At 45.7% G+C, this 108,084-nt stretch overlaps 9 protein-coding genes across 20 annotated transcripts; 5 read left to right on the top strand and 4 right to left on the bottom strand.

Annotated features, from left to right (window-relative positions):
• The first annotated feature begins 6,392 nt into the window (after positions 1-6,392).
• LOC108709303 (E3 ubiquitin/ISG15 ligase TRIM25) lies at positions 6,393-8,066 on the top strand. The gene has a single exon (XM_018249021.2). The coding sequence runs from the start codon at positions 6,606-6,608 to the stop codon at positions 8,064-8,066; it is 1,461 nt and encodes a 486-aa protein (XP_018104510.1). The 5' UTR covers positions 6,393-6,605.
• Positions 8,067-19,748: 11,682 nt separating this feature from the next.
• On the top strand, positions 19,749-28,099 carry LOC108709302 (ICOS ligand). 4 transcript variants are annotated; one of them, XM_041583536.1, is made up of 6 exons: positions 19,749-19,930; positions 25,075-25,109; positions 25,478-25,837; positions 26,279-26,506; positions 26,802-27,076; positions 27,520-28,099. In XM_041583536.1, exons 1-5 carry the CDS (start codon positions 19,914-19,916, stop codon positions 27,053-27,055), a joined length of 894 nt encoding a protein of 297 aa, XP_041439470.1. In that variant the 5' UTR covers positions 19,749-19,913; the 3' UTR covers positions 27,056-27,076; positions 27,520-28,099. The 4 variants fall into 4 exon arrangements, with proteins under 4 accessions (XP_041439470.1, XP_018104509.1, XP_041439472.1 ...); XM_018249020.2 differs by having other exon boundaries at positions 19,751-19,930; positions 26,802-27,013; XM_041583538.1 differs by lacking the exon at positions 19,749-19,930 and adding an exon at positions 24,143-24,178.
• Positions 28,100-29,096: 997 nt separating this feature from the next.
• Positions 29,097-30,709, bottom strand: LOC121400432. Its single transcript, XM_041583535.1, has 2 exons — positions 30,393-30,709; positions 29,097-30,308 (listed from the first exon to the last, which is right to left on the bottom strand). The coding sequence occupies exons 1-2, from the start codon at positions 30,514-30,516 to the stop codon at positions 29,647-29,649; spliced, it is 786 nt and encodes a 261-aa protein (XP_041439469.1). The 5' UTR covers positions 30,517-30,709; the 3' UTR covers positions 29,097-29,646.
• A 7,109-nt stretch (positions 30,710-37,818) lies between these two features.
• u2af1.S (U2 small nuclear RNA auxiliary factor 1 S homeolog) lies at positions 37,819-45,235 on the bottom strand. 2 transcript variants are annotated; one of them, NM_001096391.1, is given in 8 exon segments: positions 37,819-38,559; positions 38,842-38,934; positions 41,246-41,379; positions 41,826-41,924; positions 42,043-42,092; positions 42,636-42,702; positions 43,463-43,550; positions 45,103-45,211. In NM_001096391.1, coding segments are annotated over 8 exon segments (738 nt in total). In that variant the 5' UTR covers positions 45,147-45,211; the 3' UTR covers positions 37,819-38,396.
• A 3,896-nt stretch (positions 45,236-49,131) lies between these two features.
• On the top strand, positions 49,132-51,281 carry cryaa.S (crystallin alpha A S homeolog). The gene is given in 3 exon segments (NM_001085871.1): positions 49,132-49,347; positions 50,043-50,165; positions 50,955-51,281. Coding segments are annotated over 3 exon segments (516 nt in total). The 5' UTR covers positions 49,132-49,158; the 3' UTR covers positions 51,159-51,281.
• Positions 51,282-52,391: 1,110 nt separating this feature from the next.
• Positions 52,392-58,625, bottom strand: sik1.S (salt inducible kinase 1 S homeolog). 2 transcript variants are annotated; one of them, XM_018249017.2, is made up of 14 exons: positions 58,450-58,625; positions 58,027-58,175; positions 57,791-57,907; positions 57,456-57,519; positions 56,885-57,046; positions 56,587-56,711; positions 56,359-56,482; positions 55,932-56,131; positions 55,651-55,773; positions 55,280-55,372; positions 55,008-55,140; positions 54,549-54,758; positions 54,052-54,232; positions 52,392-53,797 (listed from the first exon to the last, which is right to left on the bottom strand). In XM_018249017.2, the coding sequence occupies exons 2-14, from the start codon at positions 58,168-58,170 to the stop codon at positions 53,560-53,562; spliced, it is 1,914 nt and encodes a 637-aa protein (XP_018104506.1). In that variant the 5' UTR covers positions 58,171-58,175; positions 58,450-58,625; the 3' UTR covers positions 52,392-53,559. The 2 variants fall into 2 exon arrangements, with proteins under 2 accessions (XP_018104506.1, XP_018104505.1); XM_018249016.2 differs by having other exon boundaries at positions 58,027-58,172.
• Positions 58,626-65,401: 6,776 nt separating this feature from the next.
• Positions 65,402-73,894, top strand: rrp1b.S (ribosomal RNA processing 1B S homeolog). 4 transcript variants are annotated; one of them, XM_018248005.2, is made up of 16 exons: positions 65,410-65,736; positions 66,082-66,164; positions 68,246-68,303; positions 68,489-68,574; positions 68,699-68,760; positions 68,871-68,991; positions 69,986-70,050; positions 70,130-70,254; positions 70,497-70,591; positions 70,701-70,798; positions 71,495-71,514; positions 71,634-71,750; positions 71,854-72,269; positions 72,392-72,544; positions 72,628-72,694; positions 72,913-73,894. In XM_018248005.2, the coding sequence occupies exons 1-16, from the start codon at positions 65,613-65,615 to the stop codon at positions 73,059-73,061; spliced, it is 1,839 nt and encodes a 612-aa protein (XP_018103494.1). In that variant the 5' UTR covers positions 65,410-65,612; the 3' UTR covers positions 73,062-73,894.
• A 4,017-nt stretch (positions 73,895-77,911) lies between these two features.
• pdxk.S (pyridoxal kinase S homeolog) lies at positions 77,912-90,003 on the bottom strand. Of its 2 annotated transcripts, none has more exons than XM_041583533.1 (11): positions 88,869-90,003; positions 88,264-88,318; positions 87,567-87,671; positions 85,931-86,014; positions 85,476-85,522; positions 84,848-84,933; positions 84,706-84,751; positions 84,475-84,586; positions 83,435-83,571; positions 82,459-82,525; positions 77,912-81,646 (listed from the first exon to the last, which is right to left on the bottom strand). In XM_041583533.1, exons 1-11 carry the CDS (start codon positions 89,022-89,024, stop codon positions 81,534-81,536), a joined length of 1,008 nt encoding a protein of 335 aa, XP_041439467.1. In that variant the 5' UTR covers positions 89,025-90,003; the 3' UTR covers positions 77,912-81,533. The 2 variants fall into 2 exon arrangements, with proteins under 2 accessions (XP_041439467.1, XP_018104504.1); XM_018249015.2 differs by having other exon boundaries at positions 88,926-89,996.
• Positions 90,004-92,308: 2,305 nt separating this feature from the next.
• Positions 92,309-104,915, top strand: agpat3.S (1-acylglycerol-3-phosphate O-acyltransferase 3 S homeolog). Of its 3 annotated transcripts, none has more exon segments than NM_001094190.1 (9): positions 92,309-92,342; positions 96,100-96,331; positions 98,593-98,762; positions 98,847-99,008; positions 99,932-100,085; positions 100,876-100,978; positions 101,125-101,200; positions 101,314-101,512; positions 101,853-104,915. In NM_001094190.1, coding segments are annotated over 8 exon segments (1,131 nt in total). In that variant the 5' UTR covers positions 92,309-92,342; positions 96,100-96,153; the 3' UTR covers positions 101,942-104,915.
• Positions 104,916-108,084: the final 3,169 nt, after the last annotated feature.

Here is a 108,084-nt window from a genome sequence, read left to right as displayed (position 1 = left end):
GCCACGGATAATGTGGTTGAAGCTTATGTGAAGTTGGTCACTAATGACATTGAAAAACTTAAACGTACATTTTTACGCAATCCTTTGTTGGGACATAAATCTAATTTGAATCACCAGGAAAGAGCATGTATAGTAGATTTGGTGCAGAATAAAAACATCATCATTAAGCCAGCTGACAAGGGAGGGGCGCTGGTGGTTATGGACAAACAATACTACATTGATGAGATTTACTCCCAGTTGTCACAGGTTGATGTATATAAAAAGGTTGATGTGAACCCCTTAACTTCCATCCAGCAGTGTGTAATGGCCAGAGTATTTAAAGCCTTTGATGATGGTGTTATTGATGGTGATCTCAGGGATTTCTTAATCAAAGGTGATCCAGTTACCCCTGTGTTGTATACTTTGCCGAAGATACACAAGAATTTACAAAATCCCCCAGGACGACCTATAGTGGCAGGTACTGATTCAGTGTTAAGTCCACTAGCCATTTATCTTGATACTTTGTTGCAGCCATTGGTGCAGCACACTAAATCATATGTGAAAGATACAACATATCTCCTCAATATACTAGACAACATTGTTCTCCCTGATCATGATATACTCCTTGTAAGCTTTGATGTGGCTAGTTTGTATACATCTATCTCACACGAGTCAGGCCTTGATGCCACTCGCTATTTTTTGGACACCACAGAGTATACTATGCCACAGAAAACCTTTTGCTAGATTTGTTAGAGGTTGTGCTGCATCAGAATTACTTTTTATTTGAGGATACTTTTTATATGCAACAAAGGGGGACCGCGATGGGCAGCAATGTCGCTCCGACTTATGCGAATTTATATATGGCACATCTTGAGGAGACTGTAATATATGCGCATACATTGTTTCAACAGCATTGCAAGCTTTTTTTGCGCTATATAGATGATCTTTTGATCATCTGGGATGGCGCACAAGAGAGCTTGGATGAGTTTCATAAGTTCCTTAATTCCATTGAGTCAACATTGAAGTTTACCTGTGTGTCAGATAAAACGACTCTGAGTTTTTTAGATGTCCAAATAATTCGTAAAGGTGTTAACCTTGAGACAAATCTTTTTAGAAAAGAAACAGACAGGAACAATCTCCTACATTACAGTAGTTTCCATCCGGATTCACTTAAAACCTCATTACCACTGTCGCAATTTACGAGATTGAAGCGTATTGTCAGTAATGAAGTTGAGTATCAAAGTACAGCAGGGGAGATGAGGGAGAGATTCAGGCAGAGGGGTTACCCGGAAGGGGTTATTGAAATGAACATGGATAAGACGCAAAATAAAAATAGGAGTGAGCTACTAGCCCCAGCCAGGAGAGATACTAGGAAGGGTGAGAGATTGGCCTTTGTGACTACTTACACCACAGCGAGTAGGCGAGTGGGCAACATCATTCGTAAGCATTGGCATTTATTAAGATCGTGCCATCCAGATGTGGCAGCGTTTCGTGAGGCACCCCTTTTGGCATACAAGCGAGGAAGAAGTTTGAAGGATCAGTTGGTAAAGGCAGATGTTGGAAGTAAAAAAGGCCCAAGGCAAAAATTTTTGCAAAATCCGAAATTTGGAACCTTCCCTTGTTTGAATTGCACACAATGCAATTCAGTTACTAAGGGTTGTTGTTTCTTTCATCCGCATTCGGGCAAAAAGTACATGATAAATAACTATTACACCTGTGAGTCTACATTTGTGGTTTATGTGTTGAAATGCCCATGCGGTTTGTTGTATGTGGGAGAGACCACTCAAAAGATTCGGGATCGGATATCCAAACATAAATCTACTATACGAAGAGGCCTAACGGCATTGCCAGTCCCGTCACACTTCCATACAGCCAGACACTCTATAAGTCAGTTGAAGTTTCAAGTAATTGATTCAGTGGAAGAACCAAGAAGGGGTGGTAGTAGATTACTTAGACTCAAGAAACTTGAGATGATGTGGATTCACAAGTTGGATACCATTTGGCCTCGGGGCCTTAACAGAGAATACACACCTGCCATGTTTATTTCTTAGGTAGAGATATATGTCCTGTATTTAATATGAGACTGTGATTGTATACTAGTAAAATGTTTCCCCCTTCTTTTCAAAGGTTACTGATAGCAGATACCCTGAGTGCCGACATCATTTCCAGGCATATCATTATGTATCTCGGGTGTGTACTGAGTGCGGTATGCGGAATGGATATGGAGTGTGCCTCAGGTGACAAAGATTATACTGCTCGAATGTATTATGTATTTTGGGGTGTATCTCGCGAAATGGGATGTTATTCATTTATATATGTGCCTTTTATGCAAAGCAACAACTTTTCTCTTTTTATCAAATTTTGTAATGTTCACTATTAGAATTTATCACAATTGGTCCTCTTTATGTCTTTTTTAATTCTTATACACAAATTTTAAACACAACTTTTTATCACTACAATTTTATGTGTGTGCAACACTAGGTGGAAGATGGACATTTTATGGAGTTCACTGAAATGGACTAGAGTCTTTTTATAAAAAAATTTTTTAAAAAATTTTTTTGATCATCATGGGTTAAGTAATTAACACTGATTTTGTATGATGTCACAGGAAGAGGGAGTGGCCTTCTTTACCACACCCCCTCCTCATGCTTTAAATATGGATGTGGGAATTGTAACACTAGGCTTGATAAAGGGCCCGGGCGGCCCGAAACGTTGCCCTGTTTGAAATGATTTGATGCAATAAAATTCACGTTTATTCATATCCACGGTGTGCTGCTGATATCTGCTCTGATTGAAAGTTTGATAAATCTTGAAATTAGAATTTGAATTCAAATTAAAATTCAATTGAGTTTTGAAATTTAACATTTTGAATTTCAATTTGACTCTTAATAAATCTGCCCCTGAATGTGTAGCGGCAGCTGTCCCATGAAAAACAGGAATATTGGGAGGTAAGTATTGCGACTGAGCTGCGGGGTTGCAAGTAGCTACCTGCTGCATGCCGTGCCTTTATTATGCATTTAGGGCAATAGCACAAGGGATATCTGCACTACTACTGGCAACAAATCTCCAAAAAATGCCTTAAAAAGCATTTTCCAGCTATAACACTGGATTGCTACAGTATATGTAAAATGTTTTGCATGCTGCAATTGAAATGTAATTAAAAGGAAAGGCATTTTTCAGAGAAGTGTTGCCCAGGGTAGTACAGATATACAATGGATGAAAAACGTTGTGTGCTATTGGATTTTTAAACAGTTTCTGTTCTTTGTTTCAGCCAGACACCAGGCAATGGCTCATTGAGTAGTAATGATTCCTTTCAGCAGGAAAGTGACCTTCTGATAAAAAAAATGGTCTTTGCACTAAGAGCACTCTAGTGATAACAGCTCCTCTCTATGGGAAGGGTTAGGGCACTGCCTATTTAACCATATATGCTCATTTGTGCAGCTCAGACTCTGGGGCTGCTGCCGCCCGAGGCAGCAGTCCAGATGCCGCCCCCCCCCACCCGTTCCACGCTTAAAAATCAGCATTGGAGCGGGTCAAAAGGAGGCAGCATCGCTAGTGCATTGAGCGCAATTGTGCTCTTTGCACTAGTGGAACCGTATTTCCGGGTTAAAACCCGAAAAGTCGGCTCCTAAAGTTACAAGAGGCGGCTTTTGCCACCCCTTGCAACTGGCCGCTCGCTGCCACCTGAGGAAAGAATCTCACCTTGCCTTTTGGCAGGAGCGGCCCTGGATTTGTGGCACAAACGTAAAAACATGCATGTGTGTTTGACCCAATAAAAGGGATACAGGTTAAGAACTGGCACTGCCTTTCATTTCCTTCTGCTAAATTCTGATATTGGCAGCATTCATGCCCGTATTTATGGAAAGGACACCTAGACCCAGGCCTAGGGCTGCAGGATTTTAGGGGGGTCGGCATGCTGCCCAACCACACCCACATTGGTTCAAAAACACTGGGGATGCGCTGGAGATACAATAATATTTTTAATTTCCCGGCCTTGGCTGCATTATATAATAGAAGATGATAATGATTTTTATCAGCGTGTGACTTAGGGTTCAGTTCCATTTATATATTTAGCCACCATAGGGATGCCAGGGGCCACCAGAAACCCTTAGACAGTGGGTCCACTTTCCAAACTGAGCTGCGGTGCTGCAAGTAGCTTACTGCTGCATGTTGTGTCTTTATTATGACTTAAGGGCAGTAGCACAAGGGTACCCATGGCAAATCTGCGCAATTACAGGCAACAAATGCCTTAAAAAGCATTTTCCAGTGATAACACTGGATTGCTACATGTAAAGTGTTTTGCATGTGGCAATTGAAATGTAAGTAAAGGGAAAGATATTTTCAGAGAAGTGTTGCCCCGGATAGTAAAGATGGATGACAACCCTTGTGTGGCATTGGGGTTTTAAGCAGTTTCTGTTCTCTGTTTCAGCCAGACACCAGGCAATGGCTCATTGAGTAGTAACAATTCCTTTCAGCAGGAAAGTGACCTTCTGATAAAAAATGGTCTTTGCACTAAGAGCACTAGTCATAACAGCTCCTCTCCTCTCTGTGGGAAGGGTTAGGGCAGGGGTGTCCAAACCTTTTGCAACACCATTGTTGAGGTGAAAATGTGTGGGGGCCGACCATTCAGCCTGACATTCTTTGAACCTTTAACTTAATTTAACTAATTTAAACAAGGAATTGCATAGCTGTAGCAGTAATATTTGGGCACATTAGTGAAATAATCCACTTGGTCTATACTGCTGCCTGTGTGCTGAAGGTGTTAGCAATAGACACGTACTGGCAAGTAGTGACACGCCGCTCTCACATACTTCTTTGGTTTACTGTATTGGCACATCACTACGTCTATTGACACCTTCAGCCCTAAGAAGTATGCAAGAGCGGCGCACCTTCAGCACACAGGTAGCAGTATAGACCAAGTGGCCGATCATTTCACTAATGTGCCCAAATATTACGGCTACGCGATTCCTGATCGCACTGTGCTGGTGGGTCGGATTATTATTAATTTCATGACGGAGGCTGTGGGCCGGTGTAAATTTGAAAACAGGCCACAATTGGCTTATGGACTGGACTTTGGACATGCCTGGGTTAGTGCACTGCCTTTTTAAACATTTATGCTCATTTGTGGCACAAACGTAACAAGTGACTGAAACATGCTATGTGTTTGACCCAGTAAAAGGGATACAGGTTAATAACTGGCACTGCCTTTCATTTCCTTCTGCTAAATACTGAGACTTGGCAGCATTATATAATAGAGGATGATATAAATTTTATCAGAGTGTGATTTAGGGTTCAGTTAAATTTACATATTTAGCCACCATAGGGATGCCAGGGGCCACCAGAAAACCTTCCAAACTCTTATTCCTCCTCTCCTCACTCAACCTCTTTATTATCCTAGTCTTACTCTATTCTTCCATTATTAAGTATTTTTTCCCATAAAGAAATAGGGAATGACCATGAAATAGGCTAAATGGTTAGAAGCAGGAGGGCACCTGGGCCCACCAGGAGTTTTCCTGGTATCCCAGTGGGCCAGTCTAATACTGTCCATAGGGTTTCTCCATGTCTATAATATATTTAGAGAAGACCAAGACTGGAGCCAGGCACCCGTTATCTTATGTGCAAACTGCAGTTCTTTATTGGAGCAGTTGTCTAATTGAATACTTTGTCATTCTAGTGTTTTCAGATAGGTACTCTGAGTTCCCTATTATCTTGCTGTATTTTGGGTCTGTCCTGCCTGAAGCACCAGTCCCTAAAGTGTCATACCCACCACCTTGCCAATTGGTGCATGTAAAGTATAGTTTCTGTGCCAATTATGAGCCTCTGAGGACCCTTTCTCAGCTCTGTTGTTGCATTGGACCACAATCTCTGGGCAGCAGACAGGGATTTTGTTTTGTGTTTCTTTTTTTCCCACACATGCACCCAAAGGCCACCCCCTAAAGTTGCCACCTGAGGCACATATACTCAGATGCCTATATATAACTATGATCCTGTGCCAATATAACCCCAATTCTGAGCTTACTCACTGTGCATTGTAAAGTCAGATTGAGTCGGGATGTGCTGTGTTCTGGCTCTTGCCCTTCCCTGGTCTTGTCCCTATTATTTTTCTCCTGGTTTTGACCTTGTCTTCTTTCTTGTGCCTGTCTCACCATTTGGTTTGCAGCTGTTTATCCAGTTCTAATCGAGTCCATCTGGCTACTCTTAGTTCTGTCCTTACTGGTTCCTTCCCTACATTTTATGTTCAGCTCCCTCACTCACCCCAGTGAATGTCTCTGGATTCTTCTGAATTAAAACCTGGTGGCATCTCTGGGACCTGACTCTCAGATTCCTGAATCAATGCCCTACCATGATGTTCCTCCACAGCACATTTCTGGCTGATTCCCTGGGGATATTCTAGTTGGTTTCTGGTCCAGAGATTTTTGCCCTCTGGGAAGTCTCTGTGTGTAATTTAAGTTAACTAGGAAGGATATGGTTAAAGCACAGCAGAATGTGGAAGATTAAAAGTTAATAGGTAAAGGACACGTCACAAACTCACTGCACCTTATGTATTAGGGAGGGGGAGGGGGGTTATAACCGATGCCTGAGATACATGAACTGTCAGTTTCATTTCTTTTCTCTCCCAGTCAGTGATGGCGGCTGCTGATCTGAGAGTTGAGTTGACCTGCTCCATCTGCCAGGAAATTTATACTGATCCTGTATCCCTGCCATGTGGGCACAACTTCTGCCAGGGCTGCATTGGGAAAGCATGGGACTGGCAGAAGAGCATAGTGGAAGATCCTTCTTGCCCTCAATGTAGACAGAGATACAGGAGACAACCTGAACTAAAAAGGAACCTGACACTGCAGAACATAGCAGAGCGATTCCTTCCTACTGACCCAGAGCAGGATGGGACCGGGATCTCAGGGGACATGAAATGCTCCACACATGATAAGTCCCTGGAGTATTACTGCTGTGAGGATGGTGCCTGTGTCTGTGTGTCCTGCTGCCTGGCTGGGAAGCACAGGGGCCACAGGGTGGAGCTGCTGAGTGAGGCCTCTAAGAAGAAGAAAGAGAAACTGAGGAAAGCTCTGGAAAAACTGAGGCCAGACAGAGAGGAGACCGAGAGAGGAGTCCAGAGACTACAGGACCTCAGGAAAGACTGGCTGCCAATAAGTGCAGTCAGTGCGACAGAGAGAATCACTGCCCTGTTTAGAGACATCAGGGAACAGTTGGAAACCCTAGAAAAGCAACTACTGAGTGACATCTCCAACCAGAAAGAGGAGCTTTCCCTCAAACTCTCTGATCTAATGGAGCAGCTGGAAATAAAGAAGGATGAGCTGTCCAGCAAGATCTGTCACATTGAGGAGCTGTGCAACATGGCAAATCCACTCACTGTCCTACAGGAACAGAAATTCGATGCCTTTTGTAGGGCTGAGGGGGCAGATAATGAGGGGGGCAGAGAGAGAGATGATATAAAGGACCCTTCTATAGTGGATCTGGATGAGGATCTGATCTCAAAGACATTACTTACAGGCTTAGCTGGGATTGTGACTGGGGTAGAGGAAAGTATCTATGGGCAGAAGGCTACAGACCTTGTACTTAATATAAAAACGGCACATAATCATGTATCTGTATCAGGGGACAGGAAATCTGCTTCCTACTCACATGGACCATGGGGTTACCCACAATCCCCAAGGAGATTTCAGCATTATCCTCAGGCTTTAAGCAGCAGAGTTTTTCGCTCAGGACGACATTACTGGGAAGTGGAGGTCAGTGAATCAGGGTACTGGGAGGTAGGGGTGGCCTATCTCAGTATTAAGAGGAAAGGTTATCAGTCTGGCATTGGGAATAGTAACAGGTCCTGGAGTTTGTACATGGAAGATAATAACAGATATTCAGTGAGACATGACAATAAATACACAGATTTACCCCACGTCCCTTCCTGCGGGATAATCAGGATCTCACTGGACTTTGAGGCTGGAAGTCTGTCCTTTTATGAGCTGAGTGAGCCAATCAGACACTTATGCACCTTCACTGCCAAATTCACTGAGCCCCTTCATGCTGCATTCGGGGTAACGGGGGATAATGCCTGGCTGAGAATCATTATTTAGGATATTGCCCACTGCCCAGCAGAAACCCATCCCCCAGAGCTGCCATTAGAGCTGTGATACCAGGAATGAAATGAAAATGTTGTTATGTAATCAACAGCATAATTATATATTCCCACCACTCACTAGAGCTACTGATCTTCTGAGAAAAAGACAAAGATTCTGCATCAATTTGCAATAAGTGATTTTACCGAGTAATAAATCAAGCATGTTATAATTAATTATTTAAACTAAATTTCCAGTATTTACAGTTAAAGATTAATTATGCTGTTTAAAATTATTGTATCAATATAACAGAATGAAGGAGGTCAGTGACTTTCTCTCTAGCAGGTCCAATATTCTCCCATCTTCCCTGCAGTCTGTCCAGCTCCTACTGTCCCTTTCACTTCTCTCCAGTCTTCCCCTTTATGCAGGTTAATAAGTACCTGCTCCCACTTCCCAAAATTTATGTGTAGGGGATAGATTAAAGAATTGCTTGAAAAAAAGGCTAGGTGTATACGCTTGTTGGGTACTTCACCATCTGGCTTGAACGGGGGAATATGAATGTCACAGAATCTTCCGGTCATTTCGGTTTTAACTTGTGTTTTTAAAATAATGTTTTATCTTTTACAGCCCCATAATGCTTTACATTCAGATTGATAACATAATTAATGGACGTTCCTCAGTGACACAGAAGGAAAAATTTATTATATGATGTATTCAATTTGATAAAATGTTTCAAATGAGTTTGTAAAAATTTTGTTCCTTTATTGTATTGTGGAAATGAGCTTGTAGTACATAAGGGATGCCACGAGATGGTGCTGTGTACAATATATAAGTATAAATTGCAGCGGTTGCCAAATGACGTGCACCTTTTATATTGTTTTCTGTTGGTGATTGCTGACTTCTTATTGCTTTTTATTGGCTCTTGTAGCAAACAGCTGAGCTTCCATTCATCCCTGATCTTACAGGAAACCTTTTGCTATTGTCATTCAGCTTTGTGTGTAACTTAGAGTGCAAGCTCCCTGGGAAACTGACTCTGTAATCAATACCAATCCACCATGCACAGTGTGCAACACATATATAACTGAAAATAATGGCAAAACCCAAGATAGCCATTTGCTGCACACCTAAGGGCCCCAGAGCGAAGTTTTATAATTCTAACAAAGTAATTTAGGTTTAAAAATTACAAACGCCCATCAGGTTTGGTGTAAAAGTGATTTTAAAAGTGGAGTAAGTACAATAGCCAAATTCACAAACACAAATCCGACAAAACACCAACAACTTTTCAGTTTTTGGTGCAAGAAACAACAGTTCCCAGACACTTTTATGAAGATGTCGTTAAAATAAATTTTTAACGACATTTTCTTCCATCATTTCAAATAAATGTCAGTGTAACTCTTCCCCACTCTGCATTGTCTTCAGTCTCCACCAGTTGTAGATGCAGTATGGGGGGGGCTCATCAGCATACTCATGGGGATCAGCAGCCTATTATCAGGGTACAAGCCATGTTATCTGTATCATCAGAAATAAACAATATATTTATACACAAGAAATAAAGTGGTCTATTTGAAAATAATTGATATATTTATAGTTTATTGCCTAAATAAAATAGGTGACAAAAATAAATTTTTACCTTATATTTGCTATTATTTGCTAAATGAATTAGGCAACATTAGCATTTTGAGTAAATATATATATTATAGAACTTTATTTAAAGGGGAAGTAAAGCCACCCTGGCAAATGTTAGTTTTTGTACCAGTACAACCCCATCATGCTCAGAACTACAGAGCTTCCCAGCAGTGTTACCCTCACATTTAGCTGCATCCCTTCTGTCCCCAGCACCCATCTTGCTGATCAGGGAGCAGCCTATACACACTGGCACCTAAACTGGGATCTTGGGCTACTGGGCATGTTCTTAGGTGAGAGAAATAATGGGAATGGATCTGTTATAAAGTGTGTGCCATACAAGTGGCAGGGAATCTCTTCTCTGAAGGGCACAGCCATTAGTACAAGGCAAATGTACAGTGAGAGTCACCTGATGGCAGACTGACAGGTGTAGGAGGAGTTAAAGTCAAATTCAGAAAAATGTATGGAAATTGTCATTTAAAATGCATTGCAAAAGACAAAATCTGGAAACTGTTCTGTTTAAAATACAAATTCACAGAAGTGGAGGTTAGTGAATATGGTGGGAAATCTGACTCCACTTTTATTTTGTCGCAATATCAGCACTTTTGTGAATCCCCTCCCCATTATGTCTGTATATAACCTGCCAAACTACTAGTTGATCCAGAGAAAGGCAAAAGCCTCTACAATTTCATACCTCCCAACATTTTGTAAATAAAAAGAGGGACGAAAAATGTTACCATGCGTAGAGTACCAAATGTTTTGACCACGCCCATTTTTGTGGCCACACCCCTAATCACCACATTCATTTTACAAAATTTGGCAGGTTATGAAAGTTTGAACATATTTCTGTGGGGTTTTTTTTCCAGTTTTTCCAGTTTTGTTAATGAAGGTGAATTGCCCTTTAAGCTGTGAGTCAGTTTCCCCAAGAGACCTGTTATCTTATATTGTTACAATTACTTATCTGAAATTGTTACAAAAGTTTCCAAGTGCACCTGGTGGCTGTTCTGGGCTCTCTGCCAAAAGCCAATTAAGTTAGAAACATTGTTTCTTTTTCTGGCTGTTCAGTGCAGAGAAAAAGGTGACTTTCCAGTACAAATGAGGGACAGCAGGTTGAGCTGTCAAAAGAGGGACTGTCCCTCTAAAACAGGACAGTTGGGAGGTATGCAATTTGCCTCAGAGGGGAGAAAATTCCTTCCTGACTCCAAGATGCAATGAGACCAGTCCCTGGATCAACTTGTACTATGAGCTATGTTTAAAGAGGAACTAATGTTAAGATTGGATATAAACTAATTTCACTGAAATAAGAAACATTCTAAATACAATCAAATGTAAAATTCTGTACCGTTTATGAAATAATAAAGTTTATGTTTCACTGTCCCTCTCTCAGCATCGGTTTCTTTCCCTTTGTTTCTTCATGCAGCAGTTGGGTGTCAGCTTTTTGTAACCTCTATTTTGGCTCAATAACTGCCTTCCAGGACTAGTACCAGTAGATACTGGTAGGATTGCCACCTGGCCGGTAAAAATAATGCTTGATGCCAATGTTATTAACTAAATGGCAAGCATATAGAAAGGCCGGTTTTTTCTTCTTGAAAAGGTGGCAGTCCTAGACACTGGTTACACTGGACTCTCTCACCCAGGGCCTTCATAAAGTGGAAGAGGAAGGTGAGGGTGTTGTGCAGCGACACCTCTCTTGCTGCTATACATAAAAATAAAGACAGAGGGCACCAGAGTATTTATTGAACATGCATAGGGTTTACACACAGCACAGCAGAGACCAGTGGTACAGGCAACATCACATGCAGAGCATAACACAGGCTGACACTCCACATAATGCCCACTTAATGGCAAGGCACTCCCTTTGTACAATTGAGTACCTACCCTCAGCCAGCATAAGCTTTCCGCTTAAGTAAACTACTGGGTGTTCCTCACCAGTTACCATTTGGGAGAGGACTGCCCCCAAACCCACATCTGAGGCATCAGTTTGTACAATGAACTCTTTCTGAAAATCTGGTTCACTGGTTATCTACAGAGGGAATTTTTAAGCTCTATGAAAGCTTTTTCAGCCTCAGCTCACCATTACTGAGCTCTTCCCTTTAGTACGATCCGTAAGGGGAGCTGCAATAGAAGCAAAGTTAGGCACAAACCTACAATAGTAGCCTACTATCCCCAGGAAGGCTCTGGCTTGTTTCTTCATGACAGGTTGGGGCCATTTTTGTATTTCCTCCACTTTATTTATTTGAGGTGTACAGCACCTTTTCAAATTACATAGCCTAAATAGTTGGCTTCTTCCATACCTAAAGGACCCTTTTTAGGGTTTGCAGTAAGCCCCGCCTCACGTATGGAGTCTAACACCGCCTGTACTTTTGGTAAGTGAGACTCCCAATAAGGGCTGAAGATAACCACCTTATCCAAATATGCCAAGGCATAGGGATTATGTGTCTTAAAAACATGGCTACACTTTGAAAAGTAGCTGGGGCCTGTGTAAGCCAAAACGCAGTACATTGTATTGGAAAAGACCCTCAGTAGTAGAAAAGGCTGTCTTTTTCTTAGCCACTTCCGTTAGTGGTACCTGCCATTACCCTTTTGTGAGATCTAGAGTTGAGCGGTACCTAGCATGGCCTAGCCCTTCTATGAGTTCATCTAACCTAGACATGGGGTAGGCATAAAATTTTGAGACTTCCTTCAGTTTATGGAAGTAATTACAAAACAGGTTTTGGGTTTAAAACAATTGGGCTAGACCAATCACTGTCGGACTCCTCAATTACTCCTAGATCCAACATTTTTCTTACCTCATCAGACACTGCCTGTCTCCATGCCTCAGGGACTCTGTATGGCTTAACCTTTATAATTACCTGAGGGGCAGTAAAAACACCATGCTCAATTAGAGGCATCCTTCCAGGAAGATCAGAAAAGACAGAAATAGAAAATAATCATTTTACTTCTTGTTTCTGTGACACCAAAAGCATTTTGGCTATTTTTACTTCTGGTATCAGACTGGTCTTGTGGCACCAGTTCTGATACCAGCAGTGTCGCACTGGCCCGGAGGGACACCGGGAAAAAACCCGGTGGGCCCCGACCCTCGTGGGCCCCAGCCGGGCCAGACCCCCTCTACATATAAAAATTTTGGAGAAAAAAATGTTTTCGCAGATGCACATCGCCACAAGCGCATGCACACGAGAAGCGCCGCTCGCGCATGCGCACGAGAAGCGCCACTCGCGCATGCGCATGGCGGCGTTTGAGTGGCCGAACTCGGTGCGGCGCAGTAGGGGGGCGGGGGGCCCTGGACCAGCATTCCCGGTGGGCCCTGGGCCCCCCCAGTCTGACCCTGGATACCAGGACCTCCCGAGGCCTCCATTCACATGATAAAGTTGCATGGGTTTTCTCTTATCAAGTCGCCGTACCTTATAATTCACTTCACCAATCTTTTCAATAATTTCATAAGGCCCTTGCCACTTAGCCAGGAACTTACTTTTAACTGTGGGGATAAGTAACAAGATGTTATCACAAGGATTAAAGGTCCTTTCTGTTACAGACCTATTGTAAATCCTGCTGTGGACCTCCTGGGCTTGGGCCATGTGTTCCTTTATAATAGGCACAATACACAGCTGCAATCCACTTCTGCATTTGAGCGGTATATTCTACCACCGTTTTATAGGAGGTAGTCTCCTGTTCCCAAGTTTCCACATCTATCACACCCCTGGGGTGTTTCCCATACAGTAACTCAAATGATTTTGGTTACTTTGGACATAAAGGATGTGCCTTGGTCTGTCAAGATTTCTTTAGGTATTTCCACCCTGGAAGACAAATGGACCAGCTCTTTGGCTATACATTTTGCTGAACTGTTCCTTAAAGGGACCAATTCAGGATATTAGGTTGCATAATCTAATTTTCCTAAATCCTCCAGGCAGCACAGATACTAATGGGTTAAGTCCCTCACCATCCCTGTAGCACAGGAAAAAAACACAATCATGAATAATTAATTAATTACTAGTTGATCCAGAGAAAGGCAAAAGCCTCTCCAATTTCAGGCCTCCCAACATTTTGTAAATAAAAAGAGGGACGAAAAATGTTACCATGCGTAGCGTAGCAATTTTTTGACCACGCCCATTTTTGTGGCCACACCCCCTAATCAAGATCATTTCATAAGTCAAGATCAGTGCCAGTCATTCAAGAGCTGTTAGTGAGTCTGAATAAGAGACTGAATCTACTTCAACCACTAAAAATAAAGATATGTATTTATTTAATGTGGAAAAGATGCCTAGACTACTGAAAGAAGTCAGGAAAATGGTTTGCCCAAAATCCGTGACAACTGAGTCTGGGAATAGATTGTCTTTACCTTTCTTTTCTGAAAAGAAACAAATTTATTTTCCAATACATGATTCTTTGAAACAGATTTTTTCTGATGAATGGAAAAATCCGGGAAAAAAGCCGGAAATGAATAAAAGATTCAAACATATGTTTCCCTTTGAGTCATCAGAGGTAGCGGAGTGGGAAGAGCCCCCTAAAGTTGACACGGCAGTTGCCAGATTATCTAAACGCACTACGATTCCAGTTGAAGAGAGTGCATTAAAAGATCCTATGGATAAAAGAGCGGAATGTGCCCTAAGAAGGTCTTATTTAGCTGGGGCCAATGTGTGTAAACCGTCATTGGCGGCCATTTCTGTTTCCAGAACATTAAAATGCTGGTTAAATGATTTAGAAGAGGATATTGATACAGAACCTTCCAAAGATGATCTCCTGGATATGCTTTACCCGATAAAGCTAGCTACAGATTATTTATGTGATGTGGCGGTGGAGTCTTTTAAGTTGGGAGCAAGAACCATGTCTCTATCTACATCAGGTAGAAGAGCTCTATGGCTAAAGGCTTGGACGGGTGATCTAGCTTCAAAGAATAAGCTTATCTCAATGCCCTTTGAACCTGGAAAACTATTTGGTTCTTCTTTGGACAAATTGCTAGAAAGCCTAGTAACAGGAAAAGGGAAGACACTTCCACAAGACAGGCCTAAGGCTCAAAAGAAACAGTTTTTTCGCTCCTCTACAAGAAGATTCTCTCCACAGTCTTCTAGAGGCAGGAGACCTTTCAGAGACGGAGAAAATAGAGACAAGTTCCGGAACAGAGTCTTTAAGTCCAAGTTTCCAGCAAAGGAATTTAGTCAGAAGAAAGACTCCAGTCAGATTAAATCACCTAATTTCTGACGCCAGAAATCAAGAGGAAGTTGGGGGGAGACTGACTTTATTTCTCCCCATCTGGCAACAAACAACTTCCAACGCATGGGTGTTAAATATAATAAAAGATGGTTATCGAATAGCATTTCAGGAAAAACCTTTGCACAAATTCTGCATAACAAAAAGACAAGACCAAATAAAACAAGAAGCTATTCTAGTAAAGAAAGTGTTGGGACCAGTTCCTCAAGAGGAAATAAAGATGGGTGTCTACTCAACAGTTTTCTTGGTTCCCAAACAAAATGGCCCTTTCAGATTAGTGGTGGATCTGAAGTTTCTCAACCAGTTTGTAAGGAAAGAAAAGTTCCGAATGGAAACGATCAAATCCGCAATAAATATCCTACAACAAGGAGATCTGCTAGTTACGATAGATCTAAAGGACACGTACCTTCATATACCCATTCATCCTCTCAGCAGGAAGTATCTACGCGTGGCAGTTTGGGAAAAAGGCAAGATTCATCATTTCCAATTCAGAGCCTTACCATTTGGGATAACTTCAACTCCGAGAATATTTACCAAGGTGTGGTTCTAGCAGCAGCACTGAGGGAGCAAGGTGTCTTTGTGGTTCCAAATTTAGACGATTGGCTGCTAAAAGCCGAGAGTCTGGAGCAGATGAATCACCACTTGAAGAAAGCATTGAATATTCTGGAGTTGCATGGGTGGATAATCAATTTAGAAAAATCGATGCTGCAGCCTTCCACTTCAATAACATTTCTGGGACTATAGTTAGATAAGTTACAGATGAGAACCTTTCTTCCTCCAGAGAAGATAACAACAATAATGTCATTAGTGAAGGAGTTTCTGCAATATCGAAAAATGCCAATTCGTTGGCGTCATTAGATTGTTAGGTCTGATGACTGCGTCTATAGAAGCAGTACCTTGGGTAAGAGTTCATATGAGGAAGTTGCAGAAGGAAATTCTGTGGAGTTGGGACAAGTCGATACAATCTCTAGATCATTTCATGAGACTGTCAGTATCCCTGAAGAAATCTCTGAAATGGTGGATAAATCCAGACAACTTGAGAATTGGAATGCCCTTTCATCTTCCGAAATATCAATTAATAACAACGGATGCATCCGCATTAGGTTGGGGTGCTCACCTTGGAAGCAAGGTAGTCCAAGGGAAGTGGTCATCCTGGGAAAGGAGTCAATCTTCAAATTTCAGAGAGCTCAGGGCAGTTCGCCTGGCGTTGAAGAGTTTCAAGAGTGGTCTGAAGAACCAGGAAGTGATGGTCCAATCAGACAACACGACAACAGTATCTTACATAAATCACCAAGGGGGAACGAGAGCTCCTTTACTAATGAGGGAATGCCAGAAGTTGATGTTCTGGGCGGAAGAGAATTTGAAGTTGATCAAAGCAGTTTACATAAAGGGGTCCGAGAACTGTCTTGCAGATCATCTCAGCAGTGAGATCATAGACCAAAAAGAATGGGAACTGAATCAGCAAGTGTTTCTGGATATTGTCAAGAGGTGGGGAATGCCTCAGATAGACCTGATGGCGACCAAGCACAATAAGAAGGTGGGCAAATTTTGTTCCTTGTCAAGACTGGAGAACCCAAACTTCCTGGATGCAATGTCTTTTCCATGGAATTTCAAGAAAGCCTACATTTTTCAACCTCTGGCCATGATACAGAGAGTAGTGAAGAAGATCAAGCACAAACAGGCATCAATCATTTTGATAGCACCCTTTTGGCCAAGGAGAGTTTGGTTCACGGACCTGATGGTTCTATCCAAGGGGACGTATTGGATACTGCCACAGAGGAGAGATCTGTTAGTACAAGGCCAAATGTGTCATCCAAATCCATCCAGATGGAAACTGGCAGCATGGAATTTGACAAGGACTTGTTAATTAATCAAGGCCTCTCTCAGGAAGTTGTACAAACACTGCTACATTCTCGTAAACAGTCCACTTCTAAAGTTTACAATAAAGTTTGGAAGATCTTCAGTTCTTGGTGTGTCCAGAGAGATTTTCAGTCTATGACTTGTCCGGTGGCAGGGATCTTACAATTTCTGCAGGACGGATTTGACAAAGGGTTGAAGCCGGCTACTTTAAAGGTCCATTTAGCAGCCATCTCAGCTATTACTTCTAGAGTTTTAACTTCAGATCCTTTGATCAAGCGTTTTATTAAAGGAATGATGAGGTTCAGGCCATCAGTAAAAATTCCTGTGGCAGCATGGGATCTCAATTTGGTATTGTCAGCATTATGCAAACATCCTTTTGAGCCCTTGGATTCTATTAGTCAAAAGCTTTTGGCATGGAAGACAGCGTTTCTAGTTGCAATAACATCTGCCAGAAGGGTAGGAGAGTTGCAAGCACTGGCAGCTAATCCACCATATACTTTATTCTTTCCAGAAAAAGTGGTGCTCAGAACTCTACCTTTTTTTTTTGACCAAAAGTTCCTTCTACGCAAAATATTAATGCTCAAATTATACTTCCATCCTTTTTTCCGGTGCCTTCCACTGTGGAGGAAGAAGAGCTTAATAAGCTAGATGTAAGAAGATGTCTGTCTATTTATATCGAGAGAACAAAAAGCTTCAGAGACTCGGAACATCTTTTTATTTCCTTTATGGGGAGGTCGAAAGGAAACAAGGTTGCAAAATCCACTATTGCAGCCTGGGTGAAGAATACGATTTCTTTGGCCTATACTTCTTTAGGAAAAGATGCTCCTGATCAATTAAGAGCTCATTCAACAAGAGCAGTTGCTACGTCTTGGGCAGAAAAGTCAGCCTTGAGTTTGGAAGAAATCTGTAAAGCAGCCACATGGAGCAGCATTTCTACATTTACAAGATTCTACCGCCTTGACTTAGCAGCCTTGAATGATGCAGCCTTTGGCAGCCGGGTCCTGGAGGCAGTTCTTCAAGATCCTTTAACCCACCCTGGTTATACTAGCTTGCTAGATCCCATTAGTATCTGTGCTGCCTGGAGGACTAAGGAAAAGAAAAAATTTATACTTACCGAAATTTTCTTTTTCTTTAGTCCGGAAGGCAGCACATTATAAAACTATAAGCATTCTATAGTGTTTTGGCTTGTTTTTTTCATTGGCTTGTATATAACACTGGGGAAGGAGGTACTGAGGTGGGTAATTGTAGGCTGATTAATTATTCATGATTGTGTTTTTTTCCTGTGCTACAGGGATGGTGAGGGACTTAACCCATTAGTATCTGTGCTGCCTTCCGGACTAAAGAAAAAGAAAATTTCGGTAAGTATAAATTTTTTCTTTGTACAGGGTCAGACTGGGGGGGCCCGGGGCCCACCGGGACTGCTGACCAGGGCACCCCTCCGGCCCCCCCGTCCCCCTCCTGTGAGGCGCTGTGCATGAAAACGCCTTTGGCGTGCATATGCAAACGACGCCCCCTCTACACTACGATGTGCGTCGCTGAAAATATATAGGTTTTTTTTTTAAAAAAAAAAAGAGCATTGGGAGAGGGGGGTCTGGCCTGGCGGGGGCCCATGAGGGTCAGAGCCAACCGGATTTCTTTTTCCCAGTGTCCCATTGGGCCAGTCTGACACTGGATTTGTAATAAGTGTAATGCACTTAGACCACCAGGCCGAATACTCTCAGCTGCATGGGATTTGTTGTTGGTGCTACAGGTTCTCACAGCAGAGCCATTTGAGACTCTAAAGGACATAGCTGACATGCTACTTACCTTAAAAACAATCTCAGTATCTACCATCAGCAGATGGATAGTAAATTACATATGTATGGTTTATCAAAATAAGGGAAAACAATTCCCTAAGGGGGTGAAGGCACATTCCATGAGAGCCTTGAGTACTTCATGGGCATTGCAGGCAGAGGTTCCTGTGGATCAAATTTGCAAGGCAGCATCATGGAGTTCAGCAAAGACATTCTTAAGGCACTATCATGTAGAAGTACAACCCAGATCTCAGGAGGAATTTGGGACTAAAGTATTGATGGCGGCCAGGCCTGGCAAATGCCAGAGGGGCTGCTATAAGATCCCATAGAAAGTCAGTATTTAGTGGGCTGGTGGGGGATGTTTGGGCCTCTATGTGGGCTGATTGGGCTTCTGTGTACCTGAAATGCCAGGGCCTATTTTAATTCTCAGTCCGGGCCTGACATTGGCGGCATTGCCTAAGGAATGATTATAATAATAAATCTTTTTTGTGTGGCAAAATTGAGTTCAGTTGGTTTTTCAGATGGCCTTCTGATTGTTTGGTATGGCCTCATAGGTGTGTAGGCTGCCATAGTGACCAGGGAAAATGTAACTACAATACTGTGGGCACTGAGTGGCGTGTTCCCCCCTTGGCACAGATAAGGGAAAATTTAGCTACAATACTTACCAAAATTTTCCTTTCCTAGTTACTATGGGCAGCCTTCACACTGTTTCCCTCCTAAAACGTTTAGGCTCAGGCACAAAGACATAGCCTACAGGGAGGAGGTGTATTATATATAGGTAGGTGGATTATCATTTGTGGATTCTGTTCTATCACCGGTAAGAGGGCGGGGAAATCTCATAGGTGTGAAGGCTGCCCATAGTAACCAGGAAAGGAAAATTTTGGTAAGTATTGTAGCTAAATTTTCCCTTATCTGTGCCAAGGGGGGAACACGCCACACAGTGCCCACAGCTAATGTTAGTCTTGCCAACTCTCTTTATTACCCAGGGATGTGTTGCTCTTGTGCTGTTTGAGTGGAAATATTGTGGGCAGAGTAAGTGGAGTTCCTGGCTCCGACCCACTGTGCCTCTGGTGCTGCTGGACTGAAAGTCTGACATTTATGTTGATTTCTAGAATTTTAGGGACTCAGACAGGTTTCAGAGCATTCCGGCAGCAGCAAGAGGGAGACAGGAGCAGGGAGCCCCGCCCCAGGAGGAGGGACAGGGAAATGCAAGTGAAAGTGTTACATTGTATCAGTGAGAAGTACAGTGCTCAGGGGCCACAGTGCTGTGTGACCGGGGGAATGGGCAGGAGCTGGAAAGAGCGCCAGGCAGAGCACTGGGGGGGGCCCGCTGTCCTAATTAAATAAACTACCCGGGGGCAGCAGGAAACTGAACTGCAGGGCAATGTCTGTGTGTGACAGGTAAGTCTCTCTCACACCCACACATGTACACACAATGTCACACACACATGTACACATAATGTTACATACATACATATAATTATACACACAATGTCTCTCACACACACATATGAACATACGTCACACACACATAGTCTCCTCCCAACTCTTTTTCATTGCCTCTGTCTCCTCCCATCTTTATGTTATTGCCCCTGTCTCCTCCTTCTCTTTTATTTCCTCTGTCTCCTCCCATCAATCTGTTATTGTCTCTGTCTCCTCCCACTTTTCTTTTATTGCCCCTGTCTCCTCCCACCTCTCTTTAATTGCTTCTGTCTCTTCCCACCTCTCCTCTGTCTTTGACCATCCCTGTGGTATTGCCTCTGTCTCTTTCCCTTTTTCTTTTATAGCCCTTCCTCCTCTCATCTGTTATTGCCCCTGTGCCTCTGCTCACCTTTCTATTTTTTGAGTTTTCCACTTTCTTATTAAGTGCCCTGTTTTTTGCAATCTGAAAAAATGGTTGGGGGGGACCAGCCTTTGGGGAGGCAGTCCCAGACTGGCAATCTGTGGGTTCAAATGCCAGAGAGGCTGCTGTAAGATGCCATAGAAAGTGACTATTAACTAGGCTGGTGGGGGCTGTTTGGGCCTCTGTGTAGTAGGAATGGCAGGGTCTATTTTGAATCCCAGTCCAGTTCTGGGGAGGGGTGGTTTAATGTCAGCCATTTTGCACCACATGGAGCAGATTTGGACAAAAGCTGCTTGTTGCGAGCTGAATAACACCCCGTGGGGGCAGGGACAGGTGGGTGCCATGGAAGTGAGTGGTATGGGTGGGGGGCAGGATTGGTAAGCATTTGGCCACAGGTGACATTAGGCTTTATGTAAGAGGTGGTTCAGTTACCTTTTAGCTCTCATTACCCAGTGTGACATTGTGCTGAGGTTTTGGGGGACTCATCTCTACCGCCCCTCCCCCTAGTTATTCTTGTTCCAGCAGTTGTGTGTCTTGTACACCACTTTCCCTCACTTTATGGACTGGGGGTGGGGTGCCTGAGCAAATATTGAATGTGATTGGGGGGGCTTCAGCCCAAACCCACTGCTCTAATAATGTAAGTCATGTGCTTGTGGCTGAGCCTCACTCCCTGGGGATCCCCCGCCGGCCCCAACGGAACCGAAACTGAGTCATTTCCTCCCTTGTTTCCTAATTGGAGCAGGAATTTGGGCTGGGGGGTACCAATAAAGGGACAAGGGGAATCCCACTAGGAAGCACCTCTGCCAGAGACACTTCCTACTTGTGGGACAGGTAACCCCCTCATTTGGGCTGTAAGTCAGGGATTGTTCTTTGCAGAACTGAGATCGGCAGGGAGACATTAACTAAACTGAGATTAATTGCCCCTCTAGCAACCCCTACAGCTAACTAAGGGGGAGCTAGAGAGCCCCAGCCCATGCAGCCCTGAAGCCAGATATTGGCTTCCATGTTTCTGTCAGTACAAGGCTTATTAAAGCTGACTGCTGATTGGTTGCTCTGATATCCCTTTGTGCACACTCCTGTACTGACTCCTGCTAGCTCTCCTCCCAGTTTTACTGGTGTTAGTGCCCCATAATGTATCTGCCCCCATCCTAGTCTCTGGGCCCTGGTGGGACACTAGGGGGCAAATTTACTTACCTGCGAAAATTTGCCAGCGCTGGCTTCGCCCACATCGCAACACTTCGCCAGGCGTAAATTCGCCTGGACAATGCTAATTCACGAAGATCCGAAGTTGCGCACAGGGTATCAAAGGCTTGCGAAGTTGCGCTAGCAAAAATATGATCAGCAGATGTGCTAGCGTTGGCTAATTTGCATACGGTGTGCAGTTAAAGTACAATGGCCATATATGCTGCAGCAAATACATTACACTACACAAGGCCAGGGAACCTTAATAAAATTATATAGAGGTAGTATATTGCCCTACACATGTGCCCACAGTTTAGTTTAGGTGCCATATGTTAGGAAATGTAGGGGGGAAGCAGGTTACCCCAAAAAGGAATTTCAATCTTTTTCAGTCACCCTGTAAAAAGGAAAAGACGCTAGCGTTTTTTTGGGGGCTTAGAAAAAATTTCAACTTTTTTTTGAGGAACTCATATCTACTCTATTGCACTTCGTCTGGTCTGAGGTGGCGATGGCAAGTCTGGAGCAAGAGGTTCAGTAAAATCCGCATCTTAGTGAATTAGCATAGTTACGTCCATTAGCCTGTGCGAAAATGCGTCTGGTGTTAGAGTGCGAAGTAGCGATAGAGTCTATATATAGATATGAATTTACACCAGTGCCCCAAGTGGCAAAATGACGTATTGCTGGTAAATTTTCGCCAGCGTTAGCCACTTCGCCCTTTAGTACATTTGCCCCTAGGATGGGGACACGTAGAAAAACTGAGGGGTTTCTGTACAGTCACAGGAGGCTGGGGAGAGGGCCTCCTGGGGAAACTGGGGGAGTTAAGAGCTCTGCACTGAGCAGTAAGTACCCCCTGAGCTCCAACATGCCGCACTCAGAATGCACAGGGTTCCTTCCCCCATAACTTTGCCGGAGGCTGCACACAAGAACAATTCCAGATATTTAGGCAGCCACAGGGGTGCAGGAATCACAGGCTCACACATTCCACTTGGTTTACTATTTTCTCAACAAACTGGTCTTTTGAGTGTCAGGTTAATTGTGTGCAGCCCTAGTGCTCATCTCTTATTCACTAACTCACATGGGGCCCCATTCACAGTAACATTAGCGGCTGCAACTGGTGCAAGAGAGAAAACTTGGGGGCCACTAAAGTGATCAAGGGCCTCACTCCCACTCACACGCTCACTCATATACCCTTAAGCACACTCTATCCTAGTGTCTCACTCCCTTATACTCCTCCCCAGGAAAGGTTCCGTCTATGACATCAGCGTGTGCTCCAGCAGAGCTTGCAATCTAATTGGCCCAGCACACAGTTGTATGATGAGCCAGTTACCCTTTGGGATTCTGTAGCCTTTCCAGATATGGGGCCAGTCTGTTTTCCCCCCCAGTGATTGGTAGATGGAAAGTTTCTGGGAGTTTTATATTTCATTCCTCCAATCACAGACATATTTCTCTTTGGATTTGTTTATTGTTTGTGTTATGTGGCCTTATGTCAGTTGGTGGGAGTCTTGAGAGCAGCCTCTACTGTATGGCAAACAGTAGGGGAAATCTGACCAGCTCGGCCCGACAAGCAGAGTTTGAGGTGCTCCTGTGGACCTGGAGAGGGTACTTCACTAATATTTCTGTTGGGCTAGAGTCCCATTTGGGTTGGTCTGGGTAAGTGACAGGACCCCACACTTCGCTACCATAGAGGAGGATTGGCGTGATGACACAGTCGAAGATTCTAAGCCAGACTCTCACTGGTGGTTTAAGGTGGAACAGATGTCTTCTGATGGCATAGAAGGTCCTGCACGCCTTGTATTTTAGGACAGCTATTGTTGGTTTAAAGCTTCCTGATTGACTGATTTCAAGGCCAAGGTAGGAATAGCTGTCAGTGCCACTCAGTGTACAGTTGTTTTGTATGAGGGAGGGATTTTTGCTTTGTTTGCTCTTCTTCTGGAACACCATGACCTTTGTTCTGTTAATGGGTAGTGCCCATGTTGTGCTGTACTTCTCCAGCACTGTCAGGTTTGCTTGCAGGCCACTCTCTATTGGTGACAGAAGAAGGAGATCATCAGTATACAGCAGGAACTTCACCTCGGTGTCATGTAGTTTCAGTCCTGGTGCTGAGGAGGAATCTAAGGCTGCTGGCAGTTCATTAATGTAGATGTTAAATAAAGTTGGACTGGGGCTGCAGCCCTGTCTGACTCCACGTTCCTGCCGGAACCACTCGCTTCTCTTTCCGTTAATCTTCACGCTGCATTGGTTCTCAGTATATGAGCTCTTAATGACATCATATGTCTTCCCTCCCATCCCACTCTCCAGATGTCTCAGAAATAGACCTAGATGCCACACTGAGTCAAAAGCCTTTTTAAAATCTAGAGGCAAATATTTTTTCATGTTTTGTATTATGGACATGGTTCCTTATGAGGCTGTGCAGAATGTAGATGTGATCAGTGGTGCGATATCTCTGTATCTTGTTATCTCTCTGTATCTCTCTGTTTCTCCCTGTATCTCTGTCTCTCTTTATGTATCTCTCAGTATCTCTGAATCTCTCTGTATTTCTCTGGGGATTAGATTCACTTAACCAGGGGAGGTTCCTGTCTGACCATGGGAAAGAGAGCAGCCCAGGAGCAGAAAATACAGAGAGTCAGGTGATTGTCAAGGGCAGGACTGCTGCTTTTTAAAGAAGGGAAATCAGGGCACTATTATTGTGAATATTAAAGGTTAGTCCCTAGTGCCAGTCTTTACTTAAAGAGATACTATCTCCAGAAAATAACAATTTTTTTATAACCATCATAACATTATCTTTGAATGCTATTTATAATTTTGCCATAAAAGTATTTGCCTGATGCTTTTACATTACCTTTCTGCTATGTCCCTGTATGAGGGAGCTGCCATATTTGTGCAGCAGGAGTCTGTTAGCATTAGAAACTCTAACTGACTGAGATGGGACAGCCAGGTTGGCAAAACAGTCAAGTTTAGGAACTTCAAGTAATAATTACTTACAAAAGCAGAACTATCAGCAAAAAAACAATCAATGTGATCTATATGTAACTTTTAATGTAGATTCATATTTTGAAAAGAAAATTTTCAGTGTCAGTATCACTTTAACATTAAATTTCCTGACATTGGGACAGATTAAATTCAGTGGGAAAAAGGTTTATCATATGAAAACTCATGAATAAGGTTCAATCTGAGATGCATTGAATCTCGTCCATGAGTTTCCATGTGATAAACCATGAGATCACTTTTTCCTTTGTTCTTTAATCATTAAGGGCTTTAGAACACGGACAGTTGTGGGGAGATTTAGTCGTCTTGCGACTAATCGCCCCTTCTTCGGGGTGACAATCTCCCCGAACTTCCTTCCCCCTGCCTTCTGCCTGCTGAAATAAAAAATCGCCTGTGGCAATGCACTCGCAGCAATTCAATTTCCGAAGTCGCCTTGAAGAAGAGACGATTAGTTGCCAGGCGACTAAATCTCCCCGAATCTGCCCGTGTGGTAAAGCCCTTACTCACATTCTCGTCCTCTCTTTCTGTCTCCTCACAGGTTGCTCCTTGGTCTCCTGTGGAACCTCATATCTGGTAAAGTACAATGCGAGTTTCACTCACTGGGCCACTTTCTCATGATCTCACTCACTTATTGTCCCACACCTTCAGTCATACTCACCTTCCCACTCTCTGTGTCCCTCTCTCATTTACTGTTTCCCTCACTCACTGGTTTCTCTCATAGTATTTAAGTGATTCTAATCTGTATAAGGTACTATATACAGTATATGCCCCCTTTATGTTTAAGAGAAGTGTTTGGCTTTGAGGCTGATGGGCGGTGGTGGCTATGGAATACTATACAAATTAGCTCTTTGGTACCAAAGAAAACAAAGTCCTGGATAAGAACTCAGCCCCCCACTGTATCTACCTGTGGCTTTATCCGACATGGTGGGTTTCCCTCACAGGTTGGGCGAATGGTACATCCCTTTTTGGACGACTAGGGACCAAGATGGAGATGCCCTGCAGGTACCAGCCTCTCCAGGCCCCTTTGCACCAACTTTACGTGTACTGGCAGATTAAGGTTTCAGAGGAAGACTTAACGGTTGCTGCAGTAGTTGAAGGGCAGGTGGATGAGAAATTCCAACATTGGGCATACAAGGGTCGTGCGTGGTTGGATCCCATGAAGCTTAAAGAAGGAGACTTCACCTTGTACCTCTCCAATCTGACTGAGAAGGACCAGGGGACATATTTGTGTATTGTTATGTTTAAGAAACTGCCCATGATGACACTTATGCAGAACAGCACGGTGAAACTCAAGGTTCAGGGTAAGCTCTAAATCCAGGGAATTGACCCTCCTACTAAATCATTACTATATCCATTGGGATTCCAACCTCACCAGTAACAAGCATTACCCACTACCCACACACTAACCAACCAGCCAGGCCCACAAGCATCTTTATTCACCAAACACCAAGTTAGCTGGTTTCCACATTTACCACTTCTAATGATCTCAGTCCAGATCATCCTGCATGATCAGTGGTGGGATTGAACATTGTAAGTAAATCCATCTCTATTTTGCTGTGGGACCTTAACGACTGACTGCAACTGAACTTGTACATCTAGTGGCATCTGCAGAGCAGAGAGGAGCTCCTGGTGTCCTTCAAGACAGATGCCTCTATCTAGATAAAGTAACACCCCCTGTTGTCCCAGAGACCCCCAATAAGAAGGTTCTGCCCCTATTTTTAACCTGAGTCTTTTCCTTTCAGCCGAGTTCAGCATCCCAACTGTCTCCATCAACATGATGCCTGGGCTGGAGGTCACGCTCATCTGTAATTCATACGGAGGGTTACCGAAGCCAAGGGTCTGGTGGCTGAACTCAGTGGATGGATCCCTGCTTGGTTCTGGTCACTTGAATATCACTGTAAATGTTACCCAGTCCCTCAACATCACCTGCATCGTGGAGAACCCACAGGGAAATGTCACCTCACTGCCATGTAAGTCAATACACATTGGGTTTGGTGGGTCATAGTTGTTTCACATACTAGAAAACATTACTAGACAAATAAAGTTTTATTTCAAACTATGAAGCTACAGCAATAAAACACCAAACCCCCGTAAAGAGTTGATGGAGAAAGGTCTCCCTCCCTTTGGAGGCCAACGCTGCACTCAGAACAGTATTGCATGTTAAAGATTAAAGGGTTATATGGACCAACAGAATATTGGCATATAAAGTGTATATGGAGTAGTTACACTCACATTCCCTGAGTCTCATAGATTCTCTGTTTCCAGACTTCCTAGAAATCCCACCTCATAATGAGCATTATGCTGAGCGGCAGAGTCACGTTTCGGAAACTGTGATTGGTACAATATTACCTTTAATTGTATTGGCCCTGTTGGCTGTTGGACTGTGTCTAGCAAGGAAACCTCAGTGCGTTTGGCAAGTGGAACCAAAGGATAATAAGGAGGGCACCGAATTACCATTACAAGGAAGGAACCCTGAGGTGAGATGGGACATGAACCTGGATGGGCAAGTAAAGCAATAGAGGGATGAAGAGAAACTCATGGTGGGTCAACAAGATCACCTCACTGATTCAACTCAGTGTCACTAGGACAATTTTTTCCTTATTCTATTTAAATAATGAAAATAAAAACTAACCTAACTGTGCAAAAAAATGTACATCTCAACCAAGGAACCAGCTGTTTAGAACGGAAGTGTCCTTTTATTCTAATGTCCCATTTAAGGTTATTCCCCTTCCCACCCCCTTCACAACTATTGCCCAGAAGATGTTCCATAATCAAACTGGGTTAGGCAATCTTTGGGTGGTAGGAGTAATAATACTACTTTAAGTCTAAGCTTTAAATCTTTTATGTCGCTCTCCCGCACAACTTTAGATTGTAAGCTCTTTATTTCAGCCTCATAACATCAAGCTGCAGTATGTTTCTGTATATAATTTCCAGATTTGGTTGGGCAGTTCTCTCTCCAATCACACTCTTTTTCTGTCTGTAGGAGACATAGAACTTTGGGACAAATGAAATGTGACTCCTGTGGAAGAATTTGCTGTGGTGGTTCCTGTCCCCCATACATCCCAGGCTCCTTTTGGAGGTGACGTTCTGTTGTTGGTGGGAAGGTACAGTAGAAGCTCAGAATGATCACGTGGCCTCAAGATTAGACCTGAAACCTGTGTTGCACCAGTTGCCAAATAGTTCTTCTTCTGTCTGATTTGTTTGTCGGAGGCTATGAGGGGCACCGCAGAGGAATGACACAAGATTCGTTTCTGTTTAAAATGTGAACTCAAGGGGGCGGACTGCTGCAGTCCAGTAACCCATAGCAACCATACAACTATCAGTTTTGAGTGATGTATTGCCGTTAGAATGATCAAAGCATATTGATATGTAAGGACCATGTTGTACTAGTACCCCAAAAATGCAATTTTTTCTGCATCTCACTGAGATCTTTATCGGTATTTAGTGTGTGGTGGGGCATGTACCAGACTGTATCCACTCTTCCAACCCCTACAGCCAAGATGCCTCACATGGAATGGAGAAGATTGATAATTAAATTAGCCTACCGGCTTTAGTATAACTTATATGAATGTTTCTTTCTCTTGCTGCGGGTTTAGCTGCTGCTAAGTAGCAGCCATGCGGTTAAGGGATACAGTCATCGCAAAACATCTGAAATCTGACATATTGTCAGTTTCCCAGATGCCCCCAGTAATGTGACTTGTGCTCTGATGAACTTCAGTTACTCTTTACTGCTGTACTGCAAGTGAAAAATACACTTGTTTGTTTAGGAATAAAATATATGAGAGTAAACAGTGTAATGTAGAAATAAAAACGACCCCATAGTAAGTAATTATGCACAATTATACTAACTGTACTGGGGTCCCTAGCTGACAGTATGGAATAGCTAAGCCCTAATTAAAACTCCCTGTGCCCATAGAGTAACACTTAGCATGAGTGTAGTAAAGGCAGGGGATCAGTAGCATGAGGAACAAATAAGCTCTCCCTTTAACTACACTATGCCCCTCACCTCCTAATTAATATATTGTTACAGTGTATTGGGAGTCAGTGGGATAAAATTTAATCCCCCCCCCTTCAGATATAACCCTCTAATTTAAAGGAAATCTTTCACCCCAAAATTAATATTTAAGCAACAGATAGTTTATATCCCATTAAGTGCCTTATTAAAGAATTTTACCAAACTGGTACATATATTTAAGTAAATATTGCCCTTTTACATCTCTTGCCGTGAACCACCATTTTGTGAGGGTCTGTGTGCTGTCTCAGAGATCACCTGACCAGAAATACTACAACTCTAAAGCTGGCCACAGACGCAAAGATCCGATCGTACGAATCAATGTACGATCGGACTTTCCCATCTCCCGACCTGCCACTAACCATTCAGATCAAAGTCTTACCATTCCGACCAAATAAAGTACAGATCAGCCGATGTTCTGCCCATGACAACAATCGTACGATATCTATGTCCAACCAAAGCTAGTGACAGTCTTCCTCTGAAAATCGTACGATCGGCAATACACGCAGAGATATTATCGGCAGCCGACAGAAATTTTCTAACCTGTCCGATCGACCAAACGACCGATCTCCGCCGGACAAAAAATGTCGGGACTCTCCACACACGTTCCGAAAATCGTACGAATCCCCGATTCGTACAATGAGAACTTTACGTCTATGGCCAGCTTAACTGTAACTGAATGCTAATGACAAGCACCCCAGTCCCCCCAGTCTGTAGGACATTGTGAGAGTGAGAGAAATCTTGTCTTTAATTGGCTCATGTGACCTAACATGTATGGTTTGTTTGGTTTGTTTGCGTAGACCAGATTCAGGTTGGCCCTTCTTTTTTAAAATTACAATTTTCTATTTATGATTACCCAATGGCACATATTACTAGAGAAATACATTGTTATGAAAATTGATTATTTACATGAAGCAGGGTTTTACACATGAGATGTTTAATGCATTATCTTTTTATAGAGACCTACATTGTTCGGGGGTATAGTTTGCCTTTAAGGAATGCTAATGACAAGCACATTAGGAGTGAGTAGAAGAACAAGCTGCCCCCAGTTCCCCCAGTCTATAGGACATTGTGAGAGTGAGAGGGGGGCAGTATGCTCTACAGTCGCTCACATCCCTTTTCATTTGGGTTTCTTCCTATTCCAGTTTCAGTTCTGCTAAAGTAAGTGTGGGGGTGGCCTCTGGCGGAGAAAAGGGAATACTGGGGACTCTCCCACCCAGCGACTGCTGGATATGTGCCCAAAGGGCAAGGAATGGGGCAGAGGAGAGCTTCTGCTTGGGGGGGGTGGGGGGGGCTAGAGATTTGGGAAGGGGGGGAGATGATATTGGGGTGCAGGAAGTGAGAATTGGGATGATGAGGAGCTGGAAGTGAGAGAGGGGTGGAGCTGATATAAGGGTGTGGCATGAGAATAAGGGGTGGAGCTGACATAAAGGTGCGGCTTATTTCAGGGAATTGGTGGAAGCAGAAAAGCCGGGAAGAATGAAGTGGAAGTGTGTTTGTTGCAGTTGTACCAGAAGAAAATGGTGCAACCCCCACATCCCCAACACACACCCCCACTCCCAGCATTGGGACACAGGATACTACTATACCCAGACACCCACAGACCCATTGCAGAGGATATGTCCACCTCCTTAGCGCAGAGATGGATTTAGCGGTTCCAGCAAACGGCCATTTTCCTCCAAGCTCCTCCTCCTGCCCCACTGTTACCTCTACTCTGGCAATGACCGAAGTGGCCAGTACAGGGGGTGAAACAGCACAGACTGAAATAGGAAGTGGGAAGGAGTGAGGAACAGAGGGGGTTACAGGGAGCTCATTCACTAGTGCACTGGGAAATAATAACTCACCCAATCGGCTTCTTGGCTTTGCTGAATTCCACGAGAACAGGATCCACGTCCCGCTCAACTTTACATGATTCACCATTGTCTGCAAAGGAAGAACTGTGAGCTGGGGACAAACAAACAGACACATGTCAGTCAAACACTTCAATCACATGATTCCTACCAATTTCCCACTCATCCAAACAAGGGCACAAAAGCAGCCCCCAAATGGAGCAAAAATCAGCCTTGCCTTTTATCACACTAATAGACATCAGACCCTTCCTTGTACCTGTACCACTGATTCAGGAAGAGAATCCTACAGCTTTACTTCCCTGTAACACCCCTTTCCCTCCTTAACATTGAACCTCATTTTCTCTAATCTGATTCGCTTAATCCTGTCTGCTGGGAGGAGCTACTGGTGAATAAAGCATCTGTCCCTTCCTTGTACCTTTCTGATGTATCTGCCTGTACCCCTAATTCAGGGAGAGACTCCCAACAAATCCAAAGCTCTCCCTGTAACACACATGTCCTGCACTTAAGGATGCCAATTCACAGACCAGTCTGTTATGCTCTAAAACCAAATGGGCAGCGAATTTACCAGGGGCCACACATGGAATGGCCACCTTTCTACTATTCCACATTTGCACACTTTTCAGGAACAATTGGGGGTGTAAAGGGGCGGCTCCAAAGTTTGCCCAGAGCAAAAGTCATGGGCAGCAAAGGCACAATGCACAGGCCCTGGGACAAGAGAAAGAGCTGGAAGCACAAGAGGAAGGAGTAGAGAGAGCCTTAAGGTGGCCATACACGGATAGATCCGGATAGATCATGGGCAGCTTTTATCGGCCCGTGTATGGCCACCTTTAGGGGCAGTTAATGAAGAGCAGAACTACAGCCCTATACAAAACAAATCTTTATGGGATGAGTAAAAGTAATATTGCATATTAGGATAGTGAGAAGGGCCCAGTTTGTGAGGGCCACTGGTAGAAAAAAACACATGCCCCCTGACAGTTAATTTACAGCTCAGGAAATGGAGCAAAAGTGAAAGTGACAGGAGGGTTATGGCTGTATTTAACCCATGTGGTTTCAACATCAGTGATGGACCTGTCACATATTGCCAATGGGTGCCCCCTAGTGTAACACTGCACATTCTCACATCCCAAATGTCCCCCATGCATTGCTAATAACCCAGATACCAGATAGAGTGCAGCAGCCTTGGCCCCAGGTAACAAGGTCCCTCACTGCACATATATGACTCTGTTGTGTTTCTTCACATTCAGCTGCAATGGAGCAGTGATTTGCCCTGAGAGAGACATGCCGATTCCATCAATATGTTCCAAGAATATGAAGCCTGGCATTAGGAGGGGACTCGAGACAGCACTTTACTGCTCCTCAGGGGCTGTGGTGTCCCATTTTTTACTATACACAATGTGGCCATTGCTAAACTAATCCCCAGTCTCGCTGCTCCTGAAACCCTCCATTTTGGTTCTAAATGTTCCTCCTGATCTCTTGCTTTTAGGGATGCACTCAGGGGTATAGGCTAAGGGCCACACAGAGGCCTCTGCAGACCAACAGTTGCAGGTAAGGCAGAGAGGTAGAAGTAGTACAGTAGGTCAAAATGGCGTAACTGATGTGTCCTACGGCTGCAGGAGGTACAAGATGAAATGATCCCCTGGGCCCCTGAGGCAACACCTGGACTCCTGGGAAGGCTGCCCTTTGCTGTGGTTAACCACGTGTATCTGCATCATATCTGGCACAAACAACGTCACCTCGGCTCCAGCTTGGCTGAAGTGAACCAGAATCCTACAATATACAGGGAAAAACCACCTGGCCTGGTCCCCTATACTGAGTGCGGAAACAGAGATTTGCTTACCTGGTAAAACTCTTTTGCATCGGCCCGTACTGTGGGGTTAAGTTCTCCTTTCTGGAGGCAGGACAAACATTAATGAATTCTTAAGTTCCTCCTCTTCCTGTGTCTCCTTCTACCCTCAGTTGTTTGTAATGTCTTTGAATGGAGACACACAGAATACAGAGAACTAACTCCCTATCTATAAAGCACAGCAGCACCGGGCAGTGGCGTAACTACCGGGGGAGCAGGGGGTGCAACTGGGCCAGGGCCCGCACCCCCGCAGGGCCCCCTCGGCAGCCCCCTGGAGTCAGCTGCAGCCGCAAAGAAAATGCGCACAGATGAGGGGGGGCTGCATGGCCCGCACCAGGGCCCGCCCCCACCTAGTTCAGTTACTGGCACCCACACCCAAGAGTGGGATGCTGCAGTGACAGTATGGGCCTATGCCAGGGCCGGGCCGCACCGCTTAGGCGCCCAAGGCAAGCTGGCGTACGATTCGCCGGCGTACGATGCGCCGGCGTAGCCCGAGTGTGCATGCGCAAGGCGGCGCTTGTGTGCACATGTGCAAGAAAGATGTGGTTTTTCGCCTTCTTGCACTCCTGCGCATGCATGAATTGCAGCGAACGTGTGCATGCGCGAATTAGTGCGAGCGTGCATTTGCGCGCATGCGCAGGAGTGCAAGTGGATGGAAAAAACACAGAGAGTCAGGCACCGGTCTTGGGGTAGGCGACAGAGGAGGTACCTGCCTGGGGCCCCCCCAGCTTTGCGCCCTAGGCACGTGCCTACTCTGCCTACCCCTAGTTCCGGCCCCGGCCTATGCCTATGCACCTGATTTATCAGGTAAGCAAATCTCCTTTTATGCGTAATGCCCTACCTGTCAATGCAGGACATATGGGGATGTCCCAAAGCCGTGCAAAAAGGGTAGAGAAAAACTATAATGACCGGAAGGTTTGAAAAACAAAAACTGAAATTAACTACCAGGAAGATGACTATGTGCTACTGCTGCTTGTAGCACCTTCCTGCCCAACTCTGATTGGCTTGAATGAAAAACTTATAGAACATAGAGAAAGTATGTGGGGATGCCCCAGTGGCTGCTTGGCAATTTGCTTCTAGAGAAGCCTCTTGATGGGAGGCCCATGATGTACTGACCTCTCTTGTGGAATGAGGCTTCATTTGAATGGGAGGGGGCATTCCCGCTCTGGTGTAGGCTTCGAGGATTGAGGCCACTATCCATCTGGCTATGGACCTTTTCGTGGTGGCAAATACCACTTTGTTGCCCCCAAAGAGTATGAATAAGGCCTCTGTCTGTCTAATGGATTTAGTTTGTTTCACATAAGTCTTTATGGCTCTGACCTTGTCTAGAGCTAAGGCGTTGTCCTCTTGAAGACCAAGGTCCTGAGAGTGAAGGACCAGGATTACTATATCCTAATTAAGATGGAAACCTGAAACCATCTTGGGCAGGAAGGAAGGGTTGGTATATAGTGATGGGCGAATAAATTCGCCTGGCACGAATTCGTGGCGAACTTCCGCATTTCGCCACCGGCTAATATATTTGCAAATGTATTCTAAGTAAACTCAGGGATTCTGCTCAGCAGGGACAAACACATGGATCAGTTACAGGGTCATTGACCCCCCCAACCACACACACACAGCTGCTTCCTAAATACATAAGGGGAAACATGAAAATTTACACTTCAATAATAGAAAAACAGTCACACATTGAATAAGAAAGTCATTGGGAAAAGTCTTTATTTCTGGGGAAGTGAAACCAACTGAACTGAAACAAGTGTTGAAAGGTCAACTAAGTATGTTATAGAATGGCCAATTCAAAGCAACTTTTCAATTGGTCTTCACTGTTTATTTTTTTATAGTTTTTTAATTATTTGTCTTCTTCTTCTGACTCTTTTCAGCTTTGACATGGGGTTCACTGACACCATCTAAAAACAAATGCTCTGTAAGGCTACACATTCATTGTTATTGCTACTTTTCGTTATTCATGTTTCTATTCAGACCTCCCCTAGTCATATTCCAGTCTCTTATTTAAATCAGTGCATGGTTTCTAGGATAATTTGGACCCTAGCAACAAGATTGCTGAAATTGCAAACTGGAGAGCTGCTGAATAAAAAGTTAAGTAACTCAAAAACCACAAATAATAAAAAATGAAAATCAAATGCAAATTGTCTCAGAATATCACTCTTTACATCATACGAACAGTTATCTCAAAAAAGAAATACGTCTGCTCGGGACAAGCTGTGCTGTCTCTTTAAGAGGAAACGCTTAGGAATTGATGTGATGAGAACAGAGCCCAAAGGGGTGAATTCAGAGATAAGAGATATTAGTAAAGGGCCTTAGGGGGTTGTGCTGTAAAAGGAGGGCTCTATTCTCTAATGTTAAGCGTAATCATGCCCAGTCACAAGCAGAATGATACTGCCTAGAGTTACACATTCTGTTGTCTCCAAATACCCCCCAGCATACCTTCCAACTGTGTCATTTTCTGCAGGATTTTGGCAGCTCACCTGCAGTCGCACATTTTTATTATAAAGTCCGAGTTTCTCTTTTATCTCCTGCACTGATGCCAGAAAAGGATAACGTTTCTGCACCTTAATTAAATAAGAGGCTTTTTGGTAGAGAGGCCAGAATACTCAGCACCTGCACTGAGCTAGAATTAAAACAATTTAAGATAAGCAAAGATAAAATTGTAACTATTTAAGATAAGCAGGTCTCTTGTGGGAACTGAGACTCAGATTAAAGGGCAATTTTACCTTCAGTAGCAAAACTGTCATAACACATAAAACATGACTCCCAGAAATGAGTTAGTAATTAGTTGGTGCAGCCATAAAATGGGCGTAGTCAAAATATCATTGTGCTCCATGCAGTTGTTTTTATCCCTTTGTATTAATCAGAGAGATCTCTGCTACCTACCTGCTTACAGTTTGGTTCTTTTATCCACTCTAGGTTTGGAATGCTGGGAGTCGCTGTGCCACTGTGTGCTTTAGAGTATCACTTTATAGTGGAGGTTGCTGGGAGCTGCCACCTTCTCTAGCGCACGCGCGCTAAAGAAAATGCATAGGCCGCACTCACTTCCTGTAGGACCTGTTTCTATAGGCACTTCTTATTTGTGACTCTTTTATATGGCACTGGCTTGAGTGCAGTCATCTAACTGTCCAGCTCTACAGAGGAGTATTTGCCCTGCACAGTGTCTATACCTGCTGCACTCCATGTGTCCCGACGGTAATAATGAAGAACCCTTATTATCAAAATATCTTAGGGTTTTGTCAAGCTGTAGCAGTGACCCACCCAACCCACCCACCCACACACACACACACACTGGGGCCAGAAGGTTTCATTACACTAGTGGACAGAAATGTTCCAACAAAATGTACATATAGCTATAAAAAAATGTATCTGTATTTTAATGTTATTTCGGTATTTTGCCACAAGATGGTGCTATAGAAAATAGTATAAAGATGTATGTACGTGTGTAACATTATCTTGATAAAAGGCCATTGTTCGGCTTGAATCGTTGTATCTGTCCGGATTTTGAAGCCAAAAAGTAACAAATAAAGGCTTTTTAATTGAATTCGCACATGGTGATGTCTGCTACATTTTGTTTAGATATTTCAAGTCGGTTGGATTGGACACCGAATGACGTGCACCAGATTATTTACAAGAATTTGAAACACTTGGTGAGTGCTGGCTAAATTGCCTTTTTCATGTACCAGGAAATACACTCCCCCATGCAAAGGAAGTAGAGACAGTCACACGAGTACCAGGAAATACATCCCCCCATGCAAAGGAAGTAGAGACAATCACACGAGTACCAGGAAATACACCCCCCCATGCAAAGGAAGTAGAGACAATCACACGAGTACCAGGAAATACACTCCCCCATGCAAAGGAAGTAGAGACAGTCACACGAGTACCAGGAAATACACCCCCCCCCCGTGCAAAGGAAGTAGAGACAGTCACAACCCTTTTGTGTTCCCTCTAAGGTGTGCACTCACGTGTTCACACAAATTGAGGCTAGCGCAAAGAATTGTGTTTCCACACAAAATTGTGTATTAATTCTGAGCAGTGTTTTTTCAAAACTGCACACATAAGTTTAAGCAGAGAAGGAATTAGAGTGAACTTTGCCCTTTTCCATTATACTGTCGGTTACCCATGTGCCCCTTTTAATATTCAATTCCAGTAACCAATCCCATGTTCTTTAGAGGCTGCAGAACTAATAGATTTTTTCCATTACGAACCCCAAACTACTCATATGATGACTCTGAAGGGAAGAGATGGATGCTGGGAGGCAGCGGCTGATCTGCAAGGCCGACGCATTTTACCCTCAGGAGCTGAACATTCGCTGGAGCTTCTCTCAGAAAGGGATCCGGGTGGAGCAGAACCAGAAAATGAGGATGGAACTTACACCAAGACATCAGCTGTGGAAATGCCAGAGGAACTATGGGAACAGGAGATGGATGGGGTTTGGTGCCATATGCACATCACACTGGCCAAGCTTCTCACTGATGTGCTACACCCACCTACTTCAAACATATCAGGTAAGACAGACAGGACATCTAGCAGGTGCAACTACCCACTGTGGGGCCCCAATGCAGTTGCATGTAGAAATAAAATAAACCTCTAGGTTGGTGCAGCAAGTTACCCTTCACATGAGGGAGTGTGGCCCCTGCCCAGACAATCCTGCAATTGACTAACGAACCCCTTTGCATCAGTCTCCTGCCATTATAGGACAAAGAAGTTCAGTGCCGGCTCTGTGCACCAAAACCAGTCAGTGCTACCAATGGGCACTAATAAGATACACTGGGGATCATTCACTAAACCAGGGGTCCCCAACCTTTTTCCACCCGTGAGCAACATTCAGATGTAAAATTAGTTGGGGAGCAACACAAGCATGAAAAATGTTCCTGGGTAGTGCCAAATAAGGGTTGTGATTGACTATTAGTAGCACCTATGTGGACTGGTAGCCTACAGGAGCCTCTGTTTGGTTGGACACCTGGTTTTTATGCAACCAAAACTTGCCTCCAAGCCTGGAATTCAAAAATAAGCACCTGCTTTGAGCCACTGAGAGCAACATCCAAGGGGCTGGGGAGCAACATGTTGCTCACGCGCTACTGGTTGGGGATCACTGCACTAAACAATTAACTTATAGCAACCAAACTTTTGCTCTTTTTTTTATATAGCATTTTACCTGTAGCTAGCTGATATGATTGCCAATTGGCTGCAACTGGTGATTGCTTCGCCTATGTTGCAGCAAACTTTGCATAAAGTCAAATTTTTCATTTACTGCCATTGTAAGGGTAAGTACACACTATTGCAGGTGCCTATGTAAATAATAACTATTGCATAAGAGGCCATAGGGAAATCACGGTTCCATATAAAGCTATTCATAAAAAGATATACATTCCTAATAGTAAGCACCACTGGATAATAACTGTCCTCATAAATCATAAAAAGCACTGCTCGCATGAAGGCACACAACTCCCTGTTACAGTTCTAGCCACATTATTTCCTGTCAGGTGACCAGTGACACAGAACATTACAAGAGCAATTTTTAAATTTAAATTTTGGGCTAATAAAAAAAAAAAAAAAAAAAAAAAAAAACACTTTACTGCTGCTTTTATTTCTGCATGGAGGAATGCACATTCTTTTAGTTGTGACAATTTCTGTTGATTGTGCCATGGGAGAGCACTAAACTAAGCAGGCTGACACACCAGGAGATTAATTCACTTGCTCAGGGTCTCAAGCAAGAGATTAAAGGCTGATCACTTAAACAGTAAAGGCAAAACAATTAAATTAATGCCAATATAATGTAGTGTTGCCCTGCAGCACAACTGGTGTGTTTAAAGAAGAAGGAATAGGGGGTGCCAAAAGTTAGGCACCGCCTACTGACTACTTTTACTTACCCGACACCCCAAACAGGCAGAAAACTGGCCATTGAGAAAGCAAGGCCTGTGAGCTTCCCAACAGGGCAAATATTCAGCCATCCCACAAACACCAGGAATTACCCCAGATACTGGATCACTACAAATGTTTAATCAGAAGCCCAGCTTAAAAAAACAAAACAAAAAGCAAATACAAAGAAAAAGCCCTATTACCCCCCCCCCTTTCACAACTGCCGAGTCCCAAAATATCCAAGGGAAGCCCCTGGAACCTCCTAGGACACAATTAAAAACTCCAGCTCAGAAACGACCCGACCTCTCGCGGTCTCTTGATCTTCGCCGGTCCCGGTCCCTGCCGCCGCCGCCTCCTCCTGCTCCACCACCACCCCCTCCTCCAAAACCTCCTCTACCACGGTCCCTGGATCGAGAGCGACGTTCCCGTGATCTGGAGCGAGAACGGTGCCTGGAACAAATAAAACAGGTGTTACAATAGGCAGGGGCGGCACCGAGCACTCCAGTAAAGGTTGTTGCCTGTACTTATACGTTCATGGCTGCAAGAGAGTTACACTGCGCTCAGACAGCCATGAACTTCAGCAATGACAATTTCATCCAACAACTCTGTAAATCTGTCCATACAAGTGTATGGCCAGCTTTAGTCTGTACAAGAAAACGGCCACACCCCATGCAGTGCCTCATAACCCCCCCCCCACCATAAGAAATATCATCAGCCCCAGAGTTTACTCACTTCTTCCTTCGGCGTCCGTACAACTCCCTGCGTAGCTCTCGAGAGATTGGTTTGAGGTGCATGAAGTTGCAGAACCCCCCACGCGTGCACTCCCTGTATGGGAAGAGAGATCCCTGTGAGTTTCCCAATTATATCATCAGGTGTGTTTGGTCTAAGAAATTTTACTTTCAGTGCAGTTACAAGAAAGGAGATTAAAGGGATTCTGTCATGATTTTTATGGTTTAGTTTTTATTTCTAAATGACAGGGTTTACACTGCAAATAATTCACTTTACCATTTAACATTTTATTCCTAACCAAAAAAAGTGTGTTTTTTGTTGTAATATTGGTGTGTAGGCACCATCTCAGGTCATTTTGCCTTGTCATGTGCTTTCAGAAAGAGCCAGTGCTGCACTATGGAACTGCTTTCTGACAGGCTATTGTTTCTCCTACTCCATGTAACTGAAGATGTCGCAGTGGTATATGGATTTTTACTACAGAGTGCTGTTTTTATATCTACCGGGGAATCTATTTACATTTCCATTGTTATACTGATGGGCTGCTGGGGGGTGGTGATATCACTCCAACTTGCAGTGCAGCAGCAAAGAGAGACTGAAGTTTATCAGAGCACAAGTCACATGACTGGGGCACCTGGGAAACTGAAAATATGTGTAAAAAAAAAATATATTAACAAAAATATTTATATGTTTTCTCTTATGAAAAACTGATTTCAGTGTAGAAGTCTGCCGGAGCAGCACTATTAACTGATGCATTTTGTAAAAAAATAAAGACTTTTTCCAGTTGCTTTCTATTTGTGACCATTTTTCTAATAAAGTGTAAAGTTTCATTTTTCACCTTCTAAAGAAGCTCGGGGGGGGGTGCTGACTCTTTAAAGGGGACATACCTTTATTATCTTTAACAACTGTGTAAAATTTTTTATTTTAATTTAAGTTAATGCAATATTTAGCTTGCCTGGCACTGGCTCTCTTTTATGGACTGGGTGCTCCTGTAACTGCATCCTGTCACTGCTAAACATTCCAGTAATAGAATACTTTTTTCGGATCCCACTCTCTGCTAAATGCAAAACCACTCAACTCGGGGGTTTAAAAACATGCGTCTATCAGGCAGGACAGCGTGACAAAGCAGTAACAAGTGCACCCGATTGAAACCATAGCTGAAAGAGTTCTCATTTATGTAGCAGATGCAGCCTTGTTTATTTAACAGGCTAACATTTGTCCCGCAGCCCTTCTGAGCACCAACTCTTAAATTAATTAACTAGCCGCACCAAGGCTGCTATGTCTGTTTTCAGGGAGCGAAGGAGGGAAAAAGGCAAATGTGGACTGCAGTTAACAGAACAGGGTAGGGAAATAATGAAACGGTGAATTAAATAAAGGAAAAGTGAGAAAATACTAAAATAAGATTAAAATAGTATAATGTGTGATGTTGTGAAACTGGGGAGAAGAGAGTGCTGGCTGACATGTATTTCCTATGGCAGGCAGTAGAGACATCTAATATGATTCTTTTCTTTTTTTTCAAGTAAAGTGCTTTTTAAAGGTTTTCTTGTTCACAATTGCACAATGAAGTCGATATATTATATTAAAATATAAGTATGAACATAAAATTCTCCTTTGGTCTTCAATTTTGGAAAAAACAATTAAAAAAAATTGAAAGCAACTATTTCTGGAAGGTGAAACTAACTGTTCTTAATCGACACATTTAGTTGATACATTTGTCCCTGCTGAGCAGAATCCCTGAGTAAAGGCGGCAATTAGAATTGATACAATTGTTGCTAATATTCCAAAGATACTGCTGAGAAATTTATCAACTAATTGTATCAACTAAATGTAGCAAATTGTAACAGTTCAGGTACTCCTGGATCACTGAGCTGCCAGACTGAAAAACACTAGAGATAATCAGTTTTGGGAAACGGTAAAAAATAAAAGGAAAACAACTGAAAAAAAAAGTGTTTGGAAAGGTGAACAACCCCTTTAAACTATGTGGTTGTTAGTTTGTGAATTTAGCAACTAGGGATTGTCAAGTGACTGAAGTGACAGGGCCTTAGACTTAACATAGATAACAGGAACTTGCAGGGCGCACTCCCCCTAATAGAACATTCTCACACTAATGCAATCTCATGTTGCACTGCTGCTGCCGCCTGTGTTGAGACCAGCAGCCATTTGCCCACTCACTCTCTGGTCTAACTGGACCTTCTCAGCACCCATTAATTCAGGGAAATACAATTGAGCCTGCAGACTTGGCAGAGCCAGGGGAAGTAATAACAGTAGGTAATTTGCACTGAAACAGCTGCCAGGCTTGCAACATGCACTGTGTTTAGTAGGGAGGGCACATACAGGGTTTCTGGGGGGTTATGAGGGAACGAGGTTATGTTAGGGGCTGTAGTTTGACAGTTAGGATCTGGGTCCTTACCCCATCTCGTATTGGCGGCAGCAAGCCTCCCTAAAGTCAGTGACGGGAGACAGCTCGGCATGGATTGGCTGCCCATTAAACCAGCGGTTGTTCAGATCCTTCACAGCCTTTTCAGCATCTTCCTCTCGGCGGAACTGCAAACAGCAGAGGTATTTATACAGTGACTACTAAGCATCCAGATATCCCCCACCCGTAGGAGAATTTGTGGCCCCTTTCAAGCCTCTATCAGCCCAACAAGAAAATAACGCAAAACCATTTCAACCAATGAAATTGAAATTAGAGCCCCCCCCCCTTGGAAAAACCGCCTATACTTCCCACCCTCAAGGAACCCACTTAGCTAGTCATCTTGCCTCCAGGGAAACTTAACAGAATCTCTCCCTTCAAACCTTAGCAGCAACATAGAACAAAAACACCCCCTTCTCAGCAGTTAGAGTATATGTGGACATTTTACTCATAAGTACTACACTATTTTATACTACACTATATTATAAATTATATATATTATTGAAAAGTCCCTTCTCAGCAGTTCCAGAGGGGCAGTACATGACCCCTTATCCTGAGTACAGGTTCCCAAACTTACCTTGACATAGACGTTTCCCACTAGATGGTCTCCCAAGTTATCACAGACGTTCATTTCCTCTATCTCCCCATACTTCTCCTCCATCTCTGTAAATACCTCCTGAAATGGGCAAAAAGAATGTGAGCAACCAAAAGGCTCTACTGCACCCCTACCCATCATCCAACTAGTTATTCCTGTCACTTCCCATAGCATCACCCACAGATAATAGGGGCCTCACCTCAAAGAACTCGTCATAATGTTCCTGCATCTCCACATCACTCACGGCACCTGCAGCAGGGGAAGGGGCAATTAAAGAGAGCATGGGTAAATGACAAAGATCACAAGGGCAGATCAGGAATATTCAGTATGGCTGGGAAGGCACAAAACAGGAGAGGAGAGAATAAAAAACAAAAAGGTGGGGTAAGCAGGCCTGGATTTGTGAAAAGGCCACCAAGGCCAGGGCCTAGGGTGGCAGAATTTTAGGGGGTGCCATGCTGCCCAACCACACTCACATTGGTTCAGAAACACTGGGGATGCACAGGAGATTCAATAAATATTTAAATTTCACGTGTGCAAATCCCCATTGCTCCGGTCTCGATGATGAAAAATTAGGTTAATAAAGGGAAGAGGGCAGGGGCGATGAACGGCAGTGGGCCTAGGGGCATCCGCTATGTAAATCTGGCCCTGGGGGTAAGACATGGCAGGGTAGAGAGCAAGAAGATGACCCAGGGTAGGAATGGGTTATCTAAGGCGACAGTGCACTACATAAGGGTACATATTGTGACGACATGGGAAGGCGCCAATCAAAGGGGCCACACAGTGGTAACTTACATCGGAGTCCATCTGCTGACTGGGAGGAGTTCTGTGGGTTCCGATAAATGTTCAGCAGAGCGATAGTCTAGAATGAGAGAGGCAGCAGGTGAGAGATTATGGTTTAAATGTTCAATCATAGGGTGCTGGTCCATGACCTCCACTGAGATACCACAAAACTATGACAGCATAGGTATTCCCCTGTATTATGCACAATTCAGCAGGAACAGTCCCCTATGTTTGCTCATAGTCTGTACAGAGAGATACCATAAAACTATGGCAGCATAGGTATTCCCCTGTACTGACTATGAGCAAACTTAGGGGGCTGTTCCTGTTGAATTGTGCTTAGTACAGGGGAATACATTTGCTGCCATCGTTTTCTGGGATCTCTCTGTACAGACTATGAGCAAACTTAGGGGACTGTTCCTGCTGAATTGTGTTTAGTACAGAGGAATACATTTGCTGCCATAGTTTTATGGGATCTCTCTGTACAGGCTGTGCGCAAACTTAGGGAGCTGTTCCTGACCACACTACCAAATTTCTGCTGGCCAATCATCCAGATAATGTGGAGTATCACCTCTGCCTGTTTTCTGTAAGAAGTGTGATATTAGAGATGGGAAAGGGACAGAAGAGGAGGGTCAGGGCCAAACAATGGAGAATTTTGCAAGGCTAACAGAGCAGTTCCTTTATAGAAGCCAGAGGGCAGCAAGCATGGAGCTGCCATAAAGACACACAATAACATTACAATTTTTATTATGTTTCACTGCAGGTTTCTGCAGGTGTCCAGAGAGCAAGTGTACCAACACCAGGTAGTGGGGCACAAGAACGTAAGGCGTTATGGTACTTACCTGACTGAAGGTGGGTTTGTTGTGAAGCCGGGAGCATCGGTCTCCATGGCGACATGCTCCAATCTTAAAGTAAAATGAGCAGTTAACCCTGAGGAGAAAATGATGCCAAACACATACTGTGTGACTGACTGGTCGCGAGGGGTTAAGTTGCCTGACATTTACCCTTAAGTGGCCACTGCCGGCCTAGCACAGGCAACAGAATCCACTGGGTGCAGGTTATTGTTAAATATCATCGAAAGCAGTATTTGTCTATTCTCTGCACTGCTGCTTCTGACTCCTGAAACAAACCTAGAGAAGAGCTTCTGCTACATTGTTTCTAAAGTCAGAACAGGAGTACAAAGGGACAAACAGATATCACTTTGTGACCAATGAAAACGGTTTTACATAAACTAAGACGCTGCTCTGAATAGAACACTGTGGTAAAAGCTTTGAGTTTCCTTTTAAAGATATGGTTCACCTTCAGGGCAACTTTTAGTATGTTATAGAATGGCCAGTTCCAGGAAACTTTTGAATTGGTCTTCATTGTTTATTTTTGTATACTGACTGTTTCCAGCTTTCAAATGGGGGTCACTGACCCCATCTAAAAATATATGCTCCATAAGACTACAAATGTTTTGTTATTGCAACTTTGTATTACTTATCTTTCTATTAAGGCCTCTTCTATACATATTCCAGTCTCATATGCAAATCAATGCATGGCTGCTAGGGGAATTTGGACTCTAGGAACTGGATCATGGAAATTGCAAACTGTAGAGCAGTTGAATAAAAAGCTAAATAACTCAAAAACCACAAATAAAAAATGAAGACCAATTACAAATTGTGTTTACTCAAGGGTGAACAAACCCTTGAAAGGAGAAAAAGTTAAATTCACTGGGGAGTGCAAGATTCCCCAGGATGGTGCTCCTGTTTAGAAGAAAACGGCCCCAGGCTGGGGTACGTCTCAGCCAGCACCATGGAGCCATCTTCTTCCTGCTGTGTTTTCTTGGTGTGGGGGCCTTGGGGTAAGGAAGAACATGGCTCCATGGGGCTCATTGATAAGCAGCCCTCTCACAGAAACACCAGCCTGAGGTATAAGGAAATGGATTACAACCCCCTCAATGATTTTAACTTTCCTCCTCCTTTAATGAAAAGCTAATAATCCAAATCACCCCAATAAAGTTGTTTTCTGACAAAATAAAAAAAAAAACACTATTTGCCCCTGAACCTACTCCCTCCCACACACTACTCACCTCTCATTCTCACCTCACACTCTGATCTCCCCTCGCACAATCCTCTCCCCTCACACTAGTCTTCCTTCCCTCTCATTCTCACCTCACACTGCTCCCCCTTTCCTCTCACACTAGTCTAAACTCTCATTCATCTTCCTTCCCTCTCATTCTCCCCTCACACGGCTCTTCCTTCCCTCTCATTCCTCTTCCTTCTTTCTCACACTACTCTCCCTTCCCTCTCATTCTCCCCTCACACTCGTCTCCCTTTCCTCTCGTTCAATCTCCCCCGCCACACTCTCTTCCCTCCACTGTACAGTCTCCCTCTCTTTCTCCTCCCCCCAGAGTTCCACCGCGCATCTTTCTCTTCCCCTAGATTCAAACACCCCAATGCCTCTCCCGTTGTGCTTCCCAGGCCCTGTGCCCCGCTCTCACTTGTCCTTTTCGGTGCCGAAGATGGACGCCAGATACTCCGCCATGTTCCTCTCCGGTACCCGCGCGCCACCCGCGTAATCATAGGCAGACGACGCACGTCATACGGAGGCGCCGGGGAGGCGGGGCTCATAGTTGGTAAAGAAAGCGCAGGCTTTCATTGGGCACTAGGCCGCACAGGGGGCGGGACACAAACATTCGAGGGCCCGTATGGTCTGCGGGAGGCACACGTGTCCTCGTGCTCTTGGAGGGGCGGGACTCTGCGAGCCCATTGTGTGTTAGTGTTCCGTACCTGTTAGACTCATTTACCTCAATGCAGTTGGTCACATTTAATAAGCAGAAACACTTTTGTGGCTGCACTGAGGACGCGAGACAAGATGGCAGCCCCTGGCGCTAAGGGAACCTACTGAGTCCCACCCAATGCAATGTTAAAGGGTTTGTTCACCTTCTAAACAGTTCAATTCGTTTCCCAGAAATTAGTGCTGGAGTTACATAGCTGGTACCCCTAGGCCTTCTGCTGCTGTTTGTCACCCCGTCCTCTTCATTTATGCATATGTGCACATTTTCATCATCGGGTCTGGAGCACTGGGGATTGAGCAATGGAAAATGTGAAAAACTTGAATCTTCAGTGTTTCTGAGCCAATGCGGATGTGGTTGGGGCATCATGTCACCCCCTAAAATCCTGCTGCCCTAAGCCCGGGCCTTAGTGGTCTTTCCGCATATCCAGAAATAGAGACTCCGTACATTACCTTCCATTTTTTTGACCGATTTTTCAAAATGGAATTGTACAATGCCATGTTAATATGAGTGGGCAGGGTCCAATTGGCTGATCCATTTCTCAGTAGGATCTGTGGGGAATATAAGTGCAACTATTGTATCAATTCTAACAGCTGCCTTTAATGAAACTCTGGGATTCTGCTCAGCAGGAACAAACTCATGGATCAGTTACAGGGTCGCTGACCCCCCTCCCACAGCTGCTTCACAAACACATAAGAAGGGGAAACATGAAACTTTACACTACAATATTAGAAAAACCTTCACAAATAAAAAAAAAAGAAAGTCATTGGGAAAAGTCTTTATTTCTGGGGAAGTGAAACCAACTGAACTGAAACAAGTGTTGAAAGGTGAACATCCCCTTTAAAGGAAGAGGAGTATTGGCCCAGGGTATTGGGAAATCAACTGATGTCACTGGGGTACCTACAGTTACATATTGCCATTACCAAGAGACTTTATCTTTCCTTTAAAATGTAAAGAGCACCAACATATTTCACAGAATTATATCCATAACGCCCAGTAACCGGTACAAAACTTAAAGGGATACTGTCATGGGAAAAAAATTTATTTCCAAAATGAATCAGTTAACAGTGCTGCTCCAGCAGAATTCTACACTGAAATCCATTTCTCAAAAGAGCAAACAGATTTTTTATATTCAATTTTGAAATCTGTCGGGGCTAGACATTTTGTCAGTTTCCCAGCTGCCCCTGGTCATGTGACTTGTGCCTGCATTTTAGGAGAGAAATGCTATCACTCCAACTTGCAGTACAGCAGTAAAGAGTGATTGAAGTTTATCAGAGCACAAGTCACGTGACTTGGGGCAGCTGGGAAATTGACAATATGTCTAGCCCCATGTCAGGTTTCAAAATTAAATATAAAAATATCGCTTTGCTCTTTTGAGAAATGGATTTCAGCGCAGAATTCTGCTGGAGCAGCACTATTAACTGATTCATTTTGGAAAAAAAATTTTGTCCCATGACAGTATCCCTTTAAAGAAGGGCATGGGGATAAGAGCTTACAATCTAAAAGGGGAATGGAATGAGACACAAGGTTTGGGAGTGGGGAAGATCAGAAATAAGTAGTTGAGAAATGTAGCATATGGTATTGCATTTGGTGGCTAAACAGTGAGGGGAGGCTTCTCTAAATAAGTGTGTATAAGAGATCTTTGCAGAAAGTTTGGGAGAAAGTGGCACAGACTGTGGGAGAGAATTCCAGAGGAGGGGTGCAGCCCTAGTGAATGTGAGCATGGGAGGAGGGAATGAGAGAACAATTGAGGAGCAGGTCAGTAGAGCAGAGTAGTACGTGGCTGGGTGCGTATCTAGAGACAGTAGCGTAACTAGAGGGGGCGGGCCCTGGTGCGTGACACGCAGCCGGGCCCCGCCTCCCTCCTTACGGCCGTATTTTCAGCGGCGCACGGGCTGCCGGGGGGGCCCTGAGGGGGTGCGGGCCCTGGTCCGCTCGCACCCCCTGCTCCCCCGGTAGTTCCGCCACTGTCTAGAGATGTAGGGAGGGGCAGAGTTATGACTTGCTTTGAATGTCAGGGGAAGTCAGTGCAGAGAGTGGCAGCAGGTGAAGCAGAGTCAGTAGGAGAAGGTAAAGTTTCAGGTAGGTTGAAGGAATTGGTGATGAAATGGTCACTTATAGCAGTGAGTTTGTTGCAAACTGATTGGGCAATCCTGAGAGCAGTGAAGATGGACTTGGTTTTTGGGTATATGGATAAGAGTTCTGTGACATTGGAATTTAGGGTCAGGGCACACGATCAGATTCAGGGAGATTTGTCGCCTGGTGACAAATCTCCTCTTCTTCAGGGCGACTAATCTCCCCGAACTGCCTTCCGCCGGCTAGAATGTAAATCGCCGGCAGGATGGCACTCGGATCGCTTCGTTTTCCAAAGTCGTCCAAAGCTTTGGGCGATTTTGGAAAACAAATCGCTCTGAGTGCCATCCCGCTGGCGATTTACATTCTGCCGGCAGGAGGCAGTTCGGGGAGATTAGTCGCCCTGAAGAAGAGGAGATTTGACGCCGGGCGACTAATCTCCCCGAATCTGAGCGTGTGCCTTGACCCTTACACCTAGGGGAATAGGACAGTGGCCGTGTTATAAGTAGGAATGGGTTAAGGGCCACAGTTTGGGGAAATGTCCCTGGCTGCCAGCAGCAGAAATGAGAGAAAATCTAAGTGGGAAGCATGAAAGTGCAAAGAGGAGAAATGTTATATAGTAAGTTAGGTTGAAAAAAGACACACGTCCATCAAGTTCAACCTTTTAACTTTAATTTAACTTACCTAACTGCTAGTTGTGGGATAATACATTTTGAGAGTATGAAGTAACAAACTGGCAGCTGTAAACAGATCTCTTTTCTTGTGACCCTGGATTCTTCAGTGTTGATTGTAGAGAATCCTGTGCCTTGAGCCTTGTCACTGCATTGTTTAACTGCCATATTCCAAGCACATGGGATATCTTAGCATGAGTGCCATGCCCCTGACACTAGATTTGACAACAAACCGCTCACTGTTTTAAAAAGTGCCTCCCCCTGCACAGGACCCCCAGCTGCACCCAAAACTCCCCCAGAGGCTGCCCCCCATAACTGTCCTGAGAACACAGAGCATTGCAGTGATCACATCTGGTCCATGTTTCCAGGTTCCCTGACATTGATCACTGACTTGGTGGTCTATTACTTGGCTGGATCCACTACCCAGGCAGCCAGTGGACAAATAATCTCAGCCATAAAGCAGGGTAGGACTGCTGCTTCCAATGTGGATCAGATAGGATATTTACAGCCACTGTGACAGAATGGTCTGTTATACAGATTGCTAGAATCTCAGCTGCCATAAAGCAGGGCAGGACTGCTGCTTCCAATGGGGATCAGATAAGCTCTGTGCTGCTACTGGGACAGAATGCTCTGTCATACAGATAGCTAGAATCTCAACTGCCATAAAGTAGGGCAGAACTGCTGCTCACAGTGATATAAAAGCCCCTATGACAGGTGAGACATGGGCAAGACAAGTGTGTAGCTGTATGGTTAAGAGGTCACTATTGGGCTACGTATACTGTTTATATGACTGGGCTGTATATATGAATGGGGGTTAGTGACAAAGGAGACGGTGAGCGGTGGGTCAGATGTAGGAATGTGCTGATGGCTGTTGGTTCTGGATGAGGTCATGTCGCTGTGCAGGGCCCCGTATAATCCCCTCACTGTTCCGGTAATCCCCTGCTCTGTGCGGTAAGTATTTAAGGGGCACATGGTGCTTGGGCATCTCACAGTTCTGAGTCCGGCTTCTCATCTGACTATGGATATCACCATTCAGCACCCCTGGTTCAAGCGCTCCCTGGGGCCCTTCTACCCCAACCGCCTGTTTGACCAGGTCTTTGGTGAGGGAATGTTTGACTTTGACCTGTTCCCCTTCATGTCCTCCACCATCAGCCCCTACTACAAGCAGAACCTCTCCAGAGGATACCTGGACTCTGGGATCTCTGAGGTGAGAACAAATGTCCAATAACTGCCTTCCCATTAACTCCCAATTGGCTTTCTATTAACTCCTAATTGCCTTCCCATTAACCCATAATAGCCTTCCAGTTACATGGACCCTGTGCCATTCCCTCTCCAATTGCAGTTCATTTACAACTCACAGATCCTACAGGAGCCTTTGGGGTCCCTGAGTCTGCAGGGGGTGACACATGCTGTATTAACTGGGGGTAATGGATAAGGAAGCTGGGAGTTAAAGGGACACATACTGTACCAGCTGGGAGTCATAGAGAAACACTTTGTGCCAGCTGGGAGTCATAGAGAAACGTTCTTTGCCAGCTGGGAGTCATAAAGAAACATCCTGTGCCAGCTGAGAGTCATAAAGAAACATTCTGTGCCATCTGGAAGTCATACAGAAACATTCTATCATACAGAAACATTCTGTGCCAGCTGGGAGTCATAGAGAAACATTATGTGCCAGCTGGGAGTCATAGAGAAACATTCTGTGCCAGCTGGGAGTCATAGAGAAACATTATGTGCCAGCTGGGCACACACAATGGCTTCTGTGCCAGTTAAGCTTTGGGTTTTAGTGGCAGCTTGGCGTTAACTATTCCAGTGCCAGTCGGGGATGAAACATCGGCTGACAGTGTTCTCACTATACGTGGTACTTGGGTGTTGGTGCCACATTTAAACCCACTTGTCCTGCAGGTGCGTTCAGACCGTGACCGTTTTGTCATTAACCTGGATGTGAAGCATTTCTCCCCTGAAGATCTGAGCGTCAAAGTCCATGATGACTTTGTAGAGATTCATGGGAAACACAACGAGCGACAGGTATGAAATGTTACTCACAGGTACATATTCTAGTCCCACTCACATACTCCTTGCCCCTCCCCCTGTTTGCTGCCATCAAAGTTCTTTAGTCCCACCCACTGCTTAAATTACATCAGTGGTCTTTAGATATTGTTTCAAGCCCCTGTTTGAGTCATGGGATATTAGTCTTTGGCAAGGGAGTGTGACTGTGGGATAGCAGGAATAGTAGGGAGAGATGGTGCCTATATAGTAGCAGTGGGATAATAGTCTCTGGGAAGGGAGTGTGGCTGTGGGATATCAGGTATAGTAGGGAGAGATGGTGCATATAGTAACAGTGGGAAAAATTTCTCTGGGAAGGGAGTGTGGCTGTAGAATAGCAGGTATAGTAGGGAGAGATGGTGCCTATAGTAGCGGTGGGATAATAGTCTCTGGGAAGGGAGTGTGGCTGTGGGATAGCAGGTATAGTAGGGAGAGATGGTGCCTATAGTAACAGTGGATAATAGTCTCTGGGAAGGGAGTGTGACTGTGGGATAGCAGGGGGAAACTAGAGGTAGTAAGTGCTTGTATTGATGTTTTGCAACCAACCTTTGGCCATTGTTGAACATTTCCCAGTGGCTACAAATAAATGAGAATCTATAACGGAGGCTTAGGTTGTGGTTCTGATGTACATAAATGATGGGTCAGCACAGAATGTTACTATGAGTGAAGGTGGTCCTGCTCAGCTGACCCTACACCAGTCTGTACTTACCTGTCCCTGATTCAGGCTGTGCCAGTAACAAAGGGCCTAATTAATGGGTCTCACCCCCCCAGGATGATCACGGATACATCTCCCGAGAATTCCATCGCCGATATCGCCTTCCTTCCAATATGGATCAGAACTCTGTGAGCTGCACTCTGTCTGCGGACGGGATCCTCACTTTCTTCGGTCCCAAACTGCAATCCAACATGGACTCCAGCCACAGCGATAGGACCATTCCTGTGTCCAAGGAGGAGAAATCAGGCTCATCCTCCTAAAGGCCTGGCCCCTTGGCCCAATCTCTCTGTGCTGCCCCCGGTGCTTCCTCTGGAGCCCCCTGAGATACATACTCCTGTGTGTGGGAAGGTGGGGCTAGCGCTTAATAAAGAGTTCTGACTATCAGCTCTGTCTCCTATTCATTCTCTTGGATCTGTAACATTGTATTGTGTCCCTCAGCAGCGCAGGGGTAGAGAGGGGGATGTCTGGGGCAGGGAGTGGGGTTCATGGGCACGGTGAGGGGTGTGCAGAAAAGAGAGTGGGGTTCATGGGGCAGGGTGAGGGGTGTGCAGGGCAGAGTGGGGTGCATGGGGCGGGGCAGGCGGGATGTGCAGGGCAGAAAGTGGGTGCATGGGGCAGGATGAGGGGGTGTGCAGGCAGAGTGGGTGCATGGGGCGGGGCAGGCGGGATGTGCAGGGCAGAAAGTGGGGTGCATGGGGCAGGATGAGGGGGGGTGCAGGGCAGAGAGTGGGGTGCAGATGTACTGATGGTACTATGAATAAACACATCACAATCAATGAGAACTAGTCAGAGGTTTCTACCTTCTATCAAGTTGACAGTTTCCTGGGCTGCTCAGTGCCAGGCTGGTGGCCAACCTGCTTTATGGGCATCTAATGCCATGTCACATTGTCTTATTGTACCTGGCAGTAGATTTGGCAGCTTAGTTATATTGGCACACATCTCACCAGTGATCTTCTACACCAGAACCCGGGTACCCACTGTGCCAGGTTTCTGCTTGTTCAGCTGGTTACACAGACCTGTGGCAGCTTATTGACTCGTGTATAGACCTTCCTGACCAATATCCATCAAGCAGACCTCTTCTGATAGTGTCACCCCCTTGCTCCAAGTTATTTCCAACAGATTAGGCTCCTCCCCATCAACCCCCCATGTATCCTGTGTATCAGATTTAAAAGCATGATGGCCCCCAGTAATCATGACTAGAAGTGCCAGGAGTTCCCTTATTCCACCACGACTGTCTGACCCAGCCACGCCGACTGTCACCTCTCACCTCTCATCAGCCCAAATGGTTCTCCCCCTTGTACCCCTAAAAGTGCCACAGTTCTATTGTGAGCAGAACAAACCCAGGAACTGACAAAGTGTCACATTTTCCCACTGGCAACTGACATTGTGACTGGTTGGAAAGAATTAATTACTGGCAGCAGAAAAAACTGACCATGTGCAACTAATCTCCTGCCACGGCCCTAAATGGAAAATAAAGCACCAATTGAACAAAATATACAAAAATAATTTATTGCGTCAGTTTTGCTTAGCGTATAAATAGCGCTGGGGCAATTACACAGTAACAGCCCCAGTCAGTGCCATGGAGCCCCGTTGTACATTCCTCTGCTCATCGCTGGAACAGATAAAGTGCATGTGACAGGGAGAGTGGGAATAACATGTGGGAGCCATTATTTGGGAGTACAAACAGACGGGACATATTGCTGTAGACCCACTGAGCTGGGAATTTTGTGTCCCAAATACTGCCCTTACCATATAGCCACAGAGCTTACAATCTAATTCTGTGCCAAAATACTGTCTACATAAAGTAAAAGAGATCCCCTCATCTGTCTGTGCCCTGATTCACAGAGTTTGCAGTCACATTGTGTTCCCAAAAACTGGCCCCACCACCTCTGATCTTATGGGAATTACAATCATATTCTGTACCCAAATATTGCCCCCTAGACACAATGGGACCCCTTCATCTCTCTTTACCCCTAACCCTTAGAGCTTACTATTGCAGTCTGTGCCCAAATACTGCCCCCCAGACAAAGTGGGACCCCTTCATCTTTCCATACCCCTAACCCTTAGAGCTTACTATTGTAGTCTGTGCCCAAATACTGCCCCCCCCAGACAAAGTGGGACCCCTTCATCTCTCTTTACCCCTAACCCTTAGAGCTTACTATTGCAGTCTCTGCCCAAATACTGCCCCCCAGACAAAGTGGGACCCCTTCATCTCTCTTTACCCCTAACACTTAGAGCTTACTATTGTAGTCTGTGCCCAAATACTGCCCCCCCCAGACAAAGTGGGACCCCTTCATCTCTCCATACCTCTAACTATTAGAGCTAACTATTGTAGTCTGTGCCCAAATACTGCCCCCAGACTAAGTGGGAGCCCTAGGTCCATGTATTGTCATGGTGTAAAGCTGAGATAGTGCATGATGCGCTGCATTCACAAGACAGACAGTTCATTCTGGGGCCCCGCCAGTAACAGTGGGGTCCCCATATTGCTACATGTGAGCCAACTCTGTCAGTTCAGCCTCAGTCACAACCAATTGTTCCAGTAGAAAACACTATATTGCTTGTTCGAAAATCTGTGCTTTGATTGGATCAGTTGCACGTCTGGAGCCCTTCGCCAGGCTGTAGTGTGTGCCAAGTCTCTCGTCCATCCCTGTGTGCCCTTCTCTATGCCATGAGGACACAGCTGTGGGTCCCTGCCCTCTGAGGGGCTACCTGTACACTGCAGTCTGTGTTACACGGTGTGAGGATCTGGCCTCTGACCTGTAGGGGGTGCCCCAGAGCCACGCTGCCCTTGTAGGAAAAAGAAAGGAGTGGGCTGGAATGGGCACTGGAGTCCTGAGGCAGCAGCAGGGCACAGTCGGGCAACTTGGGGCTTGGGGGGGAAAGTGTAATTTGGAGGAGCCTAAGAGAGACAAACATTGCACATTAATACCCCAGAGAGGATGGAGGGGCCACAAACACACAATATTGTCATTACTCTCAAACTTAAAAGGAAACACAAAAACACAGGACTGTCCCAGGAATAAACAGGGAGCCCCATAACCACATGCTCCCTGCCCCCCAATAAATCTTAAAAACAAACAATGTGTGAAACCGGTAATTCCCCCAACCCCGTCACATAATATCCCCCGAAATGAATCCCAGGGAGCTGCTCACCGCTGTTGCTGCTGCAGAACATCTTGCAGGAAGTCTTTGGGTTCCCTCCCATTTTGTGGGGGGCTGTGGGAGTTGTGAGTGCAGCGCACCACGCAATGTCGGTTCACAGCACGAATCTTACTGAGACTGAAGAGCCCTCGGACTCGCACAGACTTGCGCAATTGCCGCAGAGCAATGGCACCTGTCACACAGAAGGGAAGCAATGAATGGGTGCCCAAGGTAACTTTTCCCACCCTACGGACCCACCCACTCCCAGCATCAGGGAAGGGGCTTAAAGGAACAGGTAAAGTGAACATATTGGGGATACTATTACACAGTATAGGGCAACCCCAGAATAGAAGAGATGGTGGGCCGCAGGGGAAAAGCAGAATGGCTGCACCTTCAAGGGGGACCCGAGGGTCAAACTTATGGAGCACACAGGGTTAATAAGGGGCTCTTAACCTGAGTGAAAGAGGGTCAGACTTATGGAGCACACAGGGTTAATAAGGGGCACTTACCCTGAGTGAGAGAGGTATCCGATGCTCTTCGTCCCTCCTGGAAGGTGATGGGAAGGAGTCCGTTTGGTGCCACTGAACTCTGAGCCTGTAGGACTGGAGTGGCAGAGTGTGCGCTCAGTGGGGTAGGGCAGCAAGTCTCATGGGGCCCGGTGGGCACTGGTATCCAGGGGGGCAAAGAGAAGCTCTCTGGACTGTGAAAAGCAGAAGGACCTGACGGGAACAGAAGAGGAATATATAATGTTATGGGGCTGACATGGACTAATGTGAGTGTGAGGGACATGAGGGAGAGAAGATGTAAGTGTGAGACAGTGAGGGAGAGATGTGAGGCTATAAATGTGAGTGTGAGGGAGAGATGTGAGTGTGAGACTGTGAGGAAGATATGTGAGTGTGAGACTGACAGGGATATGTATACTGAGTGTGAGTGAGTAATGTGAGGGAGGAGTATGAGGAGACAGTTACCTGGAACAACCTTTAGGATTTCCTTCTGTAACTTTGGTTCCTCACAGGGTGGGGGGCCCTGGATCAGAGTGGGGGGTCCCTGAGCAGCACATGAGCTCCCAACACAGGGGGTCTCTTCCAGATACAACATGGACTGCAAATAGAGCAAGTAACCCATGTGACTCTTCTGTCTGCCATTAAGGGTTAAGTCTTATCCTCACCCTCACACCACAATATTCCTTTGAGCCCCATATATCTATATATACACCCCCACCTGTTTGCCCCAGACTCACCTGTAATGGGAAGCTGAGGCCACAGTCACAGTCCATGGGTGCTGCCTGAGGGTTGCACACTAGCGGGCTCCCAGATGTGCCAAGGGGGAGTACCTGAGGGGTAAAAGAGGTTCAAGGTCAGAACTGACACCATTCCTAGGCCTCCTGCACCCACACTGCCTCAATTACTACATACCTATCTGCATGCACCATTTAGCAACCAAAGTATACCCCAGGTGTGTTACTGTAAATAAGGCATCCAGATGAGCCAAAGAGGGTACAGACACTGCCCAGGCCCCACTCTTTTACAAAAGCAGCCTCCTGGCACTCATGGGCACATTCCCTCCCCGACAGTGCTGAGTAGCAAACAAGCTCTGCCCCCTGACACTTACGTTATTACTGGTAGGTGGCACTGGAGAAGGGGGTGTAGGGGTACAAAGTCGGGGTTCCTGAAGTCTCTCAAGCAGCAGTAAGTAAATAGCAGCGTAGTGATTGTAACTGTTGTTGTGTAGAGCCTGCAGGGAAGGGAGAGGCATCAGCAACACAGGAACTCAGTCTACGTGCACAACATAGGGTGCAGATGGCACAATCTACAGTTGGACTCTATATTTCTGTCCCACTACATACGAGGCCAAGCCAGGAGCAGCACACATGGTGCACACAAATATCTCACCTGCAGGGTGCGCTCTCGGTCAATGCCCAGACTCTGCATGATACTGAGAACCTGCAGACAGGGCTGAGCTGGGGAGAGGGTATCGTACAGTGGAGGCTGGTAGTTGCCCATCTGTACCCACCGATGCTGCTTTATCTGGGCGATAGTCAGTCGCTTTGCTGGGTCCACAACCAACATCCGCCGAATCAGAGACTCACAGTCTGATGGGACAAGGAGAGACACTGGTGAGTGGGCATCAAGGGAGAAGGGACTGACCAGTGAAGGGCAGTGAGTCTGTGGGTGGGACTAGGGAACTCTGATGGACAGCTTCAGGGGAAGGGGCAGGGAGTCTGTCACAAATAAATTTGACCCTGATGGGATGATGCCCTCCTCAGCTACAAGGAAAATAAATCCCCCTGTATGGATCAATATGAATGGCCGCACTCACCCTGAGACATGAAGTATGGGATTCGGAATCTCCCCTCCAGGACCCTCTGGCGCAGGGTGGGCAGGTTGGGTGCATCAAACGGGAATGTGCCACAAATCAAGGCATACAGTACTACCCCCAAACTCTGTGCCAGTGGGAGAGAAATGGGAAAGGATGAGTGTCAGTGACAAGCCACATGGCAACAATGGATTTGTAGGGTCATACCTACGGACAGACACAGTCACTCACCCAGATATCAAGGGGTGGCCCCTGGTATTCTTGCCCCTGGAAGACTTCTGGTGCAGCGTATGGTGGGCTCCCGCACCATGTGTTTAGTGCTTGCCCTTCTCTATAGAAGTTTCCAAATCCAAAGTCTTGTGGGGGGGGATAAAAAAAAACTTGTTAGTCACACTTGCTCCTGCTCTCCCCATTCTCCATAGCCAATTAGTTTGTCTCTATGTCCCACTCCAGTCTATAGATCATTGTGGCCCCTTGTCTCCACCCTCCTGTGGCCCCCTTGTCCCCATTCTCCCCTGTGGCCCCTCACCTGCCAGCTTAAGGTCCATGTTCTCAGTGAGCAGCAGGTTCTCAGTCTTCAGGTCCCTATGGACCACACTGTTTGAGTGACAGAACTCAACGGCTGAGAGGATCTGCAGGAACTTATGTCTGGCCTCCTCCTCTGTCAGGCGCCCCCTTGCCGTCAGGTAATCTGGGGAGGGGAAGAAATCTCGTCACTCTTATGTGAAACCCCCACCCTGCAGCATTCCCAGGGGCACCAACTCAGAATTCCATGAATATCATGTGGGTGCAGCAGTGGGTCCAACCCGACACTGGTGATTACAGAGAGCACTTTCCGGAGTATCAACCCTTTATCCATGTGCATGGGGGGGGGGGCTCTGTAGGTGCTGGGGCTACAGTATGACACCCAATTAGCCCTATACATAAGGGGGGGTTTCGGTGCTGGGGCTATAGTATGACACCCAATGAGCCCTATGCATAAGGGGGGGGGGTGTAGGTGCTGGGGCTACAGTATGACACCCAATTAGCCCTATGCATGGGGGTGGGGGTAGTCAGAGATGGGTAAGGGAGGGCAGCTCTGTAGGGGCTGAAGCACTCACCAAACAGCTCCCCATTTTTGGCGTATTCAGTTACAATGTAGATCATGTCTTTGGTCTCCATCACCTGCACAGAAACCAAAGTTAGTATAGTACCTGTATTCCTTGTGAGTGAGCTTTATGTAAGTGAGCTTTATGTAAGTGAGCTTTATGTAAGTGAGCTTTATGTGAGTGAGCTTTATGTGAGTGAGCTTTATGTGAGTGTGAATGAGCTTTATGTAAGTGTGAGTGAGCTTTATGTAAGTGTGAGTGAGCTTTATGTAAGTGTGAGTGAGCTTTATGTAAGTGTGAGTGAGCTTTATGTAAGTGTGAGTGAGCTTTATGTAAGTGAGCCTCACCTGGTAGAGTCGGATTATGTGCGGGTGTTTGAGTTTCTTCATAATTTCCACTTCTCTGTAAATCTTCTCCAGATTGCCGGGATCCAGGCGAGTTTTATCTATGATTTTTATAGCGACCTTGGGAGAAGAACAGCCCACAGTCACACATACACTTCCACCTGCACCAACAGCAGCAGCGTATGGACCAAACGTGACACACTCAGATATCAACCCCATAAATACCCTGCTGCACCCACCTGTGTGTTAGTGACCCGGTGCTGCGCCAGTTTCACTACAGCAAAGTTCCCTTTCCCAAGAGTCTCCTTAATATCATAGAACCCGACTCGGAGGGGCCGGCAGGGGGGGGCCACAGCACCGCAGCTCTCTCTCGTGATCCCCATGTCTGCTGCACATAAAGGGGAGTCAGTGTCTCATCTGGGGCAGCAGCGCAGGCAGGAGAGGGGTCATATTAGGATAGAGGGGCAGGTAGAAAGGCGAGTGGGTGACACAGGGACAGTGAGACAATGCGGGGGAGTCAGTGTGGCAGGGGCAGTTATTAATATTATACGGGGCAGTTAGAGGACACTGAGGGCAGATAACAGGGGGCAGTTATTAGGGCACAGGGGCAGGAGAAATGGGGGAGACACAGGGACAGGGGGAGATTAGGCAGCGGTACGTACCGGTAGGAGGGTGCGTAGGGGGTCGGAGTGCCCGACAGCAGAGGGGAATCAGTTAGACGGTGGCGGGTTCCCCAGTCCAGTATGAGTGTCAGACGGACTGGCTCATACTTTCCTATCTGTTTCCCTGGCCGCCTGTTCCTTCGTCACATGTACCCAATTCGCTCATCTCCCTGACACGCCCCCGGGTCCCGCCCCTTGTTCCTCAGCATTGACGTCATTCTCGCGTCAAGCCTCCCCGCACCCCGCCCTGTTGCCAGGAGACCTCGGGTTCTGACGCGCGCCATAATGTCCCAGTCCCCATAGCAACCAAGCAATGACGTACAGAGCCAGCTGGCCGGGCATTCCACAGGTTTCAGTTTCAGGGCAAGGCACATGCGCAGTTTGGCAGTGGAGGAATTCCCTGCTGGTAGAAGGGTGTAATTATATCTGCGACTCCTGTCGTTAGTCTGAACGCACTGCATGATGAGGAGGCTGTTCTTATCTCCGAGATCTCTGTCTACCCCCCTTCCCCTCCGCTCACATCACCTGCCCATCCACCTCATCGTGACATCAGCGAGCCAGTCAGACACGTCATTCCCGCCGCCTCACCCCCAGCTGGAAACCTTCCCTGTAACTGTGTCACCGGCCCATGCCTGTCCCCTTTTGATACTGCTGTGTCCCGACTCCCTCCCCCCTAGTGATATACATCTGCCATCATTATCCCCGACAATATCTGCCCCTTCCCCCCTCACAGATTGAATATCTGCCCCTTCCCCCCTCACTGACTGAATATCTGCCCCTTCCCCTCTCACTGACTGAATATCTGTCCCTTCCCCCCTCACTGACTGAATATCTGCCCCTTCCGCCCTCACTGACTGAATATCTGCCCCCCCATTGACTGAATATCTACCCCCCCATTGACTGAATATCTACCCCTTTCCCCCTCACTGACTGAATATTTGTCCCCCCATTGACTGAATATCTACCCCTTTCCCCTCACTGACTGAATATTTGTCCCCCCATTGACTGAATATCTACCCCTTTCCCCTCACTGACTGAATATATGTTCTTTCCACCCTCGCTGACTATCTGCCCCCCCCCTATTGACTGAATATCTACTCTTTTCCTCCTCACTGACTGAATATTTGCCCCTTTCCCCATCTCTGTCTGAATATCTTCCCCTTCCCCCTCACTGACTGAATATCTGCCCCTTTCCCCATCACTTACTGAATATTTGCCCTTTCCCCTATCTCTGACTGAATATCTGCCCTTTCCCCCTCACCGACTGAATAGCTGCAATTTCTCCCCTCACTGACTGAATATCTGAGCCTTCCCCCATTAATGACTCTATATCTGCCCCTTCCCCCATTACTGACTGTATATCTGCACCTCACCCTCTCTCAGCTGAATATGTACCACACTCCTGTGCAGGGATTCACTGATTGCTGGTGGGAATAAGTGGGGGTACGGGCAGGGGTCATCTGTGCTGGGACTCAGACTGTAGGGGTGCAGAATAATGAGCACTGTATGTTTGGCAGGAGCCCCCCCTAACTGGTAGAAGGTGTGGTACAGCCAATGCCCTGGATGGCCAAGCTCAGTGCCACCAAACACAATTCTCCACCTCTTGTTTCTCTTGTACCCCGAGGTTAGTTAGTGGCACATATAAAGCTGGGAACTTGCCTTCTGCTCTGTGCCTTCATCTTCCCTTGGCATGAGGGCATCACTGCCTCACCAGCTGCCCGTACATGACTAAATTTGATTGGGCACTTTGGCCAATTTTGCGTCTGGAGACTCGTGGCCTGTTGCAGGGATATTCCCAACAATAATCATGAGTCCACCAGAAGCAAAACATGATCCAGCCTGATAAAAGAACAATGGGAAGGTAAGTGTACCTGCTGCCCTGTTCTCATTCACTCACTCTTACTGCCTGGGGGTATTGAGCTCATGTCATTCTCTTTGGATTTACTCCTTGTTACCCCAATGGATTTAGCACAATACCCCGTGCATTGACCTCTTGCTACCCTTGTGTATTATTGAACTCTTGTTACCCCAGTGCATTTGCCTCTTGCCACTACCCATTGAATGCATTGCTTGTGTGTGCCCCTGCTGATGTATTTTTAGGGGTTCAGTAAAAGGACTGATTGGGTGTATTTTCTCATGGAGGCAAGATTGAGGCGCATGGGGAAATCTGGGCTGAATAGAGGGGTTACCTACTCCTCCTGTCCTAAATGTTGTCCCAGGTTACTTGCACAGTTCTGGTTCCCTAGAGCAGTCCCTTTCCTTATCGAATACCCACTCCCACAGTGTCATTCCATTAGGCTTAACCCTTTGTGCACTGTCAGGTGTAATTTGTACTGCCCGACACTGACCATTTGGGCTAGTCCCACTGTGCAATTAGATAGCACCTGTGGAAAGCTAAACGCTACTCATTCAACGGATTGGCCCAGCTTAATATAAGGTGGTTTAGGTTGGGCAATGACTAGGGATGGGCGAATTTCACCCGTTTCGTTTCGCCAAAAATTTGCTGCCGGCGAAATGTTGCCGACTGAATCCAGGTGAATCCAAGTGAATCCAAATGAATCCGTGTCCAATGGTGTCTCATTCCATACAAAGGGTAGTGAGCTGCTCAGCCAACCAACTGTCCAAACTAAATGCCAGCTGCCCATAACCATTGTTTTGGAGTATGTGCAATCTCTATTGCTATGGCAGTGTGTGCACTATAGGAGTCAGACTTACTGATCCACCATTTGTCTGATGCGATCTGGACTTTCATGGAATCATGAAACAGTAACCAGCAGACGATCCAATAAATCACATTCATATATAGAAACATGAAACCACAATAAACCAATAGTCTCAATAATCAACATTGTCTGTGACAACACAGTTCAGGTATGTACTCATATAAAGAGGTGTGAAATCACAGGGTGCCACATAGAGAGGGTGCAACACCACAAACTAAGTTATGACCTAAGAGTTGTGTGACATCACATGTAGGAGGACGATGTCACAGGTCTTTCTCCAGCACTTTCACTTCTTCAAGTAGCTCACAAGCCACACACTGCAGCTCACGATTCTGATTCTTGGACAGAAGAACCCCCCCCCCCCCACACACACACACTGCAGCTGCTTGCACTGGAGCTACAGCAGGAATGGTCTGGACTGGATCTTCTCTTCCTGGGGTATGGAGTGCTGGATCAGAGTGTAACCCCTCCCCCTCAGCGGTGCCAACTCTCCTGTGGGGTGTGCCTACTAAGTAGACATGAAATTAGAACAAAATTACTAGCACACAAGGCTTGGTTATGCAGGATAAATCCTTGCTTTATTCATAGTGTGGAAGTGCAATGTTTCGGGGCCACGCCCCTTTCTCAAGCATACAGAACCCGTGAAATGTAAATAGGGTAATCAATTAAAAAAAAATTGCATATATAAAAAAGATTTGCATACATACAAAATATATAAACATTGTGGCAGTATATACAATAAACCCCCTAAAGTAGAAAGGTGATAATGACCAATAAGTCCAATAAATTCTTTTCAATACGAAGATATTGCAAAAAAGTCCAAGTGAAAAATAGTTCGTGAAAAAATTGACAAGGTCCTTATAAAGTCAATGTGAATTGCTAATGTACAATAAAAAAAACCTGTGAGCAGCAATAGCCACTATAGAGAATAAATGTAACAATGTAACAAGAAGGATATCAGGAAATAAATTGGCAATTAATGTAGCAACTTGTAATTACAGATTAGATACAAAGTATATAATTCACCCTGTATGAATAGGAAAAGGGAACATGGAGTTTTACCTAGCCCTGGATGATTATCGAAGAGGTTCTCTTGTCTTGAGTGTGTGACCGCGGTAAGGACCATGATGAATCATCTTGCAGCGGCTTGGTCTTGCTTTAACTCCTGGGAAGTCTATACAGCCCTCACACCTGCTGGTGGCTTCCTGAGTGTGTGACAGCGGTAAGCTAAACGCTATTTTGAGCTATTTTTTGTGTACTTCGTCTAGGGAATAGTCCAAATTCCATTTGAGTTTGAAAAAAATTAGAAAATTCAAATATCGAAATGTATCATGTACTGTCTCTTTAAAAATTAGACTTCGACCATTTGCCATCTAAAACCTGCCCAATTGCTGTTTTAGCTTATGGGGGACCTCCTAGAACCTATTTGCAGTCAATTGGTGGACTTTGAAAAATCGACGTTTTTTTGGGAGAAAAGCTTCAAATCGAATTCGATTGAATGCGCAATTCCTTCGATTCACCCGAATACGGACCTATTCCACCAAAAAAAAACTTCCACTTGATTTCAGTTGGTCTTTTTAAATTCGAATTTCAAAGTTTTTTTCAATTTGAAATCCAACGCTTGGTAAATATGCCCCTAGGTGCTTGTTCTTTTTTCCAGACAATCGTATGTATGCGATATATGTTAGTTCCATTTTTTGGTTGTATCTCCAGGTGATAATAATAGTTGGGATGCACCAAATCCACTATTTTGGATTCGGCCGAACCCCTGAATCCTTTGTGAAAGAATCGGCCGAATACCATATGCAAATTAGGGGTCTGAAGGGGAAAACATTTTTTACTTCCTTGTTTTCTGACAAAAAGTCACGTGATTTCCCTCCCCTAATTTGCATATGCAAATTAGGGCTTGGATTCGGTTCGGCCTGGCAGAAGGATTCGCCCGAATCCTGCTGAAAAAAGCCGAATCCTGGCCGAATCCCGAACCGAATCCTGGATTCGGTGCATCCCTAAATAATAGCTCATATGAAAATTGGTAGAGTTATCATGGGATATTTGTTTGTGTTCATCATTACCATGGTACTAGCATAGAACAATTAACAATTTATCTTTACAACAGATTAAAATTGATGGGATCACCTCTCAAAGTACTTAAAGTTATTAATCCTCTGCCTTACTATATATATTGAGGATTATCATACTTCCAAAGGGGTTAGTAAACTCTTGTCTTTTTTTTCCCCCCGGGTTCCACTATCTAAGACAGGAGTGCCCATACTAATGAGGGGGTCTACTTTTGGGGGCATATTTATCAAGGGTCGAATTACGATTTGTATAAACTTCGAATTCAAAAAGACCATACTAAATTAAGTTGAAGTTTTTTTTTGGTCGAATAGGTCAGTTTTCAATCGAATAGCTCCGTATTTGGCCGAATTCAAATCGTACGAATCAAAGTAATATCGCATTTGATCAAATTTGAATCAAAGTTTTTCCCAGGAAAAACTTTGATTTTTCAAAGTCCACCAATTGACTCCAAATAGGTTCTAAGAGGTCCCCCATAGGCTAAAACAGCAATTCGGCAGGTTTTAGATGGCGAATGGTCGAAGTCAAATTTTTAAAGAGACAGTACATGATAAATTTCGATATTCTCATTTTTTTAGTCGAAGTACACAAAAAAATAGCTCGAAATTCGTTTTTTTTCCCTTCGAAAATTCACCTCGAACTTTGATAAAGCTGCCCCTTAGTGATGTTCTCCCATTGTGATCGACATCCATAAAAACATTGTTAGCATTCTGTTCCAATGAAAACATTAATTCAATATTGTATTGATTTATGAGCAAATGTATATTGCTAGGTTTTACTAAACAACTATTTATTATGAAACTTTAATAAATAAACGGTAATGAATATCTTAATGAAAAGAATGAAACAGGAGGGTGATTTAGACAAGCTGTTTGTTGACAGTGTCTTGAGATCTACTGATCACCAGCTAAAGGTCTACTGGTAGATCTCGATCTACCTTTTGGGCACCCCTGTTCTAAGACATTCGTGTCAACATGTCAGTATGGGGTTCTCTGTTAAAATATTCTGGATCTACAAATGACATCTGAAAATACACAGTGATCTTTATTAAAGGGGCTGATGTTGAAATAAGGTTGCCTTTGGTCTCAGTTGGTTATTCTGACATGATGGGGGTTGGCAGTGGTCTGCACAGTGTTTCCTAATGATCCCTCCCTAATATGTAAGCTTGTTAAATCCCACTGGTGCCCACTGCCCTGTGAAGGAACAGGAAAACTGAAACGCAAATAATACTTACCGAGATTTTCATTTCCTGGACTGAAACATGGCAGTGGGCACCAGGCTTCTCGACCCTAGTGAGGAGAATTGTTTTCAGTCAATGAGGGTGGGGCGGAGTGGGGTTGCCACCTTTTCTGGAAAAAAAATACTGTGCTTTCTTAGGGTTAAAAAAAATTGACCGGCCAGTGGTGGGGGCGGAACGTGATGCAAAAAGGGACAGATCCATTTAAGGTGTGATGCAAAAGGGGTGGATCCATTGAGGTGCACCAAAAAAGGGGCGGATCCACATGGGGTGGCATCACAAAAGGGGCGGGGACACCGCCAGAAGCCGATGAAAATGTACATTTTCATCGGCGCGTAAGGAATTTTGTAAATGGTATTACAAATGACCAGCAGCTACATTGCCAATAAATCTGTAATACCGGCCCCGGCAGGTGTTTTACCGGCTAGGCCGGTAAAATACCGGCCGGCTGGTAACCCTATCCTCTCTATATATTTATCTTTTTTTCCCTATCAATAACATTGGGATCAGCCATCATTTTTACCGGCCAGTTGGCAACCCCAAGCGGGAGCCAAATTTATTGATTGCTTGCTAATTACGGTCACGTGATAGGCGTTAACCCAATGGTGCCCACTGCCATGTATTAGTCCAGGAAACTAAAATCTCGGTAAGTATGATTTGATTTTCAGTTTTGATACCCAATAGTTATTTGTAGAAAGTGGGTGGCGCCTGGCACAGCCGTATCTTGTAGTGAAAACAGTGGAGCGTCAAATCTGCCAGAGAATGCGAAAAACATTTTTTACTTCCTCGTTTTGTGACAAAAAGGCATGCAATTTCACTCCCCGCCCGTAATTTGCATATGCAAATTAGAATTCGTATCGGCTGGCAGAAGGAATCGGCCAAATCCAAATCTTGCGGGAAAAGGCCGAATCCTGGACGAATCTCGAAAAGAATCCTGGAATGGAAGTTCTGTTTGGAACGTTTTTTCAAATCAGCGAGACGCGTGTCAAACGCATAGGTCGGCAACTGGAAGTGTGTGGAACGCATAGTGTTGCGAATCACGACTAGAGGGTATCACTGTGACGTAATTAGAAGGCGCCGAGTAGTCCGAAACACCACGTGGGGCTGGAGGAGGCGGTGGGGAGAACATGGCTACCCAAGATGCTGCGGTACTTTTGGCCCAGAGACTAGCTGGAAACGATAAGAAAACTCGGGATCGGGCTCTTCGGAAACTGCGGAACTACCTGAGAGTGAGGAGCGCGTGTGAAACTGGTGAGAGGGAGTAACTAGACGTGTCCCCGGGTCGCACAGGGAAATGACAGGGACTCGCTTGATACACTGAGATCCCGGCTTGTGGCCTGTCCTCCGACCCGCTCTCCTGTCAGCACTGGGCACCGGCACCCTGAGAGCTGAAGCTCCACATGTAACGTGGCCTCTGGGAGTTGTAGTTTAAAAGCTGCTGCGTGTAGGCACGTGATTCTGGCAATAGTTTAATAGCCGGGGTGCTGGGAGTTGCAGTGAAAGAAAGGGCTGCTGGAAGTTGTAGTGAAAGAAAGGGCTACTGGGAGTTGTAGTTAATCTCTTCTCGCTCTCTAATTGGATGTTCTGTCACTACAGGAGGATTCACAGAAGAAGAATTTATTAAGATCTGGAAGGGGCTGTTCTACTGTATGTGGATGCAGGACAAACCATTACTGCAGGTAGGGGGGTATAGAGGATTCTGGGAAAGGGCCTGCTGGGTGGGAGCATGGGGTGGCTATAAGAGTTTGCACTGTTGGCTGGGACAGATATGGCGTTTGAGATGGAAAAATTCTCCAGACTTCCCACCCCACATCTGCCCCTCGTCCCACTCTCCCACTAGGGTTGCCACTTTTCTGGAAAAAAAACTGTTTTTCCTATATATTTATCATTGGGATCAACCAGCATTTTTACCGGCCAGGCCGGTAAAATACCGTGGCAACCCTACCTCCCCATCTGCCCCTCACTCCACTCTCCCACATCTGCCACTCTCCCAACCAACAGGACACCCTCTCACTGCCAACAGCTTGCCCTGGTAGGTGGTACAGAGCTTGAACGCCCACAGAGATATTTCTGGGTCTTATATGCCAGCTGCCCCAATGCCATGGTCCTCATGGAGCACCTCTGCTCCTCATAGAGATGTCATGTTCAATGTTGATAAATGCAAGGTTATGCACTTTGGCAAAAATAATATAAATGCAAGTTATACACTAAATGGCAGTGTGTTGGGAGTTTCCTTAAATGAGAAGGATCTAGGGGTCTTTGTAGATAACACGTTGTCTTATTCTGGGCAGTGTCATTCTGTGGCTACTAAAGCAAGTAAAGTTCTGTCTTGCATAAAAAAGGGCATTAACTCAAGAGAAGAAAACATAATTATGCCTCTTTATAGGTCCCTGGTGAGGCCTCATCTGGAGTATGCAGTGCAGTTTTGGACTCCAGTCCTTAAAGGAGAAGGAAAGGTTAAAACTAAGTAAGCCTTATCAGAAAGGTCCATCTAAATATACCAGTAAACCCCCAAAGTAGTGCTGCTCTGAGTCCCCTGTCAAAAGAAACATTGCATTTCTTTCCTTCTATTGTGTACTCATGGGCTTCTGTATCAGACTTCCTGCCTTCATCTTAAACCTCATTGCCCTGGGCAAGAGCATGCTCAGTTTGCTCCTCTTCCCTCCCCCCTCCCTTCTCTACTGTAATCTGAGCCCAGAGCAGAGAGAGACTTAGGCAGGAAGTGATGTCACACCACATTAATACTGCAGCTCCTATCCTAAACAAACAGAGAGTTTCTAGAGCTTTTTACTCAGGTATGGTAAAACATTCTACAGAATAAATATAGCATTCTAGCTTGCACTATTGCAGCTAATCTATTGGCAATAAAATCCCTCTGTAGCTTTCCTTCTCCTTTAAGAGGGATATAAATGAGCTGGAGAGAGTGCAGAGACTAAGTGCAACGAAATTGGTTAGAGGGATGGAAGACTTAAATTATGATGGGAGACTGTCAAGGTTGGGGTTGTTTTCTGGGGAAAAAAGACACTTGAGAGGGGACATGATTACACTTTACAAGTACATAAGAGGACATTATAGACAAATAGCAGGGGATCTTTTTCCCCTTAAAGAGGATCACCGTACCAGAGGCCACCCCTTCAGACTAGAAGAAAAGAACTTTCATTTGAAGCAACGTAGGGGGTTCTTCACAGTGAGGACAGTGAGGTTGTGGAATGCACTGCCGGGTGATGTTGTGATGGCTGATTCAGTTAATGCCTTTAAGAATGGCTTGGATGATTTTTTTGGACAGACATAATATCAAAGGCTATTGTGATACTAAACTCTATAGTTAGTATAGGTATGGGTATATAGAATTTAATTAAAAGTAGGGAGGGGTATGTGTATGGATGCTGGGTTTTCATTTGGAGGGGTTGAACTTGATGGACTTTGTCTATTTTCAACCCAATTTAATTATGTAACTATGTCTGTGGTCTCAGGGGGTGCTGGGGGAGCAGTGTTGACATGAAGGGATTGGGATAAATCCATGACACCAGCAAATAGGATTATATGGAGTGAGTGGAGGGTTTGCATCAGGTAATCCTCTGTCAGGAATATCTATGGGATGTGAGTTAATTTGCACAAATTTCATCATTTTCCCTAGGATGTTTTACTGCCCCCAAGCCCCATCATGTGTAGCTACTGAATGTGAGAATGGGATATTTAGTCCTTTTAGTTTAGCCACTGGGGGACGCTTCTAGACTGACCCCTCTTTTTCTCTATGCAGGAGGCTCTGGCGCATTCCATGTCCCAGCTGGTTCACACGCTGCACACAAAGCAATCACGTATGTTTAGCTCTTTCCCTTCTACCTTAGCCTGTTCTGTTAACCAGCAGCCCCCAACCCAATCAGCTTCTTCTTTAATATATAATTATTATCTAGCCCCTCCCCCTTTCAGACTCAAATTTTCCTCTAGACCCTCCCATTCATAGTCTCCTTTCTTTTATTTAATCCCTTTTGTCCTGTTGCAGAGAACATTTTTCTGCGCACATTTTGGCAGACGCTGAACCGAGAATGGAACGGGATTGATCGGCTGCGGCTGGACAAATTCTATACGGTATACTGGTGGCCACTTTCTTTATGATGTGTCTGCAATTTTCAGCTTCTTATTCCCCCCTACGCCCATGGGACGCTCCCCTGTTCAGCCTTTGTATTTCCTCCTTCTCTTTCCCCCCCTCTAGTTAATGCGTTTGGTCTTACGGGAGTCTGTGGATCTTCTGAAGAAAGCTGAATGGGAGGAGAGGTGAGCTCTGGTTGATGCTGGAGGGTGGGGATGGCCATTTTGGGTGGGATTTTGCGGTCTGGGTGTTTATCTGAGGGCTAACTACTTTTCCCGGGGTGCTTGTGCCCTAGCTGTGTGCAGGAGTTCCTGGTGTTGCTGGATGAAGAGATACTGCGGGGTTCAACTCTGGGGGTGCAGCTCCATGTCATAGACATTTACCTGGAGGAGGTGGCAAAAGTAGGATCAGCAGAGGTGAGTGATTTTCATGGAAGTTGGATCCAAACTAAGGGCCTCTAGACCTGCATTATGCCTTCCCCTTTCCTGTACAGGAAGGGTGAGTTACATACTTTGTATCTATTTTTTATCTATACACTTATGCATTAGTTGCCAGGTTATTTCCTTTTTCATTGCTTGTTACTTTGTTGCATTAAGCCCTTCCTTTTTAATGGCTTATGCTATTCATTTATTTCACTGACCTATATTTGGACTTACTTTATTTTTTACTTAACTTTTTTTCCTACTTGCCTTTATTTACTTTAAACATTCTTTTCCCTGGACTATACGGCATCATAATTGTTGTTTTTTTTTTTTAATCATTCCATTCCCGTGGGGGTGGGTTGACTGTTTTGCCAATATCACTGTACATTGAGTTGTTGCTCTTTATTTAATTATGTATGTAAATTTTCTTAATTGATTACCTTCTATATATTTTTATATCACGGGTTCCGTATGCTTGACAGAAACAAGCCCCGAAACGTTGTACTTCCGCACAAATAATAAAAGCAAGGGTTTCCCTGCAAGCAAATGCCTTGACTGCCGGTATCTCTGTTTTAACGCTATACAGGAGGTTGCAAAATCCTCCATTACTGAGCACCAAGCTGCACTCATTGAGGGTGTGCGTCTGCTCTAACATGTTCTACTGCCCCTTCAGCCTTCCCATCCCAAGCTCTGAGCCCTAAATTTGAAATCTGTAGCCAGAGAGGAGTTCCCTGGGAGGGAGGAGCTGGACTTGTATGCAGGTCTGGACTGAGAAGTAAAATAGGCCCTGGCGTTTCAGGTACACAGAGGCCCAATCAGCCCACTAAATACTGACTTTCTATTGGACCTTATAGCAGCCCCTCTGGCATTTCCCAGAACCCACAGATTGCCAGTCCGGGCCTGCTTGTATGTAGTACTTCTTGCTACCCCACTCTAATTCCAGGCAAGTGCCCCCCAACAACTCAGTGCCTTGTCTTCTCTCTTCCAGCTCACGGCAGAAATGAACCTCAAGCTTATTGAGCCTTTCTGCAAGATTGTTGCCAAATGCAAGAAGTGAGTGTCTGGGGGTAGTGTGTGTGTGTGTCCCCCTCTGTCCGTCTCTCTCCCACTGACCAACTGTCCCCCATCTCAGTTCCTCCTTCCTGCAGGCTGTCACCTCGGGGATATTCCAGACTATATTGGAACAGGCTCCCTTCGCTATCGAAGATTTAATGAAAGAAGTTGGTTCCAACCCAGAGGGCAAGGGGAGCACAAAGGGTTTGTGCTCCTAATACTCTATATATTTTCATTAGACGACTCATTCTGTTGATATTTACACTAAATAAGCTCCACCTCATGTTGTAATGTACCGTTATGAAGCTCCACCTCCCCTTCTGCTCTCTTGCTTGAAGGCTCTGTTTTTTTCCACTAAGTTCTGTCTCCCTCTCATTCTTTATATAAGTTTCATATAATGTGGGTGCCCCCTTTTACTTTTATCCCCATTTTTAATTCTAAATCAGATGGAGGTTCCGCAGGGGAGGAGTCAGAAGAGGAACAATCCGAAGAAAAGGAGTCTCCAGAAGAGGACAATGAGGACATTGGACCAGTACTGCAGGTATGACTCCATGTTCCCTTGTGTATGAGTGCATGTAACGGTGCGTGTCCTATGCTTCTCATGAGCATGACTGGACCCAGTGATCTGTCTCATAGTTTGTGTGTCTCAGTTTGATTACCAGGCAGTGGCAGACAGACTCTTCGCTCTAGGAAGCAGAAAGAACACGCCCACTCGAAACCGAAAAGCCGCCTATGCCCTGGTGAAAAAGTGCGTATGTCCCTTGCACGTGAGAATTTCTGTGTTAATGTTCCAAACTGCCTTCCATCTGTCTGCTTATGGGTTAATGGGTATATAGCAAGTATGGGGGGGGGGGGTAGCGCTACGCCTTGGAGTCATGGGGTATATAATAGGGATGCACCAAATCCAGGATTCGGTTCGGGATTTGGCCTTTTTCAGTAGGATTCAAATTCGGCCGAATCCTTCTGCCTGGCCGAACCAAATCCTAATTTACATATGCAAATTAGGGGCAGGGAGGGAAATAGTGTGACTTTTTGTCACAAAACAAGGAAGTAAAAAATGGTTTCCCCTTTCCACCCCTAATCTGCATATGCAAATTAGGATTCGGTTTGGTATTCGGCCGAATCTTTCACAAAGGATTCGGGGGTTCGGCCAAATCCAAAATTGTGGATTCGGTGCATTCCTAGTATATAGTAAGGAAGGAGTATGGGGGTAGGGTTGTGTGTGTGTGTGAGTCACGGGGTATATAGTAAGGAAGGAGTATGGGGGGGGGTTGGGTTGAGCCTGGGAGTCACAGGGTATATTGTAAGGAAGGAGTATGGGGGTAGGGTTGTGTGGGAGTCACGGGTATATAGTAAGGACAGAGTATGGGGATATATTACTCGGCACACTCCGTATCTGTTGCACTGTGGGAGCCCAATACTCATATCTTTCTCTTATTTTCAGGTTTCGGGACTTGGCTGAAGGTGGGTTGGATGCTGCTACTGCTATTTATGTTCACTTATATTATTCACCCTAATACTTGGGCACCTGGGCAGCAATATCAGCAGCTCTTGGTTTCTCAATATCTGTTTTATGTTTGCAGGAATCTTCCCAAGCGATGACTTCCCAGAGGAGGTTTCCACAGATGAGGATGATGATGATTTCAGCAGTTGGCTGTTCCGCAGGAGGATGAAGAGAGCACAAGAGAATGGGACTTATGGTGAGTATATGGGGGTCTGCTGGGGGGGGGGAGGTCACCTTATAAAGTGGAATAGGATTATGGAAAGGTTATGGGGGGTTTATTTCCAACTCTTTCTCTCCAGGAATGGTGTCCCAGGTCTCCAGTCGTAATGCAGTAAAGAAAGAGAAACAGGAAAAACGGAAGAGAACGGACGTAGCCCTGGACGATTCCAGTATTAAAAATGGTCCCCCGGCAGCAAAAAAGAAACGTAAGAGGAAGAAGACAGATAGGAACAACAACACTGAAAGTGGAGGAGAAGCACTCAAACCTTCCCAAAATGGTGTGACCAAAAGCTGCTCTCCAGAAAATCAGACTGAACAGCCTGTGTCTCCCGATCCTGCCCAGGCCCCTTCATCAGACTCTACACCGTCCCTCCAAAAGAAATCCCCTGGAAAGAAGAGAAGGGCTGGGCTGATCCGAAGGAGCCTCTGTATTCTGCCCCTGACTGGGTCTTTACTAAGAAGGAGGCAACTTCGGCTGCACAGGAACAAGTGCAAGGTGAGACTGGGCACAGTGCATGTGGTGGCCATTGAGCAGTGGGGCCCCTACACAAATGGAGGGGAGAGGAGTTGAGTATTGCACATGTATATGTGCTATGTGATCAATTACAGATTTCCCAGCAGGCAGTGAGATCCAGTACTCCAGAAACAGAGGAGACTCCTGTTACCCCGCAGAAGGAAGTGACGCAGACTCCCCAGAACTTCATGTCTTTCCAGAAGGCAAACTCCCCGAAACCTGTATATGTGAAGCCGACAAAGGCCAGAGGCAGGCAGGTAACCTGGGGGCCGGCGGGTAAACTATAATGGGGTGCTCAGGTGGTACACTTGGCTCCACACATATTGCTTTCCCTTCCCAGATTCCCACAAAGATGGGCAGCAAATCCAAGAAAGTCACCTTCAGCCTGAACAAGAACATGACCACCGGTAGGCACAACTTCTGCCCCTTCATATATGATCAGCCCCTTGTCCTATTGTAGGAAGCTTCCTTTCCCATAATGCTCCACAAACCTGACATACTCTTCGTACCACCTTGTCCAGGTTTTCCATCCCTTCAGATAGCTGCCCTCTTCCCTGACTTGCTTCAGGCCCTGGTGGCATCATAAGACCAGGCACCTCTAATACATGCCATTTACTCTCTGTAGAGTTCAAGAGGACGGACCGCAGTCTTCTGGTCAGTCCCACCGGTTCCTCCCGAGTGCCGTTCAACCCAGAGCAGAGACCTGAGCACGGTGTCCTGAAAACCCCCACAAGAAGTCCTGTCCCCCGGGCCCGTGCAGCAGACTTTTTCTAAACTTGCCCCGGCTCCATTCACACAGTGACCGGTGCAGCAATGATGGTGGTGCCTTGTGGTTCTGAACCAATTCACCAGCACAAGCCGTAGAAACCGGAATATTCTGTCCCTCCCACCAGGGGCCCGAAGAGGCAAAGCTGCTCGATTGTTCAGTTGTTTCTCGGCCTCTCGTTAAATCTGACTTGTTTTTCATAAGCCAAGGGAAGGGGGTCGTTGGATGCACAATGGATGGAGAGATTTATATTTTTATTCAATCGTTGACAAGTGGTTAAATGTGTTGAGGAGAGGGGATGTGCCTGTCTTATAAAATCTATACAAAAAAAATCTATTTTTTTTTCCCTTATTGTGTCCTTTCCTTCGGTGCAAATGTCTTTTCTCTGACTTTAGGACGGTTTCAAAAGTCCTCAAGCGCCTCCCCTTTGTCATTTATTCTATAAAGAACAAGCTGAAGCCAGGACCCCAATTGGAGGGTGAGGATCTCTGCAGCACTAGCCCAACCTGTAGCCAATCAGAAGGCTAGAACTGTTGTGACTTTAGTGCAACCTGCAGCTGATTATAGTGTTAACAATTGCAACTCTCGGGCAGCATGTGGCTAGTCAGGAGCTGAAACAAAGTGAGACTCTCCTGTAACCAGCTGAAGGGTTCGATCCATTACAGACTAACACAATCACTGCCCATATATTCCACATCAGTCTTGCTGGGGTTTCTATAAAGGCCATTCCTTAAAGGGCATGTAAAGGCAAAATAAAATCTATTTTTACTTTAATGAAAAAGAAACCTATCTCCAATATACTTTAATTAAAAAATATGTACCGTTTTTATAAGAAACCTGACTGTATGCAGTGAAATTCTCCCTTCATTTACTGCTGCTCTGCAGGGAAACAATCATACTTATGAACAGCAGGGGGAGCCCCAACCTTACTTCCCAGCCATGCAGAACTCAAAGCAGCTTTGTTTGTTTCCCTGTAGAGCAGTCGGCGACTGTGTAGAGATTTGTATTGGATTTTATTTTGGCTTTACGTCCCCTTTACTGTTTTCAACGCCAGCTGCAGAGACAAAGATCATGGAGCCAGATTTAAACCGATAAACTGAGATTCTATTTGGAGTATTTTACTGCAGCCACTGGTTCTGCAGAGTTGAAGAAAGAATCCACTTTAGATTACATGACAACACAGGACCCAGTGCAGTCTGCATATTCTGATTATTAATCAGTCTTGCTGTATCGGCTTCTGGCAGATATTATTTGACTTGTGCTGTTTTGATAATTTATGACAACCCCTAAGCAGCAGCCCAGACCACACTGAGCATGTGCACAGTCTTGGTCTTGCAAAGATGTATAACAAAGTTACAAGATGGTGACCTTCTTTGAAAGCATAAATCATTTGTTTGATTAGGTTTGTGGTGCTGTAAGTTCATGTTTATATTTAGTATACATTCTAGCCTTATTCTATTTTAGACTTTACTTCCCCTTTAACTTATAAATTAATTACCTACTCTGCCTCGGTAGCACGTTAAACTATACTGCACATCTTTCCCCATATGTTTTCAGGTGAGCTCTGCAAGGGCGGTGGGGGATTTCAGTTCTCTTTCTGGGCCCAAAGGGATGGGGGGTTATTCCTAGAAATGTAACATCTAAATAAATGTATTCGCCGGCTGGATTCCATTGCTGCTTAAAGAAGATCTGATGTTCACCTTAGATGTAAAAGCTGCCCATCTGCACCCACTGCTTCCTTGTTGGAGGGTGGCACTGCCATTGTAAGGAAACATTCTGACCCAACGCTTCATCTGGCTCAAGGATTTCCCAAATACTGTGCTGGTTCCTGTAGGAAAGGAGGTGATGTTGCGCCGTCTCTATAGGCTGGGCAGCTCAGTGCTTCTCTCCAGAACAAATTGACCCTCAATCTGATCGGCTTTGTAGCCAATGGTGGCTGCGTGGGAAATCTGTGTCTATGGATCCCGGGAAAGAATGGGCGGCCGTTACCCATCGGCGGAACATGTCTCTACCACAACAATTGCCAAGAGAAGAGGTGAAACTCATTCTGAAATTGTCCAGCTCTGCCTCCCCCAGGCCATGTCATTTGGGGGCTTGATGACCTCATCAGTGGGGGAGGTTCCCTGGGCCGAGGGGTGCCGGAGAACAAGGAATCCCAGAAAATTGGATCGGAAAACACGGATGAAGCTCCCCAACAAGAGTCTCTGAAGTGGTGGCTGAAGAAAAGAATTGATTCTTCTTTAAAGGGCTGAGCACAGACTGCCTTGTGCAGAGACACCTGATGCCTCCTGTTTCTCCCCTTCCCTTTCTAACACTAATGGAACCTCAGCCCCAGTGAATGTAGGGGGGCCCCATGGCTCTGCACTTGGCCACTATTACTCTCACTTTACTCTCTGGGAGATCCGCTCATTTAAATATATGCTTTAAATATCATTCAACAATCGTCTGGAATCATTTAGAAACATTGGTCCTTGTTATCCAATCTTGACAAAAAAATCCCATTTTGTACCCCCCAAAATACCATGGACGTTTTACACAATTTAGCAGGTTGTGGGGGGTTTTGAACACGTTTTTTAGGGGCTGTATTTTATGTGTTCTATCGTTTTTGCCAATGAATGTGAAATTGCCCTTTAAGCTGCAAGTCTCAGTTCCCCCATGAGACTTATTAGTTACAATTGTATCTCAGTGAAGGTGCTGGGTATTCTGGTCTCTTCCAAAAGCCTCTTATTTAATTCAGTTTCAGAAACTCTGATTAGTTACAATTGTATCTCTGTGCAGGTGCTGAGTATTCTGGTCTCTCTGCCAAAAAGTCTCTTATTACATTAAAGGAGCAGTAACATCAAAAAAATGAAAGTGTTTTAAAGTAATAAAAATATAATGTAATGTTGCCCTGCACTGGTAAAACTGGTGTGTTTGCTTCAGAAACTCTATTGTAGTTGATATAAACAAGCTGCTGTGTAGCCATGGGGGCGGCCATTCAAGCACAGGATACACAGTAGATAACAGATAATTACTACTATAGTTTATATAAACAAGCTGCTGTGTAGCCATGGGGGCAGCCATTCAAGCACAGGATACACAGTAGATAACAGATAATTACTACTATAGTTTATATAAACAAGCTGCTGTGTAGCCATGGGGGCGACTATTCAAAGGAGAAAAGGCTCCGGTTACACAACAGATAGCACCATTATGTTCTACAGAGCTTATCTGCTATCTGTTATCCACTATTTAACCTGTTCCATGTAGCCTTTTTTTCAATTTCCACCATGGCTACACAGCAGCTTGTTTACATAAACTATAGTAGTACTTATCAGTTATCTACTGTGTATCCTGTGCTTGAATGGCTGCCCCCATGGCTACACAGCAGCTTGTTTATATAAACTATATATAGTAGTACTTATCTGTTATCTACTGTGTATCCTGTGCTTGAATGGCTGCCCCCATGGCTACACAGCAGCTTGTTTATATAAACTATAGTAGTACTTATCTGTTATCTACTGTGTATCCTGTGCTTGAATGGCTGCCCCCATGGCTACACAGCAGCTTGTTTATATAAACTATAGTAGTACTTATCTGTTATCTACTGTGTATCCTGTGCTTGAATGGCTGCCCCCCATGGCTACACAGCAGCTTGTTTATATAAACTATAGAAGTACTTATCTGTTATCTACTGTGTATCCTGTGTTAGAATGGCTGTTCCTTTAGGTTTCAGAAACTTTGTATCTGTTTCTGGTGTCAGTGCAGAGATCAAAGAGAAACAGGACATTTCAGTAAGAATCGGGGACTGTGGGCTGAGCAGTTGGACATTATACAAACAAATGGGAGTGACTAGAAAGAGCATTTCGGACAGTTTTGGGGCGCCATCCACATAACATTTGTGGGTGATGTGCATCCGTGACCTTACTGTGCCCCACAATCTACCCTGGCACTCAGTGTTTATAAACTTGCCCCTGCATCCCTCCGCCCAATCTGTAAAGAACCCCTTCCTATGCTGATATCTCCTTTCCTCCCCATGAATGACCAGCAGCGTCGGGTCAGGGTTAGTGTGTGCGGTTTATAGTTGGGTGTGGGGGTGACTTTCTGTTGAGGTTTACATCATTAGTAGCCTTGCCCTAGTGAGGCGCTGCTCCTCCTGCTCAGCATGACATCCAGTTTGGATTTGTCCCATTTATGAGATAACCCAGACTGGATGTTTTCTAAAAATCTTTCGGTTGCCCCCATGTGTACAGCACCTCTGTCTCTCCCTCTCACCTAATCTGTGTGTAACTCAGACCTGCCCCCAATAACAACATGTACTTAGCACTTCTCCTATGGCAAAGGGGGGATAACAGCTTACCTTCCTATGGTGATATCCGCTTTCCTCCCACCAATGAATCACTCATTCCCTTTTCTTGGTAGGGAATCCCATAACCTGACTTTCCTTACAGTAAAGAACCCCCTTCCTATGCTGATGGTGAGATCTCCTTTCCTCCCACCAATGAATCACTCATTCCCTTTTCTTGGTTGGAAATCCCATAACCTGACTGCCCTTACAGTAAAGAACCCCCTTCATATGCTGATGGTGAGATCTCCTTTCCTCCCCACCAATGCATCACTCATTCCCCCCTCTCTTGGTAGGGAATCCCATAACCGACTGACCTTACAGTAAAGAACCCCTTCCTATGCTGATGGTGAGATCTGCTTTCCTCCCCACCAATGAATCATTCATTCCCCCTCTCTTGGTAGGGAATCCCATAACCTGGCTGCCTTTAAGACATGCCTCTTGATCACTCCTTGTATTGGTACATATAAGCCCACTGTACCACAAGTGATGCTTATTCTGGCCTGTTCTGTAAATGAATAAGAGAAGGGGCAGTAGCTGATCACATATAATTTATTAGACATTTTGTGAGCCAATTAATTCCATTTGATCACAGTTAGTAGCATGAAATAAAATGTAACCAGTGGAGCTAAAGCACATGAAACAAGGGGGATCCGTTAGCAGCGTTGGACTGATAGTCACCACATGGTTTGGAGGTGGATGTCAGTATGGCTGTTCTATACAGAATACAGGTATTGGACCTGTTATCCAGAGTTCCAGGGCCTGGAGTTTTCTGGATAACTGATCTTTCCGTAATTTGGATCTTCAAACTTTGTCTACTAGAAAATCATTTAAAAATTAAATTGACCCAATAGGCTGGTTCTGCTCTCAATAAGGATTAATTATATCTTAATTGAGATTAAGTACAAGCTACTGTTTTATTATTACAGAGAAAAAGAAAATCTTTTTTTTTTTAAAAATCTGAGTTATTCAAATAAAATGTAGTCTATGCGAAATGGCCTTTCCGTAATTTGGAGATTTCTGGCTAACCGGGTTTTTGGATAATGGATCCCCTACCTGTACAAGGTCCAGTAAGTGCAGGGAATGAGCTTTAGGTACAGTGCCATATGCCTTCTGTCCAGGATTGTGCCCAACAGAGAAGGGTGGATGGCACTTTTCATGTGTAGAAATGAATTACTCTTAGTTGGCGCAACCAAACAGTAATGCAACACAAGTTGCATGTGAGGTCACTGCCTATTGGCATATCCGTATATGCCCCTCCCCAGAAAGAGCCAAATGCTCAAACATTTCTTCAGATGATTTGGTGCCGTGGGGTTCAGTTTTCCTGTCTTGATCTAATTAATCTGATTGAAACGGGCCAGACAGCTAAACACCGGTGCCAATGAGGCCTTAAACCAGTACTGCTGGCCTCTCTTGGGGCCCCCGACTATTAGGTAGGGCCCGGGCTGAATAGTAGTTAGGATGAGAGTTAGAATGAGTGCTTAGTAAGAACTATGGCTGATACAGCAATATCTGCACCCAGGTGTAAACTCTCTGATGATGGACTGGGGGGTTATAAACCATCACAAAAGTCCCAAAACCTCTGATATAAGGTATTTCTGCTTGTGAGACACTTACACCAGCGCCAGTTACAAGAACCTGGTCCCTCTCTACTGAGCACCCGGCGTTATGTCAGCACTCCCAGTGCACCGCACTGCCATGTTAATACTCGCAATAGCACTGATTTTGTCTAGCCTGTTTGGCTGTGTTAGTATTCAAGTACAGTCATCCCCATAAGGAGCAATAGATCAACTAGAGCTTCCCATGAGGAGCAGCAGATCACTGTCAATGCTTCCTCTGAGGATCCATAGATTACTGTTAGCACTCCCCATTGGACGCCACTAGATTACTGTTAGTACTTCCCATGAGGAGCAGTAGAACATTAGGAGATAACAAAGCTTTGGCAAAATACAACCAACTCCTGCCTCTTATTATTTCCATCATCCTTATTCATATAGAGCCTACATATTCCGTAGCACTTTGTGTCATCCATCCATCTTTGTTCCAGTGGAGCTTACATTTAAATATCCTTATCACAAGTAGTACTACATATCAGGAGCCTATTGGCTTGGCTCTATGTATTTAGGGTGTGGAAGGAATTGGGGTACATGGAGGAACCCACAAAGACACAGTGAGGCAGCCATCTCCCTAGGACCAGCGATATCCAATCATTTGCCCCAATTCCAAAGGACTGGACCATACCAATTTGGCCCAGATGCTGGGGACCTTGTTGGATAAATTAATCTTACAGGGTACACCCAGGTTTTCTCAGATTTATGAGATTTTTGTTTTTTATTATGCTTACTCCAGTTGCGAGTTAGTTTTTCGATGCCATGCAGTGGGAGGAGTTATACCTGTTGGTATTACGGGTTACTATCACTTGCCTTATTGTGCAGATTATCTGACACAGCACAGACTCCAAATTACTCCTTCCACAGCGCTATACAATAAATGGGTCGGGCAGCCTTCCTGTTGCTGTACAGTATTGAGAGATATTCATGCTAAAGGGCTGGCACCTTCCATCTGGGTGGTGGGATTTCAGACAAACAATATCTGTGGCCCTTTCATCCCAGTGTAATAGGAAACCAGTGACACAGGTAAACAACACAAACACAAAGACCTCAAAGTTACCAAGAACAGGGGACATTTGAAATTGGCACCAGGAACACAGACTCGACAACACACATTGTTGGCAATTAGTTAAGTACTGGCAAAGTGTTGGCCTCTTATCTCCGCTCCCTGAGATTTAGGGCTGACAGGATAGGCTGAAACAAATCAAGCACAGGGCATAAGATTGGACCTGGGACACCTGTGCATGGTCCAACAAGGGGAGGGTCAAGGGGAAGTTTAGATCCTACAGTAATGATGCAAAGGCCACAACGTGCCGTTCTGATAGGGCTTCCGTACAAGAGAAAGCTTCGAGGAGCAGAAACCCTACGACGTAGTGGAGACAATGTTGTCTCCACTCGTGATTTTGATGTGTGCTCCCCTCTGGTATCACTGGTACCTGCACATGCTCACTGAGCTCTGCTTGGCTGCTGGTCATGTTTAGGGATTCCACATTTGTGCAGGCAGAAATCTATAAATGAGCTGTACGGGTGAATATTTCCCAGCCAGAGGGTTCCGGTACCACCTGTCTTGTACAGCAGTCCAGTGTGTATCCCACATGTGGCCTAACCTTATCCTTGTGTGGGGGTTCTTTAGTTACTATTCATCCTGACGAAATAGATGCCAGGATGCCAATTCCCAAAAGACACATTTCCACCAGCAGGTGCACCATTGGCATAATGTGGGCTGAGAGACCTGGAACTCACCTTGTGGGAGCCGGGGACAGAGACCATGGGTTAATTATCTCACAATTAAATCACATTCATACACTTAAAGGCACCATGAGACATGGAGTCTGTCCCTCCCACAGCAGGGTGACTAACACACATGGAAGCAATAGAAAATGGAGTCCTCCCAAAGGAGGGTGACAGCAGCTCTGGGAAAGGGTCTGCTCGTTAGCAGGGTCATACAGCAGCCACAAGACATGGATCCTTCCTATTGCATGAAGCTCACACTCAAAGGGAGTCCATTACAGGAAATACGTTACGAAGAAGGAGGGTAACAGAAAAGCACTTTGGGATACTGAAAGTCATTAATGAAGCTCCACGGTGCATGTTACTCAAGTAAATCGAATCCCCAAGCCGCCTGCCCTTTACTTACCCACATACAGGGTAGAAACAGGGATATACATTAACCATACCGTCTTTCTGCAGGAACAACAAGCAAATGGAACTACATCAATGGTGTGGGGGGGGGTGTCAATTTGCTTCACAGCAGTGGATACTTGTCCCAGGTCTCATGGGCTTTTCAGCAAAGAATGGTTTGGATTGGTTTGGATTGTCTGTGACTTTTCATTGGAGGGCATACTAAGTAAGGGTGTGCTCCATCCCAGTTGCTGGTGGAGAGCTATTTGGCACAGACATTGGCAGCATCATCCTGTACCCCTCATTGTTCCCCCTTGGAATCCATGCAGGTTCCCAGGATCCAGTTTCCATATTGCCCTATTTGTGTGTTAGTTGTGCAGAAGGGGAGTTTCTAATTTGGTCCCAGGGTTCTCCAGAGAACATTCTTATAAATCTGTACCAATTACAACAACTTCCGGAGACTCAATGTCCTTCCTGCTCTGAACCATCCGGATCTCAAGCTGTGCATACGACGGCTTCACACCAGGACCAGCCAGAGCTGCCGAGACAGAGAATAAGGGCAGTGGCACACGGGAAGATGTCTCCCGAAAATGCCTCTCGATTGCTGGGAATAGGAGTCGCTGGTTGTATGCCCAGCTGATTGCTAAATCACCTGAACATGCCGCCAGAGGAGACTTGGGGCAATTTAGCGATCAGTTGGGCATATCGCCAGCGATTCCTACCCCCGGCAATGGAGAGAGGCATTTTCAGGAGATTTGTTGCATGCAGCTGTGTCTAAAAAAATTGCGGGCGACAAATCTTCCCGTGTGCCACTGCCCTAAAGCAACTATACTCCTGTGGTATAACTTCAATTAAATCATACACCCCCTAGAGTGTCAGAGTAAAAGCCTCATTTTATATTTTTCAGGGGACCGGAAAAAAATAGTGTGACATCCAGGAAAATGTAAAATCGGGGAAATACATTATGCCTTATATATTGGTTGTAAAATGAGGGAAAACTTAAAATTAGAGGATGTAAAATTAAGGTTTCGCTGTACTGTTATGTGGCTCCTCTCACTGCACAATGCAACAAAGATTACTATAGCCTCTTCTTCGTTCTCTTAATATGGAATAGGCCTCCTTGTAACTCCTCCCACTGAGCTAACCAGTCAATGACTTATTGAAGCTTCCCCCAATTAAATCCAAATCAGTGAATGCAATTTATTGCATCACCCACAACAGCACATGGTTCAGTCCCTGAATTGACCTACAGAAATAAGGAAATCCTTTATAGCTCCTGCCACTGGACTATCTTGCCATGACATTGAACACCTTTATCCCTTTCCTCATTTCAGGGACAAAGAGACTCACCCTTAGCGCTGCGGATAGTTCTCTGCAGGATGTGGTGCATAGCTGAGACGGTCTTCTCACAGGCAAGCTGGAAAGGAGAATGATTGTTCACTTAAAAATGGTGTCCCTTAAGATCCTTCTGAAATTTCTGAGACCCCCCGCCATCTTTTCTCTCTCTATCAACACTTCGCTTCACCTCACCCATCAGTCCCTCAAGCAGACAGAGAAATCTCCTCCATCTGACCCTTTCCTCCATCCATCACCTCTGCTCCCTCCATCAGCCCCTCTCCTCAATCTTTCTTTCCTCCATCAGTCCCTTTCCTCAATCTTTCTTCCCTCCATCAGTCCTCTCCTCAATCTTTCTTCCTTCCATCAGTCCCTCTCCTCAATGGTTCTTCCCTCCATCAGTCCCTCTCAATGGTTCTTCCTCCATCAGTCCCTCTCCTCAATGGTTCTTCCCTCCATCAGTCCCTCTCCTCAATGGTTCTTCCCTCCATCAGTCCCTCTCCTCAATGGTTCTTCCCTCCATCAGTCCCTCTCCTCAATCTTTCTTCCCTCCATCAGTCCCTCTCCTCAATAGTTCTACCCTCCATCAGTCCCTCTCCTCAATGGTTCTTCCATCCATCAGTCCCTCTCCTCAATGGTTCTTCCCTCCATCAGTCCCTCTCCTCTATAGTTCTTCCATCCATCAGTCCCTCTCCTCAATGGTTTTTCCCTCCATCAGTCCCTCTCCTCAATGGTTCTTCCCTCCATCAGTCACTCTCCTCAATGGTTCTTCCCTCCATCAGTCCCTCTCCTCAACCTTCCCTCCATCAGTCCCTCTCATCTATTTCTCCTGCTTCTAACAGGCTTCTCCCCCATCATTCCTTGCCTTTTTTGACACCATCAGTCCATCTCTCTGTATAGACTAATGCCTAAGCGCCAGTTTGCCAACCAGTCAATGAGGTTTAATAAGAACATCTCTGCCACCCAAGGAACTAGCATTTGCAACACTCACTTTAAAGTCATTGGGGTGGTGATGTGTCCAAGCCAAGAGCATAGCAGCAAATAGGTCTCCAGTTCCCACGAATACAGCTTCCACGCGGGGTAACTCCAGGCAGATTCGCTGCGTGTGGATTCGCCCGTGCTTGTCCACTTAAGGGGGGGGATACAGGAAGAGAAATGGGTGAAATAGGACACCCCAAAAGAAAGAAATTTTAGGATTATTTAAATCCCATCATATGTTTGAAGAATAGATATCCAAGGGGGCTCCAGTGGTGTTTCTAGAGCGCTGTCGGTGCCTCTTATCCAGTATCACAGGAAGCAGAGAAGGGAATAGTTAATGGAAACAGGTTTAACAGCAGTAATTGGGGGCTGCCTGCCTGCTGACCCTTCCCTGCTCCACCCTGAAACCTGAGGAAAGGTAACCATTGATGCAGACAGCTGATAAATTTGCATAAATGTTTGATCTGAATGATGGATTTGTTTAAAAATGTCTTTTCTGACTCTACAACCTTAAAGCTTCATCCAGACCAAACATTTGGTGCAATTTGGTTGGATCAGAGAAAGGCAGTTCACAGCCAATGGCAGCAGGGTAGCATAATCACATACAAAACAAGGGCCCTCCTCCCCCAGAGAGTTGTACCAAATGTGCATGGCATGGCCTATGGAGTCAGCTGCAGTAATGGGACCTTCAGTAACCAACTGATTTAACCCCCAAGTGAACTTTCCCTCCTCCTGATCCACATTAATAAATAACTGTTTCAATTCCAAGTCCTCCTTCTTCTAATCAGCTCTCTTACATTTTCTGCTTGCCTTTAGCAGCTATATACATATTACTCAAAGGGCGACAAAAGCCCAAAAAAAGCTTGGATCAGAATTCTGACTCTATAAATGAAAATGCGAAGGTTCATTTCAAGAAGGGCAGAGTTTTCAGCCAGTGCAGGCTGCAGCATATTTATAAGCATATCTGAACTGATTATTGAGTACTGCAGCAGAAGGGCCAGTTGAGTTTGGAAAAGGGATTTTAGGCTCCACTGTTTAGTATCTAAGCCTCACCCTTTCTCTGGCTCGCCAACGTCATGAGATAGTCTGGCCCACGGGATGCTGGGAGATCCGAGCTGGTTATAACCACAGTGTCAGGGCCAAGCGAGTGTAAGACATCCATCACCTGGAAAGAGAGGGAGGGAGACATATAAGGTAGCCAGGATAAGAGAGAAGCAGATCAATTGAGAAGGGCAGGAAAGATGCAGAAGGTACCGAAGGGGGGCAATAGGGGCAGAATCTCACCTGCACTGCCTCCATCTTTGTGCGAATCTTCAGTCCCGTCAGCAACCTTGACAAGAGAAAGAGAGTGACGTGTCCAATAAACCCATAATTGCCCAGCTGATTGTTTGTTATGCTCCTGCCCTACCTCCCCAAAAATACTTACTCAGCCTCAAATTGATTGGGGGTGATGATGTTAGCGACCGGCACCACCAAATCTCTATATACTGGGAGCAATTCTTCTGGAACATACTGGAAAAACAAGGGAAGCTGATGAGTGAGAGGGGTATGAGGGCAGATATATCTACTGTGTTCATGTAGGTAGTGTCTTCCTCCAGTGCACTGCCTGAGCGCTTACACAGCAATGTCTCCTATTCACTCGATAAATTCTGTATGTCCTCCCTGATCTGGTGCTTCCAGGCGCTCTCATTAGCAATCTGATTGCTCAGTAAAATGTAACATCACAAGCGGTATGTATTCTGGCATTGTGATTGGTTGAATGTGTGTTCCCAAGGTGCAAATGCTAGTCATTGGTGGATATAAATGCAATGTAAGGTGCAGTGGTGCCCACTACTTTATGCTCATCACCTGACACACAGAAATCAAAACTCAGAAGCTCTGAACCAAAGTGAGACCAATGAGCTCTGCCTAATGAGACTTCTCCAGATCTTGGACTTAGAATACCACAGCTTGCACAGACTAGGGCCCTATAAAAGAGAACTTGGGGCCCACTGATTGATGAGGGACTTCTCTGGGCCTTACTAGGGGTCAGATGAGAGGGTTACTGATCTTACCATGGATCCCTCTCCCTTCCCTTTGTCTCCCAGGACTGGATCACAAACTAGAGAGGAAAAAGGAGAATTTGGGTAATTTCCCCATTGAGTAGGAAACAACAGTCAATCAAGACATTTTAGCCAAAGACTCTGAACTCTTTACAAATGAACAAGCCCCTTGCCTCCAAGGTAGAGGTGGGAGTCAGCCCCATCGTACACTGAGTGACTGATGTGAGGCCCTCAGGGGAAAGTTATGTGACTATGGTGCAGTATATTATAACTATGTCCAATTATCTATAGACTAAATGACTCACTGCCCAACAGGAATCAAGTATGGCTGCATAAGCAGGGCCCGGCCAGGCCAATCACAGGCCCAGTGCAAAAGTCATGGAATCTAAGAATCTAGGGTAAGTACCCCCATGCATCTGCCCACTCCTTCTTGTTACCCTAGCATATAATAACTGCCCCAGTCTTACCATACACAAGATGAGGGTTTTGCTGTTTAAGCTCCTGTATGATATCCACAACCCGAGCCAGGAAGGAAGCGTCCCTGTTGTAACCTGCAAGGTGGGGGACAGGCAGAGAGAGGGTCATTGGTTAAGAGTCACCCCAAATTAATTCCATGCCCAAACACACATTATAAATGATTCCCATATAGACAATATAAAGCAGAAGTGAGGAGCAGAGCAGACAGTGAACTCACTGTACTTGTTAATGAAAATAAGATTAACAGTCAGTAATGGAATCAAAACAGCACCAAGCAAAGCTGGGGCACACTGGAGGGAGCACTTTCCTTGGGAAAGAGAACAGCCCAGCCTTGAAAAGTGCAGAGAACCAGGGCACTGATCTTGGGGAAGAACTGGAAGGAGATTAGACTTACCCATGGGTAGGGTTGCCACCTTTTCTGGAAAAAAATACCGGCCTTCCTATATATTTATATTTTTTCCCTATTAATAACATTGGGATCAACCATAATTTTTACCATCCAGACCGGCCAGGTGGCAACCCTAACCATGGAGTGGTCCCCTGTCTGACTAAGGGAAAGAGTAGCCCAGGATTAGATAGGATTCACTTATACAGGGAGAACTCCTAACAGGCCTATCTAATAACATTTTATCAGTTTTGTTTCCCCTTTTTTAATTCTCCCTGTATAATTGGGCTCCTGTGTTTCTACAGGAAGCAGAGACAGGCACGAGCATGCAAAGGAATTAAAGTCAGTCACGAGCATGCAAAAGAAGTAAAGTCAGTCCCGAGCATGCAAAGGAAGTAAAGTCAGTCACGAGCATGCAAAGGAAGTAGAGACAGTCACATGAGTACCAGGAAATACACTCCCCCATGGACAGGAAGTAGAGACAGTCACACGATTACCAGGAAATACACTCCCCCATGCAAAGGAAGTAAAGACAATCACAAGTACCAGGAAATATACTCCCCCATGTAAAGGAAGTGGAGACAGTCACGTGAGTACCAGGAAATACACTCCCCCAAGGCAAAGGAAGTAGACACAGTCACACAAGTACCAGGAAATACACTCCCCACATGCAAAGGAAGTAGAGACAGTCACACGAGTACCAGGAAATACACTCCACCATGCAAAGGAAGTAGAGACAGTCACACGAGTAACAGGAAATACACTCCCCCGTGCAAAGGAAGTAGAGACAGTCACGTGAGTACCAGGAAATACACCCCCCCCCTTGCGAAGGAAGTAGAGACAGTCATACATAGTAACATAGGTTGTAAAAAGACACTTCCATGAAGTTCAACATTTTAAGTCTATATATAACCTGCCTAACTGCTAGTTTATCCAGAGGAAGGAAATATAAACATTTGGAGCCTCTCCAATTTGCCTCAGAGGGGGAGAAAATTCATTCCTGACTATGCAATCGGATCAGTCCCTGGATCAACTTGTACTATGAGTTATCTTCCATAACCCTGTATTCCCTCACTTGCTAAACACCATCTAACCCCTTCTTAAAGCTATCTAATGTATTAGCCAGTACAACTGATTCAGGGAGAGAATTCCACATCTTCGCAGCTCTCACTGTAAAAACCCCTTCTAAATATTTAGGTGGAACATCCTTCATTCAGCATCACTTCCTGTGGGCAAGTTACCAGTCATCACATAGTCATAGTGGGTGACTCCGTTCAGTTTCAGACCCTCATAGAGTTCCTGCAGCTCCTCAGCATTCAGCACCTGCCCCTTCCAATGGTTGTAGCCTAGGGGAGATGGGAGGGTTATAATAAGAAGAGGAAAGAGGGGCAGCTCAACATGGCAGAAACACTCATCAGGCGCACAAGAGGAGTGTGGACTGAAGTGCTGCATGGAAAGGTTTAATATGTAGTTGAGGAGGGAAATACTGAAGCAGCTATAGTCTGGCTTTTAAGATCATGGGAGGGGGATAGATCCCCATTAATATGTTATAGAATGGCCCATTCTCAGAATCCTTGCATTTGGTCTTCCTTTTCTCTTCTGCCTCTTTCCAAGTGGTATAAGAAGCCCCCAAATAAATAAGGGCAGGAATTTATGTGTACTAGAGTTACATGATGCAGGAAATTAACAGAAGGAACAAACCATCAGCAAAGACAAAAAGTTCTGATTGGTTGCCATGGGTTACCACACCCATAGTAGTAGAAGTCCCAGGGTAAAATCATGGCATTTACTGGCCCAGGGTGGGGATAAAATAGTGATATTACTGCAACAGTGTGGGCATAAAGCAGAGATTACAGCCTCAGGGTGGGGATAAAATAGTGAAATGACTGCCCCAGGGTGGGCCACACAGACATCTAATAGGTGGGTGGGACACGGTACCTGTGTGATTAGAGAACTGCACGGAATTAACTGTGTCCACTTCAAACCCCAGAACCTGTACAGAGAGAAGGGGAGGTCAGTGGTCCTGTAAAATCCCCTCACCTACCTGCACCAATAATAAATTACCCACAAACCTCTCACCTTTCAAGTCTCATAAACCCCATTAGATTTTTCTTCTTGTCCCCTAGAATAACAGACCCTTGGATCACTCACATAAACCCCCCAGTATCACAGCCCCCCTTATATCCCTCACACCTGCCCCCCCCAGTATCACAGCCCCCCTTATATCCCTCACACCTTCCCCCCCAGTATCACAGCCCCCCTTATATCCCTCACACCTTCCCCCCCAGTATCACAGCCCCCCTTATATCCCTCACACCTTCCCCCCCAGTATCACAGCCCCCCTTATATCCCTCACACTTGCCCCCCCAGTATAACAGCCCCCCTTATATCCCTCACACCTGCCCCCCAGTATCACTACCCCCCTTATATCCCTCACACCTGCCCCCCCCAGTATCACAGCCCCCCTGATATTACTCACACCTGCCCCCCCAGTATCACAGCCCCCTTATATCCCTCACACCGGCCCCCCTTATATTACTCACACATGCCCTCCTTATGCCGCTCACTGTGCCCTTGATGCCCACCAGACCCTGTCTCACCTGTAGGGGGAAGGAGGCCGCTTTATTGCCCACATACCCCCGTACCACGTGACTCTGAATGGAAAGAACCCGGCACTCAGAGCACCCGGGCACCTCCATGAGGGCAGATCACGGAGATACCCAGCCAGGCACAGCCGTGGAAGCTAATCTGGTCGGGGAGGAGCCGAAGGCGGGGCAGCGCCTGACTGACGGGCGGGGAAAGCGAGATCAGACAGAATCGTGACTCAGAGGCGGGACTGTGTGAAGGGGCGTGGAATTGAAAGCTGACGGACAGAAAGTGGGAGGATCTGTGCACGGAATCACTTCATTGTCACCCACTTTTTGGGGCATCCTTATTCCTGGGACAATCAGACTCGGTTGGGAGACAAAAGGGGAACCAGATTGCGTTGGGAGTAAAAGGGATATCAGACTGGGTTGGGAGAGAAAAGGGAATCAGACTGGTTTGGGAGATAAAGGGGGATCAGATTGGATTGGTGCAAAGGGGAACCAGATTGGGTTGGGAGATAAAGGGGGACTAAATTTGGTTGGTACAAAGGGGAACCAGATTGGGTTAGGAGATAAAGTAGAATCAGACTTGGAATCAAACTGGGTTGGGAGATAAGGGTCAGTGCACACAGGCAGATTCAGGGAGATTAATTGCCGGGCGACAAACTTCTCTTCTTCAGGGAGACTAATCCCCTCAAACTGCCTTCCCATCTGCTAAAATGTAAATCGCCGGCGGGACGGCACTTGGAAAAATTAGATTTCCGAAGTCACCCGAAGTTGCCGGACAAGGAATCTTCGGGCGATTTCAGAAAACGAATATCTCTGAACCACGTGGGCTGACCATTCCCGACCTGCTTTCACTGTATAACACATGCTGCCCCCATACACAGCAGAGTCAGCAGCAGCCGGGTTAGGGTTCATGTGTCAGGCAGAGAACAGCTGGTTGTGGCTCATGAGTAGGACAGAATGTTGATGCACCTAGGGTTGCTACCTTTTCTGGAAAAAATACCTGCCTTCCTATATATTTATCTTTTTTATATTAATATTGGGATCAATCATAACTTTTAATGGCCAGGCAGGTAAAATACCGGCCAGGAGGCAAACCTAGATGCACCACTGGTAGAAAGGTGAGTGTAACTGCCCCATTGCTTCTGTTTAATGCAACATGCACTGAAGCAAATGCCCCATCAGGGGCAGAAGGGGAAATTACACGCTGTCTCTGGAATCAGCCATGGGAGGAGCAGGGGTCTCACCATTTCTGGAACAGCACTGACCCTCATTTCCTCACCTGCACCCTCAGCTGCTGTAGAATAGCATTTCCTGTGCACTGGAATAGCGCCTACAACTCCCTGCGCACTGGAATAGCACCTACAACTCCCTCCGTGCTGGAATAATGCCTACAAATCCCTGAGTGCTGTAATAATGCCTACAAATCCCTGCGCACTGGAATAGTGCCTACAGCTCCCTGCATGCTGGAATAGCGCCTACAACTCCCTGCATGCTGGAATAGTGCCTACAGCTCCCTGCATGCTGGAATAGCGCCTACAACTCCCTGCACACTGGAATAGCGCCTACAACTCCCTGCACACTGGAATAGAGCCTACAACTCCCTGTGCACTGGAATAGTGCCTACAGCTCCCTGCATGCTGGAATAGCTCCTACAGCTCCCTGCATGCTGGAATAGCGCCTACAACTCCCGGCATGCTGGAATAGCGCCTACAACTCCCTGCGCACTGGAATAGCACCTGCAACTCCCTGCATGCTTGAATATCGCCTACAACTCCCTGCGTGCTGGAATAATGCCTACAAATCCCTGCACACTGGAATAGCACCTACAACTCCCTGCGTGCTGGAATAATGCCTACAACTCCCTGCACACTGGAATGGCGCCTACAACTCCCTGTGCACTGGAATAGCACCTAAAACTCCTTACATGCTGGAATAGCGCCTACAGCTCCTTCCTGCACACTGGAATAATGGCTACAACTCCCTGCGCACTGGAATAATGCCCACAACTCACTGTGCGCTGGAATAACACCTACAACTCCCTACACACTGGAATAACGCCAGTGTCGGACTGGGATACCAGGGGCCCACCAGAAAACCTTAGGTTGAGGGCCCACTTTCCAAACTAATTTACCTCCTCTCCTCACTCACCCTCTTTATTCTCCTAGTCTTTGATTATTAAGCCTCTTTATTCCCATAAAGAAATAGGGAATGACCATGAAATAGGCCAAAAGGTTAGAAGCAGAAGGGCCCACTGACACCTTGGCCCAACAGGAGTTTTCCTGGCATCCCGGTGGGCCAGTCCAACACTGAATAGCGCCTACAACTCCCTGCGCACTGGAATAGCTTGTACAACTCCATGTGCTGGAATAGTGCCTCCCTCACATTGCCTCAAGCCCCTATGGAATCTGAACCTTCTCAACTGAAAAAGAGAAAGAGGAACATACTTACCTGCCGTGTGTATTGTGGTGGCAAGAAGTAGCTCCGACCTGAAAATACCCTCTCACCCCCCCTTCATAACAAGACCATCACACTATTCTACGGCAGACACAGTGGCGCATCTCAAACAGGCTCCTCCTCTCCAGGCAGCCATATTTTATAAAGCATATGGATTGCTATTGGGGGCCTTATCTCACAAGATGGTGAGGTACAAGCGAGAATGTGGGACTTTTAAGGGGCCTAAAACCAGGGCAAACGCGGCACAGTCGGGAGCAGCACAGGCTCAGCATTTAAAGGGGCAGTTCACCTTTAGAATAACGTTTACTATGTTATTAAATGGTCCCATTGGTCATTTATTATTTATTTATTATCGTTTTTTTAATTATTTGCCTTCTTCTTTTGACTCTTTCAGGCTTTCAAATAGGGGTCACTGACCCCATCCAAAAACAAATGATCCATAAGGCTACAAATGTATTGTTATTGCTACTTTTTTATTCCTCCTCTTATTCATATTCCAGTCTCTCATTCAAATCAGTGCAAAATAAAATGGCAACTGGAGAGTTGCTGAATAAGTCACAACTAACACAAAACGAGTCAATAGGAAATAGTACGGGGATGTCCGTGACACTGAGAACCGGGTCCGGCCCCCGCGGAATTGACAGGAAACAAAGAGGAAACTATCCCTTTTTCTCATTGTGTCCCGTTGCTACTTGAGTCAGACTTCCGGCCCGCGTGCAAAACAACAACTGGGACCATAAAATTCATAAACTAAACAGATTCCTTCGTTTCTTTCTTTTCACTCCCAATGAGCAGGAGCCGCTCTGATCTGAGCAGAAGCTTCCGCACAGTGGCGCCGCCTCTCGGTCACTGCGACAGGACGGCTGCGTGACGCGTCACGGTACTCACGTATGGTGGTGTGTCACACTCTCGCGCGATGACTGGAGGACAGGAGGCAAGGAGTCTGCAATTTCTAGCTTTGCTGGACGGGTAAGTAGCGCTGCGGGCTGTGTAAGGAGAATGTGGGGCAAAGAGACACATGGGGGGCCCTCGTCTGGGAATGGACCCTGCGCCTAATTCTGCGTCTGACTGCTAATGTCATGCACAACAGAATGGGGCATGAGGGGACACAGGAGGGAATGGGGCAGCGGGAGAGGTGCGTACATATTTGGGAATGGGATGGGGGGGGGAGAAGTGGGTACACAGGAGGGAATGGGATGGGGGAGAGGTGGGTACACAGGAGGGAATGTGATGGGGAGAGGTGGGTACACGGGAGAATGGGGGAGAGGTGGGTACATAGGAGGGAATGGGATGGGGGAGAGTTGGGTTCACAGGAGGGAATGGGGGAGGGGGAGAGTTGGGTTCACAGGAGGGAATGGGGGAGGGGGAGAGGTGGGTACACAGGAGGGAATAGGGGAGGGGGAGAGTTGGGTACACAGGAGGAAATGGGATGGGGAGACTTGGGTACACATGGGAGAATGGGGCAGGGGGAGAGGTGGGTGCACAGGAGGGAATAGAATGGGGGAGTGGTGGATGCACAGCAGGGAATGGGATGAGGGAGAAGTGGGTACACAGGAGGGAATAGGGCAGGGGGATAGGTGGGTACACAGGAGTGAATGGGGCTTCAATAGTAATAGGATCAATATTGGGGAGATCAGCATCATTGACCCAATGCGGTCTTTTCCCAAATTGATTTATAAACCCACCCACTAATCCAACTAGAGGTTGGTTGAGCAGAATGTGTCTCCATACCCAGACTAATATACTCATGACTTGGTGCAGGGAGGGCAATTTTACTGGGTTAGTAGGAGCCTGTGTCTGGGGGGAGGAGGGGGAAGTGCTTCTGTATCACTGGAGAAGGAACAGAACAGGTAGGGATGCTAGGGCAGTGAGCAGGTAGGGGTGCAAAGCTATTGGGCATGAATGGGTGCTAGGGTAGTGGGCAGGGAGGGGTGATAGGCTATTGGAGAGGGAGGGGATGCAAAGCTATTGGGCAGGGAGGGGACTGGGAGACCTGGCATAGAAGTGACTGAATGATTGACCTGGGTGTTGGCACTGAATCCTGATAGAGTTCACAGGGGGTTATATGAGTGCCGGTTTCCTGCTGTCATCTAAACCCCCACCCCCCGTATATGGTAACCTGATGGCTGGAAATATAATACAAGGGGAGGCAGGTTCAGCCAGGTGAGAGAGAGAGGAGGTGATGGTGTGGATCTCACCTGGGGGCTGGAGAAGAAGACGTGTCTGATAGATAATATAGGTACATACGTCTGTCTGGACTCTGGCATGGAGGGCTGTTTGCTGAGTGGGGGTGGGGGACTTGGAGTCTTTGCACTGTAAGCTGATTAACTAAATCTGTATTTACATTAGTATCTGAGAGCGGCTAATATTCCTGTGTCTCCTCAACTCTCTGCTGCCCTTATCTGTCAACTCACAGACTGACCTTTACTTCCACGTTTCACATTTATTTTCTTCATTATAAACATGTCACGGTAACACTTCTCCCTAAAGAGTCAATGTACCGCTTCCTGCCCAGATTAATGTGTGTGTGTGTGTACCTCTGTGCAGGCTGTTCCTGCTGAATTGTGCTTAGTATAGGGGAATACCTATGCTGCCATAGTTTTATGTTATCTCTCTGTACAGACTATGAGCAAATTTAGGGGGCTGTTCCTGCTGAATTGTGCTTAGTACAGGGGAATACCTATGCTGTCATAGTTTTATGGGATCTCTCTGTACAGACCATGAGCAAACTTAGGGGGCTGTTCCTGCTGAATTGTGCTTAGTACAGGGGAATACCTATGCTGCCATAGTTTTATGGGATGTCTCTGTAGACCATTACCTTCCTGATCAATATTTGATTTGAGCTCATTCGACTATCGGTTAGGCCTCATAAACAATGCCATTGGCTACTTTGAAGGTCGTATGTGGCCTATAGCCAGCCGTGTTTCACCATGCTCAGGGTCAGGGATGGTGCCTATGGCCTATGACCTCATGTTCCTGATGTGGGTGGCAGTGTTTGTATCGAGGTAAGAACCCATTAGGAGACTTGGCTAATGAGCAGTTGCTCATTTTATTTTGGGTTGATAGCTGGCGGCGCTGTTCTGATGCAGGTGAAACTTGGTACTGCAGGTGACCGAGGTGTAATGTGTCCCAGCACTGGCAGCTGGGGCTGCCTGGCACTGCCCATAGTCCATGTCCCCTTGTTAATAGGGATGCACCGCATCTATTATTTTAGGATTCAGCCAAATCCTTTGGATAATATTCGGCTGAATACTGAACCAAATCCAAACGCTAATTTGCATATGCAAATAAGGGAAGGGATAAAGAAACCACGTGCATAGTTAAACATTTCTTAACTTGTTTGTGTGACAAAAATCGTGATTTTTTGGATTCAGCTGAATCTTGGATTCAGCACACCTCCATTTTTAACACAATCGGCAGAGACGGGCATCATCCTGTGGGTGCAAAAGATATTCAGCCTGTAACTCTATGGAACGGTTAGTGGCTCCTTGGCATGGGCAGGAGATCACTGCTGCCATTGGGTAATTTGGATCTGGATAGCACATAGCGGATGGGGACCTCCCTTCTTTTGTACCCGCGGCTGTTCTCTCACACTTTGTGCTGACAGTACAGTTTCCTCCCTCGGCTCAATCTTAATCCGTATGGATTTGTGGGATTACCAGTAGCCTCACCTGCTGTGTGAGTGTGTGGGAGCCCCCAGAGCAGTCGTAGGACCCCGTGCAATAGAACTGCAACAAATAATAAGGGAAGATAGCACCCAGTTAGCACCAAGAGAGTAAATATCCTGCCCCTTCCCCTGGAGCAAGAGGAAGTTCTCAAGGGCACAGCCTGGGGCATCAAGGAGACGATTAACATCAGCGCTGCTCTAGGAAAGGACCCTCCTGCCTTGTCTGGATCCTCAGAGCAGAACCCGAGCTGAACCCACTGCTGCCACCTTTACCCCCTGAACTGCTTTCCCCAGTAGCCGGGTTTCTGTCCTTTGCTGATTCTTTTTCTGTGGCCCACCCAGAAGCAACAGCTGTCCCCCTGTGTTGGTGAGGCGGCGAGACCTCCCAGTCCTATCCCAGCATGTTGGCTAATCAGTCTGCCATCTGTCTCTTCTCTGGCGTGTGCGCCACTCTCTTTGCTCTGGCACTCCTCTACTATCTGTACTGGTGAGTACTGAGGGCAAGTCTGACTCTCTGGCGCTCGTTTAATATCTTTACTGGTGAGTGCTGGGGGCAAGTCTGACTCTTCTGGCACTTGTTTAATATCTGTACTGGTGAGTGCTGGGGGCAAGTCTGACTCTTCTGACACTCATTTACTATCTGTACTGGTGAGTGCTGGGGGCTAGTCTGTGTCTCCTGCACTCAAGAGGGTTATATATGTAGTTAGCACGTAGGGCATATCTGTGTGATTTGCTACAGAGCAAGATTGTGTGTGATGACTTACCTGTATGTGTGTGCCAAGGTTGGATCTGGCACAGTGGAATCACGGGGCAGGTTCTATTCTTCATTCTAACTTAGAGGGTCCTGCCCTCTCAAATGTTTCCCTCCTTTTTTCCCTCCCTTTTTCCATACCATCCTACCCTGCCCCTTCCTTCCACTTCCTATGTGTGATTGTGGTTCCAGAAATTTCCATTTTAATGTCATATTCCTGTGGGAATGTGTTAACTCCCCCCCCCCCCGTAATTGTGGTAACGTATAACTTTCTGTTCTGTGATAGGCTGTTCCATGTTCTGTTTCAGGACGGTGACACTAAGTGAGGGTCCGTGCAAGCGATTCTGATCCACACCTGCAGGATGGGGCTCTGGGGGTTCCTGAAGACTCAGTTTGTGGTCCACCTCCTCATTGGCTTTGTGTTTGTTATGAGCGGCCTGATTATCAACTTCCTGCAGCTCTGCACCCTGCCTCTATGGGGCATCAACAAGCCGCTATACCGCAGGATCAACTGTCGCATGGCCTACTTGCTATGGAGCCGTGAGTATTGTGGTTTGAGGGCATTTATCTCTGTGTGGGGAAGGGTGGGCACTGGGGTCTTGTACCCTAGTTTTTTGAATATTATTTACTTGCCCCACCTCTGTGGATTGTATCATGCACACAGAACATTTCTACTCTGTATATTTGTATTTATGAGTGGGAGCTGCCATGTTATTTTCCTTGACTGCACCCTTATGTAGCATCTGAGTATTATCCTGCCCCTGAGCTGCATTGTATCAAAATCTTATATGAGGCCTGCATATTGTCCTGCCCCTGAGCACGTGTTTCCACTTCTCATGTATGTCCTGAGTATCATCCTGCCCTTGAGCAGCATTATATTGATATCTTATGTGAGGCCAGAGTATTGTCCCACCCTGAACAACATTGTATCCGCTTCTCATGTATGTTCTGAATGTCATCCTGCCCCTGAGCAGCATTATATTGAAATCTTATATGAGCCTGAGTATCATCCGGCCCCTGAGCAACATTGTGTTGAAATCTTATGTGAGGCCTGAGTATAATCCTACCCATGAGCAGCATTATATTGAAATCTTATATGAGGCCTGAGTATCATCCTGCCCCTGAGCAGCATTATATTGTAATCGTATATGAGGCCTGAGTATAATCCTGCCCCTGAGCAGCATTATATTGAAATCTTATATGAGGCCTGAGTATCATCCTGCCCCTGAGCAGCGTTATATAGTGAATAAAGTACCCCCTCTTGTAAAATATAAGGATATTATAAGTTACCGAGGAGTTTCATGACCATATAAAAACACGAGGCCGAAGGCCGAGTGTTTTTATACAGGTCATGGAACTCCGAGGTAACTTATAATATCCTCATATTTTACAACTGGGGGTACTTTATTTATTATAATACACAAATTTTAGTGAGTCATGTGACAGAAATTACATCACTACTCACCGTTTATAACTGATGACATCACTACTCACCGTTTATAAGGATATAATTTACAAGATATTCATGGCTTTTGTGTATTATATTGAAATCTTGTATGAGGCATGCATATTGCCCCTCCCCTGTGCAACATTGTATCCACCTCTCATATAATATCTGAGGATCATCTTGCCCCTGAGCAACATTTTATCAAAATGTTATGTGAGGCCTGCATACGGTCCCACCCATGAGTAGCATTGTATCCACCTCTCATGTAAGGCCTGAGTATTGTCCTGCTCTAGAGCAACACTCTGTTCATATATCCAATGGTACCTATTTTAGCAATAAACCAGGGCACACGGTTCGGATCTGGATATTTTACCCTTCAATTTCTTGGCCCAAGCACTGTCAGGTAGGTAATATGCGACTGCGCAATAAAACAGTCCTCTCCTTGTAGTAGTGCTACCCAAACCTTATACACAGTCAGTGCTTTATGGCAGCCATACAAAGTCTCAGGATGTAACAGGTAGCCAATAAGCTGCTTACCCCAGAACTGGCGCTTATTGGCTATGGAACCAGTACCATATGTGGCCGGTCCAGCTGTGCAGCTATTGGTTAGTACGGAATGGCCATGACCATGGGCTGGGAGTGGTGGTTAGTGTGTTGCACCACCCCTTTGACTCTCCCATGGATGGAGGGAATATTAGAGGCAGGTACTGTGAGACCTGTACTGCTATACTGAGCCCCACAGTAGGCAATGAATAGTTAATAATAACCTGCATTATTCATTGCAGCACCCACTGCTTTCCCACAATGCTCTAAATTATTGAGAGATAATGGATCAAGTTCTAAATGTAGGGAAGGATCGGATAGATCCTTTTCTTGTATAATGAATGATACGCCATTAGGCTACATCCAGTCCTGCTTTTATCTGCCCTCCCCCCAGGAGTCACAGGAATGGTACAGTCCAAGAACAGCATGACATTTATTGGTTATAAATTTCTGTATCCAAATGCCCCAGTGTAAGGCCTGCGTTATTCTAAGGGTGCGGCTATAGTCATTCTTCCATTGCCAGCCATTCTTCCCCCCCCCCAAGACCCTGTTAGGCTCGGGAAGGGGGGGCTAAATGACAATATATACCCTGATGGGATAGATACTTGCCCCTGTGTACTATATATATATATCTGCATATTTGTGTGTATTCATATCAGTGGGGCTGCCATTATTTTTCTGGTTATTAAACCCATTACTGCAGTGCCATGTCTGTGATGGGGGCATCTCCCTTTCACATATACCTAGATGTCGGTCTATTCCCAGTGGTTACTCAGAAGTATAATCTCTCTCTTTCTGTCCGTGGCTGTAGAACTGGTGATGCTTTTGGAGTGGTGGTCCGGCACCCAGTGCACCCTCTTCACTGACCAGCAGACCATCGATCACTTTGGGAAGGAGCACGTTATTGTAATCCTTAATCATAACTATGAAATTGATTTCCTGTGCGGCTGGACTATGTGCGAACGCTATGGCGTCCTGGGGGTAAGTTGCCATAATTAAACCTTATAGCACCCCCCCCCCATATACAGTACTTTGTGCCATCTAAGTGCAATTTGCTTGTTGCAGAGCTCCAAGGTACTGGCAAAGAATGAGCTGCTGATGGTGCCGCTGATTGGCTGGACCTGGTATTTCCTGGAGATTGTATTCTGCAAACGCAAGTGGGAGGAGGACAGAGATACCGTGATCCAGGGGCTCAGGGACTTGAGGGACTACCCAGAATACATGTGGGTGAGTGCAGAGAGGGGCAATATGAGGATGAGACCTTATTGGATTTATGTATCAGAGCAGCATGGCAGAAGACCATACAGATTGCTTTAGGGACTGAGGTGGTCTCCTGCATAGCATGACTTTCCCTTTAGCTAACACAGGGTTTGAGGTTTGTAATACAGAGTTATATTAGGTTGTAAATGAGAGAATCTGATGGAATAGCCTCTGTTTTCTTGAACTTTCACATAGTGTATTTACTTAGTAAATGATCTTAGTTATGATTGCTGCCCTTTAAAGGGGTTGTTCACCTTCCAAACACTTTTTTTCAGTTCAGTTGTTTTTAGATTGTTCACCATAAACAAAGACTTTTTTCAATTGCTTCCCATCTTTTATTTTTTTTACAGTTTTCCCCAAAATGTAAGTTTCAAGTTTAATGTTCTTGTCTCTGGGGCTTGTCTGGCAGCTCAGTGATCCAGGAGCATCTGTTACAATTTGTTACATCTATTTGATACAATTAGTTGACACATTTCTCAGCAGCATCTGTGGAATATTGGCAAACATTGTATCAATTCTAACAGTTACCTAATGATAAAACTCTGGGATTCTGCTCAGCAGGGACAAACATAAGGAGTGTATCAATTTTATGTATCAATTTGGAACATTTAAACAGCCGACAACCCCCCTCCCGGAGCTGCTTTAGAAAAAGTCGTTATTTCTGATGAACTATCTGAAACTAACTGAACTGGAAACGTGTTTGAAGGTGAACAACCCCTTTCAACTAAATCAAACACTAAATTTACAATCCTTTGTTAGTCACCTGTTATTTTATCTTAAGAATCAGATTTTTCTCTAGTCTTCCCTTCCCTTACTGCCCTTTTCTTAGATAGTCCATTCAGCCCCACTTGTTTCTTGCCCCCACCCTCATTTGTTTTCCTGTGCTCTAGTTCCTGCTGTACTGTGAGGGCACCCGATTCACAGAGACCAAGCACAAAATCAGTATGGAGGTGGCGGATAAGAAAGGCCTCGCTCGTCTCAAACATCATCTCTTGCCTCGTACCAAAGGGTTCACTACTGCAGTCCAGTGTCTGAGAGGCACAGGTATATACCCCCAACTCTTTTCTCTGCTCCTTGAGGGAAGCGTTTACATTCTAAACCGGTGAGCACAGCCGTGGTCCTACAAAAGCAAATACACATTTGGAGCATGAAACTACATTCATTTAGCTTCTAGGGCCACTGATTGACTGGCATCTCTGGATTAAGTAGAACACTATGACAGCCCCTACAGATCTATATGTCCAGTGTCCTTCTTCTATGTCACTGTGCTTCTTGCACCCCCTGGTGGACAAGTGACCTGAGCAGTTGTATCTCTGTTGCTTGCACCATCAGAAGTGCTGCATGCCAAGGAGACCACGGGCACAGTGCGGACTGGGATGCCTGGGGCTCACCAGAAAATCTATGGCCACAGGCCCACTCTCCAAACTATTTTTCCTTCTTTGTCATTCACTTTCTTTATTCTTTCAATCACTTCTCCTCAAATATTATCATCTGTCTCCTCCTCCATTTCTTTTCTTTATTCTTGTATAGAAATGGGGCAATTGCTGTTGTATAGGCATACAAGGCAAATAGTTGGTTGAGCAGAAGGGCCCACTGACACTTTGGCCCACCGGGAGTTTTCCTGGAATCCCTGAGGGCCAGTCCGACCAGACCAGATTCACACCAGCAGTGATGGGGCAGGGTAGTGACATTGGGGTAGGACAGAAGGAGCTGCGCTAGAGATGCAGGAGAACAAGAGATGGAAGGAGCAGTGACATATAAGATATTTGGGGCCACTTAAGCTGTTTTGGGGTTGAGGTGTCCCCCAGTCACATTTCTACCCTTATTTTTGCAGTCTCAGCGGTGTATGATGTAACATTAAATTTCCGCGGGAACAAGAATCCATCCTTGCTGGGTATTCTGTATGGGAAGAAGTATGAGGCCGATATGTGTGTAAGGTGAGATTTAACTGAGGGTTGTTGTGGAGGAGGGGTTAATGTTTTGAAAAGTGAGAGGGGACAGGTGTATATTATACAGTCAGCTTATAGGGTGTCATGATATTTTCTTTCCTAATCATGCACCATCTCTCCTTTATTGTGCCCAGACGCTTCCCTATAGAAGAGATTCCCGAGGATGAGCAGGAGGCAGCTGGTTGGCTGCACAAGTTGTACCAGGAGAAGGTATGAGGAGCTGCCCCCAATGCTTCTGTGTTGTAGCCTTGGCACTACTAGGGGATATCTGCCACCATGTACACATGTAGTGTTTGGGAACTAACATCCATTCTCTTTCCCAGGATGCTTTGCAGGAGCAGTACATTCAGGAGGGAACCTTTCCAGGAACCCAGTTTGTGCCCCCCAGGCGGCCTTGGACTCTTCTTAACTTTTTATTCTGGGCTACACTGCTCTTATCCCCTCTGTTCTCATTCGCAATCGGGATCTTTGCCAGTGGATCTCCCCTCCTTATCCTTTCCTTCATGGGCTTTATGTGGACAGGTAACATACCATGAGCAATTGACCTGTGTGGGGATGGCAAGAGGCTGATGGGTGCCTTGGTGATCTGATTCAATTTATACCACCCTATTTCATTTAATGATTTGGCCCATGATATAGTTTTAACCATTAAGTGTCTGGCAGTTTTTCCTCTCTGGCTGCCCTTCCACCTTCCTGACACTACAGGGAAGCTGCCTGCCCAATAGAAATGACTGCAGGCAGGTAAGTAGGGAGCAGTCACTGTTACCTGGGATGGGATATTTAAATATAGTACATGAATGATTTCTAGATGGGCTTCTGGGCTGATTGGCTGTTAATTTGCTTATTTCTCTCCTCCCCGAAGCCTCATTCGCAGTGCGGCGCCTGATTGGTGTGACGGAGATCGACCGGGGATCAAGTTACGGGAATCATGAGGTGAAGAAGTCGATTTAGCTGCAGGGAAACACTGGCACAACCTGGACTTTATCTTTTTATTTCTTACTAATGTGACCTGAGGAGGAGGAGGAGGAAGCTCATATGGGCCACACAGTGACTTTAAGAGCCAATAGGATCCCGCCATTACATAGGCGCAAGCAAACCTGCTTACTGCCCACAACACCAGTGACTGTATTAATTCCTTTTCATGCTGCATAATTTCTCATCACAAGCCATCCTGTAATCATGCACCCAGGGGGAACTCATTCTCCAGACATATAATACCCCACTCTCTGCTGCTGCGCACCTCTCTGAGCCAGACCCCCCCCTCCACCTTATGAGATCTTCTGGCCGTCAAAGGGGCCACAGGAGGCCCCCAGAAAACGCAGCATTTTCTCTGCATGGAAAAAAAACACACACCAATCTGCTCTCCTCTGCATAGAACAAAGCATGATGAGACTGTGGAAGGACAGACTGCTCTGCGACTAGATTTGGAGAGGAGTGTGCAAGGGCTCTGCTCTAATTGTGCACACACAACACTACACCACTGAGTTTTTTTTTTTTGTTGAAGCCCTGCTCTGAGGTACAAAGGTACAAGGTTAGGACCCCCTTAACCTTGAACACCCCTTAGCAACTATTCCAACAATATCTGCAGTGCTCACCCTGAATCTCACACTGGGCTTCCAGGACTGTCTAGAAGAACAAATGGTATCCTCTCCAAATCTCACCCCTAAACTTGCCATTTGGCAGGCCCCCTCCCTTTGCTACACGCACACTACCTCGCGGCTCGGTATACACACACTGTTTGGGAAGGGGGCAAAGTTCTATACTTTGTATAGTGGGTCCCCGCTGAGCAGGAGCTGGGTTTCCAGTCAGGGGAGGGTGAAGCCAGGAACATGGTGCCAACTAGCTGGCCTGTGTTGCAAAGTGAGGTGACTTTAACATGTATTTGCACAGGGTACTGATGGGGGGGGGGGGTGTGTGTGTGTGAACAATTCTGATAGAAACCCAATTTAAAACATATAGCCAATGGTAGTTACGTTAGATATAGCCCCTCACCTGAGGCACCTCCCTTCTTGTGCTTCCCACTAATTTTACAGGAAACAGAGAAGGGAATGCAGCTGTGTGCAGCCACGGGTCATTAAGCATGGGGGGACGGGACCCAATATTTCCCAAATTGTTTTCCCAAATTCCCTCTGAGACACTGTCTCAGAATATTTTGGATGTGGTCTGGGGGTCCAACATCTCTGAACTTCCTAACTACCACCCTCAGTTTTGCTATTCTGTTAGCCAGATTTAGGCCATGTGGCCCCTTTAGGGTTTAATGCTGCCTCTGCCTGAGGATAGCAGTAGATCTAGATAGAGGTGGTGTCAGACATAATCATGATGTTCATTTAAAGGCATATCGTCATCCCATAGAGTGGAGTAACTAATGTAGGGGCTAATCCTATGGGCTTACACGTGTGTCCTAGAGCAGTGTGTGTGAATGTGTGCAAGGGCCACATCTCAGGACCAACTGGAGCGATTGTGCATCAGAATGTTCTCTCTCATCATGGAAGAAACCTCACTTGCACAGTGATCCTCTGGTAGATGTGACCCTGTGTGTGTATGTGGCCCATCTGCTGGGTACTTACTGGTGTAACGGTTTAATCAAAGCTCTGCACTATTTGTCATGTTCCCGCTGAAAGCTCTGTGCAGTGGGTCCGTTGCCTGCTCTCCCAATGTGAATGGTGCACCCACTAAAATATGTGAATTTCTTGCACAGAGGGAATGGTGCACCCGCTGAGAACTGTGTATCTGTTGCACTGAGTGAATGGTGCACCCACTAAAATCTGTGCATAAAAGGAGTGTAAGGGAGGTCTTGGTGAATGATTTGCTTGCTGAGAGTCGTGTCTCATGTATGAGTGTTATGTGCTGCTCTGTTGTATGTGCTCTCCTAGAGAATGGGCTGCAGTGTGTGATTGTGGTGAGGGAGAGGTACATGGTGCTCCCATTATAGTGAATGCACAAGCATGTGGACTACTGATTAATGCTGGATATGGTCTGTGAATGATGCCCCTGGGGCTTAGTATTATTATATAGTGTTACTTTTCTTATTTAATGTTCCCTTCAGCATGTGAGACAGTTACATAGTTACCCCATAGTTGCACTAATGTTCCCCCTTTGGGGTCCCAGACTGGTGTGTGTCCTCCTTCAAAAGGTGCAGGTGCCCTGTGTATTCCCCGTCCCTCTCCTTCTCGGGGCACCTGCACCTTTCGGTGTTGTGAGTCTGTTGACCACGTCAGGGTAGGAGCCAGTGTATATTCCCTGCCCTGTGTTAGTTCATTCTGCTGCTGATACTGAGAAGCTGTGGTCCCCTGGAGCCTCAGACATTTTATGAATGGAGCTGCTTAGGAGGGGCTGCTGTTGTGCACACTAGGGTGTAGGAATTGGTGACTAGAGAAGGGAGAGAGCAGGGGTCACCCTGACGTTTGTGTGTAGGGGGAGTGCTGATTGTATGGGTAGCGCTGATTGTATGGTGTGTATATGGAATGAAAGCTGTATTTGGCATTTACATGCTGCACGTGTTTGTACACAAGGGGGGAGCTGCTCCTGTGTGAGTGTTTGTACACATGGGGGGGTATCTGTGTACTCTGCTTTCAGTTCACATATTTCTGCCCATTTTTCACCCATGTAACGATCGACTAGGAGTAATAAATAATACGTGAACTACAGTGTGCGACTCCTAAATGGGTGTGTGGGCAGGACACTGACACTGCTCATTCTGGAGACACAGATTTGTGAGGGAGGACATGGAGTTGCACTTACACACCCTTCAATAGGTGCAACAGGAATTACAGGCACAAGAGTGGTGGCGGGGTGTCTTTACCAAAGTGGGTACAGGCACATTATAATGGTGTCAATGCTGCCCCTGTACTGCTGTGCCTAGGGATTGCGAGGGTGCCACTAGAGTACATCATCACTGTGGGATTAAAGATCTAAATGGAATGTGCACCTGTGTAGTTATTTCATTGTACTCCTTGGGGGTGGGGTACAGGGCCGGACTGGGAGAAGAGTATCAAAGCAGCCCATGTATTCACACGTATGCAAAGCATGATATATACAGTATTTCCAACCCGAAGATTAACTGGCCGGGCCAAGACTACTGGGCACCCTTGGCAACCTGGTCGGCTTACCCCCCTGCACAATAACGTAGGTGCAAGAAGGGGAAGTGGAGGGACCAGGGAGGAAAGGAGGAACGGAAGGGATGGAGACAGGAGTAATGGACAAGAGAGGGAAGGAGGTACAGACGGGGAGGGAAGGAGAGATGGACAGGGGACAGATGGAGGGAGGGAGACAGGAGAGATGGACAGGGGAGGGAAAGATAGGGGAGGAAAGGAGAGATGGAGGGATGGACGGATGGGAGGGGCGCACAGGGGAGGAGTGAGGCAGGGAGGGACAGAAGAGTGAGCGACAGAGGGGGTAGGCAATACCTGTAGAGGGAAGCAAATCCAGGCTAGGGGTAGGCAGAAGAATCTTGAACAGGTACCTGCCCAGTGCCCCCACAGAGTTGCGCCCTAGGCAGATGCCTCTTCTGCCTACCCCTAGTTCTGGCTCTGTTAACTGGAACTGGTGTTTATTATTAGATATTTTAAGAGTCCATTACCATATAATCCCCAGCAATATTATACATGTGCTGGAACTGGCCCTTACAACAAATATCTCACCCTAGTTTCTATCACAACTATTCTATCAGATGGATTAGTGGCCCTATACTTAAAGTATATTCTAAATTTTCCTTTGTGTGCCCCCAGCTAGACTCTGGCAGGATTTTAATTACCATGTGTATCACAGGGCCAACGTGAGACTAGGCTGCCTCATGCAACAGCTCATTTACATTTCTAAAGCGAGTGTCTCATTTACATATTAAAGACATACCTAATTAGCATTTTTAGGTGAGTGTTCCATTTACATTTTAAAGCAAGCAGCCCATCAGGCATTTGCCCGAACCCACAGATTGCAAGTCCGGGCCTGGTGGGGTAGAACCGTATCCGCCAATAGGAAGTAACGTAGAGGCTTTGCATCATCTGGATCCTCCCAGTCACAAGGAATTGCCCCAGTGTTTCTAGGCGGAGTAACAGCAGGAAAAGGCTGAGGTACCTCCCCCGCGGAGCTCACAGCACCGACGCAATCAATCTCGCCTCCAAGAATCTCCCAGGACACTGGGGGCCTAACCAATGCATTAATGGATACAAGGTCCTACAATGAAATTGTTCAGTGTCCCTTATATGTCCCAGTGCCCCATCACGTCTCTCTTAGCCTCTCCCTGTGCCAAGCAGGTACCGGCCGCTCAGTTTCCCAATAGACAAAGTAAACTTTATTGTCATTATGCGGTCGGCCCTACCTGTCAGTGCAGGACGTCTGGGGTTAATGTTCTCCCCTCTGGAGGCAGGACAAACAGTAACTCTTTCTTGAGCTCCTCCTCTTCCCATTCTCCACTTCCTATCCTCAGTTTTTTGTTTGTCCTGCTCGGGGGCGGACATATCTTCCTCCTCTCCAATCAATAATAGTAATTTGCTACAGATTTTTTCTACTCAACACAAGAAAAGGTTCTTGAGTGCTCCTTCAGTGAGCCCCCTGTGTGCTACTGCTAGTAGAGCCCAGAATGAAGAAATTGGCGAGCTCCAGGGTTAAGCCCTTTCACTGTGTGCTTCCCTTGTAAGTATGCATGTTTAAATTGTCATGCCTGAGCCCCCCATTGTTTTAGGCGCGCTCCCCAGGTGAGCCCCTCACTGTGTTTATACTGTTAGTGCGCTCCGTTTTGCCTGGCCTAACGTAGAGCCCTGGGAACCCTCTGTGCGTCCTACCTGTGCGTGCTCCTTATGTAGAGCCCATTCCAAACCATCCGGTTTTACACACGCAGCGTTCGCGCTGCTACTCTCAGGCGCGGTTCCCAAAACTACAAGTCCCATAGTGCAGCAGCGGGCGGGCGCGAAATAGACGCGTGACGTCACTTCCGCCGCCTACCTAGTGCGCATTTCAGCGCGATATTACCCTGAAACCTTCCTTAACAATGGCGTCTCAGGAAGATCTTCTGGACTTGATTCAAGCCATGACAACGTCCCCCCATAAGAGACCCTACACCTCCTTGGGACCTCAACTTAGTTCTCAAATGCCTTCAGCAGCATCCTTTTGAGCCTATTGACTCTTTAGATATCAAGTTGTTAACTCTTAAAACTGTTTTCCTTTTCGCTATTTGTTCAGCCAAAAGAGTTTCCGACATAGCAGCACTGTCTTGTATTTCTCCATGGTTGGTTTTCCACACAGATAGGGCGGTACTCAGAACGGTACCAGAATTTCTACCTAAAGTAGTTTCCCCTTTTCACATTAATCAAGAGATTGTTATCCCAGCGTTTTCTCAGGATTCGATGTATGACAAGGAACCCAACCTGGAAACACTGGATCCAGTTAGAGCACTTCACAGCTATGTCAATAAGACCAAATCGAATAGAAAATCCGATTCTCTCTTTGTTTTACACAGTGGTCCAAATACAGGCCAGAGAGCGTCTAAACGCACGATAGCACGATGGCTCGTGTCCACTATACAGACAGCCTATGCTCTGGCACACAAAAAAGCTCCGGCTCTTACCAAGGCTCATTCTACAAGAAAGATAGGTACTTCATGGGCCTTCTTCAACAATGTTTCACCAGAGGCAATTTGCAAAGCAGCAACTTGGTCCTCACTGCACACTTTTTCCAGATTTTACAGACTGAACTTGCAACACAACGCCGACTCTCAATTCGGCAGAGTGGTTCTGCAAGCAGCTACTGCAGTTTAATCAAGTTCGCATGTATATAGTTTCCCTCCCTATTTTGGACGGCTTTGGGACTTCCCCAGACATCCTGCACTGACAGGTAGGGCCGACCGCATAAAGGAGATTTTCTTACCTGATAAATCCCTTTTGCGTAGGCCCGTACTGTCAGTGCAGCATCCCACCCTTTTTTGCGGATGCCGCGGTTTTTCGTAACTTAGTTAGATATCAATTCTCCACTCGCAGACTTTATAACAAACTGAGGATAGGAAGTGGAGAATGGGAAGAGGAGGAGCTCAAGAAAGAGTTACTGTTTGTCCTGCCTCCAGAGGGGAGAACATTAACCCCAGACGTCCTGCACTGACAGTA

This window comes from Xenopus laevis, chromosome 2S (genome assembly GCF_017654675.1).
Source record: "Xenopus laevis strain J_2021 chromosome 2S, Xenopus_laevis_v10.1, whole genome shotgun sequence".
In the NCBI taxonomy this organism is placed as follows: Eukaryota; Metazoa; Chordata; class Amphibia; order Anura; family Pipidae; genus Xenopus; species Xenopus laevis.
Note: the sequence above shows the minus strand (reverse complement) of the source record. Positions and strands in the feature narration are given on the sequence as shown.

What these genes read in the sequence shown, in the direction of transcription:
- sik1.S (XM_018249017.2), bottom strand. Translation starts at nt 58,170, where the DNA reads ATGGGGATCACGAGAGAGAGCTGCGGTGCTGTGGCCCCCCCCTGCCGG. An exon ending in GGCCACCCCTTGATATCTGG is followed by an intron (nt 56,483 to 56,586) that starts GTGAGTGACTGT and finishes CCACTGGCACAG; the next exon opens with AGTTTGGGGGTAGTACTGTA. An exon ending in GTTCTGCAGCAGCAACAGCG is followed by an intron (nt 53,798 to 54,051) that starts GTGAGCAGCTCC and finishes TGTCTCTCTTAG; the next exon opens with GCTCCTCCAAATTACACTTT.
- agpat3.S (XM_018248362.1), top strand. Translation starts at nt 96,154, where the DNA reads ATGGGGCTCTGGGGGTTCCTGAAGACTCAGTTTGTGGTCCACCTCCTC. An exon ending in GGCCTACTTGCTATGGAGCC is followed by an intron (nt 96,332 to 98,592) that starts GTGAGTATTGTG and finishes CCGTGGCTGTAG; the next exon opens with AACTGGTGATGCTTTTGGAG. An exon ending in AACGCTATGGCGTCCTGGGG is followed by an intron (nt 98,763 to 98,846) that starts GTAAGTTGCCAT and finishes TGCTTGTTGCAG; the next exon opens with AGCTCCAAGGTACTGGCAAA.
- u2af1.S (XM_041583223.1), bottom strand. Translation starts at nt 42,072, where the DNA reads ATGCAGGAACATTATGACGAGTTCTTTGAG. An exon ending in TGGGAAACGTCTATGTCAAG is followed by an intron (nt 41,380 to 41,825) that starts GTAAGTTTGGGA and finishes TGCTGTTTGCAG; the next exon opens with TTCCGCCGAGAGGAAGATGC. An exon ending in TACGGACGCCGAAGGAAGAA is followed by an intron (nt 38,560 to 38,841) that starts GTGAGTAAACTC and finishes TATTTGTTCCAG; the next exon opens with GCACCGTTCTCGCTCCAGAT.
- pdxk.S (XM_041583533.1), bottom strand. Translation starts at nt 89,024, where the DNA reads ATGGAGGTGCCCGGGTGCTCTGAGTGCCGGGTTCTTTCCATTCAGAGT. An exon ending in GCGGCATAAGGAGGGCATGT is followed by an intron (nt 88,319 to 88,868) that starts GTGAGTAATATA and finishes CTCTCTGTACAG; the next exon opens with GTTCTGGGGTTTGAAGTGGA. An exon ending in CTATGACTATGTGATGACTG is followed by an intron (nt 86,015 to 87,566) that starts GTAACTTGCCCA and finishes CCCACCTTGCAG; the next exon opens with GTTACAACAGGGACGCTTCC.
- LOC121400432 (XM_041583535.1), bottom strand. Translation starts at nt 30,516, where the DNA reads ATGTGTCTGTTTGTTTGTCCCCAGCTCACAGTTCTTCCTTTGCAGACA. An exon ending in AAAGCCAAGAAGCCGATTGG is followed by an intron (nt 30,309 to 30,392) that starts GTGAGTTATTAT and finishes TTCCTATTTCAG; the next exon opens with TCTGTGCTGTTTCACCCCCT.
- rrp1b.S (XM_018248004.2), top strand. Translation starts at nt 65,613, where the DNA reads ATGGCTACCCAAGATGCTGCGGTACTTTTGGCCCAGAGACTAGCTGGA. An exon ending in AGGACAAACCATTACTGCAG is followed by an intron (nt 66,165 to 68,245) that starts GTAGGGGGGTAT and finishes TTCTCTATGCAG; the next exon opens with GAGGCTCTGGCGCATTCCAT. An exon ending in CAAAGGCCAGAGGCAGGCAG is followed by an intron (nt 72,545 to 72,627) that starts GTAACCTGGGGG and finishes TTCCCTTCCCAG; the next exon opens with ATTCCCACAAAGATGGGCAG.
- LOC108709303 (XM_018249021.2), top strand. Translation starts at nt 6,606, where the DNA reads ATGGCGGCTGCTGATCTGAGAGTTGAGTTGACCTGCTCCATCTGCCAG.
- LOC108709302 (XM_041583536.1), top strand. An exon ending in GGTGAAACTCAAGGTTCAGG is followed by an intron (nt 25,838 to 26,278) that starts GTAAGCTCTAAA and finishes TTTTCCTTTCAG; the next exon opens with CCGAGTTCAGCATCCCAACT. An exon ending in AAATGTCACCTCACTGCCAT is followed by an intron (nt 26,507 to 26,801) that starts GTAAGTCAATAC and finishes CTCTGTTTCCAG; the next exon opens with ACTTCCTAGAAATCCCACCT.